We start from the raw sequence: 121,896 nt of genomic DNA, 5'->3' as shown, positions 1-121,896 counted from the left end.
TAAAGACGCAGACATGGAGAATGGACTTGAGGACACAGGGAGTGGGAACGGTAAGCTGGGACGAAGAGAATGGCATGGACATATATACACTACCAAATGTAAAATAGATAGCTAGTGGGAAGCAGCCACGTAGCACAGGGAGACTAGCTGGGTGCTTTGTGACCACCTAGAGGGGTGGGATAGGGAGGGTGGGAGGGAGACGCAAGAGGGAGGAGATATGGGGATATATGTATATGTATAGCTGATTCACTTTGTTATACAGCAGAAACTAACACACCATTGTAAAGCAATTATACTCCAATAAAGATGTTAAAAAAAAAAAGAAAAAAAATCCCTGAAGAGGAACTTTGCTGGTGGTCCAGTGGTTAAGACTCTGTGCTTCCACTGCAGGGGGCATGGGTTCAATCCCTGGTCGGGGAACTAAGATCCTGCATGCAGTGAGGCACAGCCAAAAAAAAAAAAAAAAAAATCCCTGAGGAGTTAAGGAGGGGTGGAAATCAGAGCAAAGTTGGGGGGCTGTCCTTAGCCTGGGAGAAGATGGGGAGACATCTGTCTCAGTCCGTTTGGGCTGCTATAACAAAATACCACAGACTTGGTAGCTTATAAACAACAGATATTTATTTCTCACTGTTTTGGAGGCTGGAAGTCCAAGGTCAGGATGCACTCACGGTGGGGTGAGGGTCTTCTTTTGGGATGTAGACTTCTTTTTGTGTCCTCACATGGTGGAAGGGGCTAGGGAGCTCTTTGGGGGTCTCTTTTATAAGAACATTAATCCCTAGTCTCTTCTCAAAGACCTCACCTTCTAATACCATCACATTAGGGGGTCAGGATTCAACATATGAATTTGGAGGGGGCACAAATATTCAGCCTATAGCAACATCTCTTCCTTTGAGACAAGTAGGAAGGAGGAACAGATATAGGGGCATGTTAGTTAACTTTTCCCCAGAAAGAGTTGAGGTTACCTGCTGAAACTAAATGGAGTGGGCACTATTGGGAGGAATTATCCCCAATGGGCTTTTGCAAGGTCCACATTCAAGGACATCAGTTGATAGGAGTTTATTGAAAGGATACCCAGGGAAGAAAGCAACACTATTATTGATCATTGATTCATTCCAAATATGTATGGGGTCTCTGTTATGTGAAAGGCACTGATGTAGGTGCTGGGGATATGGCAGTGAACAACACAAGAACAGTACTTGCTCGGTGGAGCTCACATTCTAGTGAAATAAAAATAGCCCAGTAGATGTGCTCATCACCACCTCCATGGCGCTGAATCGTCAGATGAACTGAACTCCTGATTGCCTCTGCAGTCAGCACACAGAACAAAGCCCATGGCCCCCTGAATATGCCCAGTTGGTGCTCACCAAGTGTGGCAGACAATGCTGGTACCCTCCTCAGTATCCATTCTCCCCGTCTTCCTTACTAATACAACCCTGGTTTTATTGGCAGAGACAATTGTGCCCAGTTAAAAAGTTAAAATGTGTCACACAGTCACTTCCTTGCCAAATAGGAGTGACTATGTGACAGTTCAGGACAATGAGAGATAAATGGAAATTGTTGGGTAGGGCTTCATGAGGAAAGCTCATTAAATGGGGGTGCAGACTCAGCTAGCATGCCCTTTGGCCCTTTGCCCTTCCTCCTTCCAGCTGCCTGCAATGCAGCCGTGGTAGCTGCAGTTGAGAAGCCATCTCAAAAGTCTGAGGAAAAGGCCAAGAGATTTGCAGAGATTTCTACCCTGAATCATTTTTTTAAATGAAGTATAGTTGATTTATAGTGTTGTGTTAATTTCTGCTGGACAGAAAATTGATTCAGTTATATGTATATACATTTTTTTTTTTTTTTTTTTTTTGGCTGCACCGTGCAGCTTGAGGGATCTCAGTTCCCTGATCAGGGACTGAACCCGGGCCACGGCAGTGAAAGCATGGAGTCTTAACCACTAGGCCATCAGGGAACTCCCTATACATTCTTTTTTATATTCTTTTCCATTATGGTTTATACAGGCTATTGAATATAGTTCCCTGTGCTATATAGTAAGACCCTGTTGTTTATCCATACTATATATACTAGTTTGCATCTGCTAATCCCAAACTCCCCCTCCATCCCTTGCCCACCCCCCTACCCCTTGGCAACCACAAGTCTGTTCTCTATGTCTGCAAGTCTGTTTCTGTTTCATAGATAAGTTCATTTGTGTCATATTTTAGATTCCACATATAAGTGATATCATATGGTATTTGTCTTTCTCTTTCTGACTTACTTCACTTATTATAATAATCTCTAGGTCCATGCATGTTGCTTCAAATGGCACTGTTTCATTCCTTTTTATGGTTGAGTAGTATCCCATTGCATATATGTACCACATCTTCTTTATCCATTCATCTGTTGACGGACATTTAGGTTGTTTCCATGTCTTGGCTATTGTAAATAGTGCTGCTATGAACATAGGGGTGCATGTATTTCGAATTATGGTTTTGTCTGGATGTATGCCCAGTAGTGGAATTGCTGGATCATAGGGCAACTCTATTTTTAGTTTTTTTGAGGAACCTCCATACTGTTTTCCATAATGGCTACACCAGCTTAAGTTCCCACCAACAGTGTAGGAGGGTTCCCTTCTCTACACACCCTCTCCAGCATTTGTTATTTGTAGACTTTTTAATGATAGCCATTCTGATAAGTGTGAGGTGGTATCTCATTGTAGTTTTGATTTGCATTTCTCTAATAATTAGCAATGTTGAACATCTTTTCATGTGCCTGTTGGCCATCTATATGTCTTCTTTGGAGAAATGTCTATTTAGGTCTTCTGCCCATTTTTGATTGGATTATTTGTTTTTTGTTGTTGTTGAGTTGTATGAGATGTTTGTATATTTCAGAAATTAATCCCTTGTCAGGGATTTGCATCATTTGCAAATATTTTCTCCTATTCCATAGGTTGTTTTTTCATTTTGTTTATGGTTTCCTTTGCTATGCAAAAGCTTGTAAATTTGATTAGGTCCCATTTAAAAAAATTATTTATTTATTTATTTTTATTTTGGCTGTGCTGGGTCTTAGTTACGGCATACGGGATCTTCATTGTGGCATACGGGATCTTCGCTGTGGCATGTGGGATCCTTAGTTGCGGCATGCGGGATCTTTTAATCACAGCATGGAAACTCTTAGTTGTGACATGCATGTGGGATCTAGTTCCTCAACCAAAGATCAAACCTGGGCCTCCTGCATTGGGAGCGTGGAGTCTTACTGGACCACCAGGGAAGTCCCCTCATTTGTTTATTTTTTGCTTTTATTTCTATTGCCTTGGGAGACTGACCTAAGAAAACAGTGGTATGATCTATGTCAGGGAATGTTTTGCCTGTGATCTCTTCTAGGAATTTTATGGTGTCATGTCTTATATTTAAGTCTTTAAGCCATTTTGAGTTTATTTTTGTGAATGGTGTGAGGGTGTGTTCTAACTTCATTTATTTGCTTGCGGCTGTCCAACTTTCCCAACACCACTTGCCAAAGAGACTGTCTTTTTCCCATTGTATATTCTTGCCTCCTTTGTCTAAGATTAATTGACCGTAGTTGTGAGGGTTTATTTCCGGGCTGTCTATTCTGTTCCATTGATACATATGTCTGTTTTTGTGCCAGTACCATACTGTTTTGATTACTGTAGCTTTGTAGTATTGTCTGAAGTCTGGGAGGATTATGCCTCCTGCTTTGTTCTTTTTCCTCAGGATCGCTTTGGCAATTCTGGGTCTTTTATGGTTCCATATAAATCTTAGGATTATTTGTTCTAGTTCTGTGAAAAATGTCATGGGTAATTTGATAGAGATCACCTTAAATCTGTAGATTGTTTTGGGTAGTATGGCCATTTTAACAATATTAATTCTTCCAATCCAAGAGCAATCAATTTCCTTTATTAATGTTTTATAGTTCTCAGTATATAAGTCTTTCACCTCCTTGGTCAGGTCTATTACTAAGTATTTTAATTTTTTTGGATGTGATTTTAAAAGTGTTTTTTTTTTTTACATTCCCTTTCTGATATTTCATTGTTAGTATAAAGAAATGCAAATGATTTCTGTATGTCAAAATCTTAAATCCAAAAAAAAACATCTTGAATCCTGCTACCTTGCTGAATTTGTTTATCAGTTCTAGTAGTTTTTGTGTGGAGTCTTTAGGGTTTTCTGTGTATGATATCATGTCATCTGCATCTAATGACAATTTTACCTCTTATCTTCCAATTTGGATACATTTTAATTCTTTTTCTTGTCTGATAGCTATGGCTAGGGCTTCCAATACTATGTTGAATAGAAGTGGTGAGAGTGGGCATCCTTGTCTTGTTCCAGATTTTAGTGGGAAGGCTTTTAGCTTTTCGCCGTTGAGTATTATATTGGCTGTGGGTTTGTCATAAATAGCTTTTATTACATTGAGATGTGTTCCCTCTATATCCACTTTGTCTACCCTGAATCTTTTTTTTTTTTTTTTTTTTTGGGGTGCACTGCACAGCATGCAAGACCTTAGTTCCCTGACCAGGTATTGAACCTGTGTCCAGTTCAGTGGAAGTATAGAGTCCTAACCACTGGACCTCCAGGGAATTCTACCCTGAATCTTAAAGTCACCAAGCCAACTCACTTATTCTTGGACTTCTCATTATGTGAGAAAAAGACTTATCTTGTTTAAGCCACTGTTATTTGAGTTTTCTGTTACATGTAGCCAAGCTAAATCCATACATGATACACCAAGAATCATCTGTGTTTGTGGCCATGAGAATGGCTTCTCACATTTTTCATGACAGGGAGTGCAATTGACCAAGGGAACCAGCTGCTGCTTTCTGAAATCCATCACTGCATTTGTTACAAGGCCAAATTTCCCATGGCTGCTCCTGGCTAATGAATGAGCACAGATGGGATATTAAAGCAGGCCCACTCCTGGGAAAAGGTGGATGATGGGTGGCTTTTGCTGGAGGACTCCCCAGTTGCATTGCTGAACTTTCCTGCACCGCAGTCTAGAATGCTTCCACCCACCTTCCTTCCTTCCCTCTCTCCTTCACTCAGGCTCAGACTTGTAGCATGGTCTGATGGTTCTCCTAGGCTCACCTGGCTCCCTCTTCATTTTCTCTAACAAATCATTTCCCCTAATAAATATCTTGGATATTTAATCCCATCTTGGTGTCAGCTTCTGTGGGAACTCAGACTAACACATTCCCAAAACTATTTATGTCTTTTGTACTCATTATTGTAAATACATAATTTAATAAAGTATAACTAAACCAAAGAAATATGAGTGCAAAAGGAAAGTGAGTTATTATTTCTATGAAAACTAACTTTACTGCTTTGGAAACTTTTGGAAAAGATAGTCATTTTTTAAAAAAGCTGCTCACAAAAAGACAAATACTATATGATTCCACTTATATGAGGTATTTAAAGTAATCAAATTCATTTTGGTTTTGAAAGTAGAATGGTGGTTACCAAGGGCTGAGGCAGAGGGAGAAATGGGGAATTGTTGTTTAATGGGTAAAAAGTTTCAGTTTTGCAAGATGAATTGTTCTTTGTACAACAATGTGAATATACTTAACACTGACTACTTAAATGAATATTTTAAAATGGTTAAGATGGTAAATTTATTTTTTATTTTTTATTTATTTATTTATTTATTTATTGCTACTTTATTTATTTATTTATTTATTTTTGGCTGTGTTGGGTCTTCGGTTCGTGCGAGGGCTTTCTCCGGCTACGGCAAGTGGGGGCCACTCTTCATCGCGGTGCGGGGACCGCTCTTTATCGTGGTGCGGGGACCGCTCTTCATCGCGGTGCGCGGGCCTTTCACTATCGCGGCCCCTCCCGTTGCGGGGCACAGGCTCCCGACGCGCAGGCTCAGTAGTTGTGGCTCACGGGCCCAGCTGCTCCGTGGCATGTGGGATCTTCCCAGACCAGGGCTCGAACCCGTGTCCCCTGCATTAGCAGGCAGATTCTCAACCACTGCGCCACCAGGGAAGCCCTTTTATTTTTTTATCTAAGTATAGTTGATTTACAATGTTGTGTTAGTAAATTTTTTTAATTGAGTGAAAGATTCTTTAAATTCTACAGTGCTTTACAATTTTCAAAAGTTTCACACATATAATTTAAGATGGTAAATTTTATCTTGTGTGGGTGTTTTTTTTTTACCACAATGAAAAATAAATTTAAAAATAGCTTTTGAGTTTGGCTTGGGGAAACCACTGTAAAAGATTTGGGAAACTATAAAAACTCAAGAGTCTGCACTCAAATTGCTTTGCATTTGTCCTAAAACTCTTATGCATGTTATACAATCTGGAAGTCTAGACAATTTGTTACGGGTATGTTCTACAAGAAATGAGGAATTCCAATCAGCAGATCCATATTAAAAAAAAAAAAAAAGCCTTAGCATTACATCAAAAGATTGGCAAGGGGCTTCCCTGGTGGCGCAGTGGTTGAGAATCTGCCTGCCAATGCAGGGGACACAGGTTCGAGCCCTGGTCTGGGAAGATCCCACATGCCGTGGAGCAACTGGGCCCCTGAGCCACAACTACTGAGCCTGCGCGTCTGGAGCCTGTGCTCCGCAGCAAGAGAGGCCGCGATAGTGAGAGGCCCGCGCACTGCGATGAAGAGTGGCCCCCGCTTGCCACAACTAGAGAAAGCCCTCGCACAGAAACGAAGACCCAACACAGCCATAAATAAATAAATAAATTTATTTAAAAAAAAAAGATTGGCAAGTTAATACACATTTATATGTTTTAAGTTAAAACATGTCCAAATACATATCATTTTTTATGATACTCCTTTTAAGCTGACTTTTTTGTTGAATTGACCAACTTCTGGTTTCAATTGCATCAGATAAGAGGGCTTCTACTGAAATAATGATAGTAAATGTGAATTGCTTTATTGCACAATTATTATATACCCAGGGTGAAAGGCTTGAGTATAGCTACAGGAGAAGGATGAGCAGAGAAGGGGGGACGTTTCAGGCATCAGGAAGAGGCTGATAAACAGGGCTCAGGGAATAATGTCCTTCAAGATTGAAGGACCTGTCTGGCAGTGCCGAGAGGACTGGAAGAAGAGCAGGCTATAGCCCAAGAGACAAGAGGGGAGAATGAGATTCTTGGGCAAAACTGTTCCTGGTGATGGATGACAAGTCCCATAGTGAGACCATGGGAACAGGGTGATGGCTGAAGGAGAAACAAAGGTCACTGGAGTGAGGAGGAGTCATAAGCCCAGGGTGTATGGTGGGTCACCCAGTGAACTCAGAAGTCTTCTAGACTGGCAGCAAGATTGGGCCTGGAGGAGAAATGGGGGGCCAGTGATGTGCTGGAAGCAGCTTGTACTGGCTCATGAGAGCCAATTGTTAAAATTTCAATTTTGTGATCTGCTTGGTAAACACAGCCATTATTAAAAATTTAATTATATTACCTTACAATGAAGTCAACTATATTAAAACAAAGGTAATAAATATTCAAAACTCATCATTTTCAGACATGTTTGTTATTTGTCTTCAAGGAGAAGAAACATGAGAACAGTTAACAATCCTAAATTCTGAGTGTGGTAGAGTTATATGTAAGGTAGTGCTGGCACAGAGGAAGAAGAAAGCACAGGCCCTAGGGGGATGAGGCAAGGGTGTGAATTTCAGCTTCCCACACGTTTTTCTGTGTGTTCTCCTTTTGCTCCTCTGTACCAGGCACTGAGCTAAGTGAGTTTCATACATTATTTCTCATGTCTTATGGCCACCCTATGGAAAGAAAAATATTTTTTTAGCCTTATTTTTCAGATGAGGAAATAGAGACTCAGAGAAGTTAAGTAACTTGCCTAAAGTCACACAGCTAATGAATGGCAGAGCTAGAAATCAAATCCAACTTTGTCTCTTTATGACTGCACACTATTACTTCTCCAACAAGTTGTGTTTAAGATACAGAGCTCTAAAGGTAGAAAATGTTTTTCATGTCTCAGCTTTAACAAACTGCTTAATAATTTTCATGATGATATATTTTTTATGTTTATAAAAATAGATGATCCAGGAAAAGGTGTTGCTTACAAGTTCATTGTATATGGGGTTTCTCTGGTGGCGCAGTGGTTAAGAATCCACCTGCCAATGCAGGGGACACGGGTTCGAGCCCTTGTCTGGAAAGATCCCACATGTCACAGAGCAACGAAGCCTGAGCGCCACAACTACTGAGGCTGCGCTGTAGAGTTCGCGAGCCAAAACTACTGAGCCCACGTGCTACAACTACTGAAGTCCGCACAACTAGAGCCTGTGCTCCGCGACAAGAGAAGCCACTGCAATGAAAAGCCCACGCACCACAACGAAGAGTAGGCCCCGCTCGCCGCAACTAGAGAAGGCCCACGCGTAGCACCAAAGACCCAATGCAGCCAAAAATAAATAAATTTATTTTTTTTATTTATTTATTTTTTAAATGTATTTATTTATGGCTGTGTTGGGTCTTCGTTTCTGTGCGAGGGCTTTCTCTAGTTACGGCGAGCGGGGGCCACTCTTCATCGCGATGCGCGGGCCTCTCACTATCGCGGCCTCTCTTGTTGTGGAGCACAGGCTCCAGACGCGCAGGCTCAGTAGTTGTGGCTCACGGGCCTAGTTGCTCCGCGGCATGTGGGATCTTCCCAGACCAGGGCTCGAACCTGTGTCCCCTGCATTGGCAGGCAGATTCTCAACCACTGCGCCACCAGGGAAGCCCTAAATTTATTTTTTTTAAAAGTTCATTGTATGGAATGATCTCTATCAACATTACTCTGGTGCCAAGAATTTGTGAGAACATGTAGCTTGCAAAAACCAAATTCAATTATGAAAAAACAAAACAGATAATGTTGTTTCACTTTCTACCGTGCCTTAGAGAAGCTTTTCCATAGACTTTAAAATAAACATGTTAGTAATAAATCATATTTTTTGAGCTGTAAAAAAAACCCTCATCACTTTCTAATAACTTTACAACATTTTACTGTTCATGCTCTTAAAGTTATTTATGCTTCTTGTCTCTGTGTGGTGGAACTATGACATAATGGTGTGCTATGGTACATCTTTTCTCAACTCTGCATTCAGTGACATCATGCTGGTAGCTCAAAATCAGCCATGGTGAAAATATTTACATCACAGAAATTAGAGATACTATAATTAGAGTTTGATTTATTGTTTTGTTGATTATCTACACTCCTTCATCAATTGTAACTGGAAGTTGGCTATAGATACAAGAGTTAAGGAAAAACCAATGAAAACATTCTCTGAGAATCAACTGGCTATATGAAATTTACAATAAAGAGTATTGTATATTTTATTATGTGTTAAGTTATTTGTTACACATACATATCAGTAAAACATAATAAATATATGTGTATATTTATGTACACATTTCCCCCTAAAGAGCCAGTTGTTAAACATTTAGCAAACACACCTCTCAACTAAGGTCTCCTTCCCCTGAGACTGGCACTGGGGTGATGGTGAACAATTCAGATGTGGACCTGCTCCCTCCCTCCTGCTCCAGAACTCACAGGCTCATGAGGAGTCAGGCACCTAGATAACAACACAGCACTGGGTGGCAGGGAGAGAAGCACAAAGCAGAGGTATCTAGTCCAGGGAGCCATCCAGAGGAGTGAGACTCATGTAGGCACTCAAAGGATGAGTAGGAATCAGCCAGCCAGAGGAACAACGTGAGCTAAGCCCAGCTGTTGACAGCAACAATGAAGGACAGACAGTGGCAAGTCGAGGGACACAGGCCATCGTGTGTCTGCCAGGGAGAAACCGGCAGGTTATAGGATGCTCCATCTGGCCTTGTGGTACCTGGAGGGTGAAGTAAGGGCAGTTTCTACTAGAGAGGGTCCTCTGGACCCCAGTCCTAAAAAGAGTAAGGATTTCTGGACAAAGGGACAGGGATGGGAGTCAGGTGAGGAGAGGAGAGGAGGGAACAGCATGTGCAAAAGCAAGGAGGTACAAGAGAATCTGAATTCTTAGAACTACAAGCTGTGCTGGGTGACAGCAGCAGTGGGGAGCCTCGGGAGTGTCCTAAGTAAGAGAGTGGCATAACTAAGATTCCTGTGACTGCTTGGAGGAGAATGGCTCGAGAGGGTGTCAGGTGGGGAAACACTAAAGCAGGGGTCCCCAACCCCCGGGCCGCAGACCGGTACCAGGCCGCGGCCTCTTAGGAACCGGGCTGCACAGCAGCAGGTGAGTGGCAGGCAGGCGAGCAAGGCTTCATCTGTCTCTCCCCATCGCTCCCCATCACTCGCATTACTGCCTGAACCATTCCCCCTGCTACTTCCGTGGAAGAATTGTGTTCCATAGAACCGGCCCCTGGTGCCAAAAAGGTTGGGGACCGCTGCATTAAAGGATGTAATGTCTTTGAGGAGACTATTGCAGTGGTGATGGAATTGGGTAGTGGGTATGGGGAAACAGAATTGATAGGACTTAATTTCCAGGGGTCGGGCTTGGGTAACTGAGGGTTGACACAATCATTTTTTTAAGAGTACTGGTCAGTTATTTTGTAGAATGATCCTCCACTTCGGTTTGTCTGATGTTTTCCTCATGATTAAATTGAGGTTATGCATTTTGGGGGACAAGAAAATCACAGAAATCAGTGAAGCCTATCAGGAGGTACATGATGTCAACATGTCTTATCACTGATGATAGCGCCATTTTTGGAGGCAGGATCACAGGAGGAGGAACAAATAGAGGGAAAATATCTGGGGTTCCAGCTTGGGATGGGGCTGGAATGCAGAAGAGAATTCAGACCAGAGACAGAGCTCTGGGAGCCCTGGGCTCCTTAGAGGTAGCGGAGGACTTTGCAGGGGGCAATGTTGCCAGGGGAAGAAGGTATCAGGCTGAGGAGGTAGAAGCAAGTCTGGCTTTGCAATATAACTTTTCAGGCAGGTGAGGACTGGAACATGTCCTGTGGTTTTGGTATCCATGGGCTCAGCCAGTGACCAAGGCCACTGTTTACCAGGCCAGGCCCAAGCTGGGACTTGTGAAAGGCATTTTTTCTCTCTGACAGTTAGTTGGAGCAGGTTGGGAGGGGCACTCCAGTTCTAACTTGACAAGTGAGCAGTGGGTATTGCATGTTCAGAGCTGCTGGCAAGGCTGCAAGAGGTGGTGGTGATGAAAATGAGCTGTGTGTAGGCCAGCAGGCTACCCAACGCCCAGCACTTCTAGCTGCCTGCAGAGAATTAGCTCTGCAAGTGTTAGTGGATGCCAAGTGCAAGTGCAGGCATGGGCGCCCCCAAGTGGTCTATGGGGGGCACTGCTGGTAGAAGAGAAGCAATGAGAGGTGGTCATTGACCTGGGTTTCACGTATAGGCAAGAGGTTGGAGGTCCGGAATCACCTTTGTTCTCTAGATTCAAGCTGCCTCAGGGATCCCCATTTTTTTAAGCTAACAGTCCTTTACTGAGTTATAATCAATAAGTTTTCAGTTTGGTAAGTTTTGACAGTTTTATATACCTTATAACTATCAGCCCAAACAGGATCTAGAATATTTCCACCACCCAGAAATTTCTTTTCTGTCCCTTTCCAGTCAATCTAATCTACCCCCATCGCCAACCAGGAACCACGATTCTGCTTTCTATCACATTAATTTTCCTTGTTTTGAACTTCATATAAGTGGAATCATATAGTATGGTTTTTGTTTGTTTGTTTTTTTGGCTGTGTGCGCAGCTTGCAGGATCTTAGCTCCCCAACCAGGGATCGAACCTGGGCCCCCTGCAGTGGAAGCCTGGAGTCTTAACCACTGGACCACCAGGGAATTCCTCCTAGCATGTATTTTTTGATCTGCCTTATTTTGCTCAACATAACGTTTTTGAGATTCACTCGTGTTGTAGTTATTAATTGCTCATTCATTTTTATTTTTGATTCATATTCCATTGTTTGAATATACAATAATTTGTTTATCCATTCTCTTGTTGATGGCTGTTTCTGGGTTTTAGCTACTACGAATAAAATCGCACTGAATTTGCAAGTTTTTTGTGAATATATGTTTTTATTTCTCTTGGGTATATAGCTAGGAGTAGAACTGATAGGTTTAACTACGTTTCACTCTTTAATGGACTGCCAGACTGTTTTCCAAAGTGGCTGCACCATTTACCTTCCTTCAAGCAATGTATAACGCTTCCGATTTCTCCCCATCCCTGTTTTTTAAAAAATATTATTTATTTATTTATTTATTTAGGCTGCTCTGGGTCTTAGTTGTGGCAAGCAGGATCTTTGTTGTGGCATGCGGGATATTTAGTTGTGGCATGTGGACTTCTTAGTTGCAGCATGCATGCATGTGGGATCTTGTTCCCCAACCACAAAGCTGGGCCCCTGCATTGGGAAGCATGGAGTCTTACCCACTGGACCACCAGGGAAGCTCCTCCCCATCCCTGTTTTTTTCTTAAATTAATTAATTAATTAATTAGGCTGCATCAGGTGTTAGTTGCAGCACGTGGGATCTTCGTTGCAGTGCACAGGATTCTCTCTAGTTGTGGTGCGAGGGCTCCAGAGCACTCTGACTCAGTAGTTGTGGCACGTGGGCGTAGTTGTCCCGCGGCATGTGGGATCTTAGTTCCCCGACCAGGGATCGAACCCGAGTCCCCTGTATTGGAAGGCAGATTCTTAACAACTGGACTACCAGGGAAGTCCCCCCATCCCTGTTGATACTTATTATTATTTGTCTTTTTGATTATAGCCATTCTAGTGGATGTGAAATGGTATCACATTATGGTTTTGACTTGCATTTCTCTGATGACTAAAGATGTTGAGCGTGTTTTCAAGTGCTTATCAGCCATCTGTATATCTTCTCTGGAGAAATTTCTATTCAGATCCTTTTTATATTTTTATAGTGGATTGTTTGTCTTTTTATTATTAAGTTGTAAGAATTCTTCATAGGACTTCCCTGGTGGGGCAGCAATGAAGACCCAACACAGCCAAAAATAAATAAATAAATATCCCTTGAAAAAAAAGAATTCTTCATAAATTCTATATGGAAGTCTCTTATCAGATATATGACTTGAAAATACTTTCTCCCATTCTGTGGGTTGCCTTGGGGAGGTTCCAGTCTGCTTGGGGAAAGAAGACAAACATGGGGGCGTGAGGTGGTGGGAAGGTGGTGTGGAAGGGAGAGGCATTGTAGGGGAGGTCTAGGGTGAACTCTCTGAGCTTCAGGTTGCCCACCTAGGTAGTGAGTGGATGAGCTGCAATGACATTGCCATGGCTCGCAGGCAAGAATGTGCGTCACTGTATACTCAGTGCTGTGCTATCAGGCATATATACTTACGTAAGTGTCAGTGACTTGTCATCTTGTAAGACCAGGAGCATGGACTAAGGTAGAGGGAGCAGGAAGCTCTTTTTTAAGAAAGGAGACTCCATGTTGCAAACTTCCACAGGACTAATGGGTGACATTAGAAGCAGCAAGAGTTGCTTAAGAGCCAGACAGGCTTGGATTTAGATCTTGGCTGTAGTCGATACTACTACATAGTGTCCCTTTAGCCATTCCTGATGGCTTCTTATATTCTTATTCTTATCTTCTTTCCATATATATGCTTATATTCTTATTCTTGTATTCTTACTGTATGTGAGCCCCTGGGATTTTCTGCCTAAGGGCTTTCTCTGCTTAGAAGGCACACAAGGAAATCTGCAAGTTCCAGGAGGAGCCCTCAACACTCAGTTTCCTCATTCTTTTGGTGGGATAACTCACTGTATTCTGCATTGTGCCTTGGAGGTCCCCAGTAGAATTGTCCACAGTCGTAACCTGCTCATTACTGCACCCTGAACTGAGTTCCTTTCATTTCTTTGTTTCAACTTCCTCCACTCCTCTACTAGTGCTTCCTGGGATTATCTCTCAAATACAGCAGTGTTCGCTTCTGGGGAAACCCAACCTAAAGATACTGGTTCTTCCACTTCTTAGATACATCAATTCTATTTTCTTGAGCAGATCACCTTACCTCTCTGAACCTCACTTTCCTTATCTACAAAATGGAGGTAAAAAGATTTACTTCATAGGATAGTCACGAGGCTTAACATCTCACTCAGATATATATAGGGTTCAGTAAATGCTAATCCTCTTTTCTTTCCAGTTGTTTACTGTCCTGTAAATAGATATTCTCCCAGAGACTGTTGGGTGGACATGCCTCAACATGCCTCCTACCATAGCTGAGCAGGAAAAGATAAGCAACCTGGAACTGGCCCTGTAGGTGACTGGATTACTGTTCCCAGTCATTTGCTCTCTCCCTGTTATAGGAGTAAACATCCCCACTGTTTGTCATGTCTTGCATCCTCTAGAGGGAGCAAGTCTCCCTATTGCCCTGGCATTAGCCATAGGACATGCGTTGGTGAGTGGCATGTGAGGAGATGTGACAGTCACCACATTTGAGAAGAAGCTTTAACTGTTATTGCACGGTTTGGCTCTGGCTCTTTTACTGCTGCTCTCCACCATGAGAAAGACGTGTCCCTAGAGCCTGGCACACAGTATGAGCCAGCACTTATTAGACACTTATTGTGTACCAGGCAATGTCTCAATTGTTACCTATGTCTACACGTGTTAATTCATTTAGTCCTCACAGGAACTCTAAGACATAGGTACTATTATCATCATCCTTATTTTACATGCATGGAAAACTAAGATTCAGTAAGGGTGAGTGCCTTGCTCAAATGTACACAATTGGGGAGGGGTAGGCAGTCTGCCTTCTAGGTCTATATTCTTTTATATATATATAGAGAGAGAGAGAGAGAGAGAGATTTTATTTATTTATTTATTTATTTATTGGCTGCGTTGGGTCTTCCGTTGCTGTGCGCGGGCTTTCTCTAGTTGCGGCGAGCGGGAGCCACTCTTCGTTGTGGTGCGAGGGCTTCTCATTGCGGTGGCTTCTCTTGTTGTGGAGCACAGGCTCTAGGCACGCAGACTTCAGTAGTTGTGGCACGTGGGCTTCAGTAGTTGTGGCTCGCAGGCTTCAGTAGTTGTGGCTCGCAGGCTCTAGAGCGCAGGCTCAGTAGTTGTGGCGCACGGGCTTAGTTGCCCCGCGGCATGTGGGATCTTTCCGGATCAGGGCTCGAACCCGTGTCCCCTGCATTGGCAGGCAGATTCTTAACCACTGCGCCACCAGGGAAGCCCCTCTAGGTCTATATTCTTAATGACTGCACTATGCTGTTTCTCATAATTACTCAACAAATGCTTGTCAAGTAAAAGTTTGTTTAAATGACTGTGACTCCTGAAGCATTGTTTCCTTCTATTTACCCAGATTCTGAACGTACAATCCCCTGGGACAAAGATGGGCTTCTGACCTTGGACCTGGGCACTTTTCCTGCCTCAGTTGTTAGCTAAATAGGAGGCCCTTCTAATTCTCTTGATTCGGGAAAAGTCATCTGTGGATATCAGATGGGAACCCAAATATTTCTCCTGTAGCACCCACACGGACCACAAGATATCTCCTGTAAATTCCTTGTGGATCCCAGACATCTCCACTGTAGATTTCAACATGGACCTCAGACCCCTCTCCTGGAGGCTGATGTGAACCCTATATCTTTCCTGAGGCCCACATGGACTCCCAACATCTCTCCTGCAGGAGCCATGTTTGATAACCTCCTCAGGGTCATGTTCATTTCATTGGGTCCTCTCACAACTCTGTAAGTCAGCTAAAGCTTGTCTTATAGCACGATAGAGGGCAGTTATTATGCAAGTGAACCAGGGACAGGATCAAAAGCAGAACCTCTTTGTCCTGCCCTGTAGCCCATGACTCTTCTGTCCTGATTGGCATAGATTATGCTTCCTGCACAACACTCCATAGCCCCTGAGGCTCCCTCCCTTTCCTTGCCTCTCCTGCACTAATTCTTGTCTGCCTTCCTTCACTCTGGCCCCCTTTCTATCCCAGCTGTGGGAGTGAGGCCCCACTCCCAGCAGGCTGAGACCAGACAATGGGCCCTTGTTCTGGGCAAAGAATCCCCTCAGTGTCTCCCACCCACTGAGGTCCCCTTCCAGGCCCAGGATGGTGTGGGCGGAGGGCACTGTGGAGGGCAGGAGCCATTGGCTGGCAGGACAGAGGGTGGCCCTGGTTGTAGATATCCCACAGGAGGTTTACAATGTAAACATCACTCACAATAAAAGCCAGTCTGTCTTTCACTCCCAGCCCCATCTCTCCAAGTGGGTCTCTCTCAACCCTCATTGGTTCTGGGTTTTTAAACATTTAGCCTGATTTCTACTCACTTTCAGTGTTCATCTCTGCATAACACAGTTTCTTTCTTTATCTCTCCCTTCCTCTCTCTCTCTCTTTCTTTTTCTGTTTTTCTTTCTAGGCCTCTCCCTTTCTATCCCTCTGTGTAGTTTGTCAGTCCCTATTTCTTATCTCTTTCTCACTTCCTCATGCTCTCTCCCCTCTTTCTTTGTCTTTTTTTTCCCCCTCCAAATCTTGATCTCTCCATGTCTCTGTCTCTTCGTGTTTCTATGTCTCTATGTTCATGGCTCTCCTCTCTTGTCTTTCTATGTCTATCTTTTTTGGATTTGTGTGTCCTTGTCTATGTCTCGTTTCTGTCTCTTTATGTTTCATCTCTGATCTTCCATCCTCCATCCCCTCTCTGTCACTTTGGGTCTGTGGATCTGAAGGGCCTTCACCAGTCATCACACTCCTGCTCACAAAGCTCCCTCTCATTCTTCCTTTCTGGTACGTCCCAGTGGCTCCTGGGACTGGCATGGGAGGTTATTTTCCCCAGTTTACAGATTTGGAAGCTGAGACTCTGATTATTGGTACCAGACTCCCATTTCTGGGTCTCTTCCTCGACGTTCTCGCCTTGCTCTTGTCCCCGCCGTGCCTGCCGACCACCTGATCGGGCCCTGTCCCTTGAACTTAGCACCTCGGACAGCTCCTGAAAGGTGCGGGGATGGCCAGGCCTTCCTTCTCGCGAGTTCAGGAGGAGCGGCCCTAGAGGAAGCTCGGGAATCTCGCGAGAGCGGCTGCTGCAGGCAGGCCGGCGCAGGCGCGCGAGGAACTGGCCTGAGGCGCGCGCACGCTCGCGCACCCCGTCGCCAACCCCGGAGCCGCTCGCGGCCGGCTCCGCGCCGCATCGTTGGGTGCATAGCAGCGTAGCGCGGCGGCCTTTCCGCAGCCGAGCGACAGCAGCGGGTGAGTCCCGGGCCTAAAGGGCCAGAAAAGGGCTTTGTAGGGAAGTTGGGCGCAGGGCGGGAAGGGGTCACCCCATCTCCAGCTTTGTACCCCCTACGCTTCACCTTTGGATGCTGGGGGCAGGTCGAGCTGGAGAGGCGCAGAGTCGAGGTGACCTTCCCTGTTGGGGCGGGGGAAGAGAACCTCGGGTGTCCCAGACCCCCCCAACCCCCGCCATCCCCATTCCCGGCTCCCACAGAAGGAACCCAGTCTTGGATGACGTCAGACCCCTAGATTCTGGAGCCTGGGCCTTGGGCCCTCCATACCCCCTCAGCCCCACCTGGCGTTCCCTGGAAACAGGCCTCCTCCTCCTCCTGGGGATGGCGCACGCGGCCTGGGATGGGGGCGTCTGGAGGCGGGTTGACTGTGGCCTCCTTTGGGTCCTTCCTTACAAGAGGCGCCTGCAGGTGGATGCAGGTTGTACTCCCCACCTCCTAGACCCCGCCTAAGCGAGGCGGCGGACCTTTGGACAACTCGTCTGAACCACCTCAGTGCTTCATGGGATGGGTGCATTGGCTTGAGCCTGTGGGCCACCAGGGCTTTGGGGTGGTGTGTTGGGGGCGCCAGATGAAGCTCATTCCAACGCTGACCGGAGTCAGTCACGAGGATTGGGGTGAGATGTTTGGGAACCCGTCTCTGCCCCTGCCTCTGGGAGCTCCTAATCTAAAGGTTGGGAAAACCAAGTATAGTCTTGGACTGAGAATTCACTATCTCAGGTAGTTCAAACCGGCAATGCCCCAGCTCCAGGATAAGGAGTTTAGGGAGGGCTGGGCAGACTTTCCCGTGGACTCTAGGAGCACAAGGAGAAAGGGAGGCAAGAGGCAGTGAATAGGAGGCTTCTTGGAGGCAGTGAGATTGGGATGAGAGGAGAGGTAACAGAGGGCATTTTCGGGGAATAGTCTGGGCAAAGGCATAGAGGTGGGAATTAAGCATACGTGTTGGGGAGCCTGGCCTGTGAGTCCAGCCACGTGACTGTGCGCATGGGGTGGAGAAGTCTGGAGAATTTTGCAGCCTGTGCCCTAACTGTTCTGCCTCCAAGGGGCAGGCCTCTGAGAGAGGGAAATGGTTCTTGCAGGGGCATGACTGGCAGAGAGATTTTGTCTGGGGCTGCACAGATGGTGCTAGTTGAGATTTGATCTGGGTTTGATGAGCCTGAGTTGCTGAGAGAGGACTGACCGGTCATGGGCCACAGAAAGAGGGTCTTCTTAGGTCTAGCAAACCTATGGAGAGTTAGCAGGGTCCTGGGAGGGGAGCTCTGGTTAGGGGCCTTGGGCTCTGTTCCTGTTTCTTTAACCCTTTCTCTGGTGGGCTGGCTGGCCACCTCTGAACAAATTGATTCCTCTCTCTGGGTATCTCTTTGCCAGCACCTTTCTCTAGGGATGAAATAATAGGACTAAGTACTGACCTCCCTTGAGGAAGCTGCTTGTTCTAGTTTAGAGCGTCCTTCTCAGTTCTTCTACCTCTTCCTTTTCCTTTTCTCCCCCCTCCCTCTGCCTTCCTCTCCCTGTCCCTGCCCCCTCCCCACAGCAGTTCCTCTACAGGCTGCACTTCCTTCCTTGCTGACAGCCCGGAGTCTCTGAAGGTCTCCTGGAGGAAGTGTGGTACAGCAGGGTTCACAGAAGCTGTGGGCTTAGCCTGATTTGGGGAGGGCATCAGTTGCTCCACTCCTACCCCGGGAGGGTGTCCAAGGCTTAAGCAAGAACATAATTGCCCATTCTCTGTGCCCTGCCCTGTGCTGGGTCCCTCCTGGAAGCCCCATCCATGATGGAACGAGGAAGAGATTGGATGAGAATGAGTGAGCACTTGGTGCCAAATAACTGGTTCAGAATTTAAGCAGTGGGAGGCACAGCAGGGATGTCTGGAAGGGCCTCCCAGAAGAGGTGGGATGTGAGAAAAATAGTAGGACTCAGAGGAGGTGATGGGGCTCTGGTTTAGGGTCACTGGAAGCAGACAGGATGGCTTGATATGATCTGCATGAAGCAGGGTTGTGTGGGAAGCAGGTCAGCCTGTGGTAGAGAAGCAAAAGGTGGTGGGTCGGAGGTTTGTAGCTGATTGACACAAGGTCTTGATTGCCAAGCACAGGATCAGTAGGGGCTACTGAAGAGTCATCATAGGACAGTGATAGCAATGCTAGGAGTGTACCGTTCTCTGAGGAATATTCATAGTTTGGGGACATCAGGGCTGGAGATATGGGATTGGGTGTGGGATAAGAGGACCAGAGGTAGAGCAAGAGGGGGAAACTTCCATCTTAGCAGATAGGCTCTGGGCAGACAGCAAGAAAATGACCATTTCTATGTCAAGGATGGGGGCTCATGCTGGGGAGGAGGGAGGGCTGGTGAGTAGGGAGTCCGGGAACTAACCCCAGGTCCCTGTCCTGATCTGAGGCCATACTTGACTCCCTTCTCTCTGCCATGGACCTCACTTTCTTTACTGTGGGACCTTCTGTCCTCCCAACTTCACAGTTAGAAATGGAATAAATTATAGTCTGGTTTTTTTGAACAAAATTCAGTTAGTATTTGCTGTCTTATTGATAACTAAAGAGGTGCTTCCTTAGGCCTACATCTTTGGGGGGATATGTAGCACCCCCAGTGCCTCCCAGCGTTATGAAAGACTCTCAGTGGAGGAATAAATTGCTACTTCTCCCATTTTGCAGTTTAAGAACTTTGGTTTGCAGAGGCCAGTCATTGCTGCTCCCCTCTCCCCCAATACAAGTATAAAGGCTAAGCCCTGCTATAAGAGCAGAAGAGCCTGGAACCTTCCATTCTTGTGACCTCAGCCTCCTGTAGCCCTCCCAAGCCTAAATTCTCTCTGGGCTAACCATGTACAAACAAGGCAGCCTTGCTCTGTGCTCTGGCCCTGAGTGCTGGCTTTCCCACCATCCATACTTTGCTACACTGACTTCTCTGTAACCATGGGCACACCTTTGGGAGACAGCCTGGGACCAGACGGGGGTCAGGTTGGAGCCAGGGTTAGAGCCTCCTTCCTTGAGGCTCCTACAATCTAGTTATTGCCAGTCTCCCCCTGCCTCTCTTCTTTGTTTCCCTGGAGGACATTAGTGCTGGACCACAGTCTCCCTTTCCACATCCCATTGTCTCATGGGGGGCAATGCCTCCTTTGGCCACCCTTTCTACCAGCTACACCTGAGTCTGTTCATCATTGGCATGTTGCCACCTCCAAAATCTTAAACTCCAGTATCATTCTCTGACCACAGTCCAATTTCTGCTTTACCTACTTTGGGACCTCAAGGAGACCTCAAGTTCTCTGACACCTCCATTTTCTCTGCCTCATGAGCATGACACCTTCTGTGTCCTTCCTGGACTCCATGGTCCAGGATTTTAACCATTCTCTGGCTCATGCCCTCAATGACCATGCCACTTTGCCTGTGTGTCCCACCCCAGCAGCAGACCCCCCAGTTCTGGATTCTATACTCAGAATATGGAAAGCTTCTGGTGGCCATCACATACCAGGGCAGTCTGGTTCTGCTTCTGTGGAGGGTCTCCAGCCTCAGCTGTCCCTCCATCACTTCTAGAAACCCCTTTCCTCTTCCCATCAGCTTTCCATTCTATTCCATGGGAGGAGTATTCCAAACTTGGACTATTATCCCAAAGCCCTTTACTCATGGAGAGGGTTAGTTGAGGGGGGTTGTATGTGGGAGTTGGAACCACACTTATGTTTCTCCACTTCTTGAATCCCAGTAGAAGGAGGGCTCCTAATCTAACATACCCGCTCTGTGCTATGGATGCTGGCCCTACCTATCTCCTGAGATACCAGTGTCTGTCAGCTCTTTCCCCCTCTACTGTATCTTCAGCCTCTCCACCGTTTTCCTTAATAATACCTTCCTCCCAGCTTATATATATGCTCAAGTCTCCTATCTGGAAAAACCTTTCTAACTGTATGTCTTCCTCTAGCTGCTGCTGTTTTAAACCTGTGGCTTTGTCTCACTAGAAAAGTGATATATGACTGTTGCAGAAATTTTAGAAAATAAAGATAAAAGAAAGACAACAAATAACTTGTAATGTCACTATCAAGAGATCGCTACTATTAATCCTTTAGTGTATGGTGTTTCTTTGTTGACACTAATATCCTCTATGTTATATTAGAGTCTCAGCTGCATTTTTTGATTTAAAAAAATTTTTTTTAGGTCTTTATTTAATTTGTTACAATGTTGCTTCTGTTTTTTTAAGTTTTGGTTTTTTGGCTGCGAGGCATGTGGGATCTTAGCTCCCCGACCAGGGATCAAACCCACACCCCCTGCATTGGAAGGCACAGTCTTAACTACTGGACCACCAGGGGTGTCCATCAGCTGAGTTTTTTGAAAGATTAGTCTGCTAGACTTGTCCCTCATCCTCTCCTCATGTTCCCTCATTTCTGGGCAGCTGGCCTCTACCCCACCACTTCCTGAAGCTGTGACCTCCTAATTGCCAAATCAGCCCATGTCACACCTGACCACTCTATGGCCACGGACGTTGTTGACCTGGTTGACCAGTCATTAAAAAGTTTGTGGTAACCTGTATTCATTGACATGAAACATTTTCATGAGGTATTGAGTGGAAAAAAACAGGTTATAAAAGAGCGTGTATAAAATGATCTCATTTCTGTCATATATGCTTATGTATACATAAAAACCAAAAACCTAAAGGTCAGACTGTTAAAGGGGTGACCACTGAGAAGGTGGATTTTGGAAGAACTTGTATTTTCTACTTTATGCACTTTGATTTTTTTTTTTTAACTTGCAGATATTTTTATACATGTTGCTAAAAAGCAACATAATTTCATTTTATTAAAAAAGAAACTTTGAGGTTATATTTTTTAAAAGGAGAAGAAGAAGAATAGAAACCTTCAGTGGCTCGCAAGTCTCAGGATAAAACTCAAATCCTGCTCATGGCCTTCAAGGCCAGGATGACTGGCCCCTCCCACCTTTCAACCCTATTGTTGCCTTTTCTTCCTTCCTTCCACTTTGGACTTTATCTGTGCTCTACTTCTTTCTGTTCCTTGAATTCGCCATGCTGTTACTCCTGACCTTCCCTTTGCGTGTGCTTTCCTGGTTCTTTCCTTTCCTGGCCAACTCTTATTCATCCTCCAGGATTCAGCTCTGATATCGCTTCCTCTGTGAAGCCCTCCCTGGCTTTTCCAGGATGGACCAGGGAGGTGCTCCTCTGTGTTCCCATAGCTTTGTGTACTTGCTCTCCTGGAGCACTTCTCAGGCTCTGTTGTAACTGTCCCTTGATTTAGCTGCATCCTCTACTCTTACCACCTCACTTTCAACTCAGATGTGTCTCCGCTATTACAGAGAAAATTGAAGCAGATATGTGGGATGTGCACTGTCCTTTCCAAGGCCTCAAACCTCCCCGATCTGCTTGCGTCATGTTCTCCTTCCCACCTGTTAGGATTGAGGCTTGTCCCACCTCTTTGCACTGGACCTCATGCTTCTCCCCCTTTCAGGCAGGGGTTTGCTCCATTAATTAACCTCTGTCTCTATTGTAATTGCAACTCTTCCCTGGATCTTTCACATCTCTAGCTTATTAACATCCTAAACAAACAACCCTCAGACATAGTCCTCCCTGGACCCCATAGCCCACCCAGGTAGTACCCTGTCTCTGTTCTCTTCCAAGGCAGGCTTCTTCAACGTGCTGTCTACACCTGCTCTCAGCTTATGTGTTCAACTATATAATTTGGCTGCTACTACCCCCCCCACCCCTCCCCCCAACTCCCAGCTGCCACCACCACCAAAGTAGTTCTTGCTGGGGTCACAGGTGACTTGCTGTTGCTGAGCGTACTGGACATTTTTCAGTCCAGCCCTTTCCATGCTGGACCTCTCAGTGGCATCTGTCATATTTGTCCACTCTCTACTCCTGGCTTTGGAGACTTCACACTCTCCTGGTTTTCCTCCTGCCTCATCAGCTGCTCCTACTCATTCTTTGCCAGCTCATCCTCTTCTGCCTGACTTTTCTTTTTTTTTTTTTAAACAGGTAATACAGTTACGCGATTCATAATTCAAAAAGATGTCCTAAATTTCATCAATTCTAAGATGAACATTTTGATATTTCCGAAAACATTTTAATGTCTGTGTCTTTAAAATTTTGGCATCTTATCATTATAAGTTGGTGGCATTTTTTTCTTTCTTTTGTTCAATAAGATAATGATCTATCTTAAAATTGATGGTGTCGGGCTTCCCTGGTGGCGCAGTGGTTGAGAATCTGCCTGCTAATGCAGGGGACACGGGTTCGAGCCCTGGTCTGGGAAGATCCCACATGCCGCGGAGCAGCTGGGCCCGTGAGCCACAATTGCTGAGCCTGCGCGTCTGGAGCCTGTGCCCCGCGACGGGAGGGGCCGCGATAGAGAAAGGCCCGCGCACCGCGATGAAGAGCGGTCCCCGCACCGCGATGAAGAGTGGCCCCCGCTTGCCGCAACTGGAGAAAGCCCTCGCACGAACCGAAGACCCAACACAGCCAAAAATAAATAAATAAATAAATAAATAAAAAATAATAAAAAAAAAAAAAAAAAAAAAAAAAAAAAAAACTGGTGAAATCCAAATAAATCTGTAGTTTAAAAAAAAAAAAAAAAAAAAAAAAAAAATTGATGGTGTCTTGGATTTGATGGTATAAGGATACATAGTAAAAATTTCCTCCCGCCTACTCCCCTATTCCGCATGTATTCAGTTCCTCTGGCCCCCAGGAACCACAATTATTTTTTTCTTGATGTCCTACTAGAGATTCTTTGTGTATATATTACGAAATGCAACTGTATATATCCCCATCCTGACTTAAAAGTATTTATTTATTTATTTTTAAAATTTTATTTTATTATTTTAAAAAAATATTTATTTATTTTCTTATTTGGTAGCGCCAGGTCTTAGCTGCGGCTCGCCAGCTCCTTAGTTGCAGCACATGGGCTCCTTAGTTGCTGCAGGCGGGCTCCTTAGTTGTGGCTTGCAAACTCTTAGTTGCGGCATGCATGTGGGATCTAGTTCCCCGACCAGGGGTTGAACCCGGGCCCCCTGCATTGGGAGCGCCAAGTCTTATCCACTGCGCCACCAAGTCCCTTTATTTATTTTTATGAAGTATAATTGACATACATTACTTTCAAGTGTACAACATAATGATATTTGTACAACTTAATATTTGTATATACTGTGAATTAATCACCACAATAAGGCTAGTTAACATCCACCGCCACACATAGTTACAGAATTTCTTTTCCTTGTGATGAGAACTTTTAAGATTTACTCTCTTAGCAACTTTCAAATATGCAGTACAGTGTTATTAACTGTAGTCACCATGCTGTACCTTACATCCCTGTGATTTATTTATTTAGAACTGGAAGTTTGTACCTTTTGACCCCCTTCACCCATTTCACCCACCCCTCAGCCCCCGCCTCTGGAAACCACCAATCTGTTCTATATGGATGAGCTTGGTTTTTTGTTTGTTTGCTTTTTTAAATTTTATTTTGTTTTAAATTCCACAAATAAGTGAGATCGTACAGTATTTGTCTTTCCTTGTCTGACTTATTTCACTTAGCATAATGCTCTCAAGGTCCATTCATGTTGTCACAAATGGCAAGATTTCATTCACCAACATTTGGTATCTCATCCTTCTTATAACAGCCATTCTAACACGTGTGAGGTGATATCTCATTGTGGTTTTGATTTGCATTTCCCTGATGATTAGTGATGTTGAGCATCTTTTCATGTATTGATACCCATTGGCCATCTGTATGTCTATTTCCCCAACTTTTTATTTTGAAACATTTCAAAGCTACAAAAAGTTCAAAGAACAGTGCAATGAACGCTTGTACTAGGGTACTTCACCTAGATTCACCAGCTGTTAACATTTCGTGACATTTGCTTTGTCTATCAATATCTCTGATTTTTTTTTTTTTTTTTTTTTTTTTTGGCTGTGCCGCGTGGCTTGAGGGATCTTAGCTCCCCGACCAGGGATTGAACCCGGGCCCACAGCAGTGAAAGCGCCGAGTCCTAACCACTGGACCACCAGGGAATTCCCTATCTCTGATTTTTTTGCAGAACCATTTGAAAGTAAGTAGCAGACAAGACACTGTATTTCTAAATATGTCAGCATGTATCTCCTAAGAACAAAGATATTCTCCTATGTAACCACAACACCTAAGAAATTTAACATTGAACAATGATATCTACTGTTCAGTCTATATTCAAATTTTTCTACTTGTCCTAAAAATGTCCTTTACAGCTGTGATTTAAAAATCCAGGACCAGTCATTGCAGTTGGTTGCATGTCTCTTTAGTCTCCTTTAATTTAAATGAGTCCCTTTACCAATTTTTATCTTTCACGACATTAACGTTTATCTTGGAGAATTTCCCACAGTCTGGATTTGTCAGATTCTTTTTCTTAATAACTATTTTCAGACTAAAGATTTTGGCAGTAATACTGCATTGATGATCTTATGTCCTTCTGTGTGTATCACATCATGAGGCACATAATGTCCTTTTGTCCCATTATCAGAAATGCTAAGTTTGGTCACTTGGTCTGCCAGATCCTCTCATAGAAGTACCTTTTCTCTCTTGTGATTAATATATAATCTGGAGGGTGACACTCAGACTGTGTGACTCCCCTCTTCCCTAACCACCTTCCACCCAGTGGTTTAAGCAGCCATTGATAATCCTTGCCTGTACCAGTTCTGACATAGGGGTTGCAAAATAATGATGTAAAAAATTATGTCATTCCTTCTATATTAGAACTTTTCTTTCCCTCCTCCCTTTCTTTTGTGTATTATAGTGCACTTATGCATTCTTTTCAGTGTGTTATGATCCATTACTGACATTACTCATATTTTTTCTCCAGCTTTTTATTTTGAAAACTTTAAACTAAAGTTGAAAGAATAATACAAGGGACACTCATATAACTTCACTCAGATTCACCAATTGTTAGCATTTGCCACATTTGCTTTGATTCTGTCTATATCTATCCTTTCATTATTTCTTATTTTTCTGAACTATTTGAAGCAAGTTTCAGATATCACGATACTTTACCCCTAAGCACTTGAGCACATATTTCCTAAGAAAAAGGACATTTTCCTACATAACCTCAATAACATTATCACACCCAAGAAATGTAACATAGACATAATAATATTATCTAGAGTCTATATTCAAGTTTCCTCTGATATCCCAGTGTTTCCCTCTTGAACCAGGATCCAGTCAAGGTTTACACATCAATTTTTGTTGCCATGTAGCTTTTCTTTTTTTTAATATTTTATTTATTTATTTGGCTGCACTGGGTCTTAGTTGCGGCACACAGGATCTTTAGTTGCAGCGCTTGGGCTCTTTAGTTGTGGCATGTGAACTCTTAGTTGAGGCATGCATGTGGGATCTAGTTCCGTGACCAGGGATTGAACCTGGGTCCCCTGCACTGGGAGTGCAGAGTCTTATCCACTAGACCAGGGGTCCTCAACCCCCCTCCCCCATCAGTCTGCAGCCCGAGGCCTGTTAGGACCCAGGCCACACAGTGAGAGAGCGAAGCTTCATCTGCTGCTCCCCATCGCTTGCATTACCGCCTGAACCACCCCCACCCCCCCACCCCTGCACCGTGCATGGAAAAATTGTCTTCCGCGAAACTGGTCGCTGGTGCCAGAGAGGTCAGGGACTGCTGCACTAGACCACCAGGGAATTCCCCAACAATCTTTCATCCAGTGAAAGATTTAGCAGCCACTGAGGATCCTTGTCTGAATCAGCTATTACATTCATGATTGCAAAATTAGGAGATTTTCTAATTCTGTCACTCCTACACTTAGTGCTAGCATTCTTCTGCAAAGAATAGCTTTCTTTCTTCCTTCCTCCCTCTTCTTTTTAAAAATAAGAGTGTCACTTTGGACTCATGGATTATTTTTTAATAATGTTATATTACTGTCATTATTTTTGAAGCTCTTAATTCTCCCAAATTTGGCTGGTGGTAGCTCCTTCAAACTGGTGTCCTCTTGACACCAATTAGTTGAATTCCTTCGTGCTTCTGGCACCACAAGATGTTTTAGGCTAACGTTGTATTTCCTTGTCCTGGCTTGGGACCAGCCACATATTTTTAAAGTCATGAGTTCATATTGATGACTCCAATTCAAATCCAACATCACAGGACTCTGTCTTACCTTCCTATATTCCATATTCTGTCTCCATACCTAACACTGAGAACCCAGGTTCCAACAACATGAACACATTCTCTCATATGCTGTCTGCTACGGTTCACATGACAGAGTCTCAGAATCACCACGCTAGTACCAACAGTAAGAGTAAACCCGCTAAGATTTCAGATTTCTTTCCAGTTGTTTTTGCTCTTGAGATATATCCCTCTAAGAGAACACAGAGTACTGAGATCAAGTCACTTGGCCAGTTCTTTTTCCTGTGTGATTGTGTTATCAATTCACAGTATAGATAGCTTCATTTGTTTTTGTTTATTTCAATTTTAATGGTTCTCTCCAATTTCTTTTTTGTTTGTTTCTGTTTTTGGCCGCATTTCGAGGCTTGTGGGTTCTTAGTTCCCTGACCAAGGATCAGACCCAGTCCCGTGAGGGAAAGTGCCAAGTTCTAACCACTGGACCACCAGGGAATTCCCTGCTTTTTCTACTTAACAGTATATCCTGGAAATCATTCCATAGCAGTTCATAGAGATCATCTTCATTCTTTTTTACATCTATATATTACTGCATTGACTGATGTACCATAGTTTATTCAAACAGCTGGATTTAGGTTGCTTCCAACATTTTGCTATTGCAAAATAGTGTCATGTTGAATAACATGTATTCGTTGTTTCTTACTTGTGGTAAATAACTAGAAGTAGGATTCTGGGGACAAAAGCAAAAAATATTTTTATTCTCCTCTCCCCTCCTTTTTTTTCTTTTTTTTAATATGAAAGGTAGCATAAACTATTCTGTGTCTTGCATTTTTTCAACTACTTGTAATTGTGGAGTTCTTTCCATATCAGTATTTTTTTTTAAATTTTTTGACAGATTTTATTTATTTATTTATCTATTTATTTATCTACCTATTTATTTATTTATGTATTTTTGGCTGCATTGGGTCTTCATTGCTGCTCTGTGAGGTGGGAGCTGCCTCCGGTTCATTCCACCGTGGAAATGTGGGATGAGTCCTGCTCCAGGGAGTTTGCAGCCTGGCTGGGACTAAGAGAAGGACTAGGTTGGGTGAGCCATGATCCTCAACCTTCTCTGGCTCTTTTTCCTTCCAGTTCAGGACGAAGAGGAGTGGACAGGCCGCTGGGCCGGCTGGTGCCGTCATGTCAGGTAAGGAGAGGGTGGGCCACTCGGGTAGGACGTAACAGTGAACTTAGGGTAGGGGTCCCTTTACGCCCCCTAGTTTTTGAAGGTTAGGTTATTTCTGTCCTCTTGCCCCTGGATTTCCCCTGGTTCCCCACTGAGGCCTATTTATCCAAGACCCTCACTGTCTAGCCCTCTGTCAGACCTCTGACCCTGGGGACCAAGGTAGCGCATCCTGATGCTCTCGTCCTACTCTCTGTCTGACTGATAAGTGGCACGGGTGGCTCAGTCTCCATCCTCTCTGTCACCATTACTCTCTAATACTCTGAGACCTTTTCCTTCTGGTTTCTGAGTTGTCTGGTTTCCAAAGGCTCAGAGCTGGAGGGACCTGTAGGGAATATCTAGTTTGACCCCCACCCCACTGGATAAACTGAGGTCTGGAGAGGGGTAGTGACTCACCCAAGAGCACGAGTGTTGGAGTGGAGGCTAGAACCCACGTACCCAGACTCACCATCCTGCTTCCTCTACCCGGAACTGGCCCCCCCCACTGAAGAGGGTGCTGCACCCCTGATGGACAGTGTTTATTGTTTTTATTCTTCTGAGAGACAGTGACACTGCCTCAGGGCTACTTTGGGAGACCTGAGGCAGCGGGGATAGCTGGGTGGGGTTAACAAAGTGGCCTGTGCCCACAGGGGCCAAGAGGGCAGGCCAGGCCAGGGAAAGAGTGATCATATTGGATCATCAGGGAGGGGAGCATTCAGGGTGATACCATGTGATGTGCCTCGCCCACAGAGAAAGTGAACAACTTCCCACCATTGCCCAAATTCATCCCGCTCAAGCCATGTTTCTACCAAGACTTTGAGGCGGATATCCCTCCTCAGCATCTCAGCATGACCAAGCGCCTCTACTACCTCTGGATGCGTGAGTGCTGTGGGATGGGGGTGGGCCATAGCTAGGGAGTGGGGGAGGGGGAAGGCTGGTGGGTGCTGGGCATTGGGACGGGGTCCCCACAGGCCCAGTGTCCTTCAGCCTCACTTGCAGCATCTGTGTGGGCCAGTAAGCCTTTCCCTGCCTGACTCCTGCAGGCTCCTCTCCTGGGCCGACTCCCCAGCTGGGCCTCAGTTTCCCTCAACCTCCCATCTAGGCCTCTCCCCATCTCCCAATCACAGAGCAGCCAGGTGGGGGTCTCTGTCTGCGGTGTAACTGCTCATTTCTTCCTCTCCTTCTCCTTTTCACTGGAGTAGTTTTCCAGGGAACCTCTGGTGACTGCCTCAGGATTCTGGATTTGGAGAGGAATCCTCCCCTCAAAGCCTCATTTTTCTTGCTTTCTCTGGAAAATTGCTCAAAAAGAACATTCAGCTGGGATTTAGGAGATATGGGAGGAGGCCGGGGTGGTCACCCCACTTCCCAAGTGGCAGGTTCCTCACTTACAGGAAAGAGGGTATTGTCTCAGTGATCGCGGTGGTTCCATGTAGCTCTGTGTTGAGTCTAGAGTTTTAACGTTCTAAGATTTTGAGGTTTAGAGTTTAAAAGCCCCGATTTCTCATGGTCTGTGGCAGTAGAATAATTACGGCCGGGGTACTAGATCAAGTGAGCTGGAGAGAAGTGGGACTGGGAAGAGAGATGTAAACCAATATAAAAACAGTTTAATGTCTGTTCTATATAAAGAGCAAATAAAATCAGTGAGGACACCAAAGTTCCAGGAAATCTGGGGGCAATAAACAGGGGTGGAGGAAATACAGCTGAAACTCACAGAAAGAAATGCTTACCCTCATTGTGAGGGGCCCTGAGAAGGGTGTACCTTCACAGGTGACAGCATTGTCAGGCCAGACTTGGAGAGCACTGGCCCTGGGCTCTGGGAACTCTGCCCCTGAGAAGATCTCATCCAGGAGCTGGATTTAAGGGCTATAAATATCTTCCTAAGTCCTCACTAGGTGCCCGCCAGATGCTGTGTTCCCAAGGAAGTGTATATAACCCTTGAGATGCTTCAGGGTTCTATTCAGAAGCCAAGACCATAGATACCTGGCTGTTTGAGGCCAAGATTAAGCCTGCCTTCCTTTATTTATTCAGTAAGTCTTTGTGGGGCCTTAAATGGACTCAGTCTAATGTTCGAGGAAAGGAGCACCCTTTTGTCAGATGACCTGGGTGTGTGTGAGTGACAGCATCAGATGAGGAGACTTGAGGTCCCTGCTGGCTGTGACTCAAGGATACAGTGATTCCGAGGTTCAGCTAGATTATGTGGGCACAGAGGAGGGGGAGCCTGGGTCTCACTCTCGGGGAGCCTCTAGTTTGGTTGATGGGCTGGGATTTGTACCTGGGGAAGCATGAGAGCGCCCAAGTCTTCAGGAGGTCAGAGGGATGGGAGATGTATAAGGCTGCAGTAGTGAAAGAAGGCTTCTTGGAGGAGGTGGCATAATAGTTGTCTAAGAAATGGATTAAAGAAAGACAGATCCCAGCCACTGCTGCCTGCCCCATTTAAGTGTGGAGCAGATGATACAATGGCTTACAGAGATGTTACCTTTTACTTTCCCCTTTTCATGCCCTACCTTGCAAGAGAAGATGGAAGATGGGTTTCCTGTGCCTTGGGCTTGGTGATTGCTGTGGGTCTGGGATGGCCAGGGGCTGAGGCCATTCTTATAAGGAGAAATTCTTATAAGGAGAAGAGCATTTCTCCCAGGCTGAGGCCTTGGGGCCCTTCAACAGGGCTTGCTGGGCTGAGGCTCTGAGTTCCTGATCTGGAGACTCTTTGTTCTCTGGATTTCTCAGATCCCCAGGAACGGGTGTGGGAGGGGGTTGGTCTGAGCTCCCAGTTTTCTTTCTCACAGTCTGTACTCCCTGTGTGTGTGTATGTATACGTGTGTCTTGTGTATCTGTGTGTGTGTATTCACTGATGTGACTTGTGGGTGTGAATCTGTACAAATGCGGTTTGCATGTGTGTTTGTGTATGTCTTCATCTTTCTGTGCTTGTGCTGTTTGCCTGTGTTTGATTGTGGGTCTGTGTTGAGTTGTGGGGGATGTGTGTGTGTCTGGGTGCTCATATATTTCTGCATGGGCCTTGGTGTTTGTGTGTGTGTCTGGTGTCTGTCTCTGTGTGTGCATGTGCTCCTGGGTCTGCAGTGAATAGCGTAACGCTGGCCGTGAACCTGGTGGGCTGTCTCGCGTGGCTGATCGGAGGCGGGGGAGCTACCAACTTTGGCCTCGCCTTTCTCTGGCTCATCCTCTTCACACCCTGCTCCTACGTCTGCTGGTTTCGGCCCATTTACAAGGCCTTCAAGTAAGTGATGGGTGCTGAACCCCAGCTCCTAACCCTGTCTCTTTGCCCATCTCTACTGTCTCTTCTCTACATATTTTTAATTTTTTTTTTTTTTTTTTTTTTTTTTTGCCATCCTGCAAACTCACTTTCCCTTTGTTTACCCTCAGCTCAGACTGCCAGGTAGGATTTAGGCTTCCTGGGAGCTCTAGGCTGGGGTGAGAGGGCTGGAAGTGAGAACCTTTCTCTTAGTTCCTTCCTTCCTCACTCTACCCTTGGGTGGGGGCAACAAAGAAACCGGGCCTGTTCTTGTTTTCCCTACCCCAGGCAGCTAGCTGCATGATAAGTTTTGCCAATGGGGCTACCTGTCTTTATGGAGCTGTCCATCCTTGTACCCGTGGGGCTAGCTGATTTGGCGCCAAGTGGACCATCTATCCACGTGCCAATGGAACAAGCCATCCATGTGCCACTGACACTGTGTGCTAATGAGGGCATCCAACTCTGTGCCAAAGGGATTACCCACCCATGTATCAGTAGGGCTAGCTGTCTTAGTGCCAATGGGTGTCTGCCTTGTGTCAAGTGGGATTTTCAATCTTTGTGCCAAAGGAGTGTCCCTCTCAGTGCCAGTGTGATCTCAAATATCTTTGCCTATTGGACCCATCCATGTGTGTGCCAATTAGGCTATAATCTTGGTGCCAGTAGTGTGTCCGTTCTTGTGCCAATGACACTTTCTATCCTATGGGACCATCCATCCATGTACCTAGATGTCTTGGTGCCAGTAGGGCTGTCCAAACCTTTGACAATGGGTTTGTTTATTCCTGCCACAATGGACCCATCTATTTCTGTGCCAATGGGGCCAACCATCCATGTACCAGTGAGTGGTGTATTCATGAGGAGATCTCTCCCTATGTAATGTTGTACACACAAGCCTAACACATGGAAACTTGCAAAGATCCATGGGTAAACGCTGTCCTATTTTGGCCTCTTAACTAAGCCCTTTAAATGTCTTCTGTCTATTGTGTACCCACTTAAACTTGGAAGGACTTAGAAGTCTTGAAGGCAGGGAAGCCCTGCCCCTCTACCCAGGTGATGGAAGCCGTCTCCTCTGTTGCAGGACTGACAGCTCCTTCAGCTTCATGGCATTCTTCTTCACCTTCATGGCCCAGCTGGTCATCAGCATCATCCAGGCTGTGGGCATCCCAGGCTGGGGTGTCTGGTAAGAGACTGGGGTGTCTGGGACTGACCCAGGGCTAGCAGGGTGGCACCTGGGGTGTGTCCTTTGCTTACTTTTGTGGGCTAAGCTGCCTAGCCTGTGGGAACACCATGAGTTATTGGAAGTGTGAAAGGATTCAGGATAGTTTATAGTAGACAGAGCCATAGCATCAGAGGGGAATGAGAACCTTGCAGTGGTTTTTAGGAGTGCTGAGGGGTATCAAGCATCATGAGATTAAACTGAGGGAAGGAAGCCTTATGTCTGAGGAGCTTGTTTCCTGAGCCAGGGGTTCTTTCTGAACCACTGACACAGGCCCTTTGCATCCAATGATATGGTCTCTCCCTGTGACAATGAGATGGTCCCTTACTCTAGTGGGGTGGCTCCTGGGTACCCCTCACCATGCAAGGCAGCCCCACAGCTGGCCTATTTCTGCAGCGGCTGGATCGCTACCATTTCCTTCTTCGGAACGAACGTTGGCTCAGCGGTGGTGATGCTCATTCCCACTGTCATGTTCACGGTCATGGCTGTCTTTTCCTTCATTGCCCTCAGCATGGTATGTGGTCACCTCAAGGGTTAGGGGATGGTGTTGGGAAGGGACTGTGATCTGTAACAACCCTTCTCCCAAGTTACAAGAGGACCCAGGGGTCTTCCAAGGGACTCACTCTGGAATGGCTTGGTGGACTTTGCTCCCAGTGCACAGGGCATGGGTGGGAGGGAGGACTGGCTTTTGTGGTGACTTTTCTCTGGCTCCCATGTCTTTTCTGGATGGGCTGCCTCTTCCCTTTGATTAACCCTTCCTTGTGCTCCTCATTCTACAGGTTCATAAATTCTATCGGGGCAGCGGGGGGAGTTTCAGCAAAGCTCAGGAGGAGTGGACCACAGGGGCATGGAAGAACCCGCACGTGCAGCAGGCGGCCCAGAATGCAGCCATGGGGGCGGCGCAGGGTGCCATGAATCAGCCGCACACTCAGTATTCTGCCACCCCCAACTACACATACTCCAATGAGATGTGAACGAGCCAAGCCTACCAGAAGCTGGCTGGGGGCCGGTGGAACGGGGGCTCAAGCCACACGTAGTGGTGACCAAGCAGGGTTCCCCCTCCCCTTTTTCTCCTCCACTTTGTACAAAGAATCAGAGTTATATATATATATATGTATATCCTCTCCCCCACACCCTTGGATTCACGTGGAGCTGTCCCGTGCGGTGATAGCTGTGTCCGTGTCCCCTTGTGAATAGTGTGCAGTGAAGGTCTCTGTTGTTGTGGTGCTAGATGTATGTTTAGAACTAAACCAGCCCCCCACCCTCCACCAGGCTGCCCCCTCTGACCTTGGCCCAGGGACCCTTCATGGGGCAGGGGGAGGCATAGCAGAAGAGCCTGGCCCCCTCCCAAGGGTTATGAGCTGAAACTTTCCACTTTTGGTCTTACTGGGAAGCAGCAGTATTTAGAACTCATGGGGATGGTAGGGGGGAGAGTGGAGACCTGCAGAGGATCTTCTTTTGCTCCTTCTGATCCAGGTCTCTCCCCGCCACCACCCCCAACCTCCTCCTCCCCCCTTCTCTTCCTGCTGTCAGATTCCTGTGGTCCCTTCTCCTGCCCAGGGTCTCTCTCTTTTCTATGTGGCTTTTCTTTGTCTTCTCCAAGGTTGAGTGTCCCAGTTGTATCTGCTCCTGAGACTGAGCCCCTTCCCAGATCAAGGAAGCAGACAGGGGAGCTGAGCCTTAGCCCTGATGTGGGAGGGCCCACAGCCGGAGATATGGAGCCCACCTGGGTACCTGAATCCCAGGGGATGGAAATGCAAGGCAGCCTCCTCTCTTCCCTGCCTTGCCTTCCCCTCCTTCTCTTCCCAGAGCCCCGTTGAGCCCCGTCTGCCTATGTCCCGGCTGTGGCCTGATTCTCCTACCCTACCCCTACTGTGTTCTAGGTGGCATCTGCCATCCATAAGGGCAGATTCCACTGCCTTCCCTGAAGAGCTGGGTAGTGTCCAGGCAATTTTCAGGTGTAAAGGTGCAGCTGGAGCAGAGGGTATGTAAATAAGTACTGGTCCCTGGGTGTCGTTTGGTTGGCTCAAGCCCGCTGGGCAGGTGCTAGGTGTCTCTGAATGACCACTGGATTCCTGGGAGCAATAGCTGTTCTGTTTGGCTCTGATAGAAGGGATAGGCTCAGAGGGCTGGTTCTGGAGGGAAGATCAGAGGAGAAGGCAGGCAGGGCCCGGTGAGAGGGGATCATGCATCTCCCCCACCCCAGCTCACTCTTGGTCATAGGGCAGTTCTGGGCACTTGAACTCAAGGCCCAGGAAGAAGCACCGGCCCAATCCTATGTGGAAGCACAATGGCTGGAATGTGATTTCAGTTTAGGTGGGGTGGGAGGGGAGATTCTCTGGCTCTTGTTTTTTTTCAAATCAAGATTACTTGCTTCCCTCTGCCTACTAGACTTGATTCTTGGCCCTTCCTCACCCTGTCAGCAACCCCTTTGCTTTCCAGGACAGTGACTGCAGGCCTGTTCTGTCCCAGGCATTGTGAGAATGTTGTTGGTAGAGGCCCTGGCTCTCTTGGAGGCCTGGAGGGGAGTGGGTTCTCACCCAAGGAGCAGCTCCCTATTTCTCACTCACTGCCCCCACCTCCCACCTGGGCTATTTGGCTTGAAAAACCAAACCCCGCCTGGCCACTCTGGGTGGCTCCAGCTTAGAACCCAACACCTGGATTTCCAGGTGCCATCCTGAGCTTTGAGCTCCAGGTACTTCATTTTCCTATAAGGGGAGCCAGGGCCTCTGGGAAGTTATCTTCCTAATGGTCCCTTAGGCTTGGGCCAGAATGTGATTGGCTCTCTCCTCCACCACTTTCTCTGCAGAAAGCAGTTGTCACAGCCCCTAGTACCTGAAAAGAGACCCTAGGTCTAGGTTCTTCCTCCCGTTTCCTTTCTCCCCTCCCAGCCCTCTGGCTCCCCTTCTCTTTGTCTCTCTGGTAACTCCAGGAGGCCTGTGGTCCAGCTGCCAGCCCAGCATTCTTGACCTGTTGGATGCCACCTCCAGTCGATTTCCTGTCCTACCTGCCCTTTCTCTTTCCTGGCTCAGACCTGTATGGCCATGCCCTGGCTCTGCCCTTAGGAAGACCTGCTACCTGTGTGTGGCCCAGCTTGTCCAGGCCCTGGGATGCTGCATCTCCAGGCAACTATGCACTTTCCTGGGGAGGGAGCCAGTACAAGAAGTGGGGGCTGGGCACAGATTCATCTCTGCTGGATGGTCTGGCTTGAGGGTTGGGTGGAAGAAGGCCCAGGTCAGTCTGGGAATCCTCAGGTCTTTGGCCAGCCAGTCACCTGCTTTTGCATTCTGCTGGTGCCCCCTGCCCCTCCTTGTTTCTGGGAGACACAGACCATTCTCCAACTGGCAGTTGACCTGCCTGAGCCAATGTGTCTGTCAGTGGTAACTGAATGAACCATAATAAAGGGGAACATTTGGCCCTCTGTGTCCTGCTGTGTCATGTGTCTTCATGTGGGCCTGTGTGGAGCCTCACCATGGGCTGTAGGCAATGGGGGTAGGGTGGTTTGAGTGGGTCTGAGGCCTGTCATTCCCAGAGGCCAAAAGTCACACACCTCTGTGTGGTTCTTTCTCTGAGGCAGCCTCGAAATTGCCACAGAGGCCTTCTGCCTGTTAGGAGGATGAGTTCTGAGTTCCCTGAGGAAGAAGTAGAAGGCTGGATCAGTGGGTGAGGGGTGGTTTGGTTCAGATGGTCACTGTAGGCAGGGGCAGGGGTAGAGCACAGAGGGCCCCACCTCAGCTCTCACTGAAGGAGACTGGCAGCTGATTGAGGACCCAGGGGCCTGTGGATGCTGGAGAATGAAGAAGGCAGGGAGGTGTATCCAACGTGCTTTCCCCTGCTGCTTTCCCTTTGCCAATGCTGTGTCCTCCACTTGGAGGGCCGTTCTGGCACTTTTTATTTAAGCTCCTGGTCATCCTTCAAGATTCACCTTGAGTGACTCCTTCTCTGAGAGGGCTTCTCTGCCTCTGATTGTTACTTAGGACCCTCTCCTTCCTCATGGACCTTATTCTGTAATTTTTTGTGTCCCTCTTTGTCTCAAGAGCAAAGAAGAGTCTGATTTAGCTCTGTATCCTGGGCACTTAAAACATGTAAGAGGCTCAGTAAATGTTAAGTATTAAGTGCTGCAGTGATGAGCAGTGTGGGATGGGGCTGGGGCGGGGGTAAGTAGGTCAGACAATCTGGGCCAGGCCCAGATGAGCACAGGAAATACCAAGAACTTGGGAGCTGGTGTTCCCGACAGGACTCCCCGGAATGGACTACAGTTCCCAGAAGGCTGAGAAGTTGACTGCAACTCCCAGAAGTCTGCGCAGTCGCGGAGGCTGCCGGCGACTGTGGTAGCGTTGCGTGCCAGTCAGAATCTGTGGGAGGGGCGAACGAGGTACCGCGATATATGGGGGCTGCCCCGAGACGCGCCTGACGCGGGTGAGGAGTGTGGGGGGCCCTCTGGAGGCTGGTTTCTCGCGGTGGGGCAGGAGGGAGGCTGGAAAAGCTTCATTCGCGATTTTGGGTCTTTGGCTCTGTGTGTGACCTCACTGTGTGTGTGTGTGTCCTCCCCCTCCTATCGGTGGCCGAGAAGCTTTGCTTGCCGCTGCGGGTCTGCGGCTGTGTGTGTGTGTGTGTGTGTGTGTGTGTGTGTGTGTAGGGCCTGTGGAACCTGTGGGGCCGGAGCGCTATGGACCCCTTCTCGTCTCCATCCTGAAGTGGGGCATTTATATATGTATATATATATACATGCTCCCATCCCGGCTTTGTGCTGCTCTGCAATTAACCAGTACCATTTAATCTAGTTTGAAAGGTGGTCCTATCGGTTACCCATACTTAACCTCTTGCCTTAAAGAAACAAAAACAAAATCCATGAGCCTGCCTCCAGAAAGGAATGGGGATGGCCCAAAGTACAAACTGTATTTTACAAGTTGGTAAAATAGAAAAAGGAAAGCCCTGGGATATTGCAGTTGTCCCCTGGCTCCACCTAAAAGTGCCGAATGGCATTAAAAATGAAAGTGAGGCCAAATTTTGTCAGAGAAAAATTTCGTGTTGTACTTTGAAGCATTGGAGGCCTGTGCCAGGTAATAGGCAGGGGAGATTCCCAAGCTGGGGAAGTGGTGGGTATCTTGGGGCAGGACTTTTCCACATCTCTCCCAGTGACTGAGAGGTGGCAGTTCTCAGTCACTCCCTCACTAGTAGCCACCGCGTGTGAATGTAATATATATCTATCCCCAACATGTGGCCTTGAGGAGGGGTGCCTAACGGGATTCCAGGAGTAGCAGACTCTGGAAGTATGCCTGCTTCTGGTTTGAGAGAAAAGCAGTCTTTCTCTTTGTTTGTTTTTTGTTTTTAATTTTCTTGGCCGCACTGGCAGCACATGGGATCTTAGCTCCCCAGCCAGGGATCGAACCTGAGCCCCTTGCATTCAAAGCTCGGCGTTTTAACCACTGGTCTGCCAGAGACGTCCTGAGAGAAGAAGAGTCTTAGCAGAATGTCAAGACCTTGAGCTCTCCCTGAAGAGTTCCTTGCCTTTCCTTGGAGGAAGGGGTTTAAAGTGCCCCTGTGGCCACGTGACTCCTTGTAATGACTGGGTTTGGGGGAAGAGTGCCACTATGGGGAACTATAGGTGTTTCATTATTACTGGGGCAGAGTTGTATTGACTGGTGGGAGATGAGGCCAGAGCAGACTCTTGGTGCCAGTAGTAGGAACTTTGACGTCAGGCTAAAGGATTCAAGCTCTTAATGGATCCTGGATCCCTGCCCACCCACCCAGATTTGGTTCTGCTTTTTCCTAGGCCCCAGTTCCTCATCATTCCTGTGCTGTGCTGGGCTCATACCCCGTCTGGCTTTTTTTTTAGCCCTGGTCCTACCCTGGCTGCACACTTGCCCATATTGTGACTGGCAAGTATTACTGAAACTTTTACTTAACTCTGCCCTAATTAAACTCATCAGAGAAGGAGACTTACACATCACAGGTCTGCCACAGCTGAGGCTCTTTACTCTGTCCGGCCTTGTCTTTCTAAAGGACAGAGAAGCTGTCATTTTTCTGGCTGTGACTGTATGCATGCGGCTACCTGCATGGCTGGTGCCCTGGGAGCTTGAGGCTCAGTAATCACAGCCTTCAGCCCTATAACCTCTGCCTGCCAACTCTTTCTGCTGCTCAAGAGTTCCTATGAGTAGAGCAGAGCTCAGGAAAATGAGGTGCTCTCTACAGCTACCTTGGCTGTGCAAATAGATTGTTCTAACAGGGACTGGGTAGGGTAATAGACTTACTGGTTTGGGATTTGATCTTTTTTTGAGAGTAAACATAAAGAACTGCTGGGACTTCCCTGGAGGTGCAGTGGATTAGGCTCCGCGCTCCCAATGCAGGGGGCCCGGGTTTGATCCCTGGTCAGGGAACTAGATCCCACATGCATGCCACAACTAAGAGTTCACTTGCCACAACTAAGGAGCCCACGTGCTGCAATTAAGGAGCCCGCCTGCTGCAACTAAGACCCAGTGCAACCAAATAAATAAATATTTTTTAAAAAAAGGGACTTACCTGGAGGTGCAGTGGATTAGGCTCCGCGCTCCCAATGCAGTGGGCCCAGGTTCTGTCCCTGGTCAGGGAACTAAGGTCCCGTATGCCACGTGGCATGGCCAAAAAAAAAAAGGAATTGAATTAAAAATAAATAAATACATGTTAAAAAAAAAAAGAAAGAACTCCTGCCAACTGTCACCCTACATGGGACTGTCAGATTGAACTGATTTGACCTTGCTTTCAGATGTTGGTTAGATTTTCCACTTTCTGATCCTCAAGTACATATCCCCCACCCCCACCCCTCTTCTAGAAAGATAGGTAGGCTTTGGTCCTTAACAAAGATCGCTCAGCAGGCTAAGTAGTAAATCTTGGGCTGTACCACCTGCTATGGGGAAGCAGCTGAAGTCACCAGCATGGATTCCTGCCCCAAGTTTAACTGATTGCTTTCAGTAACCTATTCCCTAGGAATGATATCAATTTGATGTGGAGGAGGTTTTATTTTTATTTTTTTAATTTTTAAAATTTTTTGGGTTTTTTTTTTGTTGCACCACACAGCTTGTGGGATCTTAGTTCCCTGACCAGGGGTTGAACCTGGGCGCTCGGCAGTGAGAGGGCCGAGTCCTAACCACTGGACCACCGGGGAGTTCCCTGGAGGAGGTTTTAAATTCAGCTTCTGGTTTTGCAGGAATCTCCATGTCCTTGCACCAGTTGGCTGGGGTAGGACAGGGTCAAGGTTTGGGATTTGGCAGGCGGGTTTCCCTGGAGAGTCCAGAATATGCCTCTATCACCTACTGTGGGTGCTCACTAGCACACTGATTAGTTCTGGGAAGCTGGCTGATAGGCCCTCTAGACCTTGTCAGTTGCTAACAGGGCTCTCCAGGCCCTAGTGTAGACTCAGTTCTGCTCTGGGCAAGCATGGCCCTGGCTGAGGCCCTGACGTAGAGTAGAGATTGAGATCGCTGGCAAATGGAACTTTGGGGGAAGTTCTGTTCTAGGGAACTGGCCTGTGCTTAACGCTTGTTGAGAAGGGTCTGGGCCCCTCGGAGACCCTTCCAGGTAGGAGTGGAATAATAGACCCAAACATGATCCTCAGCTCATGTGGTTATGTGCCTGAGTCTTGAAGGCAAAAAATGGGCAAAGAGGCCCTAAGGAGCCAAGGGGCCTGTGGAGTGAAGAGGGAGCCCTTATGGGTGTGCAGCCACATAGATAACCATTGGGTGACTCACTGGGCTTCCTCCTCGGGGTCTGCCTTGGTCTTCCTTCCCCTTGTTGATTCTACCCTCTTTGAGTACATCTCCCAGGACCCCCTTGTAGAGAGAGTCCCTTACCTCTGTCTTTCATGCATTGACTCAGAAGGTTTCTGATGGAAGGAGCTTCAGAGATCACCTGGTCCTATATTTGCATTTTTCAGATGAAGAGACATGTCCAGGGAGGGAATGACCCTGAGCCAAGGTCACATACCAGGTCAGGAGCGCAACCATGGACAGGGCCCAGGGCTCCTGATTCATAGGCCAGGCTTCTGTTCTCTGCCCCACTCTGCTTCAGAGGGTACAGTTTATTACTCATTTGGCAGATGTTCAGGACCTACTACAGGCCCAATACCTGTCTGGCAGTTGGTGTTTAGACCGGGTCACACATTCAGGGAGCTTGCTGGGGGTGTTGGTGGTCATGGGAAAGTGGAGAGGGAAAGGCAAGGAAACTGATGTACAGATTGAATCAGTGATCACCAAAAAGGTGCATCCCAGAGAAGGACCCATCTCAAGTGATTTCAGGTGTGACTCCTGTCTTCTCAATTCATCCACAGATTCCCTAAAGGCAGCGGCTGTCTCTTCCACAATTTCTTTGCCGGTGCTAGATGTAGTTGGTCCTTGGTAATTGTTGCTGATGGAGTATGTTTTGCTGGCCCAGTCTGCCAGAATGTAGGTTTTGATGTGTTCATCAGCCATATTATGAACACTCACTTCTAGCAACGTCTGAGGGCCAGAGGAAGAAACCAAGCAGCTGATCTCATGGGGTGGCCTTTATCCTTTTTATGCTTGTCTCTTCTCGGCCTTGGATTTGTAGGGTGGTGCCTGATCCACAGGGAGGGACAGAGGGGCAAATCTCTCAGCTCCCTGGAGCACCCAAACCCCTTTGTTGCATAGGGTTCTACACCACAAGGCATCCCTGGAACCTACCCTGCCCTGCCGTTCACTTCAGCCAGCCTAGCCCACTGCAGTGGCTCCTTTGTCTGCCCCTCCAGTCTCTTCACCACCAAGACCCCCTCCACACTTCTCACCAGCACCGTCTTTCTAAAATGAAAACGCACCATAGCCCTCACTGCTCTTGACACTTAGTCCTTGACCTGATTTTGCAGCCTTACCTCATGCCCGCCCCACTGCCACCCCACCCCCTCCGCAACCTCCATCACACTCTAGCCTCACTGCTAAGCTGCTTTCTGTTCCCCAGACCTGCCACCCTCCTTCAGGCCTTTTCACCTCTGCAAGATTGCTCCTTCTTGCAAAGTTATTTCCTTGTTTCTCTGAAAAACTTCCTCGTCCTGCAGGACTCAACCTGAATGTTATTCTTTTGGTCTCTGACTTCCTCAGACAGTAACTCGTAGGCAGCACAGCCTCATGGCACTGGCCGCATTACATTGTGACTGACCCACGTGGGGTGAGGGTGTCTGACCTTCTTATCACACTGTATGCTCCCAGAAGCTGGGACTGTTGACCCCTCAGGAACCCTAGCATCTGGCCCAGGGTCTAATACAGGGTGCTCAATACATTTTGGTTGAATGTATGAATGAAGCAGGCGCCCCCTGTTCTGATTTTAGATCCTAAATCCTGGCAGAGCTTTATGGAGCCCAGTTCTGGCAGGCTCCCAGGACTTGAAGCCACCAGACCGCACATGGAACCCAGGGCCACGTGTTCAGCTGCTGCACCCTTGGTGGAGAGACAGTTCCGTGTTCTTGTGGGTGTCACTGGGAGTGTTGCAGCCCTGAAGTTGCCTCTTCTGGTGTCAAGGCTTTTGGACATTCCTGGAGTGAGTATGCTTACTAGACAGCCTCGGGCATTAGAGGGCTGATGCTCTGGGGCCAGCCTGTTTTTGTGCAGTGCACAGGGTTTTCTTTTTCTTAATCATGGTGTTTGTGGAAGTCCTCTGTGTGCATTGGTATGTGGGGGACGCAGGAGACAGAGACCAGTGTGACAGTATAACCAGGAGCTAGATTAGGTAGTAGACAGAGAGTGAGGGGAGACTGCGAAAGGAACGCTATGGTGAATGGAGGTTTGGGGTTCCGAAACATTGGCTTTGAATTCCCTGAAGTCCTAGCATGAGAGAAGAGCTGGCTGGAGAAGTGCGGCAAGTTCTCAGCGCCCCCTGGCTGCCTTGGGCTCCCTGCCTCTGCTTTCGCTCCATCCTGGACATTGCAGCTCTATCCTCCCTCCTTGTTAGACACCATGGGTGTCCTGTCAGTCCAAATGCACTGGAACCTTAGGGGCTCCCCGCTGCCCGCAGCTCTGGTTTCAAACTCTGCTCCTTCCGGTGTTCAGAGATGCCCAGGGGCCACCACAGTGTGTTGGAGGTGGGGGGCTTAGCCCCCTGCCTTTGGTCAGATCACCTCAACTTTGATCAGTTTTATATGTAGGGGTTCTGGGGCATATTCTTTTGTGGGAAAAGTTCAAGGCTTTAAAAAATGTGAAAGCCAGCAGGTGATAACCCCACTTCTTCGTCTGATAACCTGGGCCTTTCACTGGTCTGCCACTCTCCAGCTGCCCCACGCTCCACCCTGATGGCCTTTGCTTTGGCCCAGCCCCTTCCAGGCTGTGCCGCCCTGCCTACTTTTCCCTGCCTTTTCAAATTCTCCACAAACACTTCATGCAAAAGCCTTCCTGGCCTGCCTCAGCCCATGTGGTTTTGCTCCCTTCCTTTTAAAACTCATTTGCTGTATTAAAGAAAAACTAGAAGTAAAGTGGTAAAAACAGGTTTTATTCAGAAAAACTATTGCAATAGGGGAAAATAGATCTCAGTATAGAACTGGGTTTAATTCTGAATACAACAAGGAAAAGTGGAGATTTGTAGCCAAGGAGCAGTGTGTGTGTGTGTGTGTGTGTGTGTGTGTGTGTGTGTGGATGGAAAATTACTAAGAGGAAACATCAGGGGTAAGGGAGATTTGGGCAAAACTGTCCTTACCGGATTCTTGCTGAAGGCAGCCCAGAGTGATCTGGGGGCTGCTGGGGGATGAGGAGCCTGATGAGATATCCAGGCTGATCAGATATCGAAGGTAGCGGATTCTGGCTAAACCAACTTAGCAGGAATCTTGCTCTGGAGGACGAAACCCGAAGACGGGCCTAGTTGAAAAAGTGGCTCAAAGGAGCCTGACTAAAGTTTGGTTAAGAAGAGAATCTTGACCAAGCTGTGGAACCCTAGGTTATCTTTGACACTGCCTGTGTTGTCAGACACTAGTTTTGTGGAGTGTTAAGCCGTTGAGGCCCAGGCTGTGCTTTTTTCCTTGCTTGTATCTGCATAGCACCTAACTCAGGGTGGCGCAGGCGGGTGTACCCTAAGTGTCCAGCAGGGAGCAGTGCTCACTTGCAGATGACTATGTTGGGAGTCACAGGCAAGGGCGGGAAAGCTGCTTTTTTTTTTTTTTTTTTTTTTTAACTTTCCACAAACTTATACCCAGAAAGTCACCCCCTCACCCCACCCTGCAGGCAGCCAGGGATGCCAGTCAGGCCAGAAGAGGGAAGGGAGGAGAGTGTTGTGGCTGCTCTGAGGCTGGGCACTGCTGCTTTGGGCAGTAACGCCTTCGGCCTGCCCCCTGCTCATGTGCCCAGAGCCGTTGGTAGGAGCCGGCCAGCTGGAGCCTTGAGGGCGGGAGGCCTGGAAGCGTTGCTGCAGCAACAGCCTCTGCCACCGCCCTCTGGGGAGGGAGGGAGCCATGCAGTTCCCTTTTCCCATAGCCCCAGAGCAAGTGAATTTCCGGACTTGGGGTAGGTGGGGGCAGGGAGTCCTATCCCAGGAAACAGATGAGCAGCCTCAGAGCAGAGGGAAATGGCAGCTCCACCGCTTCCTGCCATCCCACACAGCCAGCATTTATGCGGGTGTGAGGAAAGGGTTGCCTGAAGCAGGGAGGCTCTCCAGCCTGCCCTAGGCCTTTTAGCCCAGCCTCTGTGGGGGACAGGCCACGTGTGGAATGGGACTTGGCTCTCCGTCTCTGGCTGGAGTTGAAGCTGAAGGTCAGGCAGCCAGAAGGGCGGTGACAAGGAGAGAGGACTCCCCGACTTAGCCTCTAGGAGCCTGCCTTTCTCATTTTAAAATAAAGATGATGGCTGCCACCCATCCCCTTGGGAATGTTTGCAAGGCTGGGGGAGGGGGACACAGATGAAACTGCCATCTTGTGCCCACGACTAGGCGCAGCTCCTGGCACATGGGAGCGCTTAACACTGTTTGTTTCCTGTCCGTCCCCCTCTCCTTCTCCCTTGTTGCCGTGTCCTTCGGGGCAGCCACACGTGGTGTGGGGTGTTGGGGTTGGTGAGACGGCCCATGTGGGAAGAGCCGTGGAGCCACCGTCCATCCGCTTACGTGGAGGGGCCCGCATCCCTCTCATCCCGTGGGTAGACAGCTCTCCAGAGAGCCTGGATTTGCTCAGTGGAGTCCTTGTGAGGTGTTGGTAACCGAAGGGGGATCCCTGCTCGCCTTGTGTTGGCCCCGGGGCGGTGGCCTTTCCCCTGGCTCTTCCCCACACTCCCTGATGGTACTGATCTCCCCAGTGCCCCCCTTCTGGGTCACCCCCAGGAGTAGTCTTTGTCCCTTGGAGCAGTCCTTCTCAGCTCTTTGCCTAAGTCATGGATTCACATGCTTGAGGCTTTGCTGAGCTCCCTTAGGGATCCCTAGATTTTGACTAGCAAACGAGCAGCTGGGATATGGGCGGCGGGGAGCTGGGTGATTCTGCAGACCTGGCTCAGGATTACTCCTGATCCACCAGTGTGTTCAGGCTTCCCAGGAGGACCATTGACCTGGAGCCAGACCAGGGAGACTATGGGGGAGTGATGGGGAGGGGTAGATTTGGTTTTCTGCCTCACTCACCAGCAGTTGGCGAGTGTGGCCACCAGCAAAGAAGCCTTGGAGGCTTTGTGTGAGGTGGGAGGAGTTGGACAGTGGGGGCCAGCCCTCCCTCAAAAGAGGTGTTGCCGATAGAGGATTTCTCACGCTGGAACTCTGGGCAAGTCAGGTCTTTTTTATGGCCTCAGTTTTCTTACGCCTGCAATAAAGTGGGGGCCAGGTACCCAAATGATACATCTCCAAGGCCTCTTCTGGCATGAGTGGTAGAAGATTCTAGATGTGAGGACAAAAAGGACTAGGACCAAAGGCAGCCTGAGAGAAGGTCCTGGGGTATAGGAGCTGTGGCTGTTTTGCAGTTCTATGATCGTCATGTAATTGAGTGGCACTTACGTCTGAGCAGTTAGCTTAGTCAGTTTCTGCCCTTTGGTTGGTACCCTCCTCACTATGGAGGAGAAAACAGAACACCTCTCTAGCTTTTGCCGGGTAGGTGTCAGCAGGGCTGAGAGCCAGAAGAGGATTTCTAAAAGTGGAAAAAATCTCCCACCCAGGGAGTTGGCAGGCCTTGGCCTTAGAGAAGGCTGTTTCCAGAATGCCTGTCAGGACATTCAGGACTGTTAAGGGTGCAGGAAGAGGGCCCTGCTCATATGCAGAATGAAGTAAATTCTGCTTTTCCGGAGGACTGTTGTGGCAATATCTAGAGAAAGCAAAAATGGTCACAGCCCTTGATTCACCCATAGCATTGAACCCTATAGGGCAGGAGTCCCCAACTCCCAGGCCAGGGACCGATACTGGTCTGCAGCCTGTTAGGAACCGGGCCGCACAGCAAGAGGTGAGTGGCGGGCGACCGAGCGAAGCTTCATCTGCCTGCCTCTCGCCATCGCTCGAATTACTGCCTGAGCCATTCTCCCCGCCCCCCAACCCCCACCCCGACCAGTAGAAAAATTGTCTTCCATGAAACCAGTCCCTGGTGCCAAAAAAGGTTGGGGACCGCTGCTATAGGGTACAAAAGTTCACCAGATGTACAAGCATGTTCATTTTAGCACTGTTTATAATTTTAAAAGAAAACTGAAACAAACAAAATATCCAACAATAGAGCTGTGGTGCAGTTGTGGTTCAGCCTCTTCATGGATTCCGAGGCAGCAGTTCAGAAGAATGGGTGGATCTTGTGTGCTGATATGGGACAGTCTTCAAGATATAAGTGAAATGAGCAAGGTGCTGAAGTTAGTAAAGTGTGGCCCACAGGCCAAATTCTTGTTGTCTGTTTTTGTATGGCCTGTGAACCATACATATGTAAACTATTTACATTTTTAAATGGTTGAAAAAAATCAAAAGAAGATTATTTTGTGACATATAAAACTATATAAAATTCAGGTTTTAGTGTCTGTAACATTTTATTGGAACACATCCACACCCATTCATTTAAGTATTGCCTATGGCTACAGTCTTGCTACTACAGAGTATAGTAGTGTGACAAAGCCTAAAATAGTATCTGGCCCTTTATAGAAAAGGTTTGCCAACTGCTGGCATATAGTATGATTCCTTTTGTGTGTTCACATATCAAAGTTACTGCCTGTGATCTTCCCCCTGGAGATAGTTACCCTTGTGGAGACATGGGGGCAGGAAGGGAGACTTGCATTTTGTGTCATTCTGTTCAATTTTGATTTTCTAACCTCTCTGTGTACTTATTTTGTTTTATTTTTAAATTTTATTTTAAAATAAATTTATTTATTTATTTTTGGCTGCGTTGGGTCTTCGTTGCTGTGCACGGGCTTTCTCTAGTTGTGGCGAGCGAGGGCTACTCTTCATTGCGGTGCGCGGGCTTCTCACTGCGATGGCTTCTCTTGTTGTGGAGCACGGGCTCTAGGCGCATGGGCTTCAGTAGTTGTGGCACACGGGCCTAGTTGCTCTGTGGCATGTGGGATCTTCCCGGACAGGGATCGAACCCATGTCCCCTTCACTGGCAGGTGGATTCTTAACCACTGTGCCACCAGGGAAGTCCCCTTATCTTATTTTATTTTATTTTATTTTTTAAAGTCAGTGGGGCTTTTAGTGGGGATATCATGGAATGTTCTTTGTAATTTTATGCCTTTTTTTTTTTTTTTTTTAATAATGCTCACTGAGGAAAGGAGAGCAGGAGAAACATGGCCTGGTTTGAGGTTTTTCTTTCTTTCCAGGCAGGGGCCACCTGCCTGCTCTGTGGTCCTGCTTTGGAAACTAGTCTACTCAGCAGTAGCACTCTGAGGCATTTTTCTGGACCTGTGCTGGCTTGGCTAGCCCCATCCTTCCCTGGCCTGCTCTCCTAGGGAGTGACCTCTGCAGGCCACTGGTTGGAGGCAGCCAGCCCTGGGCCGAGGGCTCTTGCACCCGGGGTCCTTCCCTGCTACTCCAGAATAGCGTCCCTATGGACAGCCTCTGCAGTCTGCTTCTCTAGTTTCATTCTTCAGAAATTTCTCTAGTTGGGGAGGGATTGGCAGCTATGCCCTGCTTGAATGGCAGGATGGGCCATGCGACTAGAATACCAGCTCCCCCAGGAGGCCGGTTTGGTGGCAGAGCCTGGTGGGAAAGGACAAGGGTCACAAGAGGGCTGGGAGGTGCAGTGAGCTGGAAGGGTCCCTGGAGGCCCTGTGGTCCAGATGGCTCATGGCTCCGGAGGAGAAACCAGGCCAGAGAGGAAGAATTCGCCAGAGATTCCTCCAGCCAGTGGGCTGGCAGAACTGGGGCTCAAGGCCGGTTTCCTGACTACCATCAGCAAGTGGACTTGAGCTCAGATTATGGGCATTCTCTACTCCACCTAAACACGGCCATGAGGCTGAGAATCCCCAGGCAGTTGTGGACTCCTGCCTGGTCTGTCTTGCTTTATAGTCAGGGGTCATATATACCCCACCCACTTGTTAGACAGACACACTGAGCTCTTACCAGCTCTGGCTCCCATGTGTGTAGTAGGCTCAGTAAATGTTTGTCAAGTGGAGACATCATTGTGAACCATTGGGACACCCACTCAGCCAACCGGAACTCCCTCGGGGATTTAATGAGGCTACCTCCTCCACAGCGTCCCCTCCCCCCCCAACCCCATGTGCTGACGGCACTCAGAGTCCTTTTTTCTAGAGTATGCCCGCCACCCCCATGCTCAGGGCCATGCCAGCTTCTTGGCTGGCCCCCAGGCCCCGGGCACTACCAGTGTCAACACTGGGAGGCCCAATGTCAGGGTCTTCTGCTGTGTGTATCAGCCCAGAGGACTAAGCCACTAAAACTCTGGGTTCCTTGCCTTGTGCCAGGTTAAGTCATAGCTGGTGTTTCCTCTTTAGAGTCCTCATCAGTCTCCTGTGGAGCCACCATCACATGCCCTACTAGAAACACCTGCTCTTTTCTAGCCACTGAGCTGGGGGTTCCAGCTGGGGCTCTTCTTTACTTGTATATGCCAGAGCTGTGCTATCTAACACGGTAGCCACTAGCCACATTCAAATTTAAATTTAAATTATTAAAATTAAATAAAGCCAAAAGTTCAGTTCTTTTGTCACACCAACCACACCTCAAGTGCTCAATAGTAACATGTGGCTAGAGGCTGCCATACTGGACAGCACAGGTGTCACATGTTTCCTTCACTGCAGAGAGTTCTATTGGATGATTCTGTAGAGTAGTGGTTCTCAACTGGGGCAGTTTTGCCTCCTAGGGAACACTGGACAATGTCATTTTGGTGGTCATACTTGAGGAGAGGGTGCTACTGGCTCATGGTTGTAATGGATAGAGGCCAGAGATGAGGTTGGAGGTGGACATTCAAGCCATGGGATTTATCTCATCCTGTGGCTGTGAAAGTGCTTCTCCACAGATCCCTTTGATACCTGCCACAGAAGCAGCCTGGGCCAGACCAGGGGCCTAAAAGTAAAAATGGAAGTATTGCCCCAAATTCTGTTTTCCATTTCCCCTCCCTGACTCCCCAGGAGCCCCAGATGGGATTGCTGATGTATTTTCAACAGAGAAAGGAACACCAGACTTGCCAACTGGTTTCAGGAAGGAATCTCTATAAATGCTAAGCAAAATGCAGGCAGCTTATGTAATAGGGTCTGGCCAAGCCTTGGTCACATCACACAGAAGTTCAGGTTAAAAATATTAAGACATAAAAACTGTTGGCAGGGGTCTCGCCAGGGGGCCAAGCACAGAGCTGCCTTTCAGGAACTCTGATGTGGGTGAGAGATTGTTTTAATGTCCAGCCCCGCTTCTACAATGACCCAGGAGTGTGTAAGAGAAAGCCAAGGAGGGTTCCTGTCCTCAGGAGTTTTCTGCTCTGCCAAGACTCCTTAGCATTTGCTGAGGGAAAGGTCAGGGTGAATGAGTGACTAGTCCAAGTTATTTAGTATCTCAGAAGGTAACACAACATGCCTTCTTTTTTTTAACGTGTGCCAACCCAGGGCCTAGCTCTTGGCTCCCAGGACCTTTTTACAGAGTGAATAAAAATGAAAGAACAAAGCCCACAGAACTGAAGAATCAGATCAAGTGACATACCTCTAAAACCAGAAAAACTAGCCTGGGCCTGCCAGACAACACTGGGGTCAGGGTCACTGCCAAGGAGAGGTGGCTGCTTGATAGGGGTCAAGGGAGGGACATTGGGAAGGATGGGCTCATTAAATACTCTTCACATTACTCTTTAGGAAAGACAATGACACCAAGAAGCTCCCTAACAATGACAGTGTAACCTGGGAGGGTAGCCGGAGAGGGATAGATTGAGAGACTAGGGGAAGAGCTTAAAGGGAAGATCTCAAGCTGCAGCTATGGACCAGGGTGGGAGGCCTACTTGGACCCCTGGTTGGAACTCCCCAGGAACCAGGGGGAGACTATGAGGGAGATGTAGAGGGAAGGAAAGGGTAGAGCTGAGAGAGAGGAGGGAGCCCCTGAACAGGGCCATCACCAAACTGGGAATGTTTCTGAAGGCTGGTCCTAGGCACAATCCTCACTTTGAGAACTGGCAGGCCGTTTGGGAGTTGGGGAGAGCAGGGGAACTCGATCTTCAGGAAGCAGCTTTCCAAATTTCAGAATAGAGAGAGGATGAACTGGGGTGATCTTAAGTGGCAAATTGTTCAGGATGGTCAGGAAGCTCTTAGAAATGAAAGAAAGTAGTCCTCTTAAGGAAAAGAAGGCAGTGACCAGAAACTGATACGGCTACCTGGGAAGCCGTCTGTTGAAGGAGACTGGAAAGCAGTTAAATGGAAAGGAGGACATATAACCAAAGATAAAGGTAGAATATGGTCCAGAGATCACCAGAGTGAGCTGAAGCTTGCAGTGAAACTCAGAATGACCAAGAGGGCTGTTACCTATATTTAGAAAAAGAGCAATGGAACAATGCCTGGTCCTGGAGGCCAATGGTATAACATTAGTGGGGGGACAGAAAGAAATGGCAGGGACTCTTGAGTCCACTTTGCTTCCATTTTTTTCTTTTGAGTTCAAAAAAGGACAAATGGTGGTAGAAGAGACTTGAACCCAAGTTGGGTGATTCATCTCCTGAACTTGGCAAGTTCTGTCCTGGGGTGCTGAGGTTGTGGTTGGTGACCTACAGGATGTGTGGGAAACAGCAGAGGGGCTAGAGGCTGGAGATGACTAATGTCCACTTATCAAAAAGGCGGAAGAGGTAGGCTCCACAAATTAGCCAAAGCTTGTGAGCCCTTAGAAAATGGTTGTTACTGGGGTTTGATTGGGCTCACTGGGGACAAGCCATATCAATTTTATTTTATTTTATTTTGGATATTAGACAAAGTATTTTTGGATTTGGTGAGGCCTTTGATGGAATCTTAGGACATCCCCCTGGACCACCTGGTAATGTTATCAGCATGTTTATAATCAGGGAAAGATCCTACATGGAAAGGGTTCATTCTTGATTCTTTCCCATCCCAGCCCCCCAACCTGTGGACCTTGGCGAAGGGCTCTGCTCTTGACCTTGTTCTTTTCACCATTTGGATTTGTGTCTTGGGGCTGCTGATGGTGATACTGGCTGAGAACAGGCCAGGAGGAACAGGATTGAGATTTTTGGAGCTCTTTACATAGACTGAGCAAACACTGGGCCAACTCTGGAAAGGTGGAATTCACCAGAGAAATGTGAGGGACTGCATTTGGGAAAGTAACAATGCAAGTACAGTTTGGGGCTTGTGGTTTAGTAGCAACATGGGTGAAAAGAACTTGTGAGGTTTTGCTGATTGCAAACCCCATATACTTCAGTAGGAGGATGTGGCTTCCAGGAGAGCTGATGTGGGCTCAGGCTCCATTGACTTACACTCAGTGGGTGCCAGGGACGTGAGACTTCAGGTTCCCTGAGCCTAACAGGTTGCCACCTTCTCAGAGCTCTACAGGCAGAAGAGATGGCTCCTACCTCTGAGTTCTTCAGTTTGGGGAAATTTCATTTTATTTCTTTCGTAATTTTCACCCCTCTATTTTTCTGTTCTCCCTTTCAGGAACTCATTATTAGTCAGATTTTGGACCTCTTGAGTTGGTCTTCTGATCTCATCTTTTTTTTTTTTTTTTTTTAAATTTACTTATTTTTACTTTTGGCTGCCTTAGGTCTTTGTTGCTGCACGCGGGCTTTCTCTAGTTGCGGCGAGCGGGGGCTACTCTTCGTTGCGGTTCGCAGGCTTCTCATTGGGTGGCTTCTCTTGTTGCAGAGCACGGGCATTAGGCGCATGGGCTTCAGTAGTTGTGGTACTCGGGCTCAGTAGTTGTGGCTCGCGGGCTCTAGAGCGCAGGCTCCGTAGTTGTGGCGCACGGGCTTAGTTGCTCTGTGGCATGTGGGATCTTCCCGGACCAGGGCTTGAACCCGTGTCCCCTGCACTGGCAGGTGGATTCTTAACCACTGCACCACCAGGGAAGTCCTTTTTTTTTTTTCTTTTGGGCTGTGCCATGCGGCATGTGGGATCTTAGTTCCCCAACCAGGGATCAAACCCTCGCCCCCTTCGGTGGAAGCATGGAGTCTTAACCACTGGACCACCTCATCTTTTTTTAATAGTATTATCCATCTCTTTATCTTTCTCTTCTACTTTTTGGAAAATTTCTTCTAAACTTATACTGAATTTTTTATTTGACAATTTGTAATTTTAATTTCCAAGAGTTCTTTTTTGTTCCCTGAATGTTCATTAAAAAAAAAAATCTGATCCTGTCTGATCTAATCTGATCTGTTAATGCTTCCTTCCACTTCCATATCTTATGTGTTGACATATCTTAACTGCTGGGTTTTTGTTTATGTTTTTGTCCTCTTCTCTTTGTTCTGGTGATTCATACCTTTTAAAAAATCCCTTTACTTTTATTTCAGTGGGCTTTTGAGAGGGAGTAGAGTTTAATCCACTTTATTTAACTGAAAGTTTATTCTTTTATTTAAGCTTTATATATCTTTTTGTCTTAAATGTGTCTTTTCAGACACATTTTGATGGAATTGATGGATTTTAAAACATCCAGTATGAGAGTCTGAATTTTGATCGGGGAGTTTAGCCAATTATATAATTACTATAATTGCTATTCTATTAGGACTTACTTCTTCCATCGTATTTAATGCTTTCCACTTATCATGTGTTCTCTCTGCTTTTTTTTTTTTTTTCCCTTTCCCTATCCTTTTTTGTGTAGATTGAATTTTCTTCTGCTGGTTCGAAAGTTATATATTATTCTTCTTGAGGTTACTTCTAACTTACTATGCCCCACACCTTACGTCATTACTGTCTTGTGTCTCAAGAGTCTCAGCACCATCCTGCCTTTCTCTGCTCTCCCTACCTGTGCTGGTCCTGTGACATCTTCAGGGCTGGGTTCCGTGGAGGGACAGCAGCCCTGTTCATTTGCCATCTTGTTCAGAACTGGACCAGGCTCGTTCAGGGCTATCCTAGAAGGGACTCCCCTGCTCAGCAGGAGTTTGGTTTAAACGACCATTAAAAAGGTCCCTCAGGTTTTGTGCGAGTTTGGGGGATGGTAGGTTCCAAGGGGGAGTGAACGGGAGAATGGACAAATCTGAGAGCTCTTTAGCAGAGCTGGGAGCACCAGACCTTCTGAAGTTCTTCTGCAGTCTGCCTCTCTGAGATTTCTACTCCCTGGTTCCAGCTTTACTCCTAGGTACTGTGCAGAACAGTGTCTGACAACCCACAAAAGGCAGGAAACAAATGAGGAGAGGGAGCCTTGGTGAGATGATAGGGAGGGGCAGGGACTAGGTTGAAATGGCATGGACACGGCGCGTCCAAAGAGGCAGCCCCACCAAGTCCCACCAAGTCATTATCAAGCAGGAATGTGGGCCCGGCAGTGCCAGAGCACTCAGTTTTTTAAAAGGAGCCAGGAAATTGGATTTTCTATGTGAAATCTCCCAATTTGTATATTTTGGCTTAAAAATGTTTATAACCCGGGGCTTGCCTTGTGGTCCAGTGGCTAAGACTCCGTGCTTCCACTGCAGGGTGCGCAGGTTCGATCCCTGATCGGGGAACTAAGGTACCACATGTTGCGTGGCACAGCAAAAAATTTAAAAAAAGTTTGTAACCCCATGCAGGCCAAATAGCACATCTAGCCCAGACACTGCCACCCATGACCCTTGCTCTGGGTAGTTGATGATTCTGTCCTTGTCACCCTTGACTTTTTTCCCTCCTGGATAAATGTCCCCCAAAGATGTGATTTCCTACACCCCTCCCCTCCCAGCCACCTCTTCTGGGCCCCTTTAATCTGCATGCTTGTTAGTCTGACATCTCGTTTTACAAATGATGGGAACTGGTCTAGTGCTGTTCACCCTATCATGTGCTATTTCTGTTCTGTTAAGCACCTTAAGCATCCCTCTTGTTTGCGTTATTAATTTATCTGCTAAATGCGTAGTGTGAAGGTAAATATCACTCTTGCCCCATGAGTGTAGGGCACACAGGTTTGCTTTTCCTGGAGCCTGTCTGCAGCCAGAGCCCACGAAGCCTTGTTCCTAGAAGTACGGCAAGGGACTCTGCCTGCTTTCTCGCTGGGCCGTGGCTGCAGACACCACATGCAGGACCCCAGCTCCCCAGTGCCTTGCCTGCAGAGGGCAGATCTGCGGTGTGGCCCTGAGCTCAGGACCTGTGAGCCTCCTTGGGGTGGCCCCTCCTGCCTGCCATGGCCTGCGTGTCCCTCTTGCCCTAATTTCCCTTCCTGTCTGTCTCTGCCTGAGCGGCAGGAGCCTGCAGCTTTATATACGCTGGGCAGTTGGTGACTCATTCCTCGGCAGCCCCTCAGATAGGGAAGTGAAACGGCTGCACCTGGTGAGGCCTGACCTTCGGGTGACAGCGGAAGTAGCTATGCAAACATGGGGCTCGCTGCCTCTGAGGGAGAAGTCCTCTCCACAGCCAGGCTGTGAGGAAAGCTCTTGCTGGCCTGGCCCTGTGTGGCCTCCAGGCCGGTGGCTCTGGTAAGTTTCTCTTTCCTTCTCCACCCCCACTCCACTTTTTCTTGGTGACAGCTGGAAGTAGCAGTGGTCACAACTGAGAGAGCCAAGCATTTCTACAGTCCCCAGGATGTTCCTGTCACCCTCTACAGCGACGCTGATGAATGGGAGGTCAGTGCTGGGGGCCCCAGGGCTGAGTTCCATCGTGTTTGTACCAATAGGACAGGACCGTCCTCCCTGCAGCCTATGGTTCTGGTGGCCGGAGCAGACAGGCCAGGCTCAAGTCAGCGGTCAGGGCTCCCTGGGCAGAGGCGATGAGGAAAACATCTGTCTAGCTCTGGCCTGAAGGAGGCCCGCAGTCTCCTCCCACCTCAGGCAGACCTCAGCTTTGGCCCTGTGCCTGAGGTTGAGTGTCCTTGTACTTATCTGGGCTGATGAAACCACAGAGGAGCTCTGTTCCCACCGCCCTTGTCCACGCGGCTCCCAGCGTCGGGGCTGTGGAGAGCGCCTCACTTCCCACGGCTGCCGGGCTCTGCTTTTGCTCTCCTGCAGAGGGGCGGGCACTGGCCAATTCACTAGACATCGAGTGTGGGCCTCACAGGGGTGCCCTGCCAGGCATTTTTAAACATTCTCAGCCTAGAACATTTCTGGCTGGCCCGTCTTCCCCACCCCGCCCCCTCCATTTCTCACCGCCCAGAGCCTTTCCACTGGCTTGGACAACCCAAGCATCCGCCTCAAGCAGACAGGCCAGGAGTTCCCTGCCAGATGTCAGTTCTCTTGAAAACCAAACCATAAAGGGAATAGCTCAGAGAGACAAGGGGTGTTTGTTTCCTCAGGCCTGGTTTCTCTCAGGCTGTTGGCTCCACAGCCAATGTTCACCAGCTTAGCTGCAAGAGGGGTGGCAGTGAACTTGGGTGGGGGTCACTCAGGTGGTCTCCCTTGGGTTCCTGACTTAGTGTACCTGGTCTGTGTTGGCCCTCACCCCACCTGCCGCTCCTGCCTCCACACTGAGAGAATGGCCGGCCCGGTGACCCCACTTCCTTCCTTCTGCCAGATGTGGAAGTGCCGATCCGACCCGGTTCTCCACATTGACCTACGGAGGTGGGCAGACCTCATGCTGGTAGCTCCTCTCGATGCCAACACGCTGGGAAAGGTGGCCAGTGGCATCTGTGACAACTTGCTTGTGAGTGATTCACTGGGCCCTCCTCCCTCCCTGGGCCTCACTCCCAGTTTGCTGAGCTGCAGACTGCTTCTGTTCTCACCTTGGAATCCCTTTATGGTGGGCCTGTTCGCTCGGAACACAGTCCCCTGGACAACCCTCCACCTGGCCTCACCTGTGCTCCAGCAAGTGGGTAGAAGGCCTGGTCCTGATGGGTTGACTCAACTTGCGGGTGCCCTCTGAGGGTGTCCACCTCTCACCTGCCCCTCGATGCTCAGCTCCTCTTTCTTTGTCCGTAGTTCATGGGCTGCCCTCAACATGCTCTTCTGCTGGTCTCCCTGCCCAGCCCCGTTGCCTGCCCACCTTAGCTCTGCCTTCCCACCAGGACCTGGATATCCACATGGGTAATCGGATAAGAGCGTTTACTTCCGCATGGATCTCTCAGGCACACTTATCTCTCCTGTAGCTTTAGCCACAAAGCTGAGATGTGGTTTTCCTGTATATTATGGAAAGCTTAAAGGGGAAGAAAGGAGAAAAGATGAGAGGCCCAAGGTGGAGGAGAGGAAGAGAAGTCCAGCTGTACCAAGTGGGGATTGTCTTAGGCCTGAGGGACCTCCAGGGAGCTGTTGTCCTTAAAGAGCCTTTGTTTACATGATCATCCTGGGAAGACTGGGTGTGATTGCCCTCCCTCTCCCTTATCATCCCTCTTCCCTCATCCATTGAGCTTTAACTTGCCATGTGTCAGGCCCCGTGTGGAGGGACACACAGGACACAGGGAGCTGACAGTCTGGAAGGAGAGGGTTTTTGGAGTATGCTCTGGTGTGTGGTACAGTCAGTCCTTTGACAATGGAGTCACCGCCTTGCACAGTACTGGGCATGTAGTAGGCATTCAGTAAATGCTTATTGTATGTATGAGGCAATCAGTAATTTTACTTTGGCTAACAGCCAAAGTAAATGAAGTGACTAACGAAGCTGGGTCAAGGTTTTAGGGGTTAGATAGGAGGTTAGTCTCCTCGTATGCTTGTGGATTGGTGCTTAAGGAACTTCTCGAAGAAGCTGCTAGTGAGTTAAGCATCATTTGAAATAGAGCACAGGTGATCAGAAGAAGAGCAACACACAGATTGTGTGGCAGGAGCAGGGGTGGGGGAGTGCAGAGGAGGGCAGGCCTAGGAGCAGTGTTATCAAGAAGGCTTCCCGGTGGGGCTAGTGCCTGGCTGACAGGACGGCGGAGCAGGTCAGGCTCCTGGCCACTTTCATCTAAGTGCGTCAGCGTTGTGTGTAACCAGCACCATCTCACCAAATCTCCAGGCTTCCCACTGGTCGGTCAGTAGCCAGCTGATGTGACAAAGCACGCCGACCTCTAGGAGCTAAGCCCCGGACTGGGCCACTTCTCTGAGGGCTCCTTCCTTACTCCTGAAAGCTCTGCTTCCCTCTTTTCTTCAAAGCTGCCACCACTCCCTGAAATCTTTGGGGTTCCCTCCTACGGAGTTGGCTGAGCAGTGGAATATGTTCCCAGGACCAGCCCTGAGGCCCTTTGCCTCAAAGCTTTCCCTTGAAGGTGCAAGTATTTCAATGAACTGCAAATCTTACACTGCTGTCATCATGGTCTGTGGCTCTGTGCTCTCTCAAAAGATGTTTTTTCATTATATTCCCCAAAAGAAGCTTGCCCTGCTTCCTCCCTCCTTCAGATCGTCTCCCTTTGCAGTGTCCGGAACTTGGGGTGCCATTAGAGCAGTGTGCTGGGTATGAACCTGTGTTCCCAGTCTCAGGGCCCTTGGCCTGGGTGATGTGCATCTCTGTCTGCCCCCTGGCCCACTCAGGCTCTAGCCCTTCTTTGTGCTAAATAACCAAGCAGATCCAGAAAGAGGAGGTGACTTCCCTGGGTCACCAGTATAGCTGGCAGCTGGTCTCCTGACCCGGATCCAGGCCTTCTCTCCACCCAAGCGGATTCCCAGGGGCAGAGCCTGAGGTGCTGCACACAACATTGGCCAAACAGAAGTGACTGTGGGAACTGATGCCTCCTTTCAGCCCTCCTGCTGCTGGAGGGTTTGGAGGAGCTGTGGTTTGTCCAGGAAGTGCTGAGTTTTGAGATGAGGTGGGAAAAGCTAGAGAGGTGTGGGGCATGGAGGTGTTGAGTTACTGCTCTGGTTGGTGTGCCTTCCTTTGAGGTCATTGAGAACCCCAGCCCTGCCAAAACCCACCCCACATGCAGTCAAGGGGCTCTTCTAGGTATGCTCATGGCTTCTGCAGAAGCAGCAGGTGGCACAGGGCCAAGAGGAAGTGTGGACTGAAACTGTCCACTCATAGCCAGGTTGCCTCATTGCGAGGACTTGGTGGGAAACAAACGCTGTGTCTGGGATGACGCAAGCCCCCAGATCCTGAGGCTGTGTGCTGACCCACTTCCTTCCTGTCCCCAGGAGAGGGCAGGGGCACTGAGGAGGGCAGGCATTTTCCCTGGCCTGTTCGTGGCATTGTTCTCTGGACTCCCCCTCTTTTTGCAGACAGGCTCCACTTCAGGGAAGGGGTGTGCCAGCCGCTGGCTCCCTGAGGGGCCCACAGTCCAGGCGGAGGCGCCTGAAGCAGTCAGAGCCCAGGGGAGCACACTCCTGCAGGCCCCAGAGCTTATTTCTCCCCGAGGCAGCCCCTGGCCCAGGGAGCCTATGCCTGTAATAATAACAGGAGCTACTATTTCTGGAGCCTGTACTTTATGCCAGGCCTTGTGCAAAGAGCTTTATAAGTATTCTCACCCTCTGCCCTCACGACCACCCAGTGAGAGGGCTTTTGCAGAGAGGAAGCTGATACTCCCGGCATGAAAGAACTTGTTCAAGTTCTCATGGCTAGTAACAGCAGATCGCACAGCAAGATTTGAACCCAGGTCCATGTGATTGCAAAGCTCACAGCGCTAAAGACTCTGTGAGCTGGTCTGTCCTTTTCATAGCTGCTCTGATATGTGACTTGGTGGGATGGCCTGGACATTGGGAGGTAGTGAGGTTGCATGATGCAGTGGAGGATGGCATGGACGGTGTGCAAAGCCTTGCCCTGGATCATTGTCTGGTGTGTCCTTGGGTAATGGCTCACCTCTGGGAAGTACAGCTTCCCCTCCGTGAAATGGGACAGCAACTTCTTTATAGGGTCGCAGTGAGGGTTCATGAGACAACACGTGGGAGAGGGTTTTGTCATGTGGAAGATGTTGTTTTCATGGCCAAGCTTTAGTTGGCCTCAAGTAGAGCTGGTGTCAGGATAGATGAGCCCACCTGCTGGGCAGTCTGGTCCTTAGCTTTGTGGGAACCGCAGGCCTGCCGCCTGCTTCCCAGGGTTGCTTCAGCCTGTGAGGTGTGGCTGACTGTGAGGAAGACAGAGGCTTGGGCAGAGGGAGCCCTTTCTGCACAGAAAGGGAGGTCTGCTTGGAGGTGGCTAGGCCATTGCTAGCATTGGTAGAGCACCTGTGTGTAGGGCCCTGTGACAGAGCCTATGGGGAGGTGAGAGGGACCAGGAGACACAGCCCCACCCCCAAAGTATATGAGACAGCTCCCTTCAGACAGTGGCTCCCAGTCATCCCAAGTCCTCAGCTGGCTGTGGCCCAGAAGCGGTGGGTAGGATTTGGGAAGGCCGGGGAGGGGTGGCAGGCAGAGCAGCAGGCACCCCCCCCACCTTTCTCACAGACCTGTGTCATCCGGGCCTGGGACCGCAGCAAGCCCCTGCTCTTCTGCCCGGCGATGAACACCGCCATGTGGGAGCACCCCGTCACCGAGCAGCAGGTGGGCCAGCTCAAGGCCTTCGGCTATGTCGAGATCCCCTGTGTGGCCAAGAAGCTGGTCTGTGGAGACCAAGGTGGGTGTCTGGCCAGGCTCACAGCTCATTCCCACAGCCTGGGGCCGTGGCAGGGCTCAGCTTCAGATCCTAGCCTGTTGTGACCTCCAGCTCAGCTTTCTCATCTGGGAAATGGAAATGGTAATTCCTGTCTCTCAGAGTTGTTAGGTAAACCGCCTGGTATCCTCCCTGGCATGCAGCCCATACAGGTCAAGATGGCTGCTGTAACTATTCCTGGGGCCTGTCCTGGGGGTGTCTCAGAAGGGACTTGCTGGGTCTGGCTCAGGCCTGGTCCTGGCCTTCTCAGGCACTGGGCTCTGGGTGGGACACTCGGGGAGCAGTGGGTGAGGGTGGGTGGGGGATGGTCCCCTGCCTCAGTCTGCAGGGTCATAGCCGAACTCTGCTCCCTAGGTCTGGGGGCCATGGCTGAGGTGGGCACCATTGTGGACAAAGTGAAAGAAGTCCTCTCCCAGCACGGTGGCTTCCAGCAGAATTGAACCTGGGGATTTCTGTCACGCATGTCCCTCTGAACTCAGGTGTTTTCAGGCCAAGTCGGTGAAGAAGGTGGACTTTGGCAAAATATGGTGAAGACTTCCGCATTTGCTGAGTAGTGGTCTGGCCTGGGCCTGCTCAGGAGCCTCCCCAGGAGCCTGACCTGCCCCAGGTTAAACTAGACCAAAGGCCCAGGTCCCAACTTCTTTCAACCAAGAGACACCCGCTTTCTGGAGTTCCTCCCCACCTTTCCCTGGGATGGGCACAGCAAGCCAGGGGAGCAAGCTGCTGTATTGTTCCTGTGCTCTGGGAAGGGGACTTAAGAATGACCGAGAAACCTCGATCCAACGTTGTGCCCAGAAACTGCTTTTAGAAAGAGCCACAGCTGGAGATGCCCAGGCCTTTGGAGCTTCAGCTTCTTGGTGGGGTGCAAGGAAGACTGCGAGTTGGCAAGACCCTGAGATTTCCCACAGACCGTGCTATGAGATCGGGGGTACTGAGAATAAAGAAAAGTGACTCTTTGGGAGACTCTGTCCTTCCTTTAGAGCCTCTCTGTGGTCTTAGAGATCCAGGGCCGGGGAAGGGTCTAGGCTGGCAACTGACCGACACTCCTTAGTTCCCATATCGTATGGCGGGTAAGGGCAAAGGGTTCGGAAGCCAGACAGTCCCTAGTTCAAATCCCAGCTTGGCCGCATACTAGCAGTGGGACTGGGGCTCAGGGCTCAGCCTTTCTGACCCTCACTTTCCTCGTGGAGTTGTTGAGAGGATTAAATGAGATAATGTGTGCAAAATGCCTACCCTACCACCTCTCACATAATAAGTGTCAAATAACATGGAAGTTAAAGCTAGATATGTATTCATACCAGTGAGCTTTTCTAACGTTTACTGAAATAGACTGTCTCATTTTGGGAAAAATAAAATCCCCAACCCTAAGCTGACATGCACTTTATACAAGTGACAGGCACATAGCCAGCAGGGTTGGAACCTGACCTGGAACCCAGGCCCCTTGCTTCCTGGTGTCATCCTCATCAGCTTTTCTGTGCCTGAGATGGGGACCTTGGTGTCTGTACCTCCTCCTGCCCCCACAGTGGCACACATGGAGGGCTAAGTAGACTCCAGAGAGACACATGCTCTGCCCTAGAAACCCTCCGCTACCCTGCCTTTGACCTACTGTTGTTTGATGGCTGCTGTGGGTTGGGGCTTGTTTGACTGTTTGGAGCTGAGGTTGGGGCTGCCTTCCTGCCCTCTTGCCTTCCAGGCCGGGGTGAGTGGGTACCCCTTGCATGCCCTCGGACCACTGGGGGATAGAGGTGCCTTAGAAGGGCCCAGGAAGCCTGCTGGCTGGAACCAAGCCTCCAGCAGCCTCTAAGAGCCTTTATCTCTATAGCACTTGACATAATCAAGTGATCCTTTGGGATAAAACTGCGTTAGGGCACTAAAGAAAATATAACTAAAATGGTAGCATCAAGAACCAACTTCTTTGGCTGGTTTGGGGGTCGGGCATGGTGAGGGCCTGGGTAACTGAAATCCAGAGGCAGTCCCAAAGTTCTGTTTAAGTGGTTTCCAACTTTCCTCCTTCTGTCCACATCGCCCTTCCTTTCCCTCAGCAACCTCCTGATGAATGGTGAGGCTTCCAGTTTTAACAGAAACTGCTGCTGAGTGCTTGCTGTGTGCGAGGCTCTGTGCTGGGCACTTTATCGAGGACAGTTGCTCAGGAGACCTGCTACAAAATGCCTGTTTTAAAAAGTCACAGGAGCAGAGAAGTTCGTAGGCCTGTCTCTGGCTGCTCATAGTGGGACTGAGACTTGTTGGCTAGAAGGAAAGAGATGTCCCCATGGACATGGGCCAGCTGAGGTCCACCACTCCATCACGGCAGTCCCGCATCCTGTTGCCCATTCTGAATGCGGGTCTGGATGAATGGGTGGGTCCTGAAGAGCCCAGCTATTTCCTGAGCCAGGCTGAAGCTGAGGAGAGGGCAATTAGTGTCTGAGCTGCATTTACCTGGCCCCATCTGCCAGCGGGGTGCTGAGGTGGGAGTGATAACCACCGCCTTCCCCGGTAGAAATCAGAGCTCTTGTAGTTGTCATCATCTTGGGTAGAAATGTTTCTCAGAGAAGGTGCTAGCTTCCCTGATGATTTTTATAGAATTCTGGAAGTTTGACAGAACAGAACATTTGGGTCTGAAATTCTCACTCTTGTTTGGCAGCCTGGAGCCTCTAGGCTGCCGTGGCTGCTGCTGGGCAAGAGGCGGAAGCCTTAGAGCCAGAGCCCAGCCTCCACACTGGATCGTCTCCAGCTCTTCCTCCACATGGCTGATGTGTCCCCCTGCCACCTCCCCACTGCCTCAGGGTAAGGCCCTGACTTCGGGGCAGTATCCTCTTGGCCCTCCGTAATCTGGCCCCTGTCTACTTTCCTAGCTCCATCCCTTACCACACACCAACCCTGCAGGGCTCCTTGTCTTCTTGCTGGACTGGACAACTTTGACCGAGCCCTGTTGCTTCTTGCCTTTGCACATGCTGCCGCTTTTACTGGAAGACGATTCTTCCCCTGGCTGCCTCCTACGCATGCCTCCTACGCATGCCTCCAGATGTACCTGGGTGCCACTGCCTTTGGAAAGCCCTGCCTGGCCAGCTCAGGCTGGATTAGGTGGTCCTAGCCTAGGCTCCCATTGTGCCCTCTCTTATTTATTATACCATGGAATTGCAATAGTCAGTTTATGTCTCCCTAAAACTGGGATCTCCTGGAGGGCAGGAGTTGTCCTGTTCCTCACAAAACCTGGCAAGTCATTCCAAGCTTTTTGTACTGACAGAATTTTTTAAAGCTTTGTGTGTGTGTGTGTGTGTGTATTTGGGGGGTTGGGGGGTGTCTTGCTCGTTTCTGAGCCAGGCACCCAACCTAGGAGCCATAAAAGCAAAGATCGATAAATTTGACTATAGAAAAATAAACAGTTCTACCTAGCAACAGCCCAAAGGCAAGGTCAAAAGACAACAAACTGGGGAAGTTATCTACAGGTCATATAACAAAGGGCTAAATCCCTTAATACACAAAGAGTTCCTCTACATTGATTAGAAGGCAAAGAACACAAAAGAAAAGTGAGCAGAGGATAAAAACAGAGTCCACATACTCACACACACACACACACACACACTCACACGACTATAAAAGCTATTCAACCACATTCACGAGGAGAGTGGTGTAAATCAAACTACACTGAAATGAAAGTTTTCACTTACTAGGTTGGTAAGGGTGTTAGGAAATCGCACCCTCATACTTTGCTTGTCGGAGTGTAAAATGATACAACCTCTTTGGAGAACAATCAAAATTACGTATTCACCTTACCTTTTGACCCAGCAATTCTACTTCTAGGGATTTGTCCCACAGGTACACTCACATATATGACATTAAGTCTGAACAAGGCTATTCTTTGCAGCATTGCATATGGTAGTAAAAGACTGGAAACACTCTCCCCATCTAACAACTGAAGGTTGGTTAAATAAATCAGGGTCATCCCTGCACTGGAACACCACACAGCCACAAGACAAAGAGTGAGGAAGTTCTCTAGACCTGATACAGGATGATGTCTGAGATACATTGTTCAACAAAATGCAAGCTGGAGAACAATGTGTATTGCATGTTAGCTTGTATATTAAAAAAATGAGGGGAGAAAAGGAGGATCTATTCGTATTGGCTTATATTTGCTGGAATACTTATTGAAAAATAAATAAGAATCCAGTCATTGCCTCTCAGTGGGGGAACTGGGTGGCTGAGAAACAAAGGTGGGAGGCTGACTTCATTTTAAGTTTTGAGCCAGATGAATATATTATCCACCACAAAAGCCACAAACACATACATTTTTTAAAGGGTTCCCTCTGCCCTTTATCCAGAAGTTCTTAAGAATGAGTTGGCAGGGGCATTGGAGATTTCCATCAAGGCCTTTGGGGTAGAAATGGTTTGCTTTTCTTGTCAGGAGCTCATAGAGGAAGATGACTTCTGAGTATCCCTGGGTGCTCCCTATAAGCCTTTGAGGTCTCTGATCTCAAGGAGCTTATGGTCTTATGGGAAGAAGACTCAAGGCTTTAAAACAATTAAAACAAGTGACAGAGAAAATCAAAAGTGAGACTGTGTGGCACAGACTCTCTGAGCGCCGTGGTTCAGAATTGAGAAGCAGCCGGGGTGGGCCCTTTGGAGGGAGTGGCACTCAGGCTGGTGCTCGCTGGAGGGCCAGTGTAGTTAGCGTACAGGCAAAGGTGGAGATGCACTGCCGTGTGCTCGATGTGGGATACCTGGATGGGACCTTAGACTCCATGTGCTGAAGTCGGAGCTGTGCAGCAGGGGAGCCACATGGTGAGTACGGAGTGCAGTAAAGATCAGCTGCGTGGTACGTGCAGAACAGATGGGAGACTTGAGAAGCTGGAGTCAGGGAGGAAGCCAGATGCTAAGTCAAGGAAGCCAGGCTGTGCTGAAGGCCTTGGCCACACCCAGGGTTCTAGAAAAGGAAGGGATGCAAAAGTGAGTGATGACGTGAAGGAAAATATTAGAAAGTGTAAAAGCCACAGTCCTGTGGCAAATGGGGGGAAGGAGAACTTAATGACAATTGTGTGCATGGTGGTGCAAGACTTATTAATGGTTCCCAGTCCCACCCACTAAAAAGAATTTTGCTTTGCTTACCACAGTCTTTTCTTTCAGGCTTGTTCAGCCTGCCCTCATGGTTCCCAGACATTTTGTGGTGTAGAATTTGAAAAAAAAAGATTGAGATATAGAACTGAGAAGATGGGAGGAAAAGGGAAGGACTCTTACTTTTTGGATTGGTCCCAGAGTCTCCTTTATTGTGACAAATTCTGGTAATGCGTAAAGGGAGAAAAAAAAGTAAAGCATGGAGCATAGATTTGGTTAACTCCATCCTAAAGAGCTGAGAGGGGCCTGAGTGGAGGGATGGCAGCAGAGCCATGCAGGCTGGCCAGAAGTTGGGGTACAGTCTGGGAATTGGCTTAATAGAGTCTCCAAGCTGCTAAGAGGTACAAGAAGATGGGGGTGGGGAGTAAAAGGATTTTTGAGGAATGTTGCTGAGGATTGTGAGTTGGACACACTTTAATGTTCTTCGAGAAACCCAAGTAAATATTGGGTCTTCTTTTAAATTAATTAATTAATAATATTGAAGTATAGTTGATTTACAATACTATATTGGTTTCAGGTATACAACATAGTCAATATTTTTATAGATTATACTCCATTTAAAGCTACTATAAAATATTGGCTATATTCCCTGTGCTGTACAATATATCCTTGTGGCTCATTTACTTTCTACATCGTAGTTTGTACCTCCTTATCCCCATCCCTATCTTTCCCCTCCCCACTTCCCTCTCCCCACTGGTAATCACTAGAATATCGGGTCTTTCAAATTCCTTTGCCAGTCTGTGCTTCTTGCAGTGTGACTCTGTGCAGGCCTGAGCCATATGGAGCCCTAGATTATATCTGGGTTATGTATATGTGTTATGTGTTTCTTATACTGCTGAGAGTTTCCTTGATTTCACTTCACCCTCCTAACATAAAGCCTCATGACAGAATCAACTAGTATATTTAATTCCATTTTATAGATGGGAAAGTGAGGGTCACCCAGCCAGTTTCTCTTTCTGCCCTAAAGCCACCTCCAAATAGGCTGCCCCTGCAGAACCAGAGCTCCCACCCTCATTAGCATTTACCTCCCCGGGATCTGTTGAAACACCCCCTCCACCACACACCACCACCACCAGATACCTTTTTTTAGTCCCAATTTAGCAGCTGCTTCATTACGTTTTTCTTCCTGTAGCTTCCTTCATACATATATTGTTTCTGGGGCAGCATGAAACTCTGAAACGTCACGCAACTGCCTCTGAACAAAGAACCCTAGAGTCAGATCCCAGTGACTGACAGGTTGTTTACACCGAGAGCTTCCTGGTGGAACAGAATATTCTATAATATTCGAGGCAGGCTTCGTGCCACCTGGGGCAAAGCAAGGGGAAGGAGTAGGCCGGGAGAACTGCTAGCTGTCTAAGAGCAAAGGAATGCCAGGAGCAGGTGGGTGTGAAGGCAAAAGGCAGATGGGAGATTTGAGCTTCAGGGTCTTTGCAGGACAGGCTGCTAATCCAGGTGTGATCTGGGAGCATGTTATCCCCTTGCTGCAACAGGCTGGTCTCATGGTGGCTTTATCTGCTGAGATTACATGATTACCCTTTGCCTGCTGGCCCAGATAGCAGGTCCCTGGGGATTGGAGGCCCAGCAGACTCCTTTTTGGCCCTCTGGATTCCTGGAAGAGTGGGGAGAGTTCAAAGGTGCCTTCTGTTCATGTGGGCAAGGTAGCTGAGGGCTGAAGGGTTTCCAGCTATAGCGATAGGCTTGGAAGCTGCCAGCAGAAACACGTGGATGCACGCAGGAAGGAGAGGCTGGAATGCTCCTCAGGGCCTGCAGTGGAGGGTGGAGGTGAAGATCGTTTCTTGCTCTCGGGAGAGATCATGGATTGGGAGCTCATATGTCACTTGGAACTTCTGAAAATCACTCTCTTGGTAGGGGAGAAGTTTAGCTCTGGAGCCCCACTCTTGGGAAGCCAGCATGATGGGAACCGGGGAGAGAAGGCCATGGAAGGGGACTCATGTTTATCTGGCACCTGGCCTATGCCAGACAAGTGCTTTGCATACCTTATCTCATTTAATCCTTGAAGCAGCCTTCAAGATAGGCATTGCTATCCCCATTTAAAAAAATAACCTGAAGCTCAGAGAGAAGGATATAAAAATCCTCCTAACTATAAACCAAGACATGGCCTCTTAGAGGGGAGAGTAGAAATGGGTGATGGTGCTGCTCACACAGGCTGGACCTAAGTTGGGAATGGAGAGAGGTGCAGGTAGGCTGACCATGTATTTTGTTGTTGAAAGTGGGCTCTTCTGGGACTTCCCTGGTGGTCTAGTGGTTAGGAATCCACCTTCCAATGCAGGGGATGAGAGTTCAATCCCTGGTCAGGGAATTAAGATCCCACATGCCATGGGGCAACTAAGCCCGTGTGCCACAACTACTGAGCCTGCACGCTTTAGAGCCAGTGCGCCACAACTAGAGAGCCCGTGTGCTCGATATCCCCCGCTCCACAACTAGAGAGCCCACATGCCGTAATGAAAGATCCTGCATGCCTCAACGAAGATCCCACGTGCTGCAACCAAGACCCAACGCAGCCAAATAAATAAATAAAAAGAAAGTGGGCTCTTCTGAGAGTGAGAAGGGACAGTAAATATGCCAGGAGAATAGGCATCAACTGGGACTATCCTGGGAAAACCAGGATGTGTTGCCACCCTGCCACAGAGCACCAGAGGGGAGTACTGCTCAGAAGCCATGCTCTGTGAAGTAACAGCTACCATTTATAACATAATCCTCGTAGCAGTCCCTAAGGGGGAGCTTATTATCCCCATTTGACAGATGAGCAGACTGAGGCTCAAAGATGTTACTTAATGTTCTCAAGGTCCCACAGCTTTTAAGTGGGGAAGCTCTGGCTGGCTCCAAGCGGTGGTTCTTCCTGTGGGTCATGCTGCCTCCCAGGCTCAGGGCCTTTGGAGGAAGACCAGAGAAAGAGACCAAACGGAGTAACAGAGCTGGAGTGTGGCAGGCCATGTGATAGTCTCTGTGTGGCCTCTCCCAGGACTGGCATGTGAGCAGTGGCTGAGGAAGGTGGGTGAGTGTGTGGCAGGGGGCTGGAGAAGGGTGGAGGCTCCAAAGACTTCTGCAGCCTTCTCTGATCTTCCTGGACCTCCAGGGGGGCAGTGGCCAAGGCCGGGAATTTCTAGGAAAATAAATTGTCATTGTGTTGCCCCATGTCTATGAGTGGTGAACAGGAACACTGAGAAATCGAACGGCAGGCATCCTGGAGTCAGGACTGTCCCCTCTGGTCTACAGAGCCTGTTCTGGCTCCAGCTCAGTCCTTCTGGGGCTCCTGGAGAGACTGTGCAGGTCTGGGATACAGGAATACTCTAGGTCAGGGGCAGAAAGTCTGCAAGGTCACACACACATGGAACGTTTGTGAACCTTGGGGTTAGTTCCTGCTACGTTCACCAGCCAGCCTGACCTTCCAGGAATGGGTCAGCGGCCATAGCACTGACAATGGAGGGCCCAGCTGAAACCTCATATGGCCTTTGCAGGTTCCTTAACTTGTTGCATCACAGGTGGATGGGCAGGGAATTAGTCACTGGTCATCCAGCCAGTCAGACCACACCACCTGTGGGCACTCAGACATGAGCTGACAGGGCTGGCAGGGCTGATAAGGGAGGAGAAGTCCCTGCCCTCAGGGATGACAGGTCTGCCTGGGGCACCTCCCTCAAATACAGTAACCTGAGGCCTCTGCAAGCCAATGTTGCATAATCAAGGGCTGATCATGTTTCTTCCTTCATTAAAAAAAATTTTTTTTTAATTAATAAACTTTATTTTTTAGAGCAGTTTTAAGTTCTCAGAAAAATTGAGTGGAAAATACAGAGAGTTCCCACATACCACCCACCCAACACATGCACAACCTCCCCATATTCACATTTTTCAAACTCTGTGTTCCAGACAGTGTCCTGGACCAAAGGCCCAGCCCTGTCATCAAGGCACTTCTGGTTCAGTGAATAGACAACAGAGCAGAAAGACCAGCCCAGGGAGGGAGGAAGGGATGGCGGTAAGTAGGCCTAGGGTGCCAAGTGAACCAGCAGGACAGCCCACCCACCCTGCAGGGGAGGTCTGAGAAACGAGGAAGGATCTCAGAGGAGGTTCTACCTGGGCTGAATTCTAAAGGTGGTGTGGGCATTAGCAAAGAGTAGGGATGGCAGGAGTGGGGTGCAATGTGTGCAAAGGCCTGGGGCCAGATGGTACACCTGAACCAGGTTCTGGGTCTGGCTCTGAAGTTGGACATGGTAGGTGGAGGCGGGAGGAACCTCATCCTGCAGAGCCCAAAGCCAAGGGGTTTAGTCTGAGGAGGAAGGGTCCAGTTGGGCCAGAGCAGGCAGGAGGGGCTTACCAGTGTGGGCGGGGCCAGCAATGGCCCTTGAAGGAGTTGGAAAGCTCAGGTACTGGATTGTGCAGTTATGGCTTTAAATGTGTCCTGAAGATGCTTCAGGGGTTTTCACTGATGCCTCAAGTGCCAGGCCCTTGAGGACAGGATCATTTTTCTGATGGCTGGGGGCTAACGCCTGCTTCACTTCTGCCCAGATATAGCCTTGGGTAACTGTCTCACATCTCACAAAGAAGCAGACGAGGCCCACCTGGTGAAAGTCTGTGCCTAGAAGAGCTTCTCGGATCATGTCAGGTTTTCTCCATTTATTCATCCCTGGTGGTGGTTCCAAGGGAAGAGGGGTATGAGAAAAAGGAACGCTTTTCTAATAGACAAGCTGACCAAGGCACAGGGAGGGCAAGGACTTGGACCCCTCACCCCAGCATGCCAGAGGCAGAGCCTGAGCCCCCTGGGAGGGGAAGCAGCCAGGACTGGAGTAGGTGAGGGTGCCCCATGCAGCCGAGGCTCAGAGCCTCTGCTTGCTTGTTTAGAAAATGGAGACAGTAAAGTGTGCCCTTTCCCTGTGGCTCTGAAAGTGGGATGAGGATGAGGGGCTCTGAGGCCATCAGAGAGCAAAGATGGTCCCAGACTCAATTAGAGAATTCCCAGAGCGATCTGGTGGTGAGAGACAAACCTCTTCCCTGTCCCCACTGCTCTGCCTGCAGCAGAGGAGCCCCACCCAGGTGATGAGAACCTACCTGCCCTTTAGAGGTCTTGGGATGTGAACACACCCCTCTCACAAGCTTCCGAGGGAGAAGACTCACATGTTCTGAGCATTGTGTGCTAGGCCCTTTGCATACATGATTTGTACTTCATCCATCATCCTTTGAGGTGCCCACTATTACCATCCCCGTGTTACTGGTGAGTAAACCGAAGCTGGGGGAGGTGAAGTGACTCACCAAAGGCACAGTCTGGTGAGTGGCAGTGCTGGAACTCAGGCCCAGGTCTGCCTGTCTCCACAGCCCACCCTCTGCTCTTCATCTTCTTGCTCCATTTGGGCAGGATGGAGTGGTGTGGTAATGAAGGGGCTTTGCCTAATTAGACAAAATAACCCTGTGCCTCAGTCATGCATTCATTCACTTGATCCAACTTCGTTCTGCATATACCCCAAGCCAGGAACTGTGCTCAGCGTTGGGGATACAGTGAGGTGCAGAAGCAGATGTGCTCCCCGCTCAGGGCTAACTGTCTAGTGGGAGAGATAGACCTTCATCAGACAAGGAAGAGGGGACACTCTGATAAGTACCATGGAAGAAAGGTAAGGGGTGCTATGAGAGAGAGGGGTAACCATGGGGCCTAATTTAGTGAGGGGGAGAGGGGAGCTTCAAGCGAAGACTTCCTGGAGGAAGCGAGCAGAAGAAAGATGAGTGAGCAGGAGTTGCCCAGGGAAAGATGAGCCAGAACGTTCCAGGCTGAGGCTACTGTATGTGAAAAGGAAGGAAGGAGAGGGCTAGCTGGGGGAACTGAAAGAAGGGTCGTGAATAAGGCAGAGGGTAGTGGGTAAAGCGGGATAAGGTGGGCAGAGGCCCAGTGGGACAGGGCCTGGGGGCCACAGCAAGTGACTGTGGGAAACCAAGGCAGGTGCCTATGAAATGAGAACTTTCTTTCTCGTGAGCTAAAGTGAACATACAATGCACGTAGCTTCCCCAAAAGTTTGAGCTGCATTAATAGTTGCGTAGCATGCAGGTCAAAGGAGGAGATTATTCCTCCTTCTGACTCAGACTGCACCTGAAGTGTTGTGATCCTTTCAGGGCCCCCACTGCCCAACATCTGCAGAAGAAGAGCCAGCACACCGAACAGGTGTACAAAAACCAGACTGGATGGGCAGGGAAGAGCAGCCTCAGGAGACAGGATTATGTCCTAGACCTCTAAGGAATCTCCTAGAGGCCAAGTTCAACCCCATAGAGGGAGAAACATCCTGGCAGTTAGGGCTTATGAAATACGGAGTGAAAATGTGAGGTAGTGAGCCTCTTGTGCTGGGGTGCAGATGCCAGAGGACCAGAGATGTGGAGAGGGCCCCTGCTTAGCTTAACGTGTGGTCGAGATTCAGTCCTTGGAATTGACTGAGCACATAGTGTCTACCTTCTCCCTTCTACCTCTGAGCTGGGGGCTCACCACACATGTCCCCAAAACACAGGGTCTTGGGCCATGCAGATGGTGAGGCTGACCCTGCCTAGCGTGGGGTGGGCTCTGGGTTTGTTCTGCTTAGACTGCTTTGGGGAAACCAGGCATTGGGAATGGTGGAGGTCTTGGACCTGTGGGCTGGCAGCTGCTGGTCACTATCTGAGGTCACTTCCCAGGGCACCTTTTCCAGAATCTTGAGTGTTTTCTAGTACCCTGGACCTTCTAGCCATCCATCATGGAGTCCCCACTCAATCAGAACCTAGGAGAAGCCAACAAATGTCTCCCCACCTCCCCATCAACTGTGTGTAGACTGAGACTTCCCAGAACTCCTCATCAGAACTCTCACTCTTGGTCCCCTCTGTCTCTGACATTCTGTTAGTCCCCAGACATTTTTTTGACAAGGGCTCCAACCCATGCCCTCTGCAACTTCCCACTGCCATCCACCAGCCTCCAGACCTGGCTCCCCCAGTGTGTCTATCATCTGTCTTCTCTCCACTTGGCCTGTCTAGTCTCTGCTGAGTTCTGGGGGCTAGGGCCAGTCACAGTTTTTTTTTTAATTGAAGAATAACATATATTATACCACCCAGATCAAGCTAGAGAACACTTTCAGGTCCATCCTTTTAAAATGGCTCCTTCCTCTAGTCTCCTACAGCTTTATTATTGGACACTTGGCAGGTGTTACCTTTCATGCCAGCTAGTTGGAGGAGAGGGAAGCATCCTGTGCGCCATTTTTGCCTCTCCCCACCTGACCTAGCACAGTGTAGGGCCCATAGGAGGTGCCCCTTTAGGTCCATTAGATGGAAGGGTGTGGAATTTCCCAAGTGTGTTTTAGCGTATGTGTTCAGTTGCCCCTCAGAAATGCAGGAGAGGCGACAGATGAAGGATGGGATCACCAGAGTGCAGGAAAAGCCCTGAGCACCAAGTGTGCTGGTTCTGCTCAGGTGACCGGTCACCCCCAGGATGATGTGTGCATGCCTGGAGGCACACATTCCCAGCAGAGGGCTCAGGTGTGTATAGCTCCTTGTGTGGAATGCCCTTCCTGGAGGGCACTGGCTACAGCATGGAGCTGGCCAAGCTCTCATCCTGGCCCCAGGAACTTCAGGTTTAAGTACCCACCATGGCAGGATCAGAGAGCTGAAGGAATAGGGCCAGGCCCAGCTCAGGGAGCCTTTGAAGTCAGATGCCTGGTGCCGAATGCTCTGAAGGAGGCCAGAGCACACAGATTCTCAGTTGGAGGCCAAGACCTCCCCTGCTGGCTTAGGAGAGGCTATCCCTTTTCTCCTCTTGCTTCATTGCCTTGCTTAGGAGATGGTATCCTCAAGGAAATAGAGCCGTGGCCTAGCAGCAAAATGGGTGCAGCAGGAAGGAGCTGGAGGGCGGTGGGGAGGCAGGGTAGTGTGGGGATGTGGTACATGAAGTCTAACAGCTGTCCTGAAAAACTGTGTATCCAGACTGTTGGAAGATTTGAAGACACCCTCTTTGCTCTAAGCAGAGAAGAACCTCTTTTCTGAGGTCCAGATGCCAGTTGTCACTGAGGGTCTTCCTCTTGCGTATGTTCTGAGTCCCTCAGACCATATTGTTCCTGTCTACTCTTATCTCTCTCTTGTTTTTTTGGGCTGTGTTTGGTCTTCGTTGCTGCGTGTGGGCTTTCTTTAGTTGCAGCGAGTGGGGGCTACTCTTCGTTGTGGTGTGCGGGCTTCTCATTGCAGTGGCTTCTCTTATTGTGGAGCACGGGCTCTAGGCACGTGGGCTTCAGTAGTTGTGGCATGCAGGCTCAGTAGTTGTGGCTCACGGGCTCTAGAGCACAGGCTCAGTAGTTGTGGCGCATAGGCTTAGTTGCTCTGCAACATGTGGGATCTTCCCAGACCAGGGATTGAACCTGTGTCCCCTGCATTGGCAGGAGGATTCTAAACCACTGCACCACCAGGGAAGTCCCTCCTCTTATCTCTTTGACTGTAGTAAATAGGGGTCTCATCCAAGGCTTGGGGACACTGGGTGAACCTCTGATTTTACATGATATCTGTTATTTCAAGGCTCAGTACAGAGCTTGGATCCCAGGTCCACCTGACACCAAATTTGTTTTAAGGCAGCATGGTGGCATAGTCTTATTATCAGGGATGGGCTGTCCCTCCATGGTTGGTAGAGGCATGATCATGAGCATATGATGTTAATAGGAAGGGAGAGAGAGAAGGAAGAGAAGTGCACATCAATGGTCAATGCAGAGGATAAGGACTGACTGAGGTATCTTAGACCAACTTCTGAATGGGGAAGGCTGGGATCTTAACATTTCCTGAGTATCTCTGGTGTGCCCAGCACTTGTTTATGTATGATCTGCAAGGGTATATTATTATCCTTATTTTACTAAAAGGGAAGCTGATGCTCAGGGGATTTACCCAATCAGAGTAAAAAAATGTGGAGATAGGTTTTGAGCCAGGTGTGTCCAGCTCCATGGTTGGCCCCCTTTCTCCTCCACGGAACGTGATCTCCAGGTGATATGAGCATGCCTTCGGGATGGGATGTCAGCCCTGAAATAAAGAGCCAGTTTTCAGACATTTGAGGGAAGTCTTTTTTTTTTTTAATTATTTATTTTTGGCTGCATCGGGTTTTAGTTGTGTCATGCAGGATCTTCATTGAGGCATGCAGGATCTTTCATTGCAGCGCTTAGGCTTCTCTCTAGTTGTGGAATGCGGGTTTTTTCTCCTCTAGTTGTGGCACACAGGCTTTAGGGCATGTGGGCTCTGTAGTTGTGGCACATGGGTTCCAGAGCCCGTGGGCTCTGTAGTTTGCAGCACACAGGCTCTCTAGTTGAGGTGCGTGAGCTCAGTAGTTGTAGCGCATGGGCTTAGTTGCCCCGCGGCACGTGGGATCTTAGTTCCCTGACCAGGGGTCAAACCTGCGTCTCCTGCATTGTAAGGCAGATTCTTTACCACTGGACCACCAGGGAAGTCCCTGAGGAGAGTCTTTAACACGTAAGAGAGGCCAAAACAATAGAAAAAGGGAACTCAGAAACAAAGATGCTGAAAAGAGCAGATGAAAACTTCAAAGAAACTATCGTTCATAATCTTAGACTGGAAGAGATATTGCATCCTGAAACAAGAACAGGATGCCATAAAAAGGGAACAATCAGCAAACAAGTAAGAAATTTAAAATGTGATAACCAAGTGGTAGAAAGATAAAGTCAAGGAAACCTTTCAGAAAGTTAAACAGAAAGAAACAGAGATGGATAATAGGATGAAAGAGATAAGAAACCCGTTATGTCCCCCTTTGCCTGGCAAAGTAATAAAGCTATCCTTTTCTACTTCACCCAAAACTCTGTCTCTGAGATTTGATTTGGCACTGGTGTACAGAGAGACCGAGCTTTTGGTAACAGTAAGAAGAGTTAGAGGCCATGGCATTTGAGCTATGATCTTCTTTCTCTCTCTCCCCTTCCAAGTCATTGTGAAAGAAGCTCTGCTCTAGGCAGTTACAGCCAAGAACACAGGGTTCTCTCTATCCCCAGGGCCCAGTTGAGAGCTAAGGTATCTCCCTGAGAGTGGCAGACCACCAGCATTTCTTATCTCCCTCACCTCTGTGTTGCAGAAGCTCTATTCCAGGTAAGAGTAGCCGAGAGGGCTGGGGCTCTCTTCCTCAACCCATTCCCAACTTATAGGGTGGAACCTCTACCCTAGGCATGGAAGCCTGAGGATACTGAGGCCTTGATCTCCCTCACCCTGGTTCGCTTATAGAGTGGAGGTTCCATTCTGGGAGAGGCCAGTTTAGAAGACCAAAGGCTACTGCCACAACCCAGCACCCTTGTAAAGCAGGGGTGTAACTCCAAGACACCAGCTTCAGAGCAGTGGCACAGAAGTTTTGTACAGGGAGAGAGGAGGTCCATAAGAGGGAGTCCATAAGAACATGAGAACTCTGATGCTCTCCCCAAGGGAACTGACTTATTTGCAACAGAGTGTGGGGAAATACAAGCACATGGGTGCTCTCAAAAACAATGGAGATATTGATGGTAAGCAAAGTCTGGTAGTGCTTTGAGAAAAACAAGCTAAAAATTAGACTAAGTAGAAGTTTGCCAGAGAAGCAGGCAAAGAGATAACTAAGAGCCCTCCTGAGGTCAGAACAAACTTCAGAGACTGACCTCAAAGACTACTCCTGCAAAGGGTCTTCATTTCATTGGATCAGACTGTGGAGCAATTTATGCCCCAGCGCATTGTTGAAAACAATAGAGCAATTAGTCAGCAATTAGTGGAGGCTAACAGCTGGGTGTGATACCAATAGAGACAGCTTAACAGAATGGTCAAGGAAAGAGATGAACAGAGCCCTTTTAAAACCACTGTCATTCCAGGGTGATGGCACATATCCAAGGCTATGCAGTTTAGGAGTGAAATCAGTCTACACACTGCAGGGGAAGTAAATTTCAAAATAGTCTAGACAGATCACAAAATAAATAAACAAACAGCAAGAAGAAGAAGCTGGATGAGGAGGAGGATGGCTGGTATCCAGAGTTGCTGCAATATATTATCTAAAATTTTATTACAAATATGATAAAATTATACACACACGGTTTTCAACAAAAAGTTATGAAACATGCAAAGAAACAGGAAAATGTGACCAATACACAAGAAAAAAAGAAGCAGTCAACAGAGCTGCTTTTGAGAGGGTCCAGATATCAGACTTAGCAGGCAAAGATTTCACAGCAAATATGTTCAAAGAATCAAAGGGAACCATGCATAAAGAAGTAAAGTATGATGATAGTGTTGCCCAAATCTTGGCTGCCTGTACACTGATGCCGAAATGAGATATGGAGACAGTTTTGGAGGAGAAAGAAAGGGTGGCTTTATTCTTTGCCAGGCAAAGAGGGGAACACAGCAGGCTAGCACCTCAAGAACTATGCCCCCCTCCCTGGGGAGTAGGGAGAGGTCTTATAGTTGGGGCTCATGGTCAGGGGTATGCGATAAGGATCAAGGCAGTAACAGTCCTGCATTCTTCTTTCTTCTGAAGAGTTTCAAAAGGGTGGGGTTGCTGACAAGATTAAGGTGTGTGCAGGGTCCTAGGTGGTCAGTCTCCTATCTTGATGAGCTTCTCTGGTCCCTTTAATCTTGCCTCAGGTGGTTTTCTGGCTGCTCCTCCCTTGATTTGCAATCTGCCCTTTGGAACTCAGGGAAGGTCATGGAGGCTGGAGTCTTGCCTACAAGAAATGGAGGACAAAAATTCCTCCATACTTGGAAACCCCATAGGGCCCTGCTCAGTTTCATTCATATCTCATCAAATAGATAATATCAATAAAGAGAAAGACATTAAGATACAAATGGAAATTCTGAAGTTGAAAAGTGTAAGAATTGAAAAGAAAAGTCCAATAGATGGACTCAGCAGTAGACTTGAGCTGGCAGAAGAAAGAATCGGCAAACTTTAAGATAGGTTGATAGCGAATATGTAATATGAAGAACAGAGAGAAAAAAGAATGAAGAAAAAAGAACAGAGCTTTAGAGAAAAGTGAGATACTGTTAAGTGTACCAATATAAGCATAATAGGAGTACCAGAAAGAGAGGAGGAAGAGAAAATTTTAAAATATTTGAAGAAGTAATGGCTGAAAACTTCCCAAATTTGATGAAAAACATTCAGCCACACATCTAAGAAGCTCAATGAACTCCAAGTAAGGTAAATATGAAGAGATCCATACCCATACACATTGTAGTAAAATTTTGAAAGTCAAGGACAAAGAGAAAATATTGAAAACAGCAAGAGAAAAATGATTTGTCATGTCCAAAGAAACCCTAATAAAAATAACAGCTGCCTTCTCATCAGAAACAGTGGAAGCCAGAAGGCAGAGGGATGACATATTCAAAATGCTGAGAGAAAAAAACTGTCAACCAAAAATCTTCTTTCAGCAAAACTAGCTTTCAGAAATGAAGTGAAATAAAGACATTTCCAAATACAGTAAGTCCCCTACATACGAACCAGTTCCGTTCTGAGAGCACATTCTTAAGTCCAATTTGTTCGTAAGTCCAACAAAGTTAGCCTAGGTACCCAACACAATCGGCTATGTAGTACTCTACTGTAATAGGTTAATAATACTTTTCACACAAATAATACATAAAAAACAAAGACACAAAATAAAGGAAACATTTTTAATGTTACAGTACGGTACCTTGAAAAGTACAGTAGTACAGTACAACAGCTGGCATACAGGGGCTGGCATTGAGTGAAGAGACAAGAAGAGTTACTGACTGGCGGAGGGAGAGGAGGTGGGAGATAGTGGAGTTGAAGGATCATCGCAATAGGAGATGGAGGGCAAGCTGCAATTTCACTCATGCCTGACACTGATGGAACACACGTTCACATCTTTGAAAGTTTGAAACTTGAAGATTCGTATGTAGGGGACTTACTGTAAACAAAAATTGAGAGAATTCGTTGCTAGCAGACCTACCTTACAAGATATACTAAAGGAAGTTCTTGAGACTGAAAGCAAGTGACCTCAGACAATAATTTGAAACTATATGAGAAAACAAAGAGTGTTAAAGACAATTAGGTAATTTATAAGATAATATAAGTGTATATTTCTTCTTTTTCTCTTAACTGATTTAAAAAGCAATTATATAAAACAATATGTCTATAATTGTATTGTTGGTTATATAACATATAGAAATGCAGTGTATTTGACAATAACAGCACAAAGGGGGTGGGTGGAAACAAATTTGTATTAGAATAAAGAAATGACAACAGATTGTAATTTGGATCCACAGGAACAAATGAAGAGAGCCAGAACTGGTAAATAACAAACTCTATAATTTTATATCCTCTCCCTTCTTCTCTCAGCTTCTTTAAAAGACATACAAATATTAAAAAAGTAAGAATTATAACAATTTATTATTGGATTTATAACATATAGACATATACAAATACACTGTATACTATTTATTATTTTATAAATTAGTAATAATTAATAATAAATAACTATAATAACAATAATAGCACAAGGAAAAGGGAATAAATATATAGGAGTATATAAATGTGTAGGAGTAATATTTTTACAGCTCACTGGAATTAAATTAAAATAAATTTTAATCAGACTCTGATAAATACTAAGAAAATAACTCAAAAAATAGTGAAAAAATTATTAAAGAAATTAAAATGTTATATCAGAAGGTATTCACTTAGTGTAAAACTAAGCAGTAAAAGAAGGAGAAAGGAACAAAAAAGATATAAAACATATAGAAAGCAAAAAGTAAAATAGGAGACATAAATCCAGCTATATCAATACAACACTATACGTGAGTATATTACACAATCTGGTCAAAAGGCAGAGAAGGTCATACTGGACTAAAAAACAAGATCCAACCCTATGATATCTAAAAGATAAATGCTTCAGATTCAAAGATACTAATAGATTGAAAGTAAAAGTATAGATAAAGGTCTCTTATGTAAAACAAAAGAAAGCTGGAGTGGCTCTACTAATATCAGACAAAATAGACTTTAAAACAAAACTTGCAACGAGAGATAAAGAAGAACATTTTATAGTGATAAAAGGGCCAGTCCATCAGAAGACATAACAATTATAAACATATAAGCATCTGACAAGACAACACCAACATGCATTAAGCTAAAACTGACAGACTTGAAGGGATAAATAGAAAATTCAGCAGTAATACTCAGAGACTTCAATATCCCACTTTAAATAATGGGTAGTACAACTAGAAAGAAGATCAGCAAGGAAATGGAAGAGCTGAATAACACTATAAGCCAAACAGACCTAACAGATATCTAGGGAACTCTCCACTCAAACAGCAGAATTCATATTCTTCTCAAATGCACATAGAGCATTCTCTGATATAAACCATATGTTAGGCCATAAAACAAACCTCAATAATTGTAAAAGGATTGAAATTATAAAAAGCATGTTCTCTTGGGGCTTCCCTGGTGGTGCAGTGGTTGAGAGTCTGCCTGCCAATGCAGGGGACATGGGTTCGAGCCCTGGTCTGGGAAGATCCCACATGCTGCGGAGCGGCTGGACCCATGAGCCACAATTGCTGAGCCTGCGCGTCTGGAGCCTGTGCTCCGCAGCAAGAGAGGCCACGATAATGAGAGGCCCGCGCACCGCGATGAAGAGTGGCCCCCACTTGCTGCAACTGGAGAAAGCCCTCGCACAGGAACAAAGACCCAACACAGCCATAAATAAACAAATTAATTAATTAATTAATTTTTTTAAAAAAAGCATGTTCTCTGGCTACAGTGGAATTCAGTTACAGATCAATAACAGAAAGAAATTTGAGAATTTTACAAATATGTGGAAAATAGGGACATACTCCTAAAAAATCAATAGGCCAAAGAAGAAATCACAAGGCAAATTAGAAAATACTTTGAAGTAAATAAAAATGAAGACACACCATATCAAAACTGATGGCATGCAGCTAAGGCAGTGCTTCAAGGGAAATTTATAGCTTCAAATGTGTCTATTATAAGATAAGAATGATTACGAATCTATAACCCCACTTTCCACCTTAAGACATTGGAAAAGGAGTGCAAACCAAATCTAAAGCAAGCAAAGGAAGGAAATAATACAGATTAGAGTGAAATTTAATGAAATAAGAGTAGAAAAACAAAGAGAATATAAATGAAACAAAAAGTCAATTCTTTGAAATGACAAACAAAATTGAACAAACTTTTAGCTAGACTGACCAAAAGAAAAGAGAAAGAAGACTCAAAATACTAAAATCAGGAATGAAAGAGAAAACATCACTACTGATTTTAGAGATATAAAAAGGATTATAGGACTTCCCTGGTGGCACAGTGGTTAATAAACCGCCTGCCAACGCAGGGGACATGGGTTCAAGCCCGGGTCCAGGAAGATCCCACATGCCGCAGAGCAACTAAGCCCGTGCACCACAACTACTGAGCCTGTGAACCACAACTACTGAACCTGTGAGCCACAACCACTAAAGCCTGCGCACCTAGAGCCCGTGCTCCGCAACAAGAGAAGCCTCTGCAAGGAGAATCCCGTGCACCACAACGAAGAGTAGCCCCCACTCACTGCAACTAGAGAAAGCCTGTGCGCAGAAAGAAAGACCCATCGCAGCCAAAAATAAATAAATAAATAAATAAATTTTAAAAAAGGATTATAAGTGAATATTATGAAAAACTTATACCAGCAAATTGGATAATTTAGATGAAATGGACAAATTCCTAGAAAGACAAAAACTACTGAAACTGATTCAAGAGGAAATAGAAAATATGAATAGACCTATAAGAGGAAATTGAATTAGTAATTTTAAAACTTTCCACAAGAAGAGACCAGACCCAGAATTCACTGGTGAATTCTAAACATTTGAAGAAGAATTAACACCATTTCTTCACAAACTCTTGCAAAAAATGGAAGAGGGAAAACTTCTTGTCTTGTTCTATGAGACTAGTACTACCCAGATACAAAACCAGGCAAAGGCCTGACAAGAAAATAAAATTATGAATCAATATCTTTTATGCATATATATGCAAAAAAATCATCATCAAAATATTAGCAAACTAAATCTAGCAGGATGAAAAGGATTTTCACCACGACCAAGTGGAATATTCTGCAGAAATACAAGGCTCAACATACAAAAATTGATCAATATAATACACCATGGTAATATAATAAAGGACAAAAACCACACAATCATTTCAATAGATGAAAAAAAAATTTTTGACAAAATCCAACACCCTTTCATGATTAAAAAGAAAGAAAGAAAGAAAAAAAACTCAGTAAACTAGGAATAGAAGGGAACTGCCTCAACCTGATACAAGGAATCTATGAAAAATCTATCGCTAACATCATACTTAATGGCAAAAGCCTGAAAACTTCCCCCTACAATCAGGAACAAAATAAGGATGTCCACTCTCACCACTTCTATTTAACAAGGTACTGAAGGTTTTATCCAGGGCAATTAGCCAAGAAGAAGAAATAAAAGACATTAAAATTGAAAAGGAATTTCTATTTGCAGAGGACATGATCTTGAATATTGAAAATCCTAAAAAATTGCTAGAACCAATAAACAAGTTCAACAAGTTTTCAGAGTATAGTATCTATATACAAAAATCAACTGTATATTTACACATTAGCAATGAATGATAGGAAGTTGAAATTAAGAAAACAATTCCATTTACTATAGCATCAAAAAGAATAAAATATTTAGGAGTAAATTTTTAAAAAGAAGTTCAAAACTTATATTCTGAATACTCAAACATTGTTGAAAGAAATGAAAGATGACCTAAATAGATAGAAAGACATTTGTGTTTGTGAATTGAAGGAAAATATTAAGATAGCAATATTCTCCAAACTAATCTACAGATTAATACAGTCTTTATCAAAATCTCAGCTGGCTTCTTTGCAGAAACTGATAAACAGATGATAAAATTCATATGAAAATTCAAGAATCCTGAATAGCCAAACAATCTTGAAAAAAAAGCAAAGTTGGAAAACTCACTTCCTGATTTTAAAACTTACCACAAATCAATGGTAATCCAGACAGTGTGGTACTGGCCCAAGAATAGACATACGGATCAATGAATTGAACTGACAGTCCAGAAATAAACCCACACATCTATGGTCAACTGACTTTCAACAAGGGTGCCAAGACCATCCAATGGGGAAAGAATAGTCTTTTCAACAAATGGTTCTGGGACAACTGAGTATCCACATGTGAAGGATGAAGTTGAATCCTTATCTCACACCGTATACAAAAATTAACTCAAAATGGATCAAAGACCTAAATGTAAGACCTAAAACTAAAAAACTCTTAGAAGAAAATTTAGGGTAAACCTTCATGACCATGAATTTGGCAAAGTATTCTTAGAAATGACACTAAAAGCATGAGTAACAAAAGGAAAAATAGATACATTAATCAAAATTAAAATCCTTTTTGCTTCAAAGAACTGTTTTGTGTTGTTTTCAGCCTATCAGGAGTGATGCTGTTGGCTAAAAATGCCTTAAGCATTCTCCTGGCCTCATACTACTTGTGGCAAGCCCCGGTAGACGTTTCCCAGACTGGAGCCAGTGTTGAAGTTGGACTGGCCCTTGTGGTTCTTATTATGATTGCAAGATGCACCTCAGCAACAACTATCAGAGAACTTTGAAAAATCAAGGTTTATTATTCACAGGTCCTGGAAGGTACAGGGCATCCCCAAGGATCACACAATGAGGTTGTGGGAAGAGAGAAAGAAAGTGCGGACTGGGGGTTCTGCCCTTGGGGTTGAGGGTAGGGTGCCTAGGATTTCGTAGGTTCACTCTTTACTGGCAAATTTAAAGCATAAGAGTGGGAATTAGGGTGTGGGAAGGGAAAACCAGAGTCAATCAAGTGGTCAGTTACTCCAGGACTTTCTGAAAGGGGAACTTCATGGGTGGGGTCGCCTGGCTGCTTATCTGTTTGTTTAACTAGAAGTTATGTCATACAGCTGGCAACATGTTTATTTGAGATGGATGTCTTGAAATGGATGCCTCAGAAATCAAAAGCTTAATGCCAGGCACTTACATTACAATAAATAAAACCTTAATGTCAGGCATTTATACTACAAGGACACTATATTAATTTCCTAGGGCTGCCATAACAAAGTACCACAAACTAAGTGGCTTAAAACAATAGAAATTTATCTTGTCACATTCTGGAAGCTGGAAGTCCAAAATCAGGGTGTTGACAAGACCATTCCCTCTGAAATCTGTAGGAGAGAATCCTTCCTTGCCACTTCCTAGCTTCTGGTGATAGTTGTCAATCCTTGGCATTCCTTGGCTTACAGCTGCATAATGCCAACCTCCACCTCTGTCATAACATGGTGTTCTCTGGCATCACAGTGACTGGTAATGGACACAGGGTTTCCATGTGTATCTTCACAACATCTTCTTATAAGGATACCAGCCATATTGAATTAAGGCCCACTGTATTCCAGTTTGACCCTAGCTTAATTAATTACATCTGCAATGACTCTATTTGCAAATAAGGTCACATTCTTTTTTTTTTTTAATTTTTATTTATTTGTTTATTTATTTATGGCTTGTGTTGGGTCTTCGTTTCTGTGCGAGGGCTTTCTCTAGTTGTGGCAAGCGGGGGCCACTCTTCATTGTGGTGCGCGGGCCTCTCACTATCGTGGCCTCTCTTGTTGCGGAACACAGGCTCCAGACGCGCAGGCTCAGTAATTGTGGCTCACGGGCCTAGCTGCTCCACAGCATGTGGGATCTTCCCAGACCAGGGCTCGAACCCATGTCCCCTGCATTGGCAGGCAGATTCTCAACCACTGCGCCACCAGGGAAGCCCGAGGTCACATTCTGAGAAACTGGGGGGTTAGGACTTCAACAGATCTTTTTGGGAAACATAATTCAACTCATAACAGACACTATCAGAAGTGAAAAGACAACCCATAGAATGTGAGAAAGTACTTATAAATTATGTATCTGATAAGGGACTTGTATTTAGAATATGTAAAGAACTCTTACAACCCAGTAATAAAGACAATTTAACCCAATTTTTTTTTTTTGGCCGCACCATGTGTGGATGTTAGTTCCCCCACCAGGGGTCGAACCCATGCCCCCTGCAGCGGAAGCATGGAGTATTAAACACTGGACTGCCAGGGAAGTCCATAATTTAACCCCATTTTTAAACGGGCAAAGGAGGGAATTCCCTGGCAATCCAGTTGTTGGCACTCTGTGCTTTTGCTGCCTAGGGCTCAGTTCAATCCCTGGTCAGGGAACTAAGATCCCACAGGCCACGTGGCATGGCCAAAAAAATAAAAATAAAAATAAAATAAAATAAAACGGGCAAAGGAGATGAATAGACATTTCTCTAAGGAAGGTATACAAATGGCCAACATGAAAACATGTTCAACATCATTAACCATTAGGAAAATGCAAATCAAAACCACAATGAGATACCACTTTACATCCACTTATAATAAAAAAGATAATAACGAGTGTTGTGGTGGATGTAAAGAAATTGGGACCCTCATATAGTGCTGGTGGCAATGTAAAATGGTACACTTGCTTTGGAAAATGGTCTGGCTGTTCCTCCAATGGTTAAACATAGAGTTACCATATAAGCCAGCCAATTCTACTCCTAGGTATATACCCAAGAGAAATGAAAACATATGTTCATACAAAAACTTGTACAAAGATGCTCATAGCACCATTATTTATAATAGCCAAAAAGTTGAAAAACTCAGATGTCAATCAATTGATAGATGAATAAACAAAATGTGGTGTATCCATACAAGGCAATATTATCCAGCCATAAAGTGGAATGAAGTGCTGATACATAACACAATATGAATGAACCTTGAAAACATTGTGCTAAGTGAAAGTAGCCAGTCACAAAAGACCACATATTATATGATTTCATTTATTTGAATGTCCAGAACAGGAAAATCTATATAGAGAGAAATAGATTAGTGGTTGCCTAGGGCTGAGTGATTTGTGGGGAGGTGGAGAGTGACTGGTAACATACAGAGTTTCTTTTGTGGGTGATGAAAATATTCTAAAGTCAATTGTAGTGATAGTTGTTCAACTCTATGAATACACTAAAAAACCATTGAATTGTACAGTTTAAATAAGTGAATCATATGGTATGTGAATTGTACCTCAATAAAGCTGTTTTTAAAAATGGAGGGCTTCCCTGGTGGTGCAGTGGTTAAGAATCTGCCTGCCAACGCAGGGGACATGGGTTCAAGCCCTGGTCTGGGCAGATCCCACATGCTGCGGAGCAACAAAGTCCGTGCACCACAACTACTGAGCCTGCACTCTAGAGCCCGCGAGCCACAACTACTGAGCCCATGTGGCACAACTACTGAAGCCCGTGTGCCTAGAGCCCGTGCTCTGCAACAAGAGAAGCCACTGCAATGAGAAGCCCATGCACCACAATGAAGAGTAGCCCTTGCTCACTGCAACTGGAGAAAACCCGTGTGCAGCAACAAAGACCTAACACAGCCAAAAATAAAATAAATAAATTTATTTTTTTTAAAAATGGAGAGAGGATTCCAGAAAGTGACATCAGATCTTATACAAAGGATCAGGAATCAGATCAGAATCAGACCTCTTAATAGCAACATTCGAAGCTAGAAGTCCTCAAAGCAATGCCTTAAAGATGCTGAAGGAAAAGTATTTTCAACTGAGAATTATATACCCAGCCAAAGTATCAATACAATGTGAGAGTAGGATGTAGATATTTTCAGATATGCAAGGTTTGAAAAACTTTATCTCCCATGCAGACTTCCTCAGGAAGCTACTGAAGGATGTGCTCCACCCCCAGAAGGGCATAAAACAAGAAAGAAGAAATTGAATCCAGGAAAACCAGAGATAATTAAAGAAAGAAGTTTCAGTATGTTGGCCAGGAGAAGTCCCAGGATGACAGCTCTGTGGCTGATCTAGAGCTATTAGTTCAGATGGAGGCAGGAGAACCAGGGACTCCAGTAGAGGTGTCTCAGAGGGAAAAAAGAAATAAGGAATTGGAACTGATAATGAAAATGTGTATCAAGAGTCATTTTACAGGGCTTTTGCAGGGCGTGGGAAGGGTCAAAAAAAAAAAAAGCAAATGAAAAAATGAGTCAACGATTACCCTGAAGAGAGAAAGAGGTTTACAAAGAAAGGAAAGGTAGTTACAGCATATTACTTGGCTCAGCCGTGAGCACTATTGATTGATTGTGAATGTAACCAAGAAATGTGGTGTCACGATATTGAAAGGAGAGGGAAAAGGGTGTAAGTGAACCTCATCTATCATGAGAGGAAGGCCAATAGACAGTATCTAAATTGGATCTCTCTGGAGATAGCAATAAATACCTTATTTAGGAGATAAAACCCAGAAGAAATAACAGAATGAGTTGAGGTGGTCACTTCTGGAGAGCAGGGTGGAGTGACGTAGGAGAGTGCTGTCTTTGTTCTAACCCTTTAGCACAGTTTGACTCTGAAAACAATTTTCGCACGTGAGTTTGGGAAGATAAAAATTAATTGAAAGACAGATGAGAAGAAACAATGACAACAGTAAGGGTCTTACCTTTTGAGACGCTCTGTCCTCTGAATTCCCCTTTTAAAACTGAACAAACAACCCCATCCGTCTTTTCAGCCATCTCATAAAGTGCATTCTCACCCTGTGAGGCAGGTATGATAAGGGTTCTTGTGAGGGCCAAAAAAGATGGTGCTTCGTAAAACATGAAGTTGCATGTGGTTTAAAAGGTTGTTATCAGGCAGGACAGAAGGAAATATCCCCATGTTACACACAGGAAAACAGAGAGCCCCCCCCCACCCCAAAAGGGAAGTAGCCCCCCAAATCGCACAGCTGGCGGAGCTGGAGTTCTGACTCCCTGTCCGGCTTTCACTCAGCTGGCATCAGGCCCAGGGACCTCTTAGCAATCATGCTTCCCCACCTCCCCTCTCTCCCAGCTGACCCCACCCTTGCCCTCAGACACTTTCCACAACTTCCCTGGCTCTGAGCCCCACCTGGAGGGTGATTAATGTGAGGGCCCTTGTTGTCATCAGGACTGAGTTCTCATTCTGGTCACACTCTGAGCCCTGATCCTGGTCATAGACTGATCCCTGATGCTGGTGCAGACTGAGCCCCTCATCCCTTGCCACTAAATCCCTTAATAATATTTACAACCAAACATAAACTGGGCCTGGCCTAGAAGACATGGATGGCTGGGTTCCATCCCTCTCCAGTGCTGTCTCAGGGTCAGGGTTGGTGCAGCTGTGGCCTGGCTAAAGTCTGTGACATGGTTTCCCTCCATCCTGGACTAGACTCAAAGCCACAGCCTGTGCCCAGTCCATTTCTGTCCCCTCCCACTGCTGTTCCTTGTGCGGGTGGGGGATTGTGGGGCCCATGGTACACTTTGAGCAGAGATTGTCTGTGATGAGTCATCCTTCCTCACAACAGAGGAGTCTAGCTTGGACGGCACTTTTTCTGACTTCTCTGCTGCAAGGGAGTAACCTCACCAACACATATGTTCAAGTACAACCTTGAACTGGCTGTTTCCCACCCTGGACTCTTCACTCCCATCCCTCACCAGGGCAGCATTTCTCCAACATGATTTCCAGGAGTTGCCAGAACACTGGCTTGTTGCAGCTGCTGCCCTGCGCTTAGTGACTGGCACGCCCTCCGAGCAGTCCTCTAGGGTCAGTTGGGAGGCAAGGCTGACTTTTAACCCTCTCATCTCTTGTCAGTCCCAGGAGAGGTGGAAGGTCAGGGAAGGGGCAGTGGCAGATGCTGGGTCTGGGAAAGTTGGAGGGGAGAAGACAAAGGGGTGCGGTGGGGGCCAGGCATAGGATCATGGTCTTGATATACCACTGGGTCACAAATGTCAGGGCAGTCAGGAAGCTGAAAGACTTCCTCTCCTGCCCCTGTGTCAAACAGATGGAGAAATGAGGTCCCTGGAAGAAGAATGTTCCCAAGATCCCACAATGACTTGGGATCAGATTGGGGGCCCAAATTGTGGATTTTTTGTGCTAAAGATTAGCCTCGGGCAGAGGGGGCAAACTCCATGGCCCCTAAGGCCAGAAGAGGACTCTTGCAGAAGGCCCAGGGAGACAGAGGGAAGGGCTCCAGGGAAGGAAGACCTTCCTTATTATCTGAGTTGTCCAGCCCTGGGACCTCTGGTTGGAGGGGACGTAGGGTCAGAGTTCCTCATCATCAGAAGCATAGCAAGCACAGGCTGGACCGTGGTATGAGGATGTGCCCACAGTGAGGGGAGCTTGCTTGCTCCCTTGTCCATGTTTCTTTTTGTGGGACTGGAACCAAGTTGTGTTCCCCACAATCCTGGGGTTCCTTTGCTTGACCTAAAGGTCTGCTCTCCTTCCTGAGCCCTCAAGGTCCAGAACAGCTCCCTTGAGCAGCCTTGGAGCTCTGCAGCTGCCTCTGGCTGGCCACAAGGCACTGGGGCTGTAAGAGGCACCTAGACCCATAGTAAGAATAGGTATTTGAGGAGGAAAGTTGGGAGAGGGCCACCCTGGGGGGTGTTGCTTATGGGAGCAGACTAGGTCAGAGAAAATCATGGTAGCAGGTGGGAACCCTGTCCCTCCTCCAAGCCAAGGGTCTGTGCTGCAGCTTTAGGGTGGCAAGAGGTGCTTAGGCTCTTGCCTCAATGCTGCTACCCAGTGCCTCCCAGATCCTCCCTGCCTGTGCACCAAAGCCTGTTTTTGGGGGCCTCTGGTGGCTGTGTCACCCTGGGGCCATCCTTTCTCCACTTTGGTTGTTTACGTGTCTCTCTGCCACTAGGCTGGCAGCTCTTTGAAAGCCAAGTATTGCGGGTGGGTTCTCCAGGAAGCAGAGTATGACTCAAAGTTTAGCATGCTGGATGTTCTTTAGGGAGAGCTCTTGAGATTGATGCCTGTAGAAGGGAGGGGGAAGAGGCAGAACTGGGCAGAGCTGCACTGCAGGCCCCACCCCAGCCTTGGTTGCCTCATTGGGAGCTTGGAGCAGAATGGCCTGTCACAGTCCCACACTAGGTTGAAATAGCTGGGCCTTTATACCCCAACTAGATTAGTCTTTGTGTATAGAACACCCAGAGAAGGGCATGACCTCTGGTAAAGCAAGTATCTGCAGCTGAAGCAATCCCTCGAGGGGCTGACAGCCCACAGTACTCCTGCCCCTGGGTACCAAGTCCTTCCCTGAAGGGGAAAATGGGTATCGCATCTCAGTGTCTACTGTCCTGTGTGTTAGTGGGCTTTTAAGGAATGCTGGTTGAAGGAATGCATAGATTGCTTTGAAAGAAGCCCCTAAAACATTTTGGCCTCATTCTCCCCATCTATTAAATGGGTATATCTTTTACACTCATGCTATAAAAGGCAAAGCTCATTATAAACACCATGTCCCATGGACGTATGCAACTCCCTTCAGTTCTCTTTCAGTTGATGCCCTGAGGTTGGGGCTAGGGCACTGACGGGTGGAGTGGGGAGTGGAGGGTAGGTGGGGTGGGCTTGGCAGTTAGTGGTTGCTGTTTTAGGGAAAACCACAGCTGCCTGTGGTTTAGGGCGGTCAGTGAGGCCCAGGGGAAGGGAGGTTCACATGCAGGGTGGGCTGCGGGCACTGAGTCACCACCCAGAGGAAAACCACAGCTTCAAGAGCCCCAAGGCCCAAGGAAGGGTGGCAGATGAGCTGGGCAAGTGCCAGGTCTCAGGAGCGGGGATTTGGACAGCCTCCTTACTTCAAGGGCCAGCCCTGTTCAGGCTTGCAGGGAGGCACCTACCGTATGCCTGCCATGAGAAAGGCTGGCTCAGTGGCACATCTCTGTGCAACAGAACAGAGCAAGAGCTGGGTGACCCTAGAAAAGAACTATCCCTCTCTGGTCTCTAGCTCTCCACTCTCTGGGAAAATGGGGACAACTCTTGAATTTGAGAAAATTCATCTAAGATATCTGAAAACTCATAGTCCACAACTTTGCTTATATATAATTTTACCATCATCATTGTAGTCTAGAGTGGCTGCTATCTGTCACATTGCATTCATCTAATGATTCCTCAGTAACTATGAAATGTCTGTTTTTCTCTCTTTCTTCTTTGTAGGAAAATGAAATATTCTGAATTCTCATCTTCTACAATGAAAGCTAAAACAAACAAACAAACAAAGATAACGTTTCCAGGCTTCTTGTTTCCATCTTCTTGAAAGATGTCTAATGCTTTGGACAAAACAATAAGAAAATTGAAAGATGGTGGAATAGTAATGATTCATATCGCTATTGAATCATCCTTCCAGGTAATTCCATCATTCTTCTGTTTTTTTATTATTTTAGTCTCTGTTTTTAAAAAGCATGGTTGAGAATAATTAATGAGTAATGATGAAAAATAGTTCCTAGGAGGATGAAATAGCAAAATGTTTTAAGATCCAGGATAAATTTTGAATTTATCCAGGATTCAATGGATCAATATGGTAATTGATACATTTTGGATATATAAAGGATCCAATGGATCGTTATGGCAATTGTAAGATAGAACAAGCTTTATTCTATTAAAAAGATAATTGAAATTTCTCTTTGGTTTTTGGAAAACCCCTGTGAAAGGATAAAAGTCATAAAATATCAATCCTTATGAAGAGCTAAAATTGCTCAAAAAAGAAACTTAAAAATTAAAATTGGGTTTAAAGGACCCTGATGGTATACTGAGAGTTAAAATAAAATTCCCCAAGGGGCATTTAGCTGAAGGTCCACTTTTCCCTACACCCAAATACGGAGGAATAAGCAGAGACTGTGAATTTGACATAAAATGAGACCCCATGCAAATGACAAATGACATGCAAAAAGATGCAAATAAATGAGGACAGTAGTGAGGGCCCCAGTGTTCCTGGTAGACATGGGATACTGGCTTCCTCTGGTTGGAAGGTAGTTCCAAGAGAGCTGCCCCATCCTCCTCCCAGGGGCCACATGGCCCCTCTGGCTGGGAGACTTAGGCCCAAAGGCTGTTCTTGCTTCCTTGTTCCCTCTTCCAGTCATCTGCAGAGGCCCCTGTGGCCCACTGGAGCCCTAAGGCTTGGCACTCCAGGCCCCCTGCCACTGCCTGCCCACTCTGCTCTCCCTGCTGCATGGACCCTGGGGCCGGAGTGTGGCACTGGATTCAGGGCACTATGGAGTCAGGACAACAGGGCATGGTGGATGGTTCTGTGGCACCCCCTGATCTCCTTCACGGTCTGTCCCCTTCTCTTACACAGCCCCCTCCCCACCCCCACACCATATGTTCAGCTGTTCTCTTCCTCACAGCTTCTGCAAACTCATTGTTTCTACCTCTTAATCTCTTAGCTTGCTGGGCATGACCTCAGAGTCCAGATAGCTTCATGGCCTCTCTGACATGCACCCTTTCAACTTAGCCTCAACCTCTCAAATCCCTAAGGGAGGAACTTCTAGTCATGGTAGGGTCATTGGTTTTAGATGGAATCTTCCATGGTAAACAACTATGAATGTGAGCAAAATATATATGACAACAGTTTGCAGGGACTAGACAGCAGGCAAAGCAGGGCTATGATCTTTGGCAGATGGAGGGCACACAAGGTGAGCCCCATATTTACCCACTTTTCTTCCTGAGGCCATTTTCCAAACTGAGATGCAGAGAGCTAGACCAAGCAGGAGGTGACATCTCAAACAAATGTTTTAAAATAAGTAAGAATAATATGTTAAAGAGAATAGAGCAAAAGATGGACAAAATGGGTGAAAAACTTGAGTATTTAAACAGAAAACTTGAATCTATAAGAATGAAAAAAATTGGCATTCTAGACTGCAAAATACAATATCTGAAATTAAGAACTCACTGAATGGGTTTAACAGGAGACTGTATACAGCAGAAGACAAGATTAGTGACCAATCAATAGAAATTATCCAGATTGAAGCAAGAGTGAAAAAGAATTGAGGAATAAACAGAGCTGAGCATAAGAGATATGCGGGACATGCTCAAATACTTGAATAAATAATGACTGACAATTTTCCAAAAATGATGAAAGGCATCAAGCCACAGATTCAAGAATATCAGTGAGCTCCAAGAAGGATAAGTGTAAAGAAAACTCTACACCTAGGTCTATCATAGGTAAATTGCTGAAAATCAAAGACAAAGCAGAAAATCCTAAAAGCAACAATATTTTTTTTTCAAAGTTTGTTTGTTTTTTTTTTTTAATTTTATTTATTTATTTATTTTTATTTTTGCCTGTGTTGGGTCTTCGTTTCTGTGCGAGGGCTTTCTCTAGTTGTGGCAAGCGGGGGCCACTCTTCATCGCGGTGCACGGGCCTCTCACTATCGCAGCCTCTCTTGTTGCGGAGCACAGGCTCCAGACGTGCAGGCTCAGTAATTGTGGCTCACTGGCCCAGTTGCTCCGCGGCATGTGGGATCTTCCCAGACCAGGGCTCGAACCCGTGTGCCCTGCATTGGCAGGCAGACTCTCAACCACTGCGCCACCAGGGAAGCCCAAAGCAACAATATTTTTAAAGAAAGAAGGAGAGGGAGAGGGAGAGAGAGTTAGTTATCAGTTAACAGTACTGATGGCTGATTATGGAAGGCAGAAGACAATGAAATGACATCATTAAAATGTTAAAAGAAAAAAACCCTACCAATCTAGAATTCTATGCCCAGAAAAATATCCTTCAAAAATGAAGGCAAAATAAATGTGTTCAAGTGGACAAAAATTCAAAGAATTTGGTTTGTCACTAGTACACATCAGCACTACAGGAAATTCTTAAGGGAGTTCTTCTGGCTGAAGGAAAATGATCCCTGAGGGAACTGCAGGAAGGAATGAAGGGCATAGCAAAAGATAAAAATGTATATAATTATAAATGAATATTGACTATTTAAAACAACAATAGAGAATTCCTTGGTGGTCCAGTGGTTAGGACTCCATGCTCTCACTGCCAAGGGCCCAGGTTCAATCTTGGTTGGGAACTAAGATCCCACAAACTGCACAGCCAATAAATAAATTAATTAATTTTTAAAATAAATAAAAACCAACTTAAAAAGAATAATATCTCATAAGATTTTTAAAATAAAAGTAAATATATGTCAGCAATAGCACCAAAGATGGGAATTAACAGTTCTAAGGTATTTGCATTAAGTACTAACTATAAAAATACTAATTTAAAGTAAATTGACATAAATCAAGGATGCATATTGTAATATCCAGGATGATCACTAAAATCATAATACAATAAGATGCAATTAAAAAGCTAATAGAGCAAAATGAAATAATAAAAATTAAAAAACTTGATTAACCCAAAGGAAAATCAAAAGGGAGGAATAAAAGTACAAAGGATAAATAGAAAACAAATAACAAGGTAAACCCAACTATGCCAGTAATTACAATTAATGTGAATAGTATAAATATGTCAATTAAAAGACAAGGATTATCAGAATAGGTAAAAAACAAAATCTAACTCTGCTGTTTACAAAAGGCTCACTTTATTTTTATTTTTTATTTTTTGCACCACAATTTTCAGAGCAGCATTATTTATAATAGCCAAGATATGGAAACAACCTAAGTAGCCATCAACAGATGAATGGATAAAGGAGATGTGGTACATATACAGTGAAATATTACTCAGCCATAAAAAATGAGATTTTGCCATTTGCAACAACATGGATAGACCTGGAGTGTATATATGCTTAGGGAAGCAAGTCAGACAGAGAAAGACAAATATCATATGTTGTCACTTATATGTGGAATCTAAAAAATAAAACGAATGACTATAACAGAAACGGACTCATAGATACAGAGACAAACTAGTGGTTACCAGGGGAGGAAAGGCATGGAGGAGGGGCAAGACAGGGCTAAGAGACTGAGAGGTGCCAACCAGTAGGTATAAAATAAATAAGGTACAAGGATGTAATGCACAGCACAGGGAATATAGTCAGTATTTTATAATAACTTTAAATGGAGTATAAAGTATAAAAATATTGAATCACTATGTTGTACACCTGAAGCTAATATAATACTGTAAATCAATGATACTTCAATTAAAAAAATTAAGTAGCTACTGTGTAGGGTAGTTGTGAGGATTAAAGGAGTCAATCTATGTAAAGTATTTGGAAAATTCTCTGGCACATGGTTGTCAAATAAATATGCACATACAGTGGACCCTTTTTGACAACAACAAAACAGAGGACATTAACTTTCTGTTCTGTTTTAAAGGGTAAGGAGGCTAGAGAGAGATCCCTCTTCCCAAAAGGTCTTTGTTAGCTCTCACTACGAGTTATAGTGTGTCCTAAATGTAAACTAGAGCACTCCTCATAGCGGAGAAGATTGCTCACAAACAAATTCATACTCATAGCAGAATATATTTCGAGTGCTTATATAAACGGAGCTTACAGTTTGTCAACAAATGTGTCATTCTTCTCTTCCTTGCCTAAATCGATCTGCTCCAGCTCATCAGGAGAGTGTGTCTTTTGAGGTGCGTGCCTTGATGTGGTGCCAGAGGCTCATGGAAACACGTGGTTTGCTTGCCTCTATTGAGGTTGTGATTCCTCCACCACTTTGCTTAGTCAGCCAGGAACAATGCAGATGAGTTTCCTTTTGGAGGAACTGCTCGTCGGGGGCTTGTGACGCATGTTGGTGCACAGGCCCTTGGAGGCCCTGTACGTCAGCCTGTGGTCAGGGCTTCCAGTCTCGGAAGGTGGACTGTGTCCACACAAGGAGCTGCAAGACGGTGGCTGAGAGACGCTGCGAGCCGGGGAAGAAACCCTCTTCCTGGCAGCACTGCCTGGGGCCTTCCTGTGATAGTACGTACCCCTCTCAGGTATTGCGACCACCCCAAAGCCTTGTGCAAACCGGACCACTTAGAGCCAACCTTGTCAGGGTCTCGTCCGCAGGGCCATTCTGAACGTATGTGGTATCTTGGGACATCAGGAGATTAGCTGCTTTGATGTGGGTGCAACTTGGTGTTCCAGGTACGTGGGGAGTTTCTTGCCTTTTGGGAGGTTTGAGGTCTTCTGCCAGCGTTCAGTAGGTGTTCTGTAGGAGTTGTTCCACATGTAGATGTATTTCTGATGTATTTGTGGGGAGGAAGGCGATCTCCACGTCTTACTCTTCTGCCATCTTGAAGCTCCTCCAAAGGCTCACTTTAAATAGAAGGACACAGAAAGGTTAAAGGTTAGAAGGCAATGTCATATAAATACTAATCCTCAAAAAAGCTGATATGGACACATGAACATTAGAAATTTTAAGTTAATAAGTATTATGAGAGAAAAAGAAGACTATGTCATAATAATCAAATTCCTAAGGTACTATCTATTTGGCCCAACTAGTACAGCCAGACCAGGTTATAAGCCACTAGCTGTGAACTGACTGCCCTTTCCCACCCCCAGGATGTACTGGTGCTAAGGAGAGCTGCCCTTTCAGCAGCTCTAAGGAGGAAGGTGTGGGCCCCTTGCCACTCCTTCTGGTTTGCTCCTAACTTCTCTGTGTTTAATGTCCAAAAGGGTACCCAGGTGTGACTGACCATGCTTCCCTTATCCTAGGCAAGTGCTCAGCTACTAGGATCTCAGTCTGAATCCGGGGTGTACAACACTCCAAGCTTGACTTTGAGCTGCAGTCCTGCCAGGATCCCCATCCCAGAGCCCGTGGCCTTATAGTGAGGGTTGACAGTCCCTGGAAAATCCTATCTTGTTTGGCCTTAGCCACAGTTCTCATGGACAGTGACCATGTGGGCTCATGACTGTGGCTCAGCCTCTTCCTTCACCCCAGTGGACAGGCAGGTCTTTGCTACCAACATGTTGGGCAGGCTGCATAGGGCAGGACATGCAGCTCCCCAACAGGGCCACAGTTCATGGCTAATATACCTAAACAATCATCTCTCAATTTCTGTGACCTCCCTTCTATGCCACAGAGAAAGCAGTGGGACAGGGTAGGCCACACTATGTCTGGGTCTGTCTGTGGCCGTGTGCCTGGCTCCTGCCTCAATTACTAGCGCTAATCTTTAGCACTTGCCTCCTTCAGGCACCATTCCATCCCTCCAGCTCCAACTGCTCCTGCCCCACTGTTGGGATCCCTCCATTTGAAAGAGGAGGTGAGATGCCTTTCATGGTTCTCCATCTCTGGCTCCCCTTCCTCCCAATTCTGCAAACTTTCAAGGCCCTGCCCATATGGTTTGACAGGCCTCAGCAACAGCTTTTGCCTGCCTGGCTAGTCCCTACCCCTGCTCACCTGGGCAGATCCTGACCCACTCCAGGTCATAACCTGGGCTAGTTTCGGTAGAGCCACCACTAGTAGTCACCTTGTCCACAATGTTCTCTCAAGAGACATTATCTGTCTTGTTGGAGTCTAACGTTCTCTGTGAGATTTTATTAGCTGTGGCAGGTGTATGGCACATGACAACTGGGATGAATGATATTAATTAGTTTTAACCTCTTTCAGGGGGCTAAGGGGCTGAAGAGTATGGGCTCTGCAGACAGGCCTGGGCTTGAATTCCATCTCTGTGATTCTGACCTCTTTGAGCCTGAGCTTCCTCATCTGTGAAATGGATTAATATCTACCTCCTAGGAGAGTTGTGTGGAATAAGTAAGGTGAGGTTTATGAAGTGCTTAGTATAATGCCTGGCACATAGATAATGCTTAATACCACAGATGGTAGATTGTTATTTCTGAGGACCTCAGCTATGTTATAAATATTCTAAGTACAGAGACCATATTTCTATTTTGTTGTGGCTGGGTTTCTCTATCTTTTTATTTTTTGAATTCTGGAATATATCATATATACAAAAGAATATGCCTTATATAACATATATGTACAAGTTTAAATAATAATAGTATAATTAATACCAATATACTTATTTCCCAACTAGAAAATAAAACACATCCAATTCCTTGGAGCCTTCTATGTCTCTTCCCAAATCATATCTGCTCTCACCACTCCAGAGGTTACTACTATCCTGAATAGTATAGTGTAAGTAGAGGTCATACATACGGGGAGCAGTAGGAGACACACCTACTCCTCACAGCCAGGGAGGTCTAATGGGAGCCAGAACTCCCATGCCCTCCCAGAAATAACACATAATACCCCCCACTCAAGAGTCAATGGAGGCTGTTACGAACAGCCCTCCCCCATTCATAAGTTAAAGCTGTAACCCCTGATGATACAATGTTTGGAGATAGGGCTGTTAAGGGGGTAATTATGGTTAAACGAGGTCATAAGGGTGAGGTCCTAATCCAATAGATGTCCTTATAAGAAGAGGAAGAGACACCTGGGATGCAAGTGCACAGAGAAAAGGCCATATGAGGACAGAGGGAGTAGGTGGCCAACTGCAAGCCAAGGAGAGAGGTCTCACTAGAAAGCAAATGCCAACGTCTTGATCTTGGACTTTCCAGCCTCCAGAATGTGAGACGATAAATTTCTGTCATTTAAGCCACCCTGTCTGTGGTGTTTAGTTATGGAAGCCTGAGATGACTAATATGGAGGCTTAGTGGGGAACCTGGATGTCAAACCCTGCCTTGCCATAATGAGGTAGCACCTCCCTTCCTCTGCTGGACCAGTGTCAGAGGAAGCCAGCTAAAACAAAACGTTTAAATAAGATGCAGAGTCTCATGACATAATAGCTAAAATACCCAGGTTTTTGTAGAAAATTACTTGTCATACCAATAGCCAAGAAGACCTTACACTGAAGGAAAAATGAAAGAAATAGATGCCAAACTCAAGATGTCAGAGATGTTAGAATTATCTGATGAAGAGTTAAAAGCAACCATCATACAATGCTTCAATAAGCAACTGCAAACACACGTGAAACAAATGAAAAAAGAGAAAGTCTCAGCAAAGAAATATAAGATATAAAGAAGAACCAAATGGACATTTTGGAACTGAAAAATTCAATAACCAAATAAAAAACTTGGTGAATGTGCTCAACAGCAAAATGGAGGGGGACAGAAGAAAGAATCCATGAACTGGAAAATAGAACACTAGAAATTACCCAATCTGGACAGCAGAGAGAAAATAAACTGGAAAAAAAAAGTGAACAGAACGCCAGGGACTCAGGGGACTATAAAAAAAGATCTAATATTCATGTCACTGGCATCTAAGAAGGAGAGAAGAACATGTAGGATGGGATATATTGTGATGGTCATCTTTAGAAAATACAATCCATGTTGCATGGAGCTGTAGTTTTTTATTTCACTTCAATATTCTATTGTGAGATTGAACCGTAAGTTTTTATTCATTCTATTGTGATGGACATTTAGGTTGTTTCCATTTTTATTGCTATTTTAAACAGTGCTCTGGGAATATTCTGTTCATGTCTGCAGGAGTGGAATTGCTGGGTCAAAAGGTATGTGAATGTTCACCTTCACCAAATAATGTAAAATTGTTCTTCAAAGTGAGTGTACTAATTTTTAGTCCCACAGTAGTTTAATAGTTACATCTTGCCAACATTTTGTCAATCTTTAAAAATGTTTCCAAACCAGTGGGCATGAAATGGTAATTTGTGGTTTTATTTGCATTTCCCTTTCTACTAACAAGGTTAAGTATATTTTCATAAATTTAATGGGCCATTTGTGTTTTCTGTGAAAAACGCAAATGCCTGTTTGTGGTTTTGAAAATTTTTCTATTGGATTGTTTGTCTTCCTAATTGATTTATAGGATTTGGCTACTAATCTTTTTTTGGCTTTATGTGTGAAAAATTCTGTTAGGACTTGATTGGAAAAGTAATAAATCTATAGAACAATTTGGGGAGAAGTAACAACTTTACGATATTGAATCTTTCTATCCATGAACATGGTGTTGCTGTGTTTGGTTTTCTTACTGCCTTTCAATAAAGTGCTATAGTTTTCTACATAAATATTTTGCACATCTTTTGTTAGATTTATTTTCAATGACCTTGTATTTTCCATTGCTATTGTAAATTTTTTTTTAAAACATCTTTATTGAAGTATAATTGCCTTACAATGGTGTGTTAGCTTCTGCTTTATAACAAAGTGAATCAGTTATACATATACAATATGTTCCCATATCTCTTCCCTCTTGCATCTCCCTCCCTCCCACCCTCCCCATCCCACCCCTCTAGGTGGTCACAAAGCACCGAGCTGATCTCCCTGTGCTATGCGGCTGCTTCCCACTAGCTATCTATTTTACATTTGGTAGTGTATATATGTCCATGACACTCTCTTACCCTGTCACCTCTCACCCCACCCCCTCCCCATATCCTCAAGTCCATTCTCTAGTAGGTCTGTGTCTTTATTCCCATCTTGCCACTAGGTTCTTCATGGCCTTTTTTTTTTTTCCTTAGATTCCGTATATATGTGTTAGCATACTGTATTTGTTTTTCTCTTTCTGACTTACTTCACTCTGTATGACAGACTCTAACTCCATCCACCTCATTACAAATACCTCCATTTCATTTCTTTTTATGGCTGAGTAATATTCCATTGTATATATGTGCCACATCTTCTTTATCCATTCATCTGTCGATGGACATTTAGGTTGCTTCCATGTCCTGGCTATTGTAAATAGAGCTCCAATGAACATTTTGGTACATGACTCTTTTTTTTTTTTTTTTTTTTAATTAATTAATTATTTATTTATTTATGGCTGTGTTGGGTCTTCGTTTCCGTGCGAGGGCTTTCCCCAGCTGGCAGCAACTGGGGGCCACTCTTCATCACAGTGCGCGGGCCTCCCACCATCGCAGCCCCTCTTGTTGCGGAGCACAGGCTCCAGACACGCAGGCTCAGCAACTGTGGCTCACGGGCCCAGCCGCTCCGCGGCATGCGGGATCTTCCCAGACCAGGGCCCGAACCCGCGTCCCCTGCATTAACAGGCAGACTCTCAACCACTGTGCCACCAGGGAAGCCAAGGTACATGACTCTTTTTGAACTATGGTTTTCTCAGGGTATATGCCCAGTAGTGGGATTGCTGGGTCGTGTGGTAGTTCTATTTGTAGTTTTTTAAGGAACCTCCATACTGTTCTGCATAGTGGCTGTATCAATTTACATTCCCACCAACAGTGCAAGAGTGTTCCCTTTCCTCTACACCCTCTCCAGCATTTGTTGTTTCTAGATTTTTTGATGATGGCCATTCTGACCGGTGTGAGATGATATCTCATTGTAGTTTTGATTTGCATTTCTCTAATGATTAATGATGTTGAGCATTCTTTCATGTTTGACACCCTACCTTCAATTATTTTGGATATATACCCAGAAGTAGAATTGCTGGGTTATATGGTAATTCTATTTTTAATTTTTTGAGGAACCATCATACTGTTTTCCACAGGAGTTGTACCATTTGACATTCCCACCAACAGTGCACAAGTGTTCCAATCTCTCCACATCCTCACTAACACTTGTTTTCTGTTTTTTTTTTTTTAATAGTAGCCATCCTAATGGGTGTGAGGTGGTATCTCATTGTAGTTTTGATTTGCATTTTCCTAATTACCAGTGATGCTAAGCATCTTTTATGTGCTTGTTAGCCATTCATATATCTTCTTCAGAGAAATGTCTGTTTACTCAAGTCCTTTGCCTGTTTCTGAATCAGATGGTTTTGTTGTTGTTGTTGAGTTTTAGGAGTTCTCTATGTATTCTGGATAATAATCCCTTATAAGATGTATGATTTGCAAACATTTTCTCCCATTCTGTGGGTTGCCTTTTTACTCTGTGGAGAGCGTCTTTGATGCACAAAAATTTTTAATTTTCATGAAGTCTAATTTGTCTATTTTTTTCTTTTGTTACCTGTACTGTTGGTGTCATATCCAAGAAATCATTGCCAAATCCAATGTTGTGAAGTTTTGGTCCTATGCTTTCTTCCAAGAGTTTTGTTGTTTCAGGTCTTACATTTAGGTCCTCCATCCACTTTGAGTGAATTTTTACATATGGTGTTAAGGATCCACCTTCATTATTTTGCATGTGGGTATCCAATTTTCTCAGCATCATTTGTTGAAAAGACTGTACTTTCCCTCATTGAATGGTGTTGGCACCTTTGTCAAAAATCATTGACCATATATATGAGAGTTTATTTCTGGGGTCTCTATCCTATTCCATTGGTCTATATGTCTATCTTTATGCCAGTACCACATGTTTTGATGACTGTAGCTTTGCTTTAAGTTTTGAAATCAGGAACTGTGAGTCCTCCAGTTTTGTTTTCTTTTTCAAGATTGTTTCGGGCATTCGAGGTCTTTTGAGATTGCATATGAATTTTAGGTTTTTTTTTCTATTTTCACAAAGAAGTCATTGGGATTTTGATAGGAATTGCATTGAATCTGTAGATTGTTTTAGGTAGTATTGACATTTTAACAATATAAAGTCTTCCAATCCTGGAGTATGAGATGTATTTATATGTTTAATTTATTTCATCAATGTTTTATCGTTTTCATCTTTCACCTCCTTGGTTAAGGAAATTCCTAAGTATTTTATTCTTTTTGAAGCAATCGTAGATGGAATTGTTTTTATAACTTCTTTTTCAGATTGGTCATTATTTGTGTATAAAAATGCAGCTGATTTTTGTGTGTTGACTTTGTATCCTGTTTTATTGAATTAATTTATTAGACCTATCACTTTTGTTGTTGTGAAATCTTTAGGGTTTTCAACATGTACAATCATATTATCTGCAAACAGTGATAATTTTACTTCTTTCTTTTCAATTTGGATGCTTTTATTTCTTTTTCTTGTCTAATTGCTCTGGCTAGAACTTCCAATGCTATGTTGAACAGAAGTGATGAAAGCAGACATCCTTGCTTTATTCTTTTTTTTTTTTAAATCATATTAGGTGTTTTCTTAATATTTATTTATTTATTTTTATTTTTGGCTGCGTCAGGACTTCGTGGCGGCACACAGGCTCTTTCATTGAGGTGCACAGGCTTCTCTCTAGTTGTGGTGGGCAGGCTCCAGAGCGTGTGGGCTTAGTTGCTCCATGGCATGTGGGATCTTAGTTACCCGACCAGGGATCGATCCCACCTCCCCTGCATTGGAAGGCAGATTCTTAACCACTGGACCACCAGGGAAGTCCCCCTTGCTTTATTCTTGATCTTAGAAGAAAAGCTTTCTTTCACAATTGAGTATGATGTTCACTGTGGGTTTTTCATATATGGCTTTTATTATGTTGAGGTAGTTTCTTAGTTTGTTGACTGTTTTCATTATAAAAGGGTCTTGAATATTTTCAAATTCTCTTTTGCATCGATTGAGATAATAATGTGTTTTTTTCCTGCATTCTGTTGATGTGGGATATTACATTGATTGATTTTGCTATGTTGGACCATCCTTGCATTCCAGGAGTAAATTCCACTTGTTCATGATGTATAATCTTTTTAATATGCTGCTGAATTCTGTTTGCTAGTATTTTGCTGAGGATTTTTTGCAGCAATGTTTATAAGGGATGTTGATCTGTAGTTTTCTTTTCTTATAGTGTTGTTGTCTCTCTTTGGTATCAGGGTTATGCTGATCTCATAGAATGAGTTAGGAAATGTCCCTCCTGTTCACTTTTTTGGAAAGGTTTGAAGGATTGGTATTAGTTCGTCTTTAAATCTTTGATGGAATTCACCAGTGAATCCATCAGGTCTAGGGCTTTTCTTTATTGGTAGATTTTGGATTCCTGATTCAATCCCCTTACTAGGTATGGGTCTATTCAGATTTCTATTTCTTCATGCTTTTGTCTTGTTAGGTTTTCTGTTTCTAGGAAATTTTCCATTTCATGTAGGTTATCCAATTTGTTGGCATACAATTGTAATTGTACTCTCTTATAATCCTTTTTGCTTTTTCTGTAGAATTGTTAGTTATCTCTACTTTCATTACTGATTTTAGTAACTTGAATGTCCTCTATTTTTTTCTTAGTCCATCTAGCTAAAAGTTTATCAATTTTGTTGATTTTTTTCAAAGAGCCAACTTTTGGTTTCATTGCTTTTTCTGTTATTTTTCTATTCTCTATTTTGTTTATCTCTGCACTAATCTTTATTATTTCCTTCCTTCTGCTAGCTTTGGGTTTAGTTTGTTCTTCTTTTTCTAGTTCCTTAAGTTGTAAAGTTAGGTTGTTTTGAGATCTTTCTTGTTTTTTTAATGTAATCATTTATAGCTACAAATTCCCCCTTAGCTCTGCTTTGGCTGCCTCCTATAAGTTTTTGTATGCTGTATTTTCATTTTCATTCATCTCTAAGTATTTTCTAATTTTCCTTGTGATTTCTTCTTTGATACATTGGTTGTTTAAAAGTGTGTTGTTTAGGGACTTCCCTGGTGGTGTAGTGGTTAAGAATCTGCCTGCCATTGCTGGGGACACGGGTTCGAGCCCTGGTCTGGGAAGATCCCACATGCTGCAGAGCAACTAAGCCCAAGCACCACAACTATTGAGCCTGCACTCTAGAGCCCGTGAGTCACAGCTACTGAGCCTGTGTGCCACAACTACTGAAGCCTGTGTGCCTAGATCCCGTGCTCTGCAACAAGAGAAGCCACCACAATGAGAAGCCCATGTATCGCAATGAAGAGTAGCCCCTGCTCGCCGCAACTAGAGAAAGCCCGCGCACAGCAACGAAGACCCAAAGCAGCCATAAATAAATAAATAAATTTATTTTAAGAAGTGTGTTGTTTAATTTCCACAATTTGTGAAATTTCCTTTTTATTGATTTCTAACTTCATCCCATTTTGATCAGAGAAGATACTTTGTATGATATCTATTTTTCAAATCTATTGAGACAATTTGTGGCCTAACATATAGTCTACCCTGAAAAATGTCCCATGTGCGTTTGAGAAGAATGTGTATTCTGTTGTTAGGTAAAGTGTTCTGTATACGTGTGTTAGATCTAGTTGGTTTATTATGTTGTTTAAGTACTTTATTTCCTTACTTATGTTCTGTCTGGTTGTTCTATCCATTATTGTGAAGAAGATATTGAAACCTCCAATTCTTGTAATCATGCCTATTTCTCCCTTCAATTCTGTCAGTTTTTGCTTCATATATTTTGATGGTCTGTCATTAGGTGCATAAATGTTTATACTGCTTGCATATTCTTGCTGTATTAAATCATTTATTATTACATAATGTCCTTCATTTGCTCTTATAAACTTTTTTGATTTAAAATCTATTTTGTATGATATTAGTATTGCCACTCTTGCTCTCTTTTGGTTACAATTTGCATGGAAAATTTTTCTCAATCCTTTCAGTTTTGTTTTTTCTTTTTTTTAATCTTTTTTTTAAAATAAATTTATTTATTTTATTTATTTATTTTTGGCTGCATTGGGTCTTCGTTGCTGTGTGCAGGCTTTCTCTAGTTGTGGCGAGTGGGGGCTACTCTTCGTTGCGGTGCACAGGCTTCTCATTGCAGTGGCTTCTCTTGTTGCGGAGCACGGGCTCTAGTCGTGCGGGCTTCAGTAGTTGTGGCACATGGGCTCAGTAGTTGTAGCTTGCGGGCTCTAGAGCACAGGCTCAGTAGTTGTGGCACACGGACTTAGTTGCTCCGAGGCATGTGGGATCTTCCCGGACCAGGGCTCGAACCCGTGTCCCCTGCATTGTCAGGCAGATTCTTAACCACCATGCCACCAGGGAAGCCCATCCATCCTTTCAGTTGTAACCTATTTGTGTCTTTGGATCTCAAGCGAGTCTCTTATAGACAGCATGGTTGGATCATGTGTTTTTATCCATTCTGCCAATCTCTGTCTTTGATTGGAGTGTTTATATTAATGTAATTATAAGAGGGAATTACTTGTCATTGTGCTATTTGTTTTCTATATGCCTTATAGCCTTTTGGTTTCTTATTTTATGCATTCTTGTCTTTTGTGTTTAGTTCTTTTTTTGTAGTAAAATGTTTGAATTCCTTTCTCATTTCCTTTTGTGTATATTCTATAGCTATTTTTTTGTGATTACCATGGGGATTACATTTAACATTTTAAAGTTAAAATACTCTGATTCGAATTTATACCAGCTTAACTTCAATAACATACAAAAACTCTGTTCCTTTATATCTCCATCCCCACCCCTTTCAGGTACTGATGTCACAAAATGACATTTTTATAAATTGTATGCCCCAAAACATAAACTAATAATTCTTTAAATGCATTAATCTCTTGAATTATCCAGCAAACAAGATTTGGAGTTACAAACCAAAGTTACAGTAATACTAGCATTTATACTAATAATCGCTTTTTTTCTTTTCTTTTTTTTTTATTATTTATTTATTTTATTTTTGGCTGTGTTAGGTCTTCATTTCTGTGCGAGGGCTTTCTCCAGTTGCGGCAAGCGGGGGCCACTCTTCATCGCGGTGCGCGGGCCTCTCACTGTCATGGCCTTCTCTCGTCGCGGAGCACAAGCTCCAGACGCGCAGGCTCAGTAGTTGTGGCTCACAGGCTTAGTTGTTCCGTGGCATGTGGGATCTTCCCAGACCAGGGCTCGAACCCATGTCCCCTGCATTGGCAGGCAGATTCTCAACCACTGCGCCACCAGGGAAGCCCAATCGCTTTTTTTCTTTAAATATTTTAGTAGAAAACAAAAAGTGCAGTTACAAACCATTGTTACAATAACACTAGCATCTTATTTGCCCATGTATTTACCTTTATTGATATCTTTTTTCTATATATGACTTTGAGTTACTGCCTAGTATCCTTTTTTTTTTTTCAGCTTGCAGGACTGCCTTGAGGATTTTTTGCAGGGCAAGTCTATTGGTCACAATCTCCCTCAGCTTTTATCTATCTGGGAATTTCTTGATTTCTACCTCACTTTTGGAGAACAGTTTTGGTGTATATAGGACTCTTGGTTGACATTTTTTTTCTTTTAGTACTTCAAATATATGGGCCCACTATCTTGGCCTCAAAAATTTCTAATGAGAAATCTGACAGTTATCTTATTAAGGATCCTTTGTGTGTGATTATTCACTTCTCTCTTGCTGCTCTTAGGATTCTCTTTGTCTGGCTTTTGATAGTTTGATTATGAGTCTTGGTGTGAATCTCTTTGAGTTCATCTTACTTGGAGTTTATTGAGCTTCCTGGATGTTCATATTTATGTCTTTCATCAAATTTATTAAGTTTTCAGTCATTATATCTTCAAATATTCTCTCTATCCCTTTCTCTCTCTCATCTCCTTCTGGGACTGCCACAGTGCTTATTTTGGTCCTCTTGATGGTGTCCCATAGGTGTCTTAGGATCTGTTTACTTTTTCAATCTCTTTTCTTCCTTTTCCTCTGACTCAATAATTTTCATTGTTCTATCTTCAAGTTGGCTAATTCTTTCTTCTTCCTGCTCAAATCTGCCTTTGAATCACTCTAGTGAATTTTTCATTTCAGTTTTTGTACTTTGTAGCTCCAAAATTTCTTTTTGGTTCCTTCGTAAGTTTTCTATCTCTTTACTGATATTTCCATTTTGTTCACACATCGTTTTCTTAAATTTATCCCATCTTCCTTCAGTTCTCTGAGCATCTTTAAGACAGTTGTTTTAAAGTATTTGTGTAGTATATCTGCCATTATGTCTTTTTCAGAGATAGTTTCTGTTGATTTAATTTTTTTCCTTTCCTGTTTCTTGGTATGGCTTGTCATTTTTTTGAACACTGGATATTTGAATCTAATAATATGGTAATTTTGGAAATCAGATTATCCCCTTCCCCAGAGTTTACTGGGTTTTGTTTTATTGTTTTCTTTTTTTGATTGTTGTAGGCTGTCTTTGTGCTGAAGATCAGCCTGAGTTATGAATTTAATGTCTTCTCATATCTTTTCTGAGACTTTCCCTGGGCATTCACGGTCACTTTCTAATTTTCCCTGTATATGAATTTGTTTTTGAATGTCCTAGTCTTCAATGTCTGGTTCCTGAAAGGGGAAAAAGATAAAAATGAAAGGTGGATGAAAAGTGCCATCCCTTTAAATCCCATGGAAGTCATTTCAGCTAGAGAGGGAGGAGCTTGCAACAATGGGAGAGGTGCAGCAACAATGGCTGCCCACCTCTTTGTCTCCACCTCTGTAATCAGAAGCCACAATCAGCCATCAGAAAAGAGATCCCTGGGCTTCCCTGGTGGTGCAGTGGTTAAGAATCTGCCTGCCAATGCAGGGGACACGGGTTCGAGCCCTGGTCTGGGAGGATCCCACATGCCGCGGAGCAACTAAGCCCGTGAGCCACAACTACTGAGCCTGCGCGTCTGGAGCCTGTGCTCCGCAACGGGAGAGGCCGCGATAGTGAGAGGCCCGTGCACCGCGATGAGGAGTGGCCCCCGCTCGCCACAGCTGGAGAAAGCCCTCGCACAGAAACGAAGACCCAACACAGCCAAAAATAAATATAAATAAATTTTTAAAAAAAAGAAAGAAAGAAAAAAAAAAAAGAAAAGAGATCCCTGATATTTGGAGGACAGGGTCCTTTTTGCGCCCCTTTGCTTCCACATACTGCACGTAAGCTGTTGCAGGAATATGTACACAGCTGCCTGCCATGTGGCTGGGGGGTGGAAGATGGGTAGCTGCTACTGTGCTAAGAGCTGAAGTTGGCTGAAATTAGCTACAATTCACCATCCAAGTCTTCCCCTGGAAGCTGCAAGCCTTCAATAGACTCCAGATTTCCAAAATAGTTACATCAGACAGATTCTACCAGTGCAATTCCAGGTGGGGAGACAGATTCCTGGTGCTTCCTACTCTGATATCTTCCCAGAATCTTCCTCTATACCTGGTACTTTTTTATTGGATGCCAGATATTGTAATTTTAAATTGTGTTCTGGAGTTTTTTGTATTTCTTTGATTTTGATCTTTGATCTTACATGCAGTTATTTGGGAACAATGCGACCCTTTTGAGACTTGCTTATGAGCTTTTTTTCTACATGGCTCCAGAGTAGTCTTTATTCTAGGGCTCATTGGCAATACCTTTCTGAAACCTCTCTCTGTTGTGTACTTTGTCAGGAGGTCCTTGCACACAGCTGTTGGGAACATGAACTATTCCCAGTTTTGTCAGTTCTGGTGATTGTTCCTCCTGTCCTTTTCAGTGGCTCTTTCCCTGGCCTTGGTAGCATTCTCACACATATGTGCTGTTCAGTACTCAGCTGAAGACTACAGATTACTGTAGCTCTCTTTCTCTGTAAAGTTTTCGCTTTCCAATACTCTGCCCTGCAAATTCTAGCCACCTCTCTTTCCCGAATTCTCAACTCTGTCTCCTCAACTCTGGTATAAACATTAATATACAGATTTTGAGGGATAGGTGTATATTTTCACTTCTCATGAGTAAATACCTAGGAGTCAGATTGCTGGGGCATATGGTAAGTATATGTTTTACCTTATGAGAAACTGCCAAATTGTCTTCCAAGTGGCTGTACCATTGTATAATTCCACCCAGCAAAATGATTGCGCTGTTTTACAATCTCACCCAGTAATGCATAAGAATTCCAGGTACTCTCCTTTCTCTCCATTTTTCTTTTAGCTGTTCTAATAGATATGTAATGGTATCATATTGTAGTTTTAATTTTCATTTTCTTAATGATGAATGATATTGAGCATTTAAAATGTGCTTATTGTCATCTACATATCTTCTTTGGTGAGGCTTCTGTTAAAATATTTTCCATATTTTTTAAGCTGTGGGCTTTTTTGTCTTGCGATTGAGGATTTTTAATTTACATGCCATCAAACTCACTCATTTTAAGTTTAAAGTTGTACAACCACAAAAAGAAAAAGAAAATAAATAAATTTGTACTACCATCACCACAATATAGTTTTAGAAAATTTTCATCACTTCAAAAATTCCCTTGTGCCCATTTGTTCTCAGTCTCTGCTCCCACCCCAAGGCAACTGGTGATCTGTTTTATATCTTTATAGAGTTACATTATTTGAATTTTGTATGAATAAAATGGTTCACTATGTAATATTTTATTTCTGTTCTTTTCCATTTAGCATAATGTTTTTGAGATTCTTTAATGTTATAACATTTACCAATAGTTTGTTCCTTTTTTATTGATATATAGTATTACATTATAAGGATATATCACATTTTTTTATCCATCTACCAATTGATAAACATTTGGATGGTTCCAGCTTTAGACTATTATAAATAATGCTACTATGAATGTTCATAAACAAGGTTTTGTCTGGTAAATGTATGCTTTCATTTCTCTTGGGCAGATAACTAGGAGTAGAATTGCTTGATTGTATAGTAGGTACATATTTAATTTTTAAAAAGCTTTCTTTGATGAAATATCTATTCAACCTTTTGCCAAAATTTTAATTGGGTTTTTTGTCTTCCTGTTGTTGAGTTGAAAGAGCTTTTAGGTATTCTGGATACAAGTACCTTAGCAGATACATGATTTGCAAAAAATTTTTCTCTCTGGGTTATCTTTTCACTTAATTAACAGTACCCTCTGAAGCCCAAAGTTTTAAAATTTGATGAAGTACAATTTATTTATTTCTTCTTTTGTTGCTTGTGCTTTTGCTGTTGCATCTTAGAAGGCTTTGCCTAACCCAAGGTCATGAAAGTTTATGTCCATGTTTTCTTCTAAGAGTTTTAGATTTTTAAGCTCTTACATTTAGGAATATAATCTATTTGGAGTTAATTTTTGTGTATGATGTAAGGAAGAGGTTAACTTCATTCTTTTGCATGTAGTTATTTAGTATCCTAGTATCATTTTTTAAAAAGACTATTTTTTCCACACTGAATTGTCTTGGCACCCTTGCTGAAAATCAATTGACCACAAATGTCAGGGTTTATTTCTGGACTGTCAATTCTATGCCATTGATCTACATGTCTATTCTCATGCCATACTACACAGTCCTGCTTACTGTAGCTTTGTTGTAAGTTTCGACATCAGGAAGTGTGATTCCTCCAACTTTGTTCGTCTTCTTCAAGATTGTTTTGACTATTCTGGGTCTGTTGCATTTCCATATGAATTTTAGAATCAGCTTTTCAATTTCTGCAAAAAAAGGCAGCTGGGATTTTGGTTAGGATTCCACTACATCTGTAGACCAATTTGGGGAGTATTGCCATCTTAACAATATTAAGTCTTTCAATCCACAAACATGGGATATCTTTCTATAAATATATAAAGGTCTTCTTTAATTTCTTTCAGTGATGTTCTGTAGATTTCAGTGTGCAAGTCTTGCACTTTTCTGTTAAATTTATTCCCAAGTAATTTATTCTTTTTTATGGAATTGTTTTCTTAATTTCACTTTTGGATTGGTCATTGCTATTGTACGCACTTGAGTTTTGTTCAAGGCAAATTTGCTGAATTTATTTATTATTTCTAATAGGTTTTACTGTGGCTTCCATAGGATTTTTTATATACAAGATCATGTTATCTGAAAATAGAGATAGTTTTACTTTCTTCCTTTCCAATATGAATCCTCTTTTTTTTTTTCTCTCTCTTTTCTTTTGTAATTATCCTGGCTATTATCTCTAGTACATGTTTGAATAGGAGTGGTGACACTGAACATTTTTGTCTTGTTCCTGATCTTAGGGGGAAAGCCTTCAGTCTTTTACCACTAATTATGGGCTTTTCATAGATGCCCTTTATCAGATTGAGAAAGTTCCCTTCTATTCCTAGTTTTCTGAGTGTTTTTATCATGAAAGGGTGTTGGATTTTGTCAAATGCTTTTTCTGCATCATTGAAATGATCATATGGTTTTTGTTCATTTTTCTATTAATACAGTGTATTACATTGATTGATTTTTTTATCCCTTTTTTTGAGATATAATTGACATACAGCAGTGTATAAGTTTATTATTTTTTTATATTTATTTATTGTATTTTATTTTATTTATTTTTGGCTGTGTTGGGTCTTCGTTGCTGCACGCAGTCTTTCTCTAGTTGTGGAGAGCGGGGACTACTCTACGTTGCGGTGCGTGGGCTTCTCATTGCTGTGGCTTCTCTTGTTGCAGAGCACAGGCTTTAGGCACGAGGGCTTCAGTAGTTGTGGCACGTGGGCTCAGTAGTTGTGGCTTGCGGGCTCTAGAATGCAGGCTCAGTAGTTGTGGCACACGGGCTTAGTTGCCCCATGACATGTGGGATCTTCCTGGACCAGGGATCGAACCCATGTCCCCTGCATTGGCGGGTGGATTCTTAACCACTGCGCCACCAGGGAAGTCCCAGCACTGTATAAATTTAAAATGTACAGCATAATGATTTGACTTACATATATCATGAAATGATTATCACAGTTAGTTTAGTGACCATCCATCATCTCATATAGATACAAAATTAAAGAAATAGAAGAAATTTTTTTCTTGTGATGAGAACTCTCAGGCTTTACTCTCTTAACAATTTTCATATATAACATACAGCAGTGTTAATTATATTTATTATGTTGTACACTACATCCCTAGAACTTACTTATCTTATAACTGGAAGTTAAGGTTTGTACCTTTTGACCACCTTCATCCATTTCTCCCTCCCCAACCCGCATCTGGTAGCCACAAATCTGATCTCTTTTTCTATGAGTTTGTTTTTTGAAGTATAACTACAACACTGTGTTAGTTCCTGTAACACAACATAGTGATTTGGTATTTCTATACGTGTCAAAATGATCACCATGATAAGTCTAGATATGCTATGTCACCATACAAAGATATTACATAGTTTTGACTATCTTTCCCACACTGTACATAACATTATATATATTTGATTATTTTAAGTTGCTGATCTCTTAAGTTCAAACACATTTTAACAGCCATGCATTTTTACTCCTCCCCTCCCCCATTTACTGTTTTTGACATTGTATTTTACATCTTTTTGTCTTGTGTATCCCTTAACAACTTATTGCAGATATAGATTATTTTACTATTTTTCTCTTTTGACCTCCCTACTAGCTTTATACATGGCTAATTTACTACCTTTACTGTATATTTGTCTTTACTGATGAGATTTTTCCTTTCATAATTTTCCTGTTTCTAGTTGTGGCCTTTTCTTTCTTGCTTAGAAAATTCCCTTTATCATTTCCTGTAAAGCTGGTTTGGTGGTGCTGAACTCTTTTAGCTTTTGCTTGTCTGTAAAACTTTTGATCTCTCCATAAAATCTGAACAAAAGCCTTGCTGGGTAGAATATTCTTGGTTGTACGTTTTTCCCTTTCATCATTTTAAATATATCATGCCACTCCCTTCTGGTCTGCAGAGTTTCTGCTGAAAAGTCAGCTGATAGCCTTATGGGAGCTCCCTTGTATGTAATTTGTTGCTTTTTCCTTACTGCTTTTAATATTCTCTCTTTATCTTTAATATTTGCCATTTTAATTACAGTGTGTCTTGGTGTAGTCCTCTTTGGGTTGATGCTGTTTGGGATTCTCTGTGCTTCCTGAACCTGAAAGTGTGTTTCCTTTCCTAAGTTAGGGAAGTTTTCAGCTATTGTGTCTTTAAATATGTTCTCTCTTCTCCTTCTGGGACCCCTATAATGCAAATTTTGGACACTTGATATTGTCCCAGAGGTCTCTTAAACTGTTCTCTTTTCTTTTTATTCTTTTTTCTGTTCAACTTCAGTGATCTCTACTACTCTGTCTTCCACCTTGCTGATCTGTTCCTCTGTATCATTTAATCTACTATTGATTCCTTCTAGTGTATCTAGTATATTTTTCATTTCATTTGTTGTATTTTTCATCTCTGTTTGGTCCTTCTTTATATTTTCTAACCCTTTGTTAAACTTCTAACTTCTCACTCTGTTCACCCAATCCTCTCCTGAGTTCTTTGAACATCTTTACTGTCATTACCTTGAACTCTCTATAAGGTGGACTGCCTATCTACACTTCACTTAGTTCTTCTGGGGTTTTATCTTGTTCCTTCATTTGGAAGATATTACTCTGTCACCTCATTTTGCCTAATTTGTTGTTTTTATTTCTACGTATCTGGTAAGTCAGTTATGTTTCCCAACCTTGGAAAAGCGTCCTATGTCTAGGAGATGTCCTATGCGTCCCTGCAGCACACTCCCCTCTGGTCACCAGAGCTATATGCTCTAGGGGTACCCCCTATTTTGGCTGCATGGATCCTTCTGTTGTGGTGGGCTGACTATAATGGGCAGTATGGTAGTTGTGGCTGGCCCCCAGTCAGGTTGGTTGCCAGGCCCTGCCTTGTGCAGAGGCTGCCAGCCACTGGTTGGCAGGGCCAGGCCACGAGGCTGCTGGCTTTGGGGCTCTTGGGGGGACCCGAGACTAGTGCTAGCACACTGGTATGTGAAGCTCGGTTCTGGAGTGGGTGGTTATGGCTCTGAGGGTCCCAGATCTAGGGTCAGCCCTCTGGTGGGCTGTTCCTGACACAGCTGGCTGTGGAGTCTGGGATGACCCAAAGCTGGTGTTGGACCACTGGTGAGTGAAGCTAGATCCTGACTGAAGAGTCCAAGGTGTCTTGGAGCTGATATTGGCCTGCTGGTGTGTGGGGCTGGGGCCCAGGGGTTCCTGGGGCTAGTACTGGCTCACTGGTGGGTGGAGCTAGTTTCCTGGGTCTCTGGCTGCAGGGCCTGGGGGTCCCACAGCTGGTGTTGGCCTGCTGGTGGGCAGGGCCAAGGCCCAGGAGGCCCTGGGGCTAGTACCAGCTCACTGGTGGACAGAACTGAGTCCCAGGGTCTCTGGCTGCAGGACCCTGGGGGTCCCAGGTCTAGTGCCTGTGCATTGTGTGCAGGTCCGGGTCCTGGGCCTCTGATGGACAGAACCAGGACCTGGGATGGACTTAGGGAGTCTTAAGGCAGGAGGCCTGCTGATGGGTGGGGCTGCATCCCTTCCTGGCTAGTTGCTTGGCCTGAGGCATCCCAGAACTAATGCCAGAAAGGCTGGTGGGTGAGGCCAGGTCCTGGTTCTAATAAGCTCCAGCGAGGATTCCAAAATATCGCTTGCCAGCACCAATGTCCAAGTGGTAGAACAAACTCCCAGAAATGGCTGTTGCCAGTGTCTGTGTCCAGTGTGAGCTCCAGTTGCCTCCTGCCTCTCTGGGAGGCTCTCCAAGATCAGCAGGTGGGTCTGATCCAGGCTCTTTTCAAATTACTATTTCTGCCCTGGGTCCTGGAGCATGTGAGATTTTGTGTGCACTTTTTAAGAGTGGAGTCTATTTCCCACAGCCCTCTGGCTCTCCTGAAGTTAAGCCCTGCTGGCCTTCCAAGCCAAACGTTCTGGGGACTCATCTTCCCAGTCCAAGACCCCTGGGCTGTGGAGTCTGATGTGGGATTCAGATATCACTTGCTCCTTGGGGAGAACCTCTGCAATTGTAAATCCTCCATTTGTGGGGTGCCCACCTGGGGGTATGGGTCTTGACTATACTGCGTCTTCGCCCTCCTACCCATCTTGTTGTGGTTTTTCCTATATATATTTAGTTGTAGAAGATCTTTTCTGCCAGTTTCCCAGTTTTTCTCATCAATAGTTGCTCTGTAAATAGTTGTAATTTTGGTGTGCTTGTGGGAGGAGGTGCATTTAAGGTCTTCCTACTTCACCATCTTGACCACTCCATGATTGATTTTCATATGTTGAGTCAACCTTGCACTCTTGGGAAAAATCTCACTCCGTAATGGTGTATAATCTGTTTTAGATGTTTCTGGGTTCAGTTTGATAGTATTTTGTTGAAGATTTTTGCATCTATATTCATAAGAGATATTGGTATATAATTTTTTTGTTTTTGTTTTGTTTTGTTTTTTTCCCCTGTGATGTTTTTGGTTCTGGCCTCATAAAATGAGTTGTAAGTGTTCCCTCCTCTTCTAACTTTTGGAAGAGTTTGTGGAGAATTGGTGTTAATCCTTCTTCAGATGTTTGATTGAATTCACCAGTGAAGTCACCTGTGCCTTGGCTTTTATTTATGGGAAGTTTTTTATTATGCATAATTATCTTGCATACTGTGACCCTGCTAAACTTGCTTATCAATTCTACTAATTTAAAAAAATATTTATTTTATTTTCTTTGTTTATTTTTGGCTGTGTTGGCTCTTAGTTGCAGCACACAGGCTCTTAGTTGTGGTGTGCAGGCTTCTCTCTAGTTGTGGTGCGCAGGCTTCTCTCTAGTTGTGGTGCATGGGCTCCAGAGCACGTGGGCTCAGTAGTTGCTGCACATGGGCTCTGTTGCCCCACAGCATGTGGGAACTTAGTTCCCCGACCAGGGATCAAACCCATGTCCCCTGCATAGGAAGGTGGATTCTTAACCACTGGACCACCAGGGAAGTCCTAATTCTACTAATTTTTAAAGTACACTCCTTAGAATTATCTACATTCAGAATCATGACCTCTGTTGTTAAAGACAGTTTTACTTATTACTTTCCAATCTGCATGCCTTTAATTTCTTTTTCTTCCCTTGTTTGCACTGGCTAGGACCTCCAGTACAAGGCTGAATAGAAGGGAGGGAGAGAGAATATCTTTCCCTTATTCCTGATCTTCGGGGGAAAGCATTCTGTTTGCACTATTAAGTATCAAGTCAGCTGTAGGCTTTTTGTAAATGGTGTGTTGTGATGTCTCCTCTTTCATTGCTGGTGTTGGTAATTTGTGTATTCTCTTTTTTTCTTGGTCAGACCAGTAAGCTTTATCAGTTTTGTTGATCTTTTTAAAGAACCACTTTTGGTTTCACTGATTATTTTTTCCTTTCTTTTTTTTTTTTTCCTATTTCATAGCTTTCTGCTTTTATCTTTATTATTCCCTCCCTTCTTCTTACTTTGGGTTTGATTTGCTTTTCTTTTTCAAACTCTGAAACAAAAGCTCAGATTATTGATATTTGCTTTTTCTCCCATTCTAACCTAAGCATTTAAAACTGTAAATTACTCTTTAAGCATTGATTTAATGCCATCCAATAAATATAGATATGCTGTGTTTGAATTTTCATTCAGTTCAATTTATTCTCTAATTTCCACTTTGTCTTCTTTTTTGATCCATGAGTTATTGAGGAGTGTCTTAATTTCCAAATATTTGTAGATTTCTCAATTTTCTTCTCTTTTAGATTTCTAATTTAATCCAAAATTGTGTATAGAGAACATACCTTGTGTGACCTAAGTCTTTTTAAATTTCTTGAGTCTTGTTTTCTGGCCTAAAATTTAGAGAGTCTTAGAGACTAGAGAATGTTACATGTTTGCTTGGAAATACTATGTATTGAACTGTTATTGGTTTGAATTTTCTGTCAAAGTTAGGTCAAATTGCTTGAGAGCATTGTTCAAGTCTCTTATAGCCTTACTGATTTTCTTAGCATTTGCTCATCAGTTACCAAGAGAGGCATATTGAAATCTCCTACTATAGTTGTTGAACTGTCTATATCTCCTTTCAATTCTGTCTGCTTTTGCTTCATAAGTGTTGGGGCTCTGTTATTAACTGCTTATTTATTTGTTTGTTTATAACTGTTTTATCTTCTTGATGCATTGATTCTTTTATCATTATGGAGTATCCCTTTGTCTGTAGTAGTGTTTCTTGCTTTAAAATCTAATTTTGCCTGATATTAATATAATTACTCCCACTCTTTTATGGTTACTGTTTACATGATATATGTTTTTCCATCCTTTTTACATTCAACCTATTTATACTTCTGAATTTAAGATGTGCCTCTTGTAGACAGCATAGAGTTGGATTTTGCTTTATTAGACATTCTGACAGTCTATGTCTTTTTACTGGAATGTTTAGACCATTCATATTTAATGTAAGTATTGATATGATTTGATTTACGTCAATCCATTTTGCTATTTATTTTCTTATGTCTCATGTCCTTTTTGTTCCTCTGTTCCTCCTTTATTGCCTTCATTTGTGTTAAATAAATATTTCTACTGTACTACCTTCGTGCCTCTGTTGATTGTTTTTACTATATTTTTAAGGTTATTTTCTTAGTAGTTGCTTAAGGATTAAAATCCTAACATCACTATCTACTTTTTTTTTTTTAAGATTTTTTTTTTTGATGTGGACCATTTTTTTTTTAAAGTCTTTATTGAATTTGCCACAACATTGCCTCCATTTTATGTTTTGGCTTCCTGGCCACGAAGCATGTGGGATCTTAGCTCCGCAACCAGGGATCAAACCCACACCCCCTGCATTGGAAAGCGAAGTCTTAACCACTGGACTGCCAGGGAAGTCCCACTATATACTTTTATATTGATTTAATTCTGCTTAAATATAGCAACTTTCCTCCAATACAGCTCCATTTCTTCTCCCCTCTTTGGTGCTATTAGTTTCATATGTAATTTATATATGTTATGAACTTAACAATACAATGTTATGTTATAATTATTGCTTTATATAATTTTATGCTTTCTAAAAGAAATTAAGTGAAATGAGTTGGTCACAAAAGGACAAATACTGTCTGATTCCACTTATATGAGATTGTGCTCAAATACCTTGACTCTGTAAGATTTCCATTCTGCCAGTTGATCTGTGTGTGGATTGTAGAGTTATTCAAAGTTCATCTAGTTCTCAAGACTGCCTTGGCCTTCACTTTCTGCTAGGGGTCTTGTAGATCTCCTCTGTGAATGTGCATACTTTCCCAGTCAGCCAGGCATGTACGGAGAGCTGATCTAGCCCTTCTATGGCTGTCTGATTTCCAGGATCTCCCCATTAAGTTTCTTGCTGGTGTGCTGCTCTCCCAACCAGGCTAGCAAAACTGCAGGTTTTTTTCAATTTGTTTCCTACTTTTACAGACGATGCTGCTGGCTTACGTTTTTGTCTATTTGGGGACTTCCCTGGTGGTCCAGTGGGTGAGACTCCACACTCCCAATGCAGGGGGCCTTGTTTGATCCCTGGTTGGGGAACTGGATCCTGCATGCATGCTGCAGCTGGGAGTCTGCATGCCACAACTAAGAGACTGCATGCCACAACTAAGATCCGCATGCAGCAGCAAAGATCCCGTGTGCAGCAGCTAAGACCTGGCACAGTCAAAATGAATAAATAAATTTAAAAAATTTTTGTTTTTGCCTATTTCAATTCAAGTGTATCCCCTCTTGTGGATATACTTCTGGTTTTCATCCACACCCTGGTAACACTATCATTGTCAATGACCAAGCTGGGGGGTAATGGGAGCAACCCTAGGCAAAAAGATTGCAAAATTCCACTGTTTTTGCTCAAAGTTCTAGCATTTTTTCATGAATAAATGCTTCTCAATTTGTTGTTTGCCTTTGGCTAATTTCCAAAACACTGCAAAGGTTTTTTTGTTGTTTTTGTTTTTTGTTTTTTTATGTGTACAGTTTTATACTTGTTTTGGGAGGGAAGTATTTGCCAATCTCTTCATGCCACCTTGGCCAGAAGTTCCCCTTCCTATTATTGACTTTTGGGAATTCTTTGTACATTCTGGATACTAGTCCTATATCAGATATGTGTATTGCAAATATTTTCTCTCAGGCTGAGACTTGCCTTTTCATCTATTTAATAGTGTTTGAAGAGCAAAACCTTAAAAACTTTTATGAAATATAGTTTATTGATTTTTTTCTTTATGGATTGTGCTTTTGGTATAATATCTAAGAAAGCTTTGCCTGACCCATGGTCACAAAGATTTTTCTACTGTGTTTTAGGTTTATAGTTTTAGGTTTTATATTTTTGTCTATGGTCCATTTTGAGTTAATTTTTTAATATGGTGTGATTTATGGGCTGAGGTTCTTTTTCTTCTTCTTTTTTTTTTTACTGAATGTCCAATTATCCCAGTACAATTTGTTGAAAAGAATATTATTTGTCCATTGAATTGACTTGACACCTTTATCAAAAATCAATTGACCATATACGCATGAGCGTACCTTTAGGATCTCAATTCTGATCTCTTAAAAGATAAACTGAAGTACATTAAAACTCGGAAGAGTTTATTTCAGCAAACACGGATTCAAACTGGGCAGCACCAAACCAGGAGTGATTAGGAGCACTCTTCCAGCAGGAGCTGTGGGAAAAGGCTTTTATAGAGCAGACATGGAAGCAAAGCAAGGAAATTATTTGATTTGCTATACCTTAAGCAGTTGCCTTATTTGGAAAAGCCTAGTTGACTGTTTGTGATTGGTTGTTCTTCAGTTTCAATTTCTTAACCTTGGGGCATTTACAGGAATTTACTCTGGATTAGGTTTTGGTTTGCTTACAACACATTAGAGCCACCTCAGTCTGAAGGCCTCCTTGTTTAATGACTAACAGCTCCACTGACATATGTATCAACCCTTTTGTCAATACTATGCTCTTTTCTTTTTTCATAAATTTATTTATTTTATTTTTGCCTGTGTTGGGTCTTCGTTGCTGTGTGCGGGCTTTTCTCTAGCTGCGGCAAGCGGGGGCTGCTCTTCGTTGTGGTGTGCGGGCTTCTCATTGTGGTGGCTTCTCTTGTTGCAGAGCACAGGCTCTAGGTGTGCGGGCTTCAGTAGTTGTGGCACACAGGCTCAGTAGTTGTAGCTTGTGGGCTCTAGAGCACAGGCTCAGTAGTTGTGGCAAACGGGCTTAGTTGCTCCACAGCATGTGGGATCTTCCTGGACCAGGGCTTGGACCCATGTCCCCTGCATTGGCAGGTGGATTCTTAACCACTGCGCCATCAGGGAAGCCCCAGAACAACTTTTAAATATATTTTTGGCTTGGAGTTTTTCCAGCCTCACAAAGAATATGATTTAGGGCTTCCCTCCACATGAATGTTGGTTTATATCAGGAATCCTAGTGGACTTTTTTTATCCCCTGTGTTCCTGCTCCACCCAGAGCTAAGCGAATATAGGAAAGTCTTCTGTGGGTGAGTTGGTATTTTTCCCCCTGTTTCTCCCCTAAAGCATTGACTTTTGAGAAGTCCCAAACTGGGGGGAGGGGAGGGGTCTTTGATAACCTCCTTCCCAGGTCCAGACTTAAGACCTTTTCTTTCTCTTTCCTGCTCTGTTTTGTTTCTCCTAAAGCAGAGCTTCAGACAAAACTTGCATGCAGTTAATTTGACCCCAGGGAGCAGGAGTGAGGGTTGGGGAGAGTGAAACAAAGAAACAAAAGCCAGTACAAGGTCGCCTTATCAAGGGGACCTCTGATATGTTCTTGATTCTCACAGGATCTTCTGAGGAGCCTTGTGACATGGAGACTAAAGGGAGAAGCATTTATTATTTGTTCCTGTCCCCCACTGATCAAGAGTGGCCCTACAGATATTAAGTCCTCTGAACTTAGGGGTTGCACATGTATGAAGGTCCAAGAGATTCCCAAGGTCATCCTACCCTGCAGAGTCAAATAGTCTCAGACAGGAACAAGAGGTAGATCACAAGTGCCCAAGATGAGGTGACACCTACATGAGGCTGGTCGAGGTCCACATGAAACTGGTCACCTCTGCAGTGGCTAGAATCAGAACGGGGGTCAGAAGTACTGACGTGGTGCCCAGGAGGTCCGTCTACAGCCCAGTCCCTCAGGGGAGCACCGGCTCTAGTGAAGGCTTACCCTGCTAGGATCATGCTCTCTTGTTATTCTGGTTTCAGCCTGTTTCTCTTACTTAACACTAGTTCATCTATGCTTTAACATGCACATTTTTGATATTCAGCATTTTTAGAGAGGGATTTCACTACTCAACTTGTCTGCATATTGCCAGATACAGAAGTAAAAGTCATTATTTTCAAAATGCTTATAATGTACTTTAATATTCCTTTTAAAGTTTGTTGAATATGGAAATCAAGCATCCCTTTCTGGAGTTCCCAGAACCTATACCTTTGTGCCCTTTTTTGAAAGACAGTTCAGTCAATAATAATAATAACAACAGCTACTAGATTTTGAACACTTACTATGTGCCAGACACCATGCTGAGTGCTTTATAGGCAGTTTCTCAGTGAATCCTTCAGACGGTACTAGGATAGTCACTTTGGTTCCCATTTTATAGATGAGTAAACTGAGGCCTAGAGGTTGCCCAAAGGCATATAGTGTATAAGTTGTTGATTTAGTTCAGAGCTTCCCCAATTTCACTACATAGTCTGCCTTTCTGTGGAAAAGTCTTCCCTTCTCCCCACAGGACTTCTCTGAAAACCTACATTCAACCTAGAGGACCCCTTAAGCTTCAGGGTCCCTTGGCAGCTGCCTGGGAGTGAGCAAACTGAGCTGGAGGAAGCCAGGAGGCACACACAGAGCTTTCCTATCCACCCAGGAAACCTACCAGGGCCCCATAGGCCTTCGAAGGCCAGCAAATCCCAATTCCATAGGCAAATAGCGACCAGCACCCCCCCAACCCCCGCCAACTTTACAGAGTGGTTACTGTCACTGCTGGAGCTCTGAGGAAGTGGGTGGGGAATCCAGGCCCAGGGAGCAGGTACAAAGCTAGAGCCAGCTGCCCCTCCATCCCAGCTGGGGGCCCACCCGGTGAGCATTTCACTCTCCTCGGCTTGATGTACTCAGGGAAAAAGCAAGGTTCAGCCTGAGGGCTTGGGGAGTCAGAATGTGTAGGGCTCCTTCTGGCTAAAATGTGCCTTTGTGATGGGGGGACAGCACACTTAAATATTCTTGGGAAATTAGAGCATCTCTGGGGTAATCCTCTGGCTTAGTCGGGGGGCTCCCCAGAGTTCCTAGGAATGCATATGTACGTTGAAAACCATAGAACCTGATTGTCAGCATGAGCAAGGACCTTGGGGACAGGGACATTAAGGCCAACATCTTGTTTTACAGTCAGTAAGATGAGGTCCACAGACCAGGGGCCTAGTGAAGGAGCCAGATTCAAACACAGTCTTCTCACCCTCTGAACAGGGCCAGCTCTCCTCTTCTGCACTTCCTCTGAATGTGCATGTGGCAGTCGCTGGCTGTGCGTGACTGTACATGTGAGGCAAGTTTATTAATTTGAACGCATGTGCTTTGTGTTCCATGAGTGAATGCACAAGTGTGTGTATATGTCAGCGGCTGGGAGCGTTATATAACCAGGCTGAGCACACCGCAACAACAAGACACACATCCCTCTTTGGAGCCCAAGCCATATTTGTAGAAGACCAGTGCTTTCTCATGCCCAGACACCAGGGGAGGAAAGTGACCCCTCGGGGCTGCCCCGCATGGCTGTGCTGACTTGCGCCATGGGCCATGTGGAGGATTGCAGCTGGCTGGGGCCTTGGAGTACCATTGTCTTCAGCCATGGCCGTCTGCAGTGATGGCCATTGCCCTTCCTGTGTGCTAGGGCTGTACTGCTCAAGTCCCCAAGGCCCTGAGGGATGGCCGGAGATGTCTGTCCTCCCCACAGTGCCCTCTGAATCTTCTCTGACCACTCTGGTCTCCCAACCCCAGCCCTTGTTATTTCAGGAGAAAGAAGCTTGTCTCTGCACCTGGACCTGGAGCTCTCAGGGGCAAGAATCACTTCTCTCATGGCCCCCACAGACCTGGCATTTTATCAAGGATGGGGTGATAAATGTGTGACTAAAACAGGATGGGGGGTCTTCCCTGGTGGCGCAGTGGTTGG

At 45.3% G+C, this 121,896-nt stretch overlaps 2 protein-coding genes across 8 annotated transcripts; both read left to right on the top strand.

Annotated features, from left to right (window-relative positions):
* Nucleotides 1–16,929: 16,929 nt before the first annotated feature.
* SCAMP5 (secretory carrier membrane protein 5) lies at nucleotides 16,930–36,266 on the top strand. 3 transcript variants are annotated; one of them, XM_057543908.1, is made up of 8 exons: nucleotides 16,930–17,064; nucleotides 25,025–25,135; nucleotides 28,310–28,364; nucleotides 29,130–29,258; nucleotides 31,455–31,611; nucleotides 32,702–32,803; nucleotides 33,236–33,353; nucleotides 33,619–36,266. In XM_057543908.1, the coding sequence occupies exons 3-8, from the start codon at nucleotides 28,358–28,360 to the stop codon at nucleotides 33,811–33,813; spliced, it is 708 nt and encodes a 235-aa protein (XP_057399891.1). In that variant the 5' UTR covers nucleotides 16,930–17,064; nucleotides 25,025–25,135; nucleotides 28,310–28,357; the 3' UTR covers nucleotides 33,814–36,266. The 3 variants fall into 3 exon arrangements, with proteins under 3 accessions (XP_057399891.1, XP_007197749.1, XP_057399892.1); XM_057543909.1 differs by having other exon boundaries at nucleotides 16,944–17,064; nucleotides 25,016–25,135; XM_007197687.2 differs by lacking the exon at nucleotides 25,025–25,135 and having other exon boundaries at nucleotides 16,931–17,064.
* An 888-nt stretch (nucleotides 36,267–37,154) lies between these two features.
* Nucleotides 37,155–60,713, top strand: PPCDC (phosphopantothenoylcysteine decarboxylase). Of its 5 annotated transcripts, none has more exons than XM_007197684.2 (6): nucleotides 37,155–37,258; nucleotides 42,156–42,364; nucleotides 54,807–54,902; nucleotides 55,786–55,914; nucleotides 59,553–59,721; nucleotides 60,237–60,713. In XM_007197684.2, the coding sequence occupies exons 2-6, from the start codon at nucleotides 42,179–42,181 to the stop codon at nucleotides 60,257–60,259; spliced, it is 603 nt and encodes a 200-aa protein (XP_007197746.1). In that variant the 5' UTR covers nucleotides 37,155–37,258; nucleotides 42,156–42,178; the 3' UTR covers nucleotides 60,260–60,713. The 5 variants fall into 5 exon arrangements, with proteins under 5 accessions (XP_007197746.1, XP_007197744.1, XP_007197747.1 ...); XM_007197682.2 differs by having other exon boundaries at nucleotides 60,112–60,713; XM_007197683.2 differs by having other exon boundaries at nucleotides 37,213–37,258; nucleotides 42,173–42,364; nucleotides 60,112–60,713.
* The last annotated feature ends 61,183 nt before the right edge of the window (nucleotides 60,714–121,896 follow it).

This window comes from Balaenoptera acutorostrata, chromosome 3 (genome assembly GCF_949987535.1).
Source record: "Balaenoptera acutorostrata chromosome 3, mBalAcu1.1, whole genome shotgun sequence".
Lineage (NCBI taxonomy): Eukaryota > Metazoa > Chordata > Mammalia > Artiodactyla > Balaenopteridae > Balaenoptera > Balaenoptera acutorostrata.
The sequence above is the reverse complement of the archived record's forward strand: the minus strand, read 5'-3'. Positions and strand labels throughout refer to the sequence as shown.

What these genes read in the sequence shown, in the direction of transcription:
- SCAMP5 (XM_057543908.1), top strand. An exon ending in CCCATTTACAAGGCCTTCAA is followed by an intron (nt 31,612 to 32,701) that starts GTAAGTGATGGG and finishes CCTCTGTTGCAG; the next exon opens with GACTGACAGCTCCTTCAGCT. An exon ending in CCTTCATTGCCCTCAGCATG is followed by an intron (nt 33,354 to 33,618) that starts GTATGTGGTCAC and finishes CTCATTCTACAG; the next exon opens with GTTCATAAATTCTATCGGGG.
- PPCDC (XM_007197682.2), top strand. Translation starts at nt 42,179, where the DNA reads ATGGAGCCCAGTTCTGGCAGGCTCCCAGGACTTGAAGCCACCAGACCG. An exon ending in GCGACGCTGATGAATGGGAG is followed by an intron (nt 54,903 to 55,785) that starts GTCAGTGCTGGG and finishes TCCTTCTGCCAG; the next exon opens with ATGTGGAAGTGCCGATCCGA. An exon ending in GCTGGTCTGTGGAGACCAAG is followed by an intron (nt 59,722 to 60,111) that starts GTGGGTGTCTGG and finishes TCTGCTCCCTAG; the next exon opens with GTCTGGGGGCCATGGCTGAG.